Here is a 144179-nt window from a genome sequence, read left to right as displayed (position 1 = left end):
ATCAAGGGAGGCAGACTGATTCTCACTCTGCCATTTCCTTACCTCTCAGAACCTCAGTTTCCTGATCTGAAAAATGGGGATGATGCCTCCCTCATTGTGTTGTCAGTGAGGATTAGATGAGATACTGCATAGTACCTGCACAGAGTCAGTCAGCATTGGTTAAATTAACAAGAACAAATGAATGACAGGAAGGAAGTGGTTTGTTCTGTCTTAAATTTAGAATTTGTCCTCCCTCCTCCCAGCCTCTTGCTCTATCTCTCAAATGTGCAGCAACTATAGCCAGACCTTCCCTGAATGAAGAGTCTGTGGTTAGAGAGAGAAAGTGAGTCCAAATACACTATACTAATAAAGGCAGAAATGAATGACAAAAAAGCTCCCACAGGACCCACCATCTTTCATTGAATGTGATATATTGGCATTTTATTAGTTTTGAGGAAGTTTGGCTACAAGTAACAGAGCAGAAAACAAAACAAAACAAAACTGTAGCTTAAACCTCATAGAAATTTGTTTGTCACTCATTATAACACTGGTGGAAGGAAGGCAGTGTGAGCTGAAGTGATGCTTCACTTTTCCTTTTATGTGGCTCTGCTGTGCATGGCTTCTAGCCTCAAGGTCAACTCATGGCCCAAGATGGCTGCTGGAGCTCCGACCATCAATCCAAATTCTGGGCAGCAGGTAGGAGGAAGAGCTGAAGAAGGAGGCACCCTCTCCCTCTGTGATGGTTCATTTTATGTGTCACCTTGACTGGCCCCAGGTGCCCAGTTTAAACATTGTTTCTGGGTGTGTTTGTGAGGGGGTTTCCTGATAAAATTAGCATTTTAATGAGTGAACTTAGTAGATTATCCTCCCCAGTGTGGTTTGGGCATTGTCCAATCTGTTGAGGGTTTGAACAGAACAAAAGCTTGAGTAAGAAGAGATTTCCGTCTTTTTTTCCCCTGCTTGACCTGGGACATTTCATTTCATCTTCTCTTGCCTGTGGCCTGGGATTTACTTTATCAGCTTCCCTGGTTCTAAGGTCTTCAGACTCAGACTGAAGTATACCACCGACTTCCCTGGGGCTCCAGCTTGCTGTTGGGAGATTGAGGAACTCCTCAGCCTCCAAAATCACGTGAGCCAATTCTTAGGAATGAATCTCCATATAGATCTCCTGTTCTGTTTCTCTGGAGAACCCTCATTAATACGCCCTCTAAGGACATTTCCGAGAACTGCATACACCCCTCTGGCTTTATTCTGCTTAACCAGAATTTAGTGATAACTCCGAGGAAGGCTGGGAAATGTAATCTTTACTGGAGGAGGTTATGGGTACTGCTTATTCTTGATCTCAATGAGTGAAAGAAGAAGGGGAGAGTGGACATTGGTGGGCAAGGAATGGTCCTGGCCACATCCTTACTGTTTGTGTGCTGCTTGACTACTAGTGAAGCTCAGGGCTTTTCCTAGGCCAATTTTAAATGTTGAGTTGGGGTAGAGCATCGATGCTTTTTTCTTAAATGAAGATTTTATTTAGTGACCTAACATATGTAACTGACACCTGGGTGTTCATTCCCCTTGAAATGGGGCTGGGACTTAAGACTCCTGTCCTGAGCAAACTCTAGGGCTCCCTGCCCCAGAGTTAGAAAACCACACTCAGAATGGAAGCCCTTTGAGAAAAGGCTTCCGGTAGTGGAGGAGTCAATGGGCTTTTATCAAGTATTATCTTTGTAAGATACACATCGCTGTTGTGCCTTTTGTTCTACAAAGCTTAACGCCCACACCTTTCCATCCCCCACGGTGCCTCTCTTTCCGTGATGCAGGGGCCTGGTCTGGGCTTTCTCCAGTATTCTCTTCTCCCCTATCGTGCGATTGAAGGAAAGATCCCTGAGTTGAGGGTCCGGAACCTTTGGTACCCATCTTCCAGTGATCCTCTAACTACAGTCTACTGAATCCTGCGGCTTCTGCTGCCAGCATCAAGGACTACGTGAGCAGGGAGTTTCTGGAAAGGAGGGAGGGGGGAGATCTGAGTGGCAGTGTGAGAAAAGGGGGATGGTAAGGAAGCTCTGCAGGCCTCATGATGGGTGATGTCCTCCTCCGTGTCTCTCGTCCCTCGGGAGACCGGCTGCAGTCACCACACAGGGCAGTTTGGAGGCAGATATAGCGGAAGGGTGGACCTGGAAAGCCACGGCGTGTGAAGGCAGGCCTTAAGGGGCAAGAAGATCCAGGTTTATTTGGGTTTTACTGGGTTTTAGTGGGGGAATCCCTCTGACCGGCTCTCAGTGATGGGTGGGCTAGAGTTTGAGAACCATTGGGCCAGGCACCCTCTGGGGATTCTTTTAGCCTTCCAAATTATGGCCCAGATTTGGGGATGAGGCCATACACCCCAGAGCTGTGCAGCACCTGTGGAACTCCATGTTTTAAGGGCCCTGTAGCAATTTGGAGATGGTGGTGATAAGGATGTTGGGTCCTGTGATGGGCTGTGTCTGCAGGGGCAGGAGACAGGCTTCCTCAGGCGGTTTTGTGGCCATGGGTGTCAGAGCAGCAGCTGAAGACCATGTTGGGCTCTGAGTGGTGGATGAAAGCAGGGAACAGACACCTTTGGGGACTCCCCAAAATACCTCATTGGTACTTTAAAAGGCATCTACTTTTCTGCTTAGGTAAGGCGGTGAGGGGCAGGACATGGAGACTTCTAATTGGGACAGAAATGTAAATGAGACTTTATTTATTTATTTATTTTAGTTATTTGGTTGGGCCAGGTCTTAGTTGCGGCAGGCAGGCTCCTTAGTTGCGGCTCTCCGGCTCCTTAGTTGTGGCACATGGGCTCCTTAGTTGTGACATGTGAACTCTTAGTTGTGGCATGCATGTGGGATCTAGTTCCCTGACCAGGGATCGAACCTGGGCCCCCTGCATTGGGTGCATGGTGTCTTATCCACTGCACCACCAGGGAAGTCCCCGAGACTTTATATTGTTGATCTAGGGTGTTGAGGCCAGCAGACATTTGCTGCATATAATAATTAGACTTCTTGCCAGCAATTGGGTAGAGAGAGGCAACACAAGGAGAGGTTAATCTAATGGATATTCCAAAGGCCAGAGCTCTTCAACGTAGAGGAAAAAGCCAGACTCCTGAATAGGGCACCTAGGCCCTTGTGAACCAGCCCCTGAGCGCCCACACTGGACAGTGTCTTGTCAGGCTCCTCTCTCCCGCACCACACAGCTTCCTCCTCCCCAGCCCTCCTTCTGGAATAATCTACCTCAAACTAATGTCATACCATTACTCCTCTACTTTATAACCATTGATGGTTCCTCCATTGCCTTCAGATGGTCCAAATCCCTCAGCCTGGTTGTTGTATGAGTCCCTTCACAGCCTCACCCTTTCCAACCTCCCGCTCTAGATTCACTGTTCATTATTCATTTTTCCAAATTGTGTTCCACACACTTTGCAATCCAACCCTACAATATCACTGACTGAATCTGAATGTTGTCAAACCCAAGTTCAGTCCTGGAAGCACAGTGAGGCCAAACAAACTGAAACGTCAGAGTTTGGAGCAGAAATAAGGTTTATTGCAAGCGCCAAGTTAGAAGAATGGGTGGCTCATGCTCAAAAAGCCTGAACTCCCCGATGGGTTTGGGGAAGAGTTTTTATAAGCAGAATTTGAAGGGAGGGTTGCAGGGTATGTGACCTTACTCTGATTGGTTGATGTTGAGGTTACGGGGTCGTGTTCCAGGAATATCAATCATCAGCCTTCTGATTCCAACCAGAAGGGGTCCACGTGCTTGTGCCCAGCCTGAAGGTACCAACCTCCACCTGGGTGGGGGGCCTTAGTTCCTGTAGCAGAACTCAGAGATGTGTATCAGATTGTTCTATATATCCCTTGAGGAGGAACCAGGACGCTGCCCCATCACTGCACCATTGTTTCTTTCTCTTTTTTACAATTTATGTATTTTATTTATTTTTGGCTGTGTTGGGTCTCCGTTGCAGTGCATGGGCTTCTCATTGTGGTGGCTTCTCTTGTTGCGGAGCACGGGCTCTAGGCACGTGGGCTTCAGTAGTTGTGGCACACGGGCTCAGTAGTTGTGGCTCATGGGCTCTAGAGCACAGCCTCAGTAGTTGTGGTGCATGGGCTTAGTTGCTCCGCGACATGTGGGATCTTCCTGGACCAGGGCTCGAACCCACGTCCCCTGCATTGGCAGGCGGATTCTCAACCACTGCGCCACCAGGGAACTCCTGCACCATTGTTTCTTGACTGCTCCTCCTTTGTTTCTGCTTTCCCTCACTCCAGTAATTAGTAACTGTTTGAATCTGCCCTCTGGCGTTAAGGGAAGGCCTAGGAGGCTGAAGCCTTTTAACTACAAACAAGAAATGGGGGGACATGGAAAGGCTTTTTTCCCCAGGAGGGCCCCATAGGATCCTGCTCGGTTTCAGAAAGACACCTAGGAATGCTGACTGCTTTGCTCAGAAGGTCCTCCTCCTTTTCCACCTGCTGAACTTCTCACTCCAAAGAAGTAGCTTGAGCACCAGGGCCCGTGGGAAGCCTTCCCTGATCCAGCTGGGGCTGAGCTGAGCTTTGCTTCCTCTCTTTATGCCCACACTTACCTTGTCCTCGCTCTCTGTTGGTGCACCTAGAATTCCGAGTGTCCTTTCTTTATTTCCCCCACTAGATGGTGACAATCTTGAGGGCTGGGCTTGGTGTTCATCATCTCTGCAGGCTTAGAGCTTAGTATAGTCGCATGCAGAGCCACGCCCCAAAGAACTTGTTTAGTGAACAAAGGGAAATGCGTGGATAAGCTCTGGTCTTGGCCAGTGTTGCATGGAGTCACACAGGGCCAGCACAAAATGTAAGGGGCGCCTAAAAGCTCATTAATGAAGATACATAATTTCTTTAAGTTGAAGTATAGTTGATTTATAATGATTCACGTGTACAGCAAAGTGATTCAGTTTATACACACACACACACACACACACACACACACATACACACACACGTATATAAAAATTCTTTTTCGGGCTTCCCTGGTGGCGCAGTGGTTGAGAGTCCGCCTGCCGATGCAGGGGACACGGGTTCGTGCCCCGGTCCGGGAGGATCCCACATGCCGCAGAGCGGCTGGTCCCGTGAGCCGTGGCCACTGAGCCTGCGTGTCCGGAGCCTGTGCTCTGCAACGGGAGAGGCCACAACAGTGAGAGGCCCGCGTACCGCAAAAAAAAAAAAAAAAAAAAATTCTTTTTCAAATTCTTTTCCATTGTGGTTTGTCACAATATATTGAATATAGTTCCCTGTGCTATACAGTAGGTCCTTGTTGGTTATCTATTTTATATATAGTAGTATGTATCTGTTAATCCCAAATTTCCAATTTATTCCTCCCCCTACCCCTTTGGTAACCATACGTTTGTCTTCTATGTCTGAGAGTCTATTTCTGTTTTGTAAATAAGTTCATTTGTGTCATGTTTTTTTTAGATTCCACATATAAGTGATAGCACATGATATTTGTCTTTCTCTGTCTGACTTACCTCACTTAGTATGATAATCTCTAGGTTCACCCATGTTGCTGCAGATGGGATGTAAAGATACATAATATTTTAATGCAATTTAAAAAAAATCCATATTGATGCCCCAAACTCCATGATGAACAAATCTCAAGATGCTAAATAAAGACAGGATCCCATCCGGCCCTTGCCCAACTCCTGTCACTCATCTTCCTAAGTCCCGTCCCCAAGGAATTTGCTCAGGAAGGCGACTCCCAGCAGTACCTGCTGAGAGGCTGAGTTAGCCCTGCCACCGAGAGACTAGAGATGAGACCATAGATTAGAAAGTGAAGTGAAGGTGAGGGAGGGGGGTGAAGGTGGTATATATTTTAAATTAATTAATTAATTAATTTTTATTTTTGGCTGCGTTGGGTCTTCATTGCTGCACGCAGGCTTTCTCTAGTTGTGGCGAGCAGGGCCACTCTTTGTTGCAGTGCACGGGCTTCTCATTGCGGTGGTTTCTCTTGTTGTGGAGCACGGGCTCTAGGCGCGGGCTTCAGTAGTTTTGTGGCACACGGGCTTAGTTGCTCCACAGCATGTGGGATCTTCCCGGACCAGGGATCAAACCCGTGTCCCCTGCATTGGCAGGTGGATTCTTAACCACTGCGCCGCCAGGGAAGTCCCAAAGGTGGTGCATTGATTAATCAGGCATCAGCAGAAAGCAACTCTGGCTAATCTTAGGAAAGGAACATACCGGAAGGGTGTTGGATGGCTCCTGGCCTTGTCAGGAGGCCGGAGAACAAAATCAGATGCAAAGGCAGTGGACACAGCCTGGTTAGGACACGGTTTCTGGCACCTGGCATCACAGTCTTTGCAGCAGCACACACTCCAGAGTCAAAGTCATGGGCAGCAGTGGCCAACTGGTCGGGTCTGGGTAAGGCCATGCCTTGGGTGCATGACAGGTGAATGGGAGGATAACCCTCTGGCATTTGTGGTGGAAGATGCTGGACTGTAACCCACTACCACTCACCACAAAGGGGTGAGTTGTCCATTGTCCCAGATGGAAAAGGGCTGCATGTTGGACAGCTCAACTAATGACAAACACTTAATACAGGCAAGGTTGAATTTCCCTCTTGGGAGACTGCTTAGAGCTATGAATTAAGATGGAAAACTCTGGAGAAGGAACAAACCAGTAGTACGTTGGTCTCACTTTCAGACACGTGTTCTGTTTTCTCGGTGCCTGTGAAGGCCAGTAGGACACATTCAGATGGTTTTCCCATGGAGGCAACAAGCTGTGGAAATGATATGGTCCTCGTGTACCATCTAGTACAGTTGTACCAAAGAGCTGCCTTCTTGAAGCGGGGGGTGGAGACGGGGTGTGTCAGAGCCATTCTCTAACCTGTGGCTCCACTGTCTTTGTGATATCACTTTATCCAGTTCAGCCAGCCAGCTCCAGACCTGCTGGATGGAGAGGCAAGGCTGGAGTCTAAGGAAGGACCGTTGTCCTGCCCTAAATACAGTCAGGGCTGGTGTGGTCAGGAGGACAGAGCAAGCGCTTACTGGAACCCTCTGATGTGCAGGCGCCGTACATGCCTTACCTCATTCACGCTCTCAAAGCCCAGCAGTACTACCAGGGTTAATTCCATTTTACAGGTGAGGAAACTGAGGCGCGCGAGTAACACGTCCAAGGTGACCCATGGAGTTAGGTGTGCCAGAGTCAGATTCAAACCCAGGTTGGTCTTTTCCAGAATCTGTGTTGCTGTCTGGCCCATCACCAAGAGAGAGTAACTTTACACCCATTGCTGGCCCTTATCTATTAAATTTTTGAGGTGTTTGACATTTTCCTTCCTTAAGAACCAATGTGAGAAAAGTAGCCAAGAGGAGACAGGGGCAGAGTTCGCCCCTGACTTGCTTACTCTGGTCTTCCACCCCACACTCAACTCAGCCCTGGTCCTCAACCCCACAGCCATCACACCCTCACTGCAAGCCCACTGCACGTCCCATCTCCCAGTATTCCAGCCATTGACGTTCTTTTCTTTTTCTTTTTTACCTTCTTATAATGGAAAATTTCAAACCAGCACAAAATAGAACCCCTGATACCTATTACCCTGCTTCAATCATTTTACTGATTTAAATTTGATTTCAGTGTACTCTTAAGACGTGCATTCGTATTCCTTGCATCTCTAGGTCTGCTTACCAGGAGATTTTCCCTTAGGTTTAAGGGAAGTTTCCCTTAATTTTACTTTTCTTGCCCCCTCCCGCCCCTTACCCCTCTACCACTACAACTTAGGTACCTCTAAAATCCTCTTTTGGGTTTATGCATTATAGCACCTTCAGACAGCGTCAAATGGCTTCTGAAATGTTTTGCAGAAAGACATGCATGCGAATGTTTCCTTCTGCTCCTTGTCCTCGTGAATCTCTGGACTCCTCTAACTTCACTCAGCTTTTCCAGGCCGTGCTTGCCCAGGTTTATGGTTCTGCTTTGTTGCAAAGGATCCTGGACTGTTCTTGTTCCTGTTGTTCTTCTTACATTCTCTTAAGAAATTTTTTTTTTACCACCATCATTATTTGCCACTTAATAGGGTTTCATTGAGCAGTCACAGTACATGGGCAGCCAGGTCCGAGCAAAGAGTTTCTCACCGGCATGAGGTTCAAGTCATCTCTGTGTCCCTGAGTGCCGGGACAGGGTCCGCCTGGCGGAGGAAAACTCACTGAGAAAGCGTCTTTGCTTCCAGTCTGAAGGCTGCTGTGTGTTCTTGCGGTAAGAACTTCCAGTCAGGAGGAAGAAGGTGGGATTTTGAAACGCATCATCCCATCTGTTCGTATTTGTTAGGGTCTACTTTCCCACCTAGACTAAACGCTCCATGAGGGCAAGGACTGTCTGCGGCTGTGTCCCCCGCACCCCCAGCACCTCCTGGCATGTAACAAAATAGATTTTTGTTTAATTTGCTTGGATAATACCTTCTTCCTAGGATCATCTTAAACATTAAATGAAATATTGAGCGTAATGGTTACCTTGATAAATGGTAAGTGTTGTTTTTATTGTGGACTAAGATAGAGTGTAGTCAGAGTCTGTGAGCCTCAGTTTCCTTCTCTGACAAATGGGGATAACAATGCCCCCTTAGGAGGGTTTAATTAAATAAGCGAACGTAGGGAAAGCGCTTTGCTCAGCGCTTGACAGAGAGTAGATGGTCGCCAAACGTCAGCAGCCAGCAAACTGCCCCGGGGATATTCGTCATCTCTCTTCTCATACTCTTGCTGTTACTATTGTCAAGGAAATAATTAATAAGCAGTCAATCTAAGAAAGAAATGGAAAATTTTATTCAAGCCAAACTGAGGATTATAACCCGGGAGCCAGTCAGTCTGTCAGAGAGCTCTGAGAAGTACTCCAAAGAGGTGAAGGGGGAGGCCAGCCAGTATATATGTGATTTTGGTGAAGGGGGTACATGCAATCCAGCGCATGTCTCAGCAGGTTGCTGCTAGCCTCGAGGGAGAAAAATTTTAATGAGTGGTTTTAGTGCTTTTCTAAGTATGGGGAGATGCAGGAACGCAGATTCCTCAAAAATTTCTCCTGGAAATATCTAACTACCCGAAGGCCTGTTCCGCCAGTTCTCCCAGAGCACAGAGCATGTCATCCTGGTCTTTGCCCTGAATTCCTTCCAGGGTGTACTGTAGGTCAGCCACTGCGGTGGCTAATGACTTGATTCTTATGGACTGGATGGTGGGCAACATTCTTTATTTCACAATCCCTTCCTTTTCAGTCTTAATTTCGACCAAGGTTTGGGAGGCATTTCGTGATCAATTTGTCCCATGGTGCTAGGAATGCTCATTCCCAGGTCAGGCAAGGATTGCGTTGATAGGCCACTCAACGTGCTATTACTGGACTTGGCCCTGTTAACTGTAAGCAAAAGCCTCTGGACCGCCTGTCTCACTGGTCTGTTATGGTCCCGGAAGTGGTTCCCTCCTGTTGCCACATGGCGCGTGGTATCTGAGTTCCCAGACCAGGGATTGAACCTGCACTCCCTGCGTTGGAAGCATGAATCTTTTTCTTTATTCTTTTTTCTTTTTTTTTAGGATGAGAGAACATAATTTAGTTAACAATTTGTTGGCTGGATTCTTCACTTTCAAATATTAGACATGTGGTCTATGGACCTCCATGTACTCTTGCCCTGAGCCCCGTGTTAACGGGGAGCCTGGGCCCTGGGAACATTGCTTAACCTTTTGGTACTAGGTTCCCCATTTGTAAAGTAGAAATAATATCAGAACTACCCTCATAGAGTTATTACAAGGGCCGATGAGTTGGCACATGGAAACTAGCATTCTGCCCAATGCATGGTGAACATTCAGTAAAATGTTAGCTGTTGTTATTTTTCTCTCATCCAGGCCTGGGGTTCTACCCTCCATGCTCTGCAGACTTTCTGGTCCCCCACTGTCATGGGAAAGTGTGGAATCTTAACCACTGGACAGCCAGGGAAATCCCACAATCACTGATCTTCCAGAACTATACGTTTGCTCGATCATTTCAAGTCACCTAATCATCATTAATTTGATCTGAGGCTCACACACATTTGGTAATGCAAGAAACAATAATCTTGTAAAATGAACAGAGTACAAGTAGTATAGCTGGTAATATTAGTAAGGGCATAAGTAAGTATTTAAGCTCTGAACTTCCATTAGGTGCAGTCCAGTATCTCCCCAGGTCAACTGACCAGTCTGTTCAGCACTAATCTTTAAGGGAAATTCCATACTGGCATTGTACATAAAGTTCACCGAAGATCTCTGCATGTACAAGGTGAGGGTGGGTCATCATGACCTTTTACAGGATTGAGAAAGGAACGTTATCTTCTAAGGAGTTACATGGCTGGCGCCAGTAGGAGAAAAATTGATCTTTACCTCTGGGGAGGTCTGGTTGACATCCAATGCAGAAGCGCAATGCATACCAGTGGGGACGGAGGAGGCCAAAGGGCAGAGAAAAAGTTTTATGTTTAAATTTTTCTTATCTTGTCTTAAAGTGTGAATTTTTATATCATCACTACTTTCATTTGTCTTCTTATGAGCTCATAGCTCCCCCCATTCCCCTTGTATTCCTCTGAGATTTATTGAAGCCCTATTACATACGGGGCACTTTCTCGTTAGCCCATGGGAAATTTCATGAATTGTCCTATTCTTTTTTCTGAATGCTTCTGCGCTCACAGTTATAAGTAAAATGTCGAGTTTCTCCAAGTGGTAGGCTAATCTCAGAGCAAGCACCCAGCAGGGGAGGTTTGTGAAGGTCACAGCAGAGGAATGCAAGCAGGTAGCTGCATTCGCAAAACAACTCACTTTGCAATTCTTCCAGGGTAGGCTGTGACTGGGGCGATGGGAAGTCACTGAGGGCAGACTCCCCAGGGCCCGGTAGGTGATGTGAATGGATTAAGCGGCTTGGGTGCACAGTATGCTTCAGTTCATGACCATCACGCTTAGCACTTGCCAAAACTGATACCAGGGACTCCCTCTTTAATATAGGTGATAAATTCTGCCCAAACTCAGTCATTTCTCCTGTGACTTAAAAAAAATCAAACTCTAGATTTTGAAAATACTTGTTTGTCACAATTCGGGGGAAGGGGCCAGGGCGCTACTTCTGTCTGGTGGGTAGAAGTCAGGAATGCTTGAACATCCTACAATGCACAGGACAGACCCACAACAAAGGGTTATCCAGCCCCCAATGTCGAGAGCACTGAGGTTAAAAAACCCTGATCTAGAACAATATTCTCACTTCGTTTGTAATTTTTCTTCCCTCCATAGTGAAGCATGGGCTTCCGTAGTTGAGGCACGCAGACTCAGTTGTGGCACATGGGCTTAGTTGCTCTGCAGAATGTGGGATCTTCCTGGACCAGGGATCGAACCCATGTCCCTCGCACTGGCAGGCGGATTCTTAACCACTGCACCACCAGGGTAGTCCCCAGGTGTTCTACAATTTTAACTTGTACGTTTACAGAGTTGTGATATAACCTAGTCAATATAAATACAATCAAATACACACCTCTGTAATACTCAATAATTCCCAGAAGGTCCTTTAGATCATGCCCCTCACTCCACTGAAAAGATGCCCAGTCATCTCCTTTGCCCATTGCCAAGTTTTGGACAATTTCTTTTGCAGAGCAGAAGTCAGAATATATCCAGCTTCTTCGGCCTCTCTGGCTTGGAGCCTTACAAATCCTTAGGACATATTATGTAAATATTTATGGGATGAATATTTAGCTTGTGGACCCAATAGCCCTACACCCTAATTTATGAAATTGGAAATAAATATGGGGGGTAGGGGTGAAAGGGAGTTTGACAGAGAAATAGTAAGAGCAGAAATAATAGCTGCTATTCAACATACCTACAGGTATGTTACATATATCATCTCATTTAATCTTTGCAAAACATGTGGTTTGTATGTGAGGAAACTGAAGCTCAGAGACATCAAGTACTTACTGAAGGGTGTACAGTGAACATACTTATTGATTTGTTGGCTTGTGTGTCTCCTTTATGAGGGGGTTGGCTCTGGGAGGCCAAGGGTGCCCTTTGTTATTCTCTGCCCTATCTCTTTGCTCAGTCTGGCCCACAGAAGGTGGTCAATCACCATTTATCAAATGCATGTGTAAGTGAATGAATAAAGGAGAAAAATGAATGAATGAGTGAGTGAATGGAGTAACAGAGCTAGGGCTCATTCCCAGTTCTGTTCAAGCTCCATCTCCCAGGTTTTCCACACTATTCCACAAAACATAGTTCTACCTTTCACTCTCTGACTTGAGTAAGTGTTTGGGACTATAATTTTAACACCTTGATTGCTCTGGCAAAGTGAATAGTGTTTTAACTAGCAGAAATTTTAGTGGATTTAAAATAAATATTTTAAATATTTATTTAAAATAAATATCTGATGATAGCTTAGGTGGCACATCAAATATGAAGCAAAAGAGAATTTTGCAGAGAATGCTTTTTTAGAAAGTCTCACAATGAGGGTAAATAAGAGGAAAAGATAATGTTTGATAAAAGAATTTTTTGTCATAAGTTTCACTTGAAACAGTTGCCAGAAGACAGATTCAGCACACAAAATATAAAACTTCCCCACACCTGCCCCTGTTACAGTGTGACTGGCTTTTCATAAGTATGTTCTGGGTCAGGGTAACTAGAATCTCTAGCTCCTGACGAGTAGCAGTGTTACTGAACTCAGATTCAGCTGCTTGTTGCTCAAGAATCCAATACTGAGAGACAAGTGTTAGGTGAAAGAAAGATAGCTTTATTGAGGAAGCTGGCAATCCTGGGGAGAAGGTGGACTCATGTCCCAAAGAACCAACTCCCAGCTCCCCAGGTTTTGCTTGGAGATTATATAGGGAAAATAGGAAGGGGCTACATGCTAGGGAGGAGGTAATCTTCTATTTTCAGAGATGATTGTCTTGATTACATGGTTCCCAATAGCCATCGGGTCTCGCTTGTGGTTGGAACATTATCTGAGCCATAAATCTCTGGTTAGCTGGGAGGACTCCTCAGGGTCCTGCTCGGTTTCAGGTGCTGAGTAAATGTTACTGAATGAATGAATGTATGAATAATTACAGATGCTTAATAAGTGCTTTCAGATGATGCAGAAGATAAATGCAAATTAATAGTTCTTTAGAGGAAAGTAATAATAGTAAGTATTCCCAGAGGGGTAAAACACTGCATGCATAGATGTAAGTTTTGTGTTGTATAAATAAAAGTTCCTGGGTGAATCTCTTTTGGGATATAATAAAAACTGAAAACTATAGAATCAGAAATTGTAGAATTTTCCTGTCTACCTCCTTCTGCAATCTCGCAATAACATTTAGCTGGAAAGAACCTTGCTTTCCTCAAGAAAATAAGAGCAAGTATCCTAACACTTTATAATTCTCTGACGTTCTGCTGCTCTCATTTTTTCCATACTGTTACTGAAGACAGATTATGAAGCCCCAGCTGAGTTAGTGCATGTTAAAAATGATGTCAGGGGGAAAGCCACAGATGAAAGCCAGCCCTAGAGATGCGGCATTTATTTGAAACAGTTACCGAAAGACAGATACAACACATAAAATATAAAACTACCCAATACCTGTCTCATTAAATTGTGACTGAGTTTTCCAAGTTCTCCCCAGGTTTGGAATCCAGGCTCTGAGGTACTGTCCTTGGCCTGGCCCCTTCTCTCTCTTTCCTCCTCTTGGGCCAAACTAGATTGAAGTTTTTTTTCCTCTGAATTAGTAAGCAGTGGGGCTTGATGGATGAGTTACAAATCTTAGCTGAATGTACTCAAAGTACAAGAAGAATATATTCTTGGCTTTTGATTATTAAACACCAGCAATGCTATTTTTTGGCATCTAAGTCCAGAGGCAAGTGGAAAAAAGCAAGATTAACAGGAAATCATGAGGTAAAACATTTATAGGAGAACCTTGTCTTGCATGAAGTCATTCCCTTCAAAACTAGTGGAATTTCTATTTAGAACATTTCTCTTTCCCTCTCACTGGCTCTCTGTCTCTCTCTCCTTTTCCCTCTCTCCCTAGCTGTCTCTTACACAAATTTCAGTCTTAAGAAGACAAGGCAGTGGATATTGAGATTGCATAAACCCATTTTTCTAAAGCATCACATGCTGCAATGTCTGTTGGCATAGAAATTCAGTTGCACTAAATCAAAACCACAATGAGGTATCACCTCACACTGGTCAGAATGGCCATCCGCAAAATGTTTACAAATATTAAATGCTGGAGAGGGTGTGGAGAAAAGGGAACCCTCCTACACTGTTGGTGGGAATGTAAATTGGTGCAGCCACTATGGAGAACAGTACAGAAGTTCCTTAAAAAACTAAAAATAAAGCTGCCATATGATCCACTCCTGGGTACATATCTGGAAAAAAAATGAAAACTCTAATTCAAAAAGATATATGCACCCCAATGTTCATAGCAGCGCTATTTACAATATCCAAGACATGGAAACAACCCAAGTGCCCATCAACAGATGAGTGGCTTAAGAAGATGTTTTATACACACACACACACACACACACACACACACACACACACAATGGAATATTACTCAGCCATAAAAAACAATGGAATATTGCCATTTGCCGCAACACGGATGGACCTAGAGAGTATTATGCTTAGAGAAGTAACTCAGAGAAAGACAAATACTACATGATATCACTTACATGTGGAATCTAAAAAATAATACAAATGAATCATATACAAAACAGAAAGAGACTCACAGACATAGAAAACAAACTTATGGTTACTAAAGAGGAGAGGGTGGGGAGTGACTAATTAGGAGTATGGGATTAACAGTTACAAACTATGATACATGAAAGAGATAAGCAGCAAGGATAGCACAGGGAATTATACTGAATATCTTGTAACAACCTATAATGGAATATAATCTGCAAAAAAAAAATTGAATTACTGTGTTGTACACCTATAACTAACACAATATTGTAAATCAACTACACCTCAATTTAAAAAAAAAAAGAGAAAAGAAATTCAGTTGTGCTGAATAGTGGGACTGTAGGATTAGAACTCCAAGCCAAGCTGAACAGAATAAATCATTAGTTCCTGTTATAGTCTGCCTAAGGCTGCTCAGAACACATCTTAATATTGTGTTCTATGTTTACTATTTATTCATTCATTTATTAAACACCTACGATAGCCCAGGTAGAGTAGGTGTTGGGGGTATGAAATGGATAAAAACAGCTGAAGCATTCAGTGCCTGCAGGAAGACTGATGGCCAACCATTTCAATCCACACTACATTATCTGTCGGGAGAGTACAGGCCCCAGAGGGTTTTATGTTATCTTTGGGGCACTGGTATGTTAGGATAATCATGGGCTCTGGAGGCCACATCTGGGTTCAGATTCAGTGTGTCACTTACTAGCTCTGTGACCTTGGGCAAATTATTGAAAGTCTTTTAACCTTATCTTTGTTTTGTTTTTTTTTTTTTTGTTTTTGCGGTATGCGGGCCTCTCACTGTTGTGGCCTCTCCCGTTGCAGAGCACAGGCTCCGGATGCGCAGGCTCAGCGGCCATGGCTCATGGGCCGAGCCGCTCTGCGGCATGTGGGATCCTCCCGGACCGGGGCACGATCCCGCGTCCCCTGCATCGGTAGGCGGACTCTCAACCACTGCGCCACCAGGGAAGATGGAGATAATACTATGCTGTTGTTGTTGCTAAGATTACATGAAATAATGCACATAAAGCACTTGGCATACTGCCTCATTTGTAGTAAGCATTCATTAAGTTTTAGCTATCACCACTGTTACTGTTGTCATTATTATTATCATCATCATCATCATCATTATTAGGAGTAAAAATGAGCTTCCTGAGGCATAATTATTTTTACTTTGCAGACAAGGAAACAGGCTCAGTGAGATTAAGCAGACGAAGTCACAGTGATGAAAAGGGACAGAGCCAAAATTTGAGGCAGGGCAGAGCTGGCTGCCCTCAGGAGGGAAGAACTCCCCTCTGGGCCCCACCCAGAGAGGGCTGCCCTTGAGCAGAAGTGCTGGGGCCTCTGGAGGTGTTCAAGCAGAGGCCCTGACCACTTTCAGACGGAGAAACAGCAGGCCTGATTAGATGTCTCAGGGCACCATCTAACTTTGCATGCCTATAGTGCAGTTTTCAGAAGTTTTCTGAACTAGCATTTATCAAGGAAATATGCACATTCAAGATCAGTTTAACTTTAAATCAAACAAAAATAATGCTCTTTCGAGCACCTGTTTTATGCTAGATTCTGGGGTAAGTGAAAGAGCTGTTGAGTTAACCTTCCTGTCCATCATTCAATTGTCAGTCTGTCCATCCTTCCATGAATCCATCAATCCATCCATATCACAAACATTAAACACCTACTGTATGCTAAACACCGTCCGGAAGGTGCTTTTCTTCCATTAGTCTTATTTTTCCTACCAGAGAGTACTCTCCACTCAAGATAGGAAGTAGTGAGTGAGGAGTGAAATGAGCACAGTTAGAAGACGGAATGGTTGCTTCTGGCAGAAGGTCCCCACCCCTCAGCTTGAGGGGATGGCAGGCAACGCACAGCAAAGAGACCGATATGAAACGAGTAATGAAAGCTCTGTGTGCTTGGAGCCATAGCAGATGCCTGTGTACGTACATGGGAGCAAGGGCTGCTTTTTGCCGGTTTTAGAGCTCCAGCCACTAGCATTACGATTGGTACACGCTAAGGAACCAAATGATTGGGGTTTTGTTTTATTTGAGTAATTTTTTTTTTTTTAAGTCTTGGAAACTGGCAATAGAAGCGTCTAAAGCGGTAGAGGGAGTCAACCAAGGCAGGTCTGAGGTGGAACCAGAGAGATGCGAAGTTTTTAGAAGAGGAGCGGCGTTCCAACTAAACCGCTCAGCCTGCCTCAAGGAGGCGTGGGTCCTGTGGGAGGGACGTGCTCGGTTGAGCGGGGCTCTAGCCTCAGGAAATGGATGCAGCTAGGTCCCAGTGTGTGCCCCGGGGTATCGTGGCGAAGCTGCTCAGCTGGTCCAACCGGGAGCGCGCGGGCCGAACTCCAGGATTAGCTATCTCTAAAGTACCGAGCCAGTCCCCACCCGCCACCTGGCTGCGCGCTCAGCTCTCCCGCCGCGCGCGGGTGAGTACATTTCTGGAAGCAGTGCATTGCGGCAGCCTCATCTGCGAGTCCCGCCCGGGAGCTGCGGAGGCCGCAACAGGTCCCCAAGGGTACCCTGGGCCTCTCCGGCGCGCCTCGAAGGCAGGCGCCTTTCCGGACCCGCCCCGTCCCGGGGTCTGGCCGGCGCGCGGGGAAGCGGGACAGCGGAGCGGCCTCTCCGGAAGCCATCCCGGTGGTCCCCGAAGCCGAGTCATAAATCATTCATGAGCGGGGGCCGGGCGAGCAGGGCTGGGAGGAAAGAGGGGGCCGGCAGCGGCGGCGAGGGCTGACCGGTAGCTGGACCGGGCGCACGGTGAGTAGCCGCGTCCTCACGCCGGAGCTCGGAAGGTGTCTGCGGCCCCGACCCGGGGGCTGAGTGCACCCCTTTCCAGAAAGCTGGGGGCGGGGAATGGGGAATGGAGGGGCTTGCTCTGCTCCCTTCTCCTCCCAACCCTTGGCACCCCCTCCCCGGGCCGCGGCAGGTGGTGCGAGCCCGGGAGCGTCGGGGGAACCAGAGGGGCTGCAGGGCCGGCGAGGTGGACCCTGCGAGAGTTCCGGGCATGGCGCAGACGCACGCAAACTTTGCGGGCTGCGTGGTGGGTCTTCTTTCCGCCCACTGGAGGGGAGCTGGCGGCTGTGGCCAGGATCCGGGGCGCGAGCAGGCGGTGGTAACGCGAGTGGGACCCCAGACCCCGAAGCCACCGGCTCGTTCTCTGAGAGGGCGGCGGACGAAGCGAGGTTGGTCCGGGGCTTGGGAACTGTTCGGGGGTGAGGGGAGTCCTGGGGAGTGGAACGAGGGGTGCGGGACACTGACCCTCCCCAGCTGGGTATGGAAAGGGGTCACCTTCCTCTGGTTTGCTAAAAGAAGTACGCGGTGCAATCGACCATCACAGGAGGGGGGCTCTGAGGGTGCCATGGGAGGCCTTATCGCCTTGCCCATCTGGCAGCGCACGCACCCCTGGCTTGATGCATCCCCCCGGTCTGCTTTGGGTGCACAGCACGGGGACCTTTGGCGATTGCCTGATGGAGAACTGGGTGATGGAGGCGCACCCCGCTGGGTAAGGCGCCGGCCAGGACAACAAAGGGAAGCGTGGACTGAGGAGGAGCTTCGCGGTGCGGGAGAGTCTGGGGCCCGAGGTCAGTTTCCTCGAAAGCCCTCGCCGAGAGCGGCGGGGGATGCGACCAGGGGGCCCTGGGGCACACGGCTTAGGACGGCGACCCCAGTCCACGCCAACCCGCGCCTCGGCGGGGAACCGGCGCCGACTCTCTCGCGGCAGCCAAGTTACTCCGGCAACCCCCTCCCCCAGGGCGACGGCGGATTCCTCGAGTCTCCTGGTTTCCCGCGGCCGCCTTGCCGCCTATCCTTTGTCCCGCAGCCGGAGAGAGGTTCCTGCGCGGAGGGAGCGAGGGCAAGAGCGGCCCTGGCCTGGCGGTGGGTTGGAGGGGAAGGCTGGGGGAGCGGCGCCACCAGCTTTCTGTAGCAACAGGTTGCGCCTGTAGCCCGCGGCGGCTGCTGACCTTGCTCCTGCCCGGGCTGGAGGAAGGTTTTCCCGGGTTTCTGAGAGAGGCGGCTGATCTTTGTTAACACAAGCAGGTGTGATTGAGGTCCTTGAACGTCCCCTCCCCCCATCCCAACAGAGACCCACTGGAGACCCAAACAGCTGCTGTTCTTTGGTTGCTTGGACCGTATGAAATTGCCGTTTTCGAAAGACTTGAATAGTAGCAACTTCCTATTATTCAATGTGTGTGGAGTTACTACTTAGGCTTTTCTCACTCTTTTGTGAGTTTCCTCCTTCAATGTTCTGGAAGCTGTTCTGCCTGTCAGGGTGAGCCTGGCGGCCGAGTTGAGAATATTGCCGTTCGCAGGGGCAGTCCAGACCCTCAATCGACGGCCAGTTGTGTGTGTGCCAGGCGTTGTACCTATTCTATTTCCAACCCTCCCGCACTATTTAAAACACCATTTTACAGACTAGCAAAAAGGAAAGCGTGGAGATTGTAAGCAACTGCTGTCACAGAGCTCATCAGCGGGGCTAGAGACTCCCAGTCTCGAAAGCCAGGGCTCTGGTCGCTGCAGCAGTGCCCTTTAGTTTAGTTTTGTTTTCTTAATGTATCCCATAATTTTTTAATGAACTTCCTTATGAGTTCCACCCTGGACTATTTCTGTGTATCTAGTAAGGTGAAGCAAAGTGCATCAAAGGATAGGTCGAAAATAATAAAACTTTAAACCAAATATTTTTTCGTCGGGACTTTAAAATATGAAGGAAAGCAGTTTTGCAGGGGCAGGAGTTCGCTCTGAGATTTGATCAAGGTCAGGATGCATTGTTAAAAATGACAGAAGCCAATTCTGGTTAATTTTAGCAAAAAAGGGACTGGATACTGGGTGGCTTAGCGAAGTGACAAAAAGGCTGGCTAGCCAGGCTTGGGAGCCCGGCGGAGTGGGACTCAGGACATGCAACAGGACCCCTGATGGGTGTACGGCCATGGCTGCCACCATTAGACTCTGGCTGTGGCTGCTGGCATGTTTCCATCATTGCTAGGATGAAGTGGAAACTGCCTCTGCCTCAGTGTGTCTCATGCACAAGCCCAGGAGTAAGCGTCTGATTGGCTGAGCCTGGCCTCAGTTTGGGCACCTCAGCTGGCCTCACCATGGGAGGCAGGGCTGCCACCCCCTGAACTCACACAGGTGGGCTCAGAAGTTGGGCAGCTCCCATCCGCCCTCCCACCCACCAAAAACCCTAGATAACACCTACACAGATCCTTTTAAAAGAAATTCCTTAAAAAATTCCATCAAAAAGAAAAAGTAGAGAAGAAATGAAGCTGGATGGTCATCGTATTTGCTTTTAAACCAGTGTTCATGGAAGTGCCGATCTCTGGACCCCAGGCTCAGAATCATGTGAGGTATTTGCTTAAAATTCGTGTTCTTGGGTCCCTTTCCCAGTTTGAACTCAGTGTATTTGGATGGAATCCAGGAATCTTCATCCCATAAACCAGAAAATGGTGAATCTACCTTAGTGATTAGTCTAGTGCCTGTTTGAGGAGAGAGGCCGCAAAGGAGCGATTTCCAAAGCCTGCTAAGTCGAGGATTGCAGCTGAAAGTATGCCCCCCATCCCAGAGTGGTAGACCAGTTGTTCCACCATGGATGAATCCAGTGAGGAGACAGTCTGCTCCCTGTGTTGGAGGAAACAGCTACAAGCAATCCAACACCTCCCTCCCGTGGGCTGAAGACTGCTCATAAACAGGTGCTTGACCAATTCTGAAATAGGTCAACATGACCATTTTGCGTCAGTCTTCTCTCTACCTGCGACCATTTGATGTCAGCCATCCTTACTGAGTGCCTGCTGTGCGCCAGACTCCAAGGGTACGCAGAAGATGAGGAATTCGGGGACCCCACCAAGCTGTTGGGCTAGATCAGTTCAATGCGGTACAAGAAGGGTGTTTGGGGTGCTTTTGCCTCACATCTGTTGTTCTGCAGTTGTGCTTGGGAAGATGGAGGTGTCTTTGGAAAGCGGCATGGATTAGCCAGGAGGGAACTCAGGAACAGTGCTGGCTCTCAAACCTTAGTTGTCTAAGAATCTGTCACCAGGGGAGCATGTTAAAAATGCAGATTGATGGGCCACATCTCCAGAACTGAGGTCCTATAATTTCATTTGAAACACAGACTCCGTTTTACGCTGATGCGGCTGTTGGGTCGGGAGCCGTCTTGGGTTTTCTGCTGGTTCCCTGAGCTGCTCTCAGTGGCTCTTGCTACCTCGTGTGGTTTCCCAGGGAAGTACCCAGACCTTCTTTTTTGGAACATCGATTCAGACTGAGATGAAAACCTCTTCCTTTTTGCCTTGACTTTTATCCATTGTCTAATGTTTCATAAGTAGTGAGATGTTCCTAAAAGTGGTCTAAACTTTAAGAGGAACCTACCCTCTGGAGCAAGATGCACGTGCCGCTCAGGTGCTGCCCTAACTCAGTGGAACACCCCATCTTTGCACTTCCGTTGGGATTTCTTTTCCCCTGCTTCTTCACTGAGGATGTCTGGAAGTCTGTTTATTCATAGCTCTCCTGGGGGCCTTCTGCCATTTCCCTCCCCCTGTGTTTCTCTCTGTCCTCAGCTGAGGCTTGGTGGCATTACCAGGAAGTCAGCCTTTCTTAGCAGCTGAGCCTCTAATCCATCAGCTGCTGTGCTCCTGCCTGCCCTTTAACAGATAAGATAAGATGTGAATGTGGTGTGTGCCTGTGTGTGTCAGTGTGTGGAGTGTACGTTCCTGGTGTGTGTTTCGTCTCTGTGAGTTGTGTGTCATTGTGAGCGCATGCATGGTGTGTGTGACGTGTGTGTGCATGCCCACCTGCCTGCCTGAAGCAGCACGGTCCTATCCTACCTGAATAAACACACGTCCCCTCTCCTTTCGCATCTTCCTCCTGCCCTGTGCAGCCCTGCAGGCTTCAGAGAGAGATCTTGCAAAAGCTGACTTGCTTTGTTTCCTTCTTATCTGTTCTCTCTGGAAAAGATTTGAAGTCTGAGCAGGGTGCTGATTCGTGGTAGAACCAGTGAAAGGCTAGAGCACTTCAGAGCCTGAGGACAGGTTGTTGGCAGCAGCCATGCCTGGCAGGGATTGCCCTTTGGAAGCAGTCACCAGGGTCCTGGTGTGTCTGTGTCTGTGGGTGAGATGGACCTGGAAGCTAGGGGTTCCACGAGGTCAGCACTAGGTGTCACTGGGGATCTGAGTAGCCCATGATTTGATAATGGGAGAGTCAAAAGTCATTCCATTGGCAGACCTGTGCAGAAGTAATAGGAGTGGTTATGAGGCTTAGAAGATGAGGCAGTATCTAAGGGGACCTGATATGAATGAACGTCTTCATTCAAATAGCTCATTAAATCCTACCTCTTGTGTGGAGCTCTCTTCAACTTGGTGGAATACAGGTAGCGGGTCCTCTAGCCTTTTGTGCAGTGTGTCACTTTCTTGGTAGTCCCTCGCCTCCATCTTGCATTGTGTGTTTCTGGAGCACCCTGTCTTTATTTTGAAAGTTCCTGAGTGTGAATCTGATGAAGGAAAGAAAATCAGGGTGTTCCTGACCCCAGAAAAGAATGGGCAAGCAGAGTATCCCAGTTGTTTTTGATTCATCTAGCCTGTTGCAGTGGTACACGCAAAGCAGCTGTTTTGGCTTATTTGGTTTTATATTCAGCAGCTCTTACTGATAGCCAACTGTATGCCTGCCTTGTGTTCAGTTCTGGGGAGAGAAACTCGAGGAGGACAGGTCCACGCTGCCCTCACTAGACACTGGGCTGGTAGCCGATTTTAGGTTCCTGATCTTTCTCCCTTTCCCCAGGGGAGGGCGAGAGTCTCGCTCTGATCTTCTTCTCATCGCCTGGACCCCGAGTCATCCAGGTGGTGACTTGGGACAGAGATTTCCATCAGGGCTACCTGATGAGCCTGTTAGACAGAAACCAGTGTCACCCGGCCTTAAAGAGCTTGTTCCCTGCCCTTGAGGCCATGCTTGTCTAGTTTGGGCTGGGGGTGAGTGAAGATGGGATGAAATGAGATCAGTGAGCACATTAATAAAATAAAAGGTGGAGTAAGACATATCTCCAGAAATGGGGAGGATAACCCAAAATTGGAGGAAAGTTAAGCATCTCATCTATTGCTGGGGGCCTCTGCTTCTCTGACTGAAAGGGAGGGTTCTGTAGGGAGAGTGTCTTGGAGTTGGGAGAGTCCAAACTTGGGCTTTGAAAGCAAACTACTGGGTTTGGATTCTACCCCACCATGAATCAACCATGGCCTCGGGCAAGTTGCTGGAATTCGGAGTCAGTTTCCTCTTCTGTAAAATGGGATAATGCCTTAACCGAGGTTCTACCTGCAAAGCATGTAGAACGTGTCTGGAATGTGGTAAGTGCTTAATGAATGTCAGTTTCCAAGACCACACACTCGTTACACTAGCTGGTATTTCTGGGTCTGGCCCCTAGCATGGAACCTTCCAGCTTTCCTGCCCCTGTGCTCTGAAGCAGGCTCTGTGTTTGCTTCCTCCGCCGCGGATTAGGCTGAGGGCTTGCTCTAAAGCCTTGCAGCCTCTCCTCCAGGGGAGCTGCCGGTGCAGGCGGGCTGCAGGCATTAGTGACCCCGCCCCTTCTCTCCCTGCCAGGGATGGTGCTTTGATCGACTGACCGTCCCCCCCCCCCCCACAGCCGAGAAGGTTCTCTGCCACCCTTCACCGCATGCCAACCCAGCCAGAAAGCCAAGGATTCCGCAGACTCAGACCTCGCCACGCCTCTACTGCACAGAAACGCACTCCTGTCTTCCCCAAGGCTTCCAGAACCTCTGAAGAGGGAGGTCCCCAGTTCTGCCTCATGTTTGGGGCATCTTGCTAGCTATGGCCCTTCTCCTCCGCTTCCTGCTGCTGCTGGGGCTTTACGGGGACACCATGTCAGAGGGGCCGCCGCCATCATCCGCATACATTCCTGATGGTTTGGAATTTGAATTTCCTCCAACGAGCTATGAGACCAGAGATTCTTATGAAGCTGGACCTACTGGCATCCTCTTTCAAATTGTGCACATCTTCCTCCACATGGTGCAGCCGAATGCCTTCCCTGAAGGTAAGTGCCAATGGCGGGACAAGATACAGTATGTCTCCAAACATACTCACGGGCGCACACACAATATTGTTTGTTAATGACAACACGATCAGTGCAGAATATATTCCGTATATTAAAGTATGAGATTCAAAGTGATTGAATTGCACAGGAGCAGAAAGTATTTAGCCAGAAGTTAAGAAAAATAAATAGGTTGTTAGGAATGTGATGATAAGAAAATGAAATCAAACTGTGTTGCCATGTTGTTTTTCCAATTCTTTATCCTTCTTCCCCTCTTCTTTTGTTTTGTTTTGTTTTGTTTTTTGGTTAGAGTATTGAATTGTTCTCAAGTTCATACCAAAGGTGGAAGTTAGGGTAAAAATGCAAATTCTCTGTCATCAAACGAGAAGTTAATAATGACCTCTCATGGCCATTGAAAGTTACAAATTTAACTCTCCTCCACCCACCGCAAAATGCAGTTTTGACACTGCTTAGGGTAAGGCCAGGGCAGACCATACCTGTTACCTGGGTAACTTGTTTGCTTCAGGTCTAAGAGTTTGAGTGTGAAGCCAGGAGGGAACATTCATGGCATCGTGCTGTTGTTTTGTGTGCGTACTCTCTGGCCTCACCACTGCGGCTCATCTGTACTCGGAAGTCTTCGGGGTATGTGTTTTCAGGAGTGGGATTATGAAAATTCAAATGGTCTGTGGGAATTGTCTGCTATTAAGGTTTGGCAGTCTAAATTTTTATTGATGTAATGTTAGATCTAGCTTAAGCTTGTTCTTTAAACTACAAAGATTTGAATATTATCATTGACTACTAAACATTATAAAATTTGTAGTAATCTTTATCATCTTCCTTAGCTGGCCAGCCATCGTTCATAAGCAGATTATTTGTGTGTGTGTGTGTGAGAGAGAGAGAGAGAGAGAGAGGATGTATTTAGTGAACTTCAGCACCTGTTTATATTACGGGCAGTTTACAGATTTTCTTAATATATATTTACATAGAATTTTTTACATTTATTTGTCTCAGATTAAGCAATTGAAGCAGTCTGAAGTGTAGTTTTCAATTTTTTGTTAGTTTAAATTTCGATTCAATGAAGTAAATCTCCCTGAGCCCTACTGTCACAGAAGAGAGTCCTGAACAAGTACTGCTTACTGTTTATGTCGCTGCTTAAAAGACTAAATTTGGAAACCCAAAGGACAGAAGGAGAAAGCAAACTGAGTTTATTTATTCATGTTGAATACAAATTCACTATTCTCAATATCTTTTTGTTTACTTTTGGACTTGATGTAAATATAATTGAATAAATCAACACCTACTAGTGTTTTTAGTCTTGGTTTCTTTGTCTTTTTATGTAAAAAGCATAGAATTCAGTTGTTTAATACAAATTTACAGTGACTTCTTTAAAAAGATTGTGAAGTCTCCTGTGTCATTCTAAGGCAGATCATGTAATTAATCCTGTAATCTCTTTCCATATGTCGTTTTATTTTTCTCCCTCTAGATTTCATATGAAGGCTTCCTCACACTTGTTTCACAAGGGAAAACAGTATCTTTAAAGGTCTTCATTCAAATGATTAGGTTAAAAGACATCCTGCTTCCGATGCATTCTAGGGTTTTCACCTCCAACATCATGATTAGTCTAGAATTTAAATCCTAATGTAATCTGAGGGTGTTAGCCTTGCTTGTCCCTTGACCTTCGTCAATACTTACTACTTCGGAGAAAGAAATTTCCAGAAACAGACCAGCACTACCCCTTTCAGAAAAAATTGTCAGGTTGCTAAGAGAATATAATACTGAATTTAGCAGGTGACGTCTTGGTGTGTTGGTTTTCTTCCACCATCCCATTATTCATATTCTTTCACCCAGTTACTAGGTTTCGTAATAGCCTCAAAGTGCTCAAGAGGTGCTTTGCAACATAAAGGACACTATGAGGCAATCATGTTTTTCGTGTTTTTTTTTTTCCCCTTGGCACGTGACTTTTTTTAAAAAAATTGAAGTATAGTTGATTTACAATGTCCTGTTGGTTTCAGGTATACATCACAGTGATTCAGTTATACATATATATATATATTCTTTTCCCATATAGGTTATTACAAAATATGGAGTATAGTTCCCTACGCTATACAGTAGGTCCATGTTGGTTATCTATTTTATGCATAGTAATGTGCATCTGTTAATCCCATCCTCCTAATTTATCCCTCCCCTCCCCTTTCCCCTTAGGTAACCATAAGTTTGTTTTCTATGTCTGTGGGTCTATTTCTGTTTTGTAAATAAGTTCATTTGTATCTTTTTTCTTTTTTTGAGCCCACATGTAAGTGATATCATATGATATTTGTCATTCTCTGTCTGGCTTATGTCACTTAGTATAATCTCTAGGTCCATCCATGTTGCTGCAAGTGGCATTGTTTCATTCTTTTTAATGGCTGAGTAATACTCCATTGTATATATGTACCACATCTTCTTTATCCATTCATCTGTCGATGGACATTTAGGTTGCTTCCAGGTCTTGGCTTTTGTAAGTAGTGCTGCTGTGAACTTTGGGGCCACTGCATTTCATGAGCACCAAAACAGAGGCCGATGTCTTGATAATTGAAGATGCAAGAGAGAGAGAGAGAGAGAGAAAGAGATAGATTTATATGTATTAGCTTAACTAAATACATCAACCAAAGCAGGTGACTTCAGGATGAGTCCTCTGTGGAGTAACATCTTCACAGAAGATAATATCCCACAGGTCTGTTCTTTCATGTGAGAGAGAAGTTTTGAGTGCACAGTCCCGGTGCAGGAACAGAAGAAGAAGGGACGGCCCTGGGGCCTCGGCTCCTTCTTTTCATGCTATCATTGGGGAGTTTTCCACATTTACATCCTGTTTCCAACCAAAATGGAATACCCAGTTTTGCATTTGGAACTCTCTAAAGAGAAGCCCATCCTGGTAAATACAAGATGGAAAGGTTTTGTTTAGCTGTGGCTTGAGACAAAGGCCTATTCCTGGATAGAAGAAAAGATTAGCTTAGATTAGACCAGGCAGACAGGTAACTACAACTCGGCAGAGTGTGCTCTAGTACCTGGTGGGTATTTCATAAATCCTGCCCCGATCTGAAACTGCAAGGGAGATGTGGTGTCCTGGGCTTGGCTCACTAAGAAGACAGTGATGGCTTACATTAGGGGGGAATCGTCTGTCCATGCATTAACCTAGAAAGGGTGTTGAGGGCAGGATGTGTGTGTGTATGTGGCGGGGGTGGGGGGCCATGGGGGGAGCTGGGGAAAGAGCATTCCAGGCAGAGGAAACGGCATGTCCGTGGAGTGGAGGAGACCGTGGTTCATGGTGGACCTGTGAAGTGCGTATTCGTGGAGTAAGTCTGCCAGGGTTGGGGAGCCAGAGCTGGAGGACCCTGACTGGCAGGCCAGAGAGTTCTGTAGTGGGAAGAAAGCTAAGGCAGCATGAGCACAAGTTTCATTCCCTTGACAAGCATTATTGAAAGCACTGCCTTCTGTGGTGCACCTTGCTGGGTGCTATGAGCCAGTGTGGTAGTGGACTTGGGTTTTGGGAAAAGAATCTGACAGCAGCTGATAGGATAGGTCACAGGGAGGGTGAGGTTCCTGCAGTGGTCCAGAGGGTGGTAATAATGAACTCATGTGGGTTGAGGCAAAAGTAATGGGGGAAACAGAGGCAGAGTCCATTCTGTGTCCAAAAGACTTGGTTTAAGTCCTAGCTCTTGCCTATTACCTGCAAGGTGATCTAGGCCAACTTAATTTTCAGAGCCTCTGCTCTCATAGATGTAATGTGACTCTAATCATAACCCACTCTATAGCTTTTATCTGTGAGGCTTAAATAAAATGATGCATGTAAAGACGATGTTTAAAACCATGCCTGAAAGGCACAGAGAAAAATCCTCAGTAAACGTGGCTGCTCTTAGTATTATTACTCGAGAGGAAGAATTGACCAAATTTGACGCCGAAATTGGTGTCTCGAGGGATATAGGAAAGAAAAGGTGTCTCCAGGAGGGATCTTTACAATGTCCTTGCTGCTGCTTCCTCAGCAACACTACATGGAGTTGCCTTGTAAGAAGCGACTGTGTTGCTTTTGAAGGTAAGTGGGTTGTGTCTCCCCAGCAAGCCCCACAGCAGCAGAACTGGCTCTAGAAGCCAGGATTTGGATGTAGCGCTACTTTACCAAGTAGTCTCTACTCCCACAAATATATCTGCATCTCGTGGGTTCTTGTTTCTTCTCTGTTCTCTCCTCCCCTCCCCAGCATCTGCTGTAAGGCACACTGTGCAAAGTGTTAGCTCATTTGAATCTCCCAGCAACTTTGAGAGGTAGATGATGGAGGTAGATGGTGGTCTTATTTCTATTTATTACATCCCCCTTTACAGATTGGAAAACTAAGTCAGGACAAGATTACATGTTCAAAGCACACAACTAGCCCCTGGCAGATTGAGAACCCCCTGTCTCCAGGACTATTTTCCCCGTGTTCTACAGCTTACTTTGTGGGTAATTGATTTCCTTTTTATTTTATCATACTGCTTTTAAAATGATTGTGAGTTACCATGAAAAAATAGTAATTTTTGCACATTGAAAGTGTACATTGCATAAGATTATCTGGTGTGAATGGTGAGCAGTGCCTTTTCCAATTTGGGGTGTCTATGATGAATTTGGCATAAATCATGACCCAGGTCCGAGCCTTTTTAATGAAACAGGTGTAAAAAAGGTCTCCTCAGCTTTTATTTTTTTATAAATTTATTTATTTTATTTATTTTTGGCTGCGTTGGGTCTTTGTTGCTGTGTGCGGGCTTTCTCTAGTTGCGGCGAGTGGGGGCTACTCTTCGTTGTGGTGCGCGGGCTTCTCACTGCGGTGGCTTCTCTTGTTGCAGAGCACGGGCTCTAGGCACGCAGGCTTCAGTAGTTGTGGCACGTGGACTCTAGGCACGCAGGCTTCAGTGGCTGTGGCACGCAGGCTCAGTAGTTTTAGCTTGCGGGCTCTAGAGTGCAGGCTCAGTGGTTGTGGCGCACGGGATTAGTTGCTCCGCGACATGTGGGATATTCCTGGACCAGGGCTCGAACCCGTGTCCACTGCATTGGCAGGTGGATTCTTAACCACTGTGCCACCAGGGAAGCCCTGATTTTATTGCTATAGAAAATTTCTAAAATCATTTTCCACTCTGTTTTGGCATATTTTTAAATTAGATTTTAGGATGGTTGACCTATTTGTAACAACATTTTCTGCTAATTTGATTTGATCCCGGGAGTTGGTGGGTCTGGGGGCGGAGCTGGGGAAGTGGTAGAAGTGGGGAAGAGGGAAGAGTTCAGCTTGGTTTCCTCAGACTTTGAGATGCCACCAGGATGTGATATTAACTGAGAGTCCTTCTGTTGCAGGTAACAGAAACCTATCAGCAAAGGCAATCAGAAAAGGGGTTTATCAACAGCAAGGTCCTACGGTATAGCACAGGGAACTATATTCAATATCTTGTAATAAACCATAATAGAAAAGAATATGAAAAAGAATATATGTATATATTCTTTTATATATATATGTGTGTGTGTGTGTGTGTGTGTGTGTGTATGTATAACCGAATCACTTTGCTGTACACCAGAAACTAACACAACATTGTAAATCAACGATACTTCAATAAAAAAAAACTTTAAAAAAAAGGGGTTTATCATGAGGACTCTGGGTTACTTCATGACGCTCAAGGGGGTTGGGGAGGGGATCAAGCCAGCAGGGACTCGACCTGGCTCCCATCTTGGCCCCTCTCTGCCCCGTGGCCTCTTCATTCCTCCTCCTTCCCATCCCCCTTTCTGGGTTCTCCCATCCTGTAATCCTCCTGGTGGAGAGCTAGGCTGCCAACGTCATAGGTTTCAGGCCAGCTTCCTGGAGAGCGAGTGGCTGGGCATTCTCTCTCTTTTAGTCCCAAGTCTCAGTTCTAGTCCTGCCCAGGGCCAGTCGCCAACCACGGGCCCTTCAGGTAACCGTGGCTACAGTCCCACCTCGTGCCTGGGCCGGGTGCTGTGAGCCTGGCACTGTGAGGCACTGCTGGCCCTGTGGCATCACGGGCAGGGAGGTGGTTTCCAGAAAAGGGGTTGTTGGACGGACAGCCCAATAGGTGTGTCTGTGCCAATGTCCACCTAGAATTAGGATGTTTTATTATATCCAGCACCTGTGTGTTCTTCCTTAATCAGACAGAGCCAGCACTTGTCTTCTTTATATCACGTGACTCAGGTTGGCAATGGGCCTGGACATAAATAAGGTCATGGAGGGAAAGGACTAACATTAGTTGATCCTGTCTCCCCAGTGTCACTCACTGTGCTGGGCAGTCTACGGCTGTCATCTCTATGCATCTGAACAATTAGAACAGCAAACAGCTGGTGTGTGCTGGCTCTCAGGGATTGGAACAACTCAGCAACTCTGTGAGCTTGGGGCTATTAATCTTGTTTTACAGAAGAGGAAGCTGGGGTTCAGAGAGCTAACTGACTTGACCAGGGTCACAAAACTAGCCAGTGGCGAGCCAGGGTTTGAATTCAGGCAGGCTGGGTTGATTGTCCAGGCTCATAGTTGCCACTTGTATTTTGCTGATAAGGGAAGTGAGACTCAGGGAAGCTAAGGGAGTGTTCCAAGGTCACACACACTGATGGCTAAGGGACCAAGCCAAGGTTTGACCCAGAGCCCTGTGATGCCCATGCCTGGGCTTGTCTCCCCTTGTGCTCCCTGGAAGGGGGCGTGTCTGGAGACTGTAACAGGCACTCCTTTAATCCATCTGATGTGTCTTCTGCTTCATAGTACAGCTTCCAGTGCTAAACTGAACAATGAGTCCTGTTGACTGTATTTTCATAAACTTGTCCACAAAGTACTGGAACGTGCCCCTGCCTTCCCGTAAGTGAGCGGTAGAGGTAGGCTGTGCCCTTCTGGAAAATAAACGTGCGCCAGTGCCGTGAAAGACAAAAGAAGGAAAGCTTCCTGGTCTCCAGCGATGATGTCCTTTTTGAGGTCTTCAAATACATGCAGGAAATGAGAGATTAAGTATGAATGTAAATAAAGAGAGGCCACCCCAGCAGCTGCTGGATGAAGCCCATGTGGTATTAGACATTGCTGTCTACTGGGTGGAAGAGAAGTTCCAAAATGTACACTTGGAGAAGCAGCTGTCCAATGTGGTCTGGATGGGGCAATGCTGGGGCGGAAGCATACAGCAGGAGGGACATTACAGGAGGGGTGGCCTGAGGCAGGCTTGCCACGTGCCCTCTGCTTGGCTGGGGTCTAGATTCGGAAATGAGCCCAACACCTGAGTGGTAGTGATGAGCCTGCTCTCTGGAGCCTCTGCCTGGGTTTGATTCCTGGCTTCTATGTTGACGAGCTTTGTGACCTTGGGCAAGTGACTTAAACTCTCTGTTCCTGAGTTTTCCCTCTGTAAAATGAAGATAATAATAATAGTACTTTGGGGATCATCATAATATTGAAATAATATTTATAAAGCAACGAGGACCTTATCTGATAAACTAAGTGCTATATAAGTGTTTGTTAAGTAAAATATGAATGTATAAAACCCATATTCATTATAAGCTTTTAAATTCATCTTATGTCTTGATGATCACATGGACAGAAGAGCAAGTATTTATGTGACTCCCACCGCACTGGTTTCTTAGGGATGCTGTAACAAATCATCACAAACTGAGTGGCTGAAAACATCAGAAATTTATTCTGTCATAGTTCTGAGAACCAGAAAATCAAGATATTGGCACTCAGGGAGGCTGAAGGCTCTAGAGGAGAATCCTTCCTTGCTTCCTCCAGCTTCTGGTGTCTCCAGGTGTTCCTTGGCTTGTGGCTGCATCATTCCAATCTCTGCCCATCTTCACATCTGCCTTCTGTGTCTCTGGCTCACATCTCCCTTTGCTTTCTTTTATAAAGGCATCTGTCACTGGATTTAGAGCCCATCCTATATCCAGTATGATCTTATCTCGAGATCCTTAACTTAATTATATCTTCAAAGACCCTTTTTCCAAATAAGGTCACATTCATAGATTCCCGGGGTCAGAACTTGGACATATCTTTTTGGGGGCAACCATTCAGCCCATGACACCTATTACATACTTCTTTAGTTCTTCCAGAGAATAGCTCAGAGATATTAAGTGATGTGTCCAAGGTCATATTTCTGAAAAATGATGGAACCAGATTCAGAGCTGATTTGTCTGATTCCAAGTTCTTGAATTTCCATCCTGTAAGTATGTAGTGAGCTAGACCTGTTGCTGTTTGGCAGAGATGGCGTCGACTGGGTTCCCCTGCTCTCAAAAGACTGACCTTGAGCACAGAGACCTCCACCTCCACAGTCAGCTATGATGCAGGAGGGCTGGTCCATGCTGACTGTCCGGCATGAATAGTGTGCTCATGGCTGTCGAGAGGAGGGATTAGTCACGATGGGGCAATTGCAGAAGACTTCCTGGAGGAAGGAACATTTGAACTGAACTTTACGGGTGTCGAAGAGTTCAGGAAGCAGAGGAGAGCATTCCAGGTGCACAAGCAGAGGCCTGAGTGATGCAAGTTGAGACAGGAGCTTGTAGGATGTGGCCTGGTGAGCAGTGAGGCCAGAGACCTGCATGTCCAGGAGGTTGTCAGGCCATGAACTTGGGGAGTAGCTTGTGGGCAGATGGCAGACAGGCTCTGGAATGTCAGACCAACGTGTGCATGGGGTTCAGCAGACAGTGGAAAGTGGGCATCACTCAGTAAACCTGTAACCCCAACCAAAGCTACAGGAAGGAGGCTGTGGAGGGGTGGGGAGTGGGGTATGCATTGTCTGCTGTTTCTGGAAATTCTCATGTACACTTGGGCACTAGTGACCTAGCTCAGTGTTACTCCAGGTGTGGCCTTTGGACCAAAAGCATCAGGCATCACATGGGGGTTTGTTACAAATGCAGATTCTTGGGCCCTACCTACTAAATCAGAATTTCCTATTTTTTTAATTTAAAAATATTTTTAAAAATTGTATGCATACAGAAAAGTGCACCTAAACCTACAGCCTGATGGCTTTTCATAAACTGCACATATCTGTGCAACTAGGCCCCAGATCAAGAAAAAGAACAGGCCCCCAGAAGAGCCCTCTCTTGTTTCCTGGTTACTGTCCCCAACTCATCCCAAGGATAACCCTCTCCTGCTTGTTAATAGTGTAGATTTGTTACGCCTGGTAGAACACAGTAGTGTGTTCTCTTTGGTTTCTGGCTTCTTTTACTCACCATTTTATTTGTGAGATTCATCCATATTGTTGCATGTAGTTGTAAATATTCACTATTGTTGTTGTGTACTGCTCTATCACATGAATATACCATAATTTATGTATCCATCCTACTGGATTGGCGTTTGAGAGGTTTCCATTTGGGGCCTGTTTTAGTCAGCTTGGGCTGCTGTAACAAAATACCATAGACTGGGTGGCTTAAACAGCATACATTTATTTCTCACAGTTCTGGAGACTGGAAGTCCTAGATTAAGGTGCCAGCAGATTTGACGTCTGGTGACAGTCCTTTTCCTGGTTTGCAGATTGCTGCCTCCTTGCTGTGTCCTCACCTGGTGGAGGGAGAGAGGGTTCTTGTCTCTTCCTCTTCTTACAAGGGCACTAATCCCTCCACAAGCCCACCCTCATGACTTCATCTAAACTCATAACATCCCAAAGGCCCCACCTCCAAACACCATCATACAGGAGGTTAGGGATTCAATATATGAATTTGTGGGGACATAAACATTCAGTCCATAGCAGGGCCTTTATACATAGTGCTGCAATGAAGATTTTCGTACGTGTTTTTTGATGATTATATATACACATCGCTGTTGGGTATATACCTAGGAGTGAATTGGTGGGCTGTAGGGTAAACATTTTTTCACCTTCAGTAATACTACCAAACAGCGCTCCAAAGTGAGTATACCAACCAAATCCTTAAACATTTTTTTTTTTTATTATGGAGAATTTCAAGTATGTGCAGAAGTAGAAGAGTCTGATGAGCCCTCACTTACCCACCACCCTGGATTCAACAACTCAACTCATGACCAATCTTGTTTATTTCTACCTCTACCCACTCCTTTTACTCACCCCCTTCATTTTGAAGCAAATCGCAGTTTTTCTATCATTTCCTCTGTAAATATTTCAGTGTATTTCCTTAAAAGTAAAGACATCATGCTGTTACACTGTAGAAAGTTAGCAGTAGCTCTTCAATATAATAAAATATTCAGATTTCTCGGTTGTCTCATAAATGCAGTTTTGTTTTTTTTTGGTTTTTTTAGCTGTACGCGGGCCTCTCACTGTTGTGGCCTCTCCCGTTGCGGAGCACAGGCTCCGGACGCGCAGGCTCAGCAGCCATGGCTCACGGGCCCAGCCGCTCCGCGGCATGTGGGATCTTCCCGGACCGGGGCATGAACCCGCGTCCCCTGCATCGGCAGGCGGACTCTCAACCACTGCGCCACCAGGGAAGCCCAGAGCTCTGGATTTTTAGTTTGATTTTTTTCTCCCCAGACTTTTACAGCTTTCTCACATGTACTTCATCCAATGGACTGGCCTTTTCTAAGTTTTTATAGAACATTAGACTTAGTTTTCAATGCTCATTCTTTTTATGTTCATATTTCCTCAGTTTGTGTAATATTTAATTACACATTTGTATAATATTTAATTACTTATTATAGATAAGGAGACAGAAAGAAGCTTGGGAGCAAACCCAGTATTATGGGTTGAATTGTTTCCCCCTGAAATTCATATGTTGAAGTTCTAACACCCGGTACTGCAGAATGTGAACTTCTTTGGGGGTAGGCTTGTTGTAGATGCAATTAGTTAAGTTGAGGTTAGACTGGGGTAGAGTGGGCTCCTAATCCACTTGGACTAGTGTCCTTAAAAAAGGGGAAATTTGGAGACAGATCTGGACACAGGGAGGATGCCACGTGAAGATTGGAGTCATGCTGCCACAAGTGAAGAAAGTACCGGAGGCCAGGAGAGATCTAGGACACATCCTCTCCTAGAGTCTTCAGGGGAGCACCTTTCACACCCCGATTTTGAACTTCCGGCCCCCAGAACTGTGAGACAATAAATTTCTGTTGTTTAAGCCATTTGGGGTAACAGCTCTAGCACACTAATCCACCCCGGAAGTGAACAGGTGAACTGGTGTTTGCAGAGGGCCAAGGGTACCCAACAGAGGTGGTGATGGTGACTTCATGGTGAGGGCTGGTATACAGCCGTGTTCTCTGAGGAAAGGAGTTGATGGCTGGGTCATCTGATCAGCTGCAAAGTGGGGTTTACCTCCCACAGCCTCCACTGTACGTTTGAATAGTCACACTGTCCTAGCCTTTAATTCATGAAGATTCAACTCTATGTGCTGAAGAGTAAAAAAGAGAGAAATAACTTGAATAGTACAAATATTTCTTTCTACTGTTGTACAACTGCATTATGTAGTGTGAAGCCACCTCCTCTGTCAGAGCTTAAAAGTTGTCACTGCTTGCTTGAGACAAGAGATTTAAGGGACTTCCATGAATAATTCTTTTTTGCCTGCTTTCTGTTCACTGCATTTCCTGCTTGACCTGAGGACCTAACCCCCTGGAGATGAAACACCTCATTCTGTTGCTTTCTTCCTTCCACTTGCCTTTTGGCAAACTCCCTTTGTTTCTTTAAAAGTTTCTTCATGTGATACCTATTCTGGAGATCTGGTGGCTCTCAGCGCATCATTTTGTCTGTGCTATCTGTGTCATTTATACACTTTTACTGTTGCGTGTTTAACACTGCCTTTTAATAGTTTGCTGTCTTAGATTGTACACTTATTGATGCCAGTAGTGCCTGGCACATTGGAGATCCTTCATAATCTCTTGCTTTTGTTTTGATATTTTTGAACTTTTAAAACTATTGTACTTTCTCCCCTAACCACTACAAATTTCTTTCTCTATTTACTTAACAAAGGTTGAACATTTGCTATGTGTACTTTCTTGAAATACTAGTGTCACGATGATATCACCGAACTATCATACAGTAAAACCTGCCGGGCAGTGAGCCCTTCTGAAAGAGCATGTTGCTCTGCTTTTAATTTTTTTTTCTAGAATTTCCCTTACTGTCAGATTTTTGAATTTTTTTTCTTTATTGTCAGCTGTTAATTTATCTCCGCTTTCTTCAAATCCTAATACTTCACTTTGTACACTTCAGCTTATACAACTATCTCGGTGAGTTGCAGTGGGTGGCTTCACTTTTTCCTGTAGAATTCAAAGTGTATTAACTTTGCGACAGCTATTTATATTTCAGAAACTTAAACTTTATTACCAAGATTGCTGCTTTTTTTACTTGCATGGGAAAACTCAAGTTTATCATTCTTTAGCCATCAAGATTACCAAATTTAACAGTAATTAAATATCTATGAAAAGCTCAAGGGCGAGAAATAGCTGTGATGTGAGGAACATCTTGTGTGATTCAGACTAAAGGTGACAAGGGCTTCTGGGGATACCTGAACAGAGAAGGAATAAGTATTGGATTAAATCTGAATCATCAAGGGACTTCCCTGGTGGTCCAGTGGGTAAGACTGCATGCTCCCAATGCAGAGGCCCCAGTTCGATCCCTGGTCGGGGAACTAGATCCCACATGCTGGAACTGTGTCCGCATGCCACAACTAAGAAGTCCACATGCCTCAACTAAAGGATCCCATGTGCTGTAGCTAAGACCCAGCACAGCCTAAATAAATAAATAAGATAAATAAATATTTTTTAAAAAATCTGAATCAGCAAATGAGTCCAATTGTATACATTTGTTTCTTGCTCATTATTTATTAAAATAAAACTACATTTATTTTTAATATAAAAACAATATACATACATACAAAGCAAATAACATTTTTTCTCGCTTTTTTTTTTTTTTAATTTATTTATTTGGGCTGCGTTGGGTCTTCATTGCTGAGCGCAGGCTTTCTCTTGTTGCGGCCACCAGGGGCTACTCTTCGTTGCGCTGAGCAGGCTTCTCATTGTGGTGGCCTCTCTTGTTGCAGAGCACGGGCTCTAGGCGTGTGGGCTTCAGTAGTTGTGACTCATGGGCTCTAGAGCGCAGGCTCAGTAGTTGTGGTGCAGGGGCTTAGCTGCTCGCAGCATGTGGGATCTTCCCGGACCAGGACTTGAACCCGTGTCCCCAACACTGGCAGGCAGATTCTTAACCACTGTGCCACCAGGGAAGTCCCTCTCACTTTTTTTAAATTAAAAAGAATTTATTATTTTTAAAATTTATTTTATTTATTTACTTATTTATTTTTGACTGCGTTGGGTCTTCGTTGCTGCATGAGGGCTTTCTCTAGTTGTGGTGTGCAGGTTTTCTCTCTCTAGTTGAGGCGCGTGGGCTCAGTAGTTGTGGTGCGCGGGCTTAGTTGCCCTGCGGCATGTGGGATCTTAGTTCCCAGACCAGGGATATTACCCGCGTCCCCTGCATTAGAAGGCAGATTCTTTACCACTGGACCACCGGGCAAGCCCCTTATTCTTATTTTTTAATAAATACATTTATCCTGAAATGCGGGGTTCTCATTTTTAATTTCTGGTAGTTTATAATTTCAGTTTTGATTTCCCCCTTTACCTACATTGGCTAAAACCAATTGAGGAATTGAGAAAATTTTACTTTTTTGAAAAGGCATGAATGACAAAGAGTCAGTATGAGTTGTTAGAGTCTACTTATTTAAAACATTACCCATCTTCCCCTGTGTACTACTCTGCCATCCGCCTGGGCTTTGTCCCGAGCTATGTGGGCTGCACACCTGGAGTGATTCCTGGTGAGTCTTCCCATGCCTCTCCCCTCCTTGCTTTCTGTGATTGTGCAACAAAATATATCCCTTCAGCTACCATTAGGGTATTGTAGAGGTGGTTAATCACATCTCAGAGTTTCCTTTCGGTGAGAGCACGTGGAATAAAATATTCCTTCTAGTTGAAGTTTTTCCTGAGCGATTGGACTGAATGCTTCTGGGTGGCTCCTGGGAGATTTTAGAACGGTGGCTCCCCCTTCAGGCACAGGTGTAGGACACAGGTGTGCCTCTTGCTTCCTATGTTCCTTTCCACAAATGCCAAGTGCATGTGGAGTGCCTGCTTTGGGGGATGGAACCACGAGTCAGATGGCCTCCACCTGCATGGAGCTAAGGAGTTTCACCTTGTGTCCCTGGGCTTCCTTTTCTTTTTTCTTCCTTCTTATTTATGTTATACATATCCCAGTAAGCCTAGGTAGAATAGGAATAAAAATTTAAAATCCTAAAAAATAAAACGCTAATTGGAAAAGGCACACAGACCCCAATGTTCCTAGAAGCATTGTTTGCAGTGGCCAAGATGCGGCAGCAACCTGTGTCCATCAACAGATGAATGGGTAAAGAAGATGTGGTGTATAAATATGTGTGTGTATGCATATATGTATATATATACACAGTGGAATATTAGCCATAAAAAATGAAACTTTGCCATTTGCTAAAACATGGGTGGACTTGGAGGGCATTATGCTAAGTGAAATAAGACAAACAGAGAAAGACAAATACTGTGTGATCTCACTTACATGTAGAATCTAAAAAAAACAAAACAAAACAACAAACTAGTGAATATAACAGAACAGAAGCAAACTCACAGCTAAAGAGAACAAACTATATAGTGGTTACCAGTGGGGAGGGTGGGAGAGGGGTAATAGAGGGGTAGAGGAGTGGGAGGTCCAAATTGTTGGGTGTAAGGGGCTACAAGGATGTATTGTACAACACGGGAAATAGAGCCAATATTTTGTAATAACTGTAAGTGGAAAGTAACCTTTAAAACTGTATAAAACATAAATAAAAAATTTTAAAAATTAAACAATAAAATCCTAAAAGCCAAGTTCTTCTTGAGTGGGATTTAAAAAAAAAAAAAAAACCTAAATATTGAATCATTTAAAACTAGAAGAGAGAGGATGGAGACGACTCCCAGGGCAGTAGCTTAGGTGAAAGAAGTCTCTTCATCCTTTCAAGTAGAGTGATGACTCGTTTATAGGAAGCAGCTTGAGAGACGAGCTTCTGTTTCTTAATTCTGTGGGAGGAAACTTCAGAGTCCACAAGGGCAGCCAAAAGGTGGGGACATAATTGTTTTCTTGTGTTTGACATTTCTTTAGCATTTATTTCAGGAATCCATCAGTCCTGTATTATTGTTTTAAAATATTTAATATTTTAATAATTTAATTGATATATCCTGGGAAGGGGAGGTTGTCTATGTTCGAAAATCCTATTGGAGGTTGGCTGACCCAGAAGCTCGGCCTCATGAGATTTGGACAGCAGGCTTCTGGGAGGGCGATTGATTGTGACGTGCTCACTGAATGCCACAAGGCTACTGCGGTGTAAAGTGACTGAATACTTGGGAAGCTTGCAAGGAACTGCATTTCTTTAAAGAGCCATTCCAGATATAACTTGTGCAATAGAAATAAAGCAGAGTAGAAATGAACGTCTACTCTGAAATTAACAGCTGACTTCAGAAATGAGTGCTTCCCTGCAATAACAGGGACAGACAAGTCTCCCTAAAGAACCTATTTGCTTACAGGTAAATCCACGTGTTCTACTGTGAGCATGTGTATCAAATCTGTCCACTTCCCTCTGTCAGGACTGTCCTCCCCCTGGCGGAGGCTGTCTGTCACCTGGACCAATGCAGATGCCTCAACTTGGGGAAGAGAATGGGGAAGGGGGTACGCAGTAGCCTCAAGGACTGTAATAGTTACGGCAGCTGCCTCTCCGCTCTTTCTGGAACACACCACACGATGTCCTGCTGCACACCCTTGGCATCTGACTGTTCTCTTTGCTTGGACCGTTCTTCTGCATGGCTTATTCCTCATGTAACTTGGTCTTTGCTCAAATGTCATCTCCATCTCTGGCCACGCTCTCTAATTTAGGATCCCTCTCCCTAGTCCTTACGTTGTTTCATTTTTCTGTGTGACATGTTTATTGGTATTCTAGTAAACATTTGTTATCCTTTTTATCAGACTAAATATCTTAAGGGCTGGGATTCTATTCTGTTCACCTCTTCCATACCGTATCCCCAGAGCCTGGGACAGTGCCTAGAACGTACGTAGCAGGTGCTCATTAAATATTTGGTGTGTGCATAAATGGATAAACTCTTGCACACCTCCCTACCCTGCCCCTGCCGGCCTGTTAGTTCCTAGAAACTCTCTATATGCTCCTTCCTGGCAGTGGCGTCTTTGCACGTGCCTTGCCTTTCAGCCGGATGTTCTGCATCCTCTTAGTGGGTGGCTAGTTCCTTCATATCTTCCAAATCTCTGCCTGTGTTTCCTCCTCCGATGGGGCCTTCCTGACAAACTACAGCAAGCCGTCTCCTTGCTTTTCCTTCCCCAGCTCAGCACCCCCCAATCATGCTCTCAGAACCGTCTCATCTTCACTCTGTGAGCACCCACAGTGCTGTGTCATCAACCTCCCCTTTCTCTCCTCTCCCGTCTTGATTCTCTTCTGGCAAAATCCCAAATCTGTCTGCACCGTTTTCTGGTTACTCCGTCTTCTCATGACCATATCAGAGTAACTAACTGCTTCTAGAGAACGTTGCAACTGTGCCGACAGGACTTGCTTTAAATGTATATCCACAGATCTACAAACACACCACACTCCTGACAGAGTAAATGCCCTTCCTATTTGCATACTTTCTCTTCTGTTTCTCAAATTTCTACCCTGAACCCTCCTCCGTCAGCCAGTGACCTCATACTTCATGGAGAAAATGGGTGGAATCACATGGAAACTAACTCATCCCTCCGTATTTTTATTTCCAATTTTTCACTAGGCTTATTCAGACATTTAGAATTCTTTTCCCCAAATGGAGTCAATAGTCAAAAATATCATTCTAAGTTTTGGAAAGAATTATCAATTTACCAGAAGGTCCTGAAATGGTTTATGCCACCACCAGTAATGTGTCGGGAATTTTTTAAGGTTGAATTAATTGTGTCTCATTACTTTCATATATATTTCTGATCACTAGTGAAGTTGATTGTTTTCCCATCTGTTTCCTTTTTGAGGAGTTTGTCAAATGTCTGTCAAATGCCTTCTGCCTAATTAGGTAGCAGAGTCACTCTTTTTAATATTGATTTCGTGTCAGCAGCTCTCTATACGGAAACCCTTTGCCTAATCTCTTTACTGCGAATTGGCATTAGGCCATTGGTGTTAGGGAACTTGTCATTTAGGGACGATCGTCTGGTCAGAAATAATCATCCAATTTCATACTTCCATTTTATAGATGAAAAGCCTAAGACCCAGAGACAGGAAGCTTGCTCATTTCAGACCGTACAGCCAAATGGGAGCTGGCAGGACAGGGAAGCAAGAAGGAGGGCAAGGGGAATGGTTGGCTGGGAGGGAGGTAGTGTCTGCTTCGTTGTTGCCAATTGGGTTCCTGGTACTTGGAGAACAGCAGGAGCCTTGTTGACTGAACATGCTATGGCAGACAATGTAAGTGAGTAGTTTATCATTTTTGGTCCTGTCATGCATTGCAAGCACAACAGACATACTTTTATTTGTATCTGTTTTCAGGTAGAATATGTTCATATGAAATATACAGGAACAAAAATTTTACAAAGGGTCATAAACAGAAATTTTAAAAAGGGTCCATTCTCCACCCAAAGAACAAAGGCTGGTTTTCAGATTTTTTTCCCTGGGCAAAGATTTTTTTGTTATTGTTTTTATATAGCTAAAAGTCACCCTATATCTCCATATAGAATGTAAGCATAAAGTTATGACCTAGAAGAAAAACAAAAAGATATTTAGATCATCTGGTTTCAAACCCACTGGTCTCCTGGGTATGCAGATTATCTAGAACTGACTGTGCTTGAAGGTCTAGTCATTTTTTTATTATGATAAATGAGACTTAAAATAATAGGTTGTACATTTAAAGACCAGGCTCAATTAAGAACTTAGAGCTGGAGAGAAATCAGATTTTGTCTGATGTTTAGTGTACCATTGGAATGGCTGGGCTTTTAAGGTTCAACAATAATGATGATTTGGGATCTTGTTTTAGTTTATAAGAAGTCTTTGATTTCCCAACCCCACCCCCTTTAGAGCTTAATAAAGAAGGTGAGGTGAGGGCTTCACTGGTGGCGCAGTGGTTGAGAGTCCGCCTGCCGATGCAGGGGACACGGGTTTGTGCTCCCGTCCGGGAAGATCCCACATGCCGCGGAGTGGCTGGGCCCGTGAGCCACGGCCGCTGAGCCTGCGCGTCCGGAGCCTGTGCTCCGCAACGGGAGAGGCCACAACAGTGAGAGACCCACCTACCGCAAAAAAAAAAAAAAGAAGGTGAGGTGAAAGACATGCAGGATTTTCTTTTTTTTTAATGATTTACTTTTTTTTTAATTTAATTTTTATTTTATATTGTAGTATAGTTAAGTTACAATGTTGTCTTAGTTTCAGGTGTACAGCAAAGTGATTCAGTTATACATATACATATATCCATTCTTTTTCAGATTCTTTTCTCATATAGGTCTGTAACAATATTGAGAAGATTTCCCTGTGCTATACAGTAGTTCCTTGTTGATTATATATTTTATATATAGTAGTGTGTATATGTTAATCGCAAATTCCTAACTTATCCCTCCCCTCACCGTTCCCCTTCGGTAACCATGTTTGTTTTTGAAGTCTGTGAGTGTGTTTCTGTTTTGTGAAGAAGTTCATTTGTATCATTTTTTTTTAGATTCCACATATAAGTGATCTCATATGGCATTTGTCTTTCTCTTTCTGACTTACTTCACTTAGTATGATAATCTCTGGATCCATCCATGTTGCTGCAAATGGCATTATTTCATTCTTTTTTATGATTGCATAATATTCCATTGTATATATGTACCACATCTTCTTTATCCATTCCTCTGTCAATGGACATTTAGGTTGCTTCCATGTCTTGGCTATTGTAAATAGTGCTGCAGTGAACATTGGGGTGCATGTATCTTTTCAAATTATGGTTTTCTCTAGATACATCCCAATAGCTGGATCATATGGTAGTTCTATTTTTAGTTTTTTAAGGTACCTCCATAGTGGTTGTACCTGTTTACATTCCCACCAACAGTGTAGGAGGAGGATTTTCTTAAAACAAAATGTAACAAAACTTCTTAAGAATAGTGCCATGATTGTATTTCTAGATTTTTTTTCAAGGAAAATGTTCTTGCCTAGAAGAAGTTAGTTTATTAGATCTGATTTAGGTGACTTGTTTAGGGCATGAAAGTTTTACTGAACACCTGTCACAGATGCATAACACTGGGTTAGGGATTATGAGATTTACATGGGAGAGAGAACATTTCCTACTTTAACAATCTCCAGTAGAGGAGACAAAATGCATTTATAGAGAATAAATAGTCCAGGGGACATGTAAGCCAGTGGATCATTCAAGGTCACAAGTGGGTGATGAGTTGTAGGTATTTAGTGACAAGGATAGGAGGGTTTTTTGTTTGTTTGTTTTGTTTGTTTTGTTTTTGCGGTATGTGGGCCTCTCACTGTTGTGGCCTCTCCCATTGCGGAGCACAGGCTCCGGACGTGCAGGCTCAGCAGCCATGGCTCACGGGCCCAGCCGCTCCGCAGCATGTGGGATCTTCCCGGACCGGAGCACAAACCCGTGTCCCCTGCATCGGCAGGCAGACTCTCAACCACTGCGCCACCAGGGAAGCCCAGGAACTAGAATTTTTAACTTGATAGTATTACAGATTCTGTCTTTTTGCGGTTTTTTTGGAGAGTGTTGGGAAAGGGGTGGAAGAGTATGTCAATGAAAGAACTTTGTTTAAATTTTTTTTAATATTCTCTTAAAAATTCAAGTGAGATCAAAGTATATACAGGAAAAAAAATCCCCCTTCACTCTGCTCCTAGTTCCATTCTCTGCCCCTCGTTTGGGGGAGGCCATGGTCAATAGCTGAGCCTTCTGTTGTCACATGACAGAACAAAATGGGGTGGTGTTGATTCCCATTCTCATGGGAGTGTCTGTGCGATCACGTGCACCTTGGTGCAGACCAAAAAATGCGATTCAAACATCCTCAAGGCCAGTGTTCCTTAAATGAACAGCAGAGACAAATGACGCTTTCCAGGAACGTCTTAGGGGAGGAAACAAACCCCGGGACTCCACAGGTACCTCGGCCATGTTGCCTGCCTGGATTTAACAGTGGTGGCAACACAGCTGCTGGACCATCTTACTCTCAGGCCCAGCGGCCCCCTCCCAGCCCCGTCCCGTCGTCAGGGAGGCCACAGGGCCCTGAGCCCTTATCCGACTTGCATCTTGGTCAAGGATTCCGAGCTGCAGGAGCCCCCAGAGGTCTCCCTGCTCCTGTGCAACGTGAGAGCCTGCTTCCTCTAAAAGCACTTGACATGATTTAAGGGCCAGCCTGCCCAGTCACGGGCTTGGCTGCATGTGGCCTAACAGGGAAACAGAATCCCCCGGCACGGATCTGTGTGAACATGTGGCCGGCGGAAGGCTGCAAGGGCCAGACTGGTCCCAGATGCTTTTCCAAGCATTGCTTCCTGTGCAGCATTTTTCTGAGCTCTTTTCTGGAAGAGCGAGTGAGTGCCATCATGAATTCTCATGCAAGCCGATGTGTGTCAGTCCTGCAGGGAAGCTCCAATCAGTTAAAGGAGGACTGCACAGTCACGTGCTGACAGCTGAAATGAAGGGAAAAACCGCACCAAGGGTGATCGAATTGTATTTTAAATACAGGAAAGGGGGCTCGCCCTCTGGAATACTTGATTATATACTTGGAGGCAGGGAGCATACTTTTGATAAGTTCTAATAAACCCAGCTTGGCTTCCAAATGTCTGAAGCATCAATCCCTTTATTAAAAACCAAACCAAAGGGTTTAGTCATGTTGATGGAGGAGTTGAACATCAGAAGGTAGAGCTCGGTGAAACTGAAAGGTACAGGACTGTGGCTGCCTGAAGGGGTTGTTAAAATGCATTCTCTCGGGTTTCCCTGGTGGTGCAGTGTTTGAGAGTCCGCCTGCTGATGCAGGGGACACAGGTTCGTGCCCCGGTCTGGGAAGATCCCACATGTCGCGGAGCGGCTGGGCCCGTGGGCCATGGCCGCTGAGCCTGCGCGTCCGGAGCCTGTGCTCCTCAAAGGGAGAGGCCACAACCGTGAGAGGCCTGCGTACCGAAAAAAAAAAAAAGCATTCTTTCAAGTACTAAATTTGGACAGACTCATTGCAGCCGCTCCAGAAGGATATGGTGAACTCCAGGACCTGAGGCAGTTGCATCGTTTGGGTCCCCACATCCTCACCCACACCAGCCAAAGGAAGATGTGAGCCAAGGAGCGGGTGGGTACCATTCATTCCGATGTCAAAGGACAGCGAACATATTTAACCAAACCAGGCGGCTCGAAGATGGGCTTGCTAAAGTACATTCTTCAGAGAAGCAACACTTAACCTTGCGCGTGACAAACCAATTTAGTTCTGTCGTTTTTGATGGAAATCTTTGCAAAAGGCATATATTGATTTGCCTTTTAGTTTTGCACACACCGAACATAAGTTGATTTGGGAGGTTGTTCAGGGCCATCATTCAAGGTCGGTTGTCCTCAGAGACGACGTGTGATCTCCCGTCCTCGAATTAACTGGACCCCGATGACTTGGCTGGGGACTCAGGCTGTCAGGAGTTGCCATGCCACTAATGGTGGTGACAGGGCCGCTCAGATGCGCTCTGCTCCAGCACAACTACGGGGCATACCCATTCTATGGGGGAACATAGCTGGCGTGGCTGAGTCATGGTTAGTCTTCTGTGCCCACTTGGCCAGGCTGTGGTAGCCAGTGATTTGATGAAATGCTCATCTAGGTGTTGCTGTGAAGGTGCTTTGTAGATGTGGTTCACACCTACGTGTGAACCCTTTCAGTGTAGGGGATTACCCTCAATAATGTGGGTGGCCCTCATGCAATCAGCTGAAAGGTCTTCAGAGCAAAACCAGATTTCCACAGGAAGAAGAAATTCAGCTTCAGGACTGTGACGTCAACTCCTGCCTGAGTTTCCAACCTGCCCTGAGATTTCCAACTTGCTAGTGCCCACAGTTCCTTAAAGTCAGTCTCTCTCCTTCTCTCTTTCCCTCTCCATCTCTATCTCTAGCTGTAGCTCTAGCTCTGTCTCTGTCTCTATCTCTATCTCCATCTCTTCTATCTCTGTCTCTATCTCTGTCTCTATCTCTATCTCTGTCTCTATCTCACCACTTACTGGTTCTGTTTCTTCAGAGAACCTGACTGACAGAGGCAGTTATTCCCAAAGTTTGGGGATGAGGGTGGTGAGTAGTGTGTAGCTGGAGAAAATTCTAGCCCTCTCCCCATTCCAACCACTGAAGAATCAAATAAGCAAGGTCCTTCCATTTTTCCTGAGGCAGAGTTTATGATCATCAAGTTCTTTCTCTGAAGTAACCACGTTCTGTGTAGACAGTGTCCCTCTGTGAGCCCATGTGGCCATTTTCATCTACCCTAATCTTGTGGCTTGGTGATGGGATGGTTGACACAAGTCTGCCTCTAAATAAGTGAGGAGCTTTTTTGTGGGTTTTTTTTTTTTTTTTACCTTGTATGCTATCTTAACTCACCTCCATTCGAGCCAGTGGACTGATATCCAATAAAGGACCTCGGCTTTGCATCAAATGATGGTCAAACATATTTGTATTTATATACTTTAAGTTAAAATAAAATGTCTAAGGCATGAGTCTCTTCTTTTTATTTTTCCACTAACCTGTCAGCTATCAGAACAGATCACACCTACTGTGCTAATGCAATGTATATTTAAACACTTTCCATGCAATGAGTTGGCTCCTTAAACATTTTTCTTGATTAAAAGGTAAACTGAGTCAAATTATCCAAATAACCAGAAGTTTCCTAATTTGTTTGAATTAGTGAGATTTTCCTGTCAAGAGAAGAATCAAATTTCATTTTAGAAATCAGAATCAGGAAGCTCTAAAGCATAAAAACAATCCACAGAAAACCTAGATCAAAGAGAGAAGACAAGCTTCAACCAACTGCAGTGGAATACCTCTGTCTGTAATCCAACATAAGATCTCTTCCACATGGGGCTCTGGTGAAAGTTCTAGGGACCACATACAAATTATGTAAATGTACATTTTCACCAACTACCTTTGCATCTTGATTTATTTTTTAAATTTATTTTATTTATTTATTTTGGCCGTGCTGGGTCTTTGTTGCTGTGCGCGGGCTTTCTCTAGTTGCGGCGAGCGGGGGCCACTCTTTGTTGCGGTGCGTGCACTTCTCATTGCGGTGGCTCCTCTTGTTGCGGAGCACGGGCTCTAGGCGGGTGGTTTTCAGTACTTGTAGCATGTGGGCTCAGTAGTTGTGGCTCGCAGGCTCTAGAGCGCAGGCTCAGTAGTTGTGGCACACGGGCTTAGTTGCTCTGCGGCATGTGGGATCTTCCTGGACCAGGGCTCAAACCCGTGTCCCCTGCATTGGCAGGCGGATTCTTAACCACTGTGCCACCAGGAAGGCCCTGCATGTTGATTTAAATCTGCAGTCTCCTCCAGAAAGAACAGCCTGGACCTGTTAGCTGGTGCTCACAACCCATTTTACCAGCCACCCCGTGCACATAACTCTTGGAGAGGGTACCAAGATCTTACACCCACTTAGTCTTAACTCCTTATCTGATGCACGTTTCCCTGAGAGTAGTTTACGTAAATAGTTTAGCACTAGAGACATGCTTGAATTCGTGGTTTAAACTGATTATGAACATATGTTTTGTAGATGAGGAAAATTCAGTTGGTAGTGAAGCTTTTGAAAGGCTTATGAACCTATCAGCTAAGCCTATTAATGACTACCAAGGCTTTATAGACCCATGGATGAAGAGCAGGCAGCAAGGGTGTTTATCTGAGCTATATTGCATTGCATTTTGTAGTGATTTTTCTGGGTTCAAATGCCATTTCATGCATCCTTTTATGAATACAGAAATTCTTTTAAAAAAATAATTTTTTAAATTGAAGTATAATTGATTTACAATGTCATGTTATATATATATATATATATGTATATATATATATATCTGAACATATATATTGTTTTTCAGATTCTTTTCCCTTATAGATATTACAAAATATTGAGTACAGTTCCCTGTGCTATACAGTAGGTCCTTGTGATTATCTATTTTGTATAGAGTTGTGTATATATGTTAATCCCATCCTCCTAATTTATCCCTCCCCCCTCTTCCTTTTCAGTAACCATAAATTTGTTTTCTATATCTGTGGGTCTATTTCTGTTTTGTCAATAAGTTCATTTGTATCTTTTTTTTCAGATTCCACATATAAGCGATATCATATGATTTTTGTCTTGGACTTACCTCACTTAGTATGATCATCTCTAGGTCCACCTATGTTGCTATAAATGGCATTATTTCATTCTCTTTTGTGGCTGAGTGATATTCTGTTGTATATATCTACCACATCTTCTTTATCCGTTCATCTGTCGATGGACATTTAGGTTGTTTCCATGTGTTGGCTACTGTAAACAGTGCTGCAATGAACACTGGGGTGCATGTATCTTTTTAAATTATAGTTTTCTCCGGATATATGCCCAGGAGTGGGATTGCTGGATCATGAATACAGAAATTCTTATCTTTGAATGAAGATGTCTTTTAAAATCCTGGTTTATGTTAGTGCCATCCTGTTGGCTTCAGTAAGTCTTAGTCTGCTATGTTATTTATGTGTATACTTGCTCCTGAGAAAAGTGAGTTTGCCTTTGTTTGGTCAAAGCTAGCAGGTTAGGCTATTTGTAGAGGAGGCTTGCAATGGAAAATGTTGGGGGTCTTGTTGGCTAAGGCTTTTTTAGTTAGGGTAAGTGACACCATTTGCTATAACAAACAAGCCCAAATTTCGGTGAAAAACATTTCTCGCCAACAGCTCAGTCCAATGTAGAAGTGATGGAGTCGTGAGGGCTGGGCACTCTGTAATGGTTCCGTCATCCTGTTGGGCTTTGGATTTCACCACTGGCTCCTCCAGTGGGTGATAGGTAGATGGGTCAGGTGAGCGACCATCAAGGGTCTTACAGGAGGCTGTAGAGGCCAGGAGTGGAAGTGATGTGCACGCCTGTCTACCCACATTCCACTGGCCAGAACTCAAGTCACGGGGCCCCACCTAACTGCAGGGGGGCTGGAGAATCAAGCCGTGGGCCAAGGAGACTGAGGCCACACATGGTTCTGCTGAGCACTCATTTGGTGCCACAGGCTGAAGAACTGGAGAGGGCAGAGCAGTGAAGCGTGTGTGGTACAAGGGTGGAGGTGAAGGACAGACGCCAACATTTTCAGGTTAGTGTAACATACTGAGCACTGCCCTAAACGCCCTTCTCAGGGCAAAATGCCACTAGCTCTTCCACACCCGGTGTCATGCCAGCACATCCAAGAAGTTCACACTTTTCAAACTGTCTAAGTTTGTGTTTTATCAGGACTTGTCAGGCATTCCACTTGGTTTGCCTACCTGCCCCTCATCCTCTCAGGAATTTGGTGTAGACGGAAGTCTTTTGTGCCTGGAAAGAAACAATTAAAGTTATGTTTTAAGTAATGTTTAATTTACTAAAGTTATGTATTTAGAAGCCCAGTGTTGGTAGGACTTTAAATTGAACTTGAATATTGTTTTATTCTACTTATAAAACTAATAGCTTTAGTAAAAATGTGAATAATCTCTTTCACTTTGACCAGTGTTGATTTAATGCACAAATTAACAGATTAAGTCATTCTTAGTACAGAGACCCCCAGACCCTGTGAGTATAAAAGAGTGCCACTGGGGGTCAATGGGGGACACTGTGGGCATCTCCACAGGGGGACACTTAACACTATTTATGCTCTTAATTAATCACATTTCCAGGTAAACACTTTAAGTGCCCAAGAGGGCTAACTCTGTGTGTGGGTAATTTTTTATTAATAAGAGTTCAAAGTACAATAACAAATTTAACCTGATATTTAGGAAAAAATAATGATTCACCTTCTAACATTTGTTCATATAGAAAAACCTGTTCTGAACATTTTACTCTCTAATTTTAATGCTTACACCATAATACTTCTAAGTCTATAACTTAATTTTAGGTTTAATGTTAATAATCCCATAGTGTTGCATCTGGTCAAAGAAACTAGAAAACATCAGGTAGAAATTAAAATAACCTGAATATAAGACTTGACTAAAAGGCTTTTCTAAAGCCTTTTAAAACAAAGCAACCTAAAATTCGAATACTTTTGGCAGAAAAATTAACAACTATGAACAAAATTAACATTATATATAATATTTTAGCAAGAACTGCATTATAATAATATTGTTTTACATATAGTAGAGTGATTTACAACATACTAAATGCCTATTTTATATCAGAAATAAAAATATCTTTATCAAAAATACTTCTTAATATAGTTTCGCACTTTGGGGAGATTCTGTCCCCAGTAAATGGCAGGAACACAATTTAGAAGATGAAAGGTGTGATACATTTTTTTTTGGCTGTGTTGGGTCTTCTTCACTGCACGTGGACCCTCTCTAGTTGCAGTGAACAGGGGCTACTCTTAGTTGCAGTGCATGGGCTTCTCATTGCCGTGGCTTCTCTTGTTGCGGAGCACGGGCTCTAGGTGCGTGGGCTTCAGTAGTCATGGAGCACGGGCTCTAGAGCGCAGGCTCAGTAGTTGTGGCACACAGGCTTAGTTGCTCTGCATCAGGTGGATCTTCCCGGACTAGGGATCAAAGCCGTGTCCCCTGCACTGGCAGGCAGATTCTTAACCACTGCGCCACCAGAGAAGCCCGTGGTACATTTTTAAATTAAGAGACCTAACTTAATTGAGTTGTCAAATAGATATTATCAGCAAAATCTTTCCAGGAGCCCTTAAATTTGTCACAAATCTGATAAATGACCTGCCAACAACTGGGGTTTTTAAGTTCTCTATCCATTTTGTGAGAGAACATTCCAAAAGTGAACTTGCACTTTGCCTGGCTTGGTTCAGAACCTACATATGTATTAAAAGAAACCAGTTAGGAACAAATATCTTGTCAAAGATGAGGAAGATGAGTCTGTTATAGATGGATCCTGCACAAGACACTTTTCTTATTTTGTGTTGCTTGTGTAGCTTCAGACATCAAAAAACTCATAGAGAAGTTACACACACACACACACACACACACACACACACACACACACACACGAAGAGCCAAAAACAAAACCAAACTACTTTGTAACCTGGTGGTATAACCAAGGGGTCAGAATTCGCTCTTGCTGCAACATTTCTTAATTTCCATCATCACATGAAATTTAAAGTAAGTCCCAGATAAGAAGACACTGTAAGGTCTAGGGGCTGAGCACAGAGAGGCTGACAGACAGTCCCTGTCATTCCAGGAAGACCCACAGAGTCAGATGCTGAGAAACAGTCTTCTGCCATGAAAATAACTTTCTCATCTGCCTGCTTACATATTTCCCTCCCACTGCTGTACCTTAAGAGGCAACTATTATGTTATGGAAAAGAGCATGGAAAGATACAGTGAGAAATGGAGCAGGGCATGAAAAAGGTGGCCGGACCACCCTCCGAGCTCAGGGCAAGGAGAACTCACCGGCCTCCTGGAGCTGTCCAATCCGGTGCTCGGTGCCTTTCAGGCCCCATCTCAGCAGATCCTCCCTCAGTTCTGGAAGGACAAAGGGTCACTATTGTCCACACTGAAGTCTCACGGAGGGCAGGAGAAGACCGTGGTTTCTCAAGCAAGAGGTCTTACTCCTTTCTATCATGATCACAGCACCTGGCACCCTGTAGGCGCTTGACATGGTGGTTGAATATTGTTGAATGACCCGAAGACTAGGTCAGGTTTAAGTCACCAGGATTCGTGCAACAAACAGAACCCACTGCCATCATGACATCATTTTACAACCTGCTTTGAGCTGTGCACGGCTTCTCAGGGCTGAGAAGAAGCAGGTAGACACAATGGAGAATGTTAGGGTTGAATCTGTTCGTTTGGAAGCTCTCAGAGCTGGTGTTGGTCACGGTACGGTCATCTTTGGTGAGCACCAAGGCGAAGCCGAGGTTTCCAGTTTGCATGTTCTCTGTTTGGGGCTCTGTGCCACCTGCGTGCTGATGGCTAATACCCACCAGGCAATACAAGGAACTAGGCACAGTATTCAGGGGTCCTGTCTGATCTATGGAGCGGAAGCAGCATTTTTTCTTTTTTCTTTTTTTTTTTTTGGTAAAGAAGTATTGTGTTTGTGCAGCATCCACACCACAGACAGCTCTGGAGCCCTGGAACTTGCTGAGGGATTGCTTCACAGCCTTGGGAGGGACCCAAGTGATATCTGAAACTGGGGGGCAAGGAGGGACTGAGTAAGAGGCGGAGCCCTCCAGATGGGACGGTGGCAGGTTTAAGAAGGAAGGGAACTTCCTTACGAGGCTTGTCTTGAGCAGCTGTAAGATGAGTAGATCTCCGCACCCACCTGCCTGAATCTTAAAAGTTCATGTAGTGGTCTCAACTGGATTCAGTTATGTAGCCCATTCAGATGGTCTCAACTACACATTACTCTCTCAAGATTGCATCCTTGAACCCAGTCATAGTGTGGGATGGGTGGGCAGAACGGACGTTCCACGGGCAGGGGAGGGGTGAGCAGCTTCTGAGTGCCTGGGTCCAGCTCGCAAGCCAACCAGTGGTCACATCCTGTCCACGGCCCCCTCCACCATGAGGATGCAGGCGACCCAGAGGCTGAGACGGTTTCCACCAGAAGCCTTCTATGAGCTGGCCAGGAAAGACAAAGGCAAAGGACTGGGATGCAGTAGAACGAGTGTGACACTTGGGAACCATGAAAAGTGTGGGGCAGAAGTGAGACCCCGGTTCTTCCACGTGCTTTCTGAGATGGACTGTAATGGATTCAAAGTTCTCACCAGGAGTGAACCTATTAGATCTGAGATAGAATTTCCTAGTGTGGGGTCCCATGGGCTCCCGGATGAGGTGTGAGCAGCAGAAGGTTAATGTCGGGGCTTGTCAAGTAAAGATGCTTAGGTTGTGCTGTACAGGCATTTGTGATGTTCACTCACCCTGATTAAGAGCCGCTTAATTAGAGATACACAGGGAAGCCAAGGGAAAAATGGATATTGTGGTCCTGAGCGTGAAGGACGCCCATTCTGTGTTTTTGTGACAGGGGATGCTGGGAAGGAGGGGGCATTAAGGAAACAGATAGAGGCCTTGAGGCTTTGGGGGAAATGGAATTGCTCCGGGGTGAGAGTGGGCAGGGTTATCTGCCGCCTCTGGGCCTGTGCTGTCCAGTGCGGGAGCCACTAACCACGTGTGTCCATGGAGCACCTGAACTGTAGCTTGTCTGAACTAAAGGGCATTGACACCGGCTTCTGAACTCTTAGTATGAAAATAAGACTGTAAATAGCTCATTAATATTTACACTGATGATATCTTGAAATGATACTACTTTGCATATATTCGGAGTAAGTAAAACATATTAAAATTAATTTTAAACTAATCATGTTTTTAAATGGAACTACTAGAAAATTTGAAATTACTTATGTGGCTTGAGATAGATTTCTGTAAGACAGTGCTACTGTAAACCACGGGAAGGGAGATCATCTCTGCTCCAAAGTCTTGGGATGGGTTTTTAGCCAGTACAGCAAGGATCAGCTTCGCCAGAGGGTCAGGGCCAGCTGGCAGCCAAAGGACAGGGATCACCTGCCAGTGAGTGTTGTCGTTGGATGTAGTTTGGACCATGCCTGGGACACCCAGGACCACCAGCATCTCAGAAGGACTCAGGAGGGGCTGAGTCTTCAAGCAAACTGATGGGGGCATCTGTTTGACAGAGAGGAATGTCACTGTTTCCCAGAGGTTGCCATGGGTACACAAGCCATGTTCTCTGGCATTGGCTCACCTCCACAGAGCTCTACTAGAGCAGCGCCTGTTACGTGTGTGCAGCAGACTAAAGCAAAGAGACTGGTTCAAGGCCGGAGAACACCTGTGATCCTGGGTTGCCCCCAAGGTACCTTGGAGAAACTCTAGGGTTCCCAGGGTTCCCTACCAGTTTGAAAATCTCTGTTCCTGCAGCACATCCTTTACAGGTCTGATCCACGTATCTATCTGCTCCGTGCAGGTGGGAAGTTGTTTTCCAGAAGACCCTGTGGGGAAGTGGCTTGCTTTGTTTCCTGGCCTGTACATGTGAATGTCTTTGCTTTAAAAAAGGGTTCACCGTGGGGTTTCATTTGCGACCCCCAGTAGTATACTTTGGAAGTGCTTATACGGGATACAGTCCTAGCATTCCAGAAGCTCATTCCTGGGGCAGAAGACAATGTGCAGTGTGGGAAGGACCTCGCACCAGGGGAAGGAAGACCTGGGCCTGGGTCTGGCCTCACAAATCACTGATTTTAGACGTCACCCTCCCTATCCGGCCATCAGCTCTGCTATATCATTACTAGATGGGGGAATCAGGATACGAGGTGGCTCCTGAGCTATGTGAGAATTTTAAAATGCCCCAAATGAGCATGCCCAGAAAAAGTCAGTTTTGCTTAGCATTTTGGGTTTTTCTTGCACTGCTTGGAGAATGGAGAGGGACGTCTCATGTTCAGAGCTCTCGGATTAGGTTAACTGTAAGATTCCTTTCATTTGTAAAATATTATGTAGTAGAAGTATTAAAGAATAAATTGCATTTGTGGTTCCAAATAATTAAGAAAGCAATTTCATGGGCTATGGGGCAAAAAACAGTAGGGATAAATGGAGTCAATTCCCTAAGGAAATCTGATGTTCCTAATCTGCGTGCAAATGTTAATGCATTTTCCAACTTAAAAGAAACATCACATTTAGAGTTTAGAGATTCATTATCTCCTGTGGCTAGTGGTGCTGTCAGTCCAACTTGGCTTACGTATATTAACCAGCAAAAATCATGCGCCCTGGTCACATTAAAACTTTAAACCTTGTGATTCAGTGTCCTGTCAACATGTTCATATAGACCAGGAGGGCAGCCTTTTTCTGTGAAGGGCCAGATAATAAAGATTTGAGGCTTTGGAGACCATATGGTTTCTGTCGCTCTGCTCTTGTAGTTTGTATGGCTGAGCAGGCAGAATCAACATATGGGTGGGGCGGTGTTGGCAATTTAATAAATAATAATTAATTAAACTTGATTTATTGACAAAAAAGAATTAGCAATATCAATGTAACATTTTATTAGTGACTGTTGATGAGGTGTATGTAGTTTGCTGGTAAATATTAAGGCGTTCTGTGAGAAACTGAAAACTCTTAAAGATGGCAACCCTCTAATTTTGCCACTGGCAAAATCGTAGGTCGAAAATATTTGTTCTCCATTCTTTGCTTCTGGTTAGAGCCTCATTAGGTCAATTATTTACTTGCACTAAGAAAGAGGAATAAAAGTATAAGAATACTCTCTTGAGGTTCAATCATTTGTGAGCACATAGAGACCTTTATTTTCTAAATATGCATTTTATATTTTTGCTGAAAAGGTAATCGTGCCATTGTTTTGTGGCTTTTTTCCCCCAGATATTTTAAGAAAAGTTGTACAGAAGGAGTTTGACCTGTCAACGGATTATGAGAAGGTAATTTTGATGGATGAATTTGTTAGCAGAAAATAAATATGAGCAAAACTTTGGCTGATTTGAAAGTAAATCTTTAAACAACTAGTTGTTTTACCTGTGAATTTAGTAACCTTTCTTGACTAATGGAGTATTGAAATGCCTTATAAATCCCATTTGAACTACACCAGAAATTTCAAAAGTAGCATTTGAAGAAACATTCGCCTTTCAAGCTGTATGTTATTGAAAAACTAAAATTTCCTTAAAGGAAGTCTTATGCTACGTTTTTTAGACAAGGGATGAGAACCCCTTAACTAAATGGAATGGTTTGAACGTCCCTAGAAGCAGGCATGCGTACTTTTCACATACACATGCATACTTGTAGAAGAAAAAGAATTAATTCTTACCAGAGCTCTTCCACAAGGAAGTGATGTGGGAGCTTGTTGTTAAAAAGATAAGCAGGGCTGAACAGGTGGGGAGGCGGCTTTGCTGGCGTTCCAAGCTGTGGGGACCACGTGAGCAGAGGATGAGGTGTGAGGGGAAGAAGCACGGGGATGGAGACGGTGGGTGAGAGGAAGGGGAAGGACAGGTGAGCTGAGGCCAGATCAGGGGAGGGCCTTGGAGGCCTCACTCAGATGAGTGGACAACAGTATTGTCAGAAAGTATCCAGGCACCTTTCATGTCTCTACTTAATACCAAGGTTAGGGTTAGGGTGAGGGCTAAGGTGCTGTTAATTCACTCTGTTTGCATCCACGAGATTAACTTACCTAAACAGAAGAGTGTGTTATTTCGATTTTGGCCTATGATGAATGTCGGCTGCCAATGAAATAAACAGACGAATGTTTTTGCATTGAATGTTAGGATAATAAAAATTAGTTGAATCTGTTTGTCAAGCTATTAGTCCTGCAGGGTCAGACGATTCGTTCCATCCTTTCCTGGTACAAAGGTGGTTGTCAAGACAACAATAAAGGTACCAGTGGACTTTTATTTATTTAATGGCCAGCACAACAAAGGTGAATGACAGTGTCTCCAGCGGGTGTGACAGCCGTGAACTCTTGCCCAGTGGTGGGAACAGTGGCTGCATATTCTCAATTTGCAATAAAATGATACTTAAGGGAAAAATGAATGCAGAAGCCAAAGAGGAAGTCCTCATCTCAAGGCCATTTATGTGTATAAAAGAGGATGAGCCAGATACACACTAGTGCCTACACCTTCCCTCCTACCACAGAAAGCATTTTCATTCTTCAATGCCACTGGCTTCATTTATATCTTCCAAACATGATTGCCCACGTGTGCCTGCTTCCCTGGGCAGAATAAAACGACCTTTGCTTTTATATTTATATTGAAAATTTGCATGCCGTTAGCACCTGAATGCCAGTTAGCTCTGGCAAGGAACGAGTTGGGCGTGAGAGGCTGGGCCCAAGCCTTAGAGGACCAGGTCCTCAGACTCTGAGGTCACTCTCAGCAGCCTGACAAGTATGAGCCGGAGTTGGCTGCCACCGTCCATGGCAGGACTCTCGGTTGGACGAGTCCTTTATGGTTGGCTCGATATTAGACTTGGAGTTCCTGTAAGCTGGGGGACCCCCTACTTCCTGATCTCCTCTCCACCTCAGGTGTCTTTACAAATGGATAAAAACCGTTTGGGTGGAGCTGGTGTAGAGAAAGGAGCCAGAACTGGGCCCACATAAATGAACGGAATCCTACCCTAGGTGTGGAATTGGATCATGTTTTCCAGTTATCCAAGGTAGAGGGATTTGGTTAAGCAAAGACACCAAAGAAGCCAAGGCTCCTTGGGAAGAGAGCTTTCTGATTGGCTTTAGGGAGATAAATGCTGGGTGTGTTTGGTCAGAGTCCCCGAAGCAGACCCGACCCTGAGTCAGGGACTCCAGGGCAAGTCACTTATTTGGGAGGTGCAGGGAACCCTGGCTGTGAAGGGGGAGGTGACACAGTGGAGGGAGGGCCGCCTGTAGAGGGTGTATCATTCCGCCACCCGCCACTGGGGGCAACAGAGCTCCATCCTGTTAGAGGAGCTGTGCTAGACACCGAAGACACTGGTGTGGGAATAAGCCCGTGGGAAGGTGAAAGAGTTGAGGTATTTATACACCAAGACTGAAGAGGCACTTAATCATAATCACGACACGGGACTTGTTTTAAAGACAGATTCCTGGTCTTACCCAAATCCCCTGACACTTCTCCAGGGGAGGGGCCTGAAGTGAGTGTTTTTAACACACACTGTGAGGGGTTTATGATTGGTGAGGTTGGGAGGTAACAAGCCCGTGGGGCCCAGACCCAGGAAGGGAGGCTGGGGTCACTCAAGATGCCCTGTGGGTCCCCAGGGGCATGTTACATGAACTGCCCATCCCAACATTTCAGATGATGCTGCCTTTAAAGGTTATTACCGTCACAAACATTGTTCTTCCGCACCTGTGAAAATCTACCAGCTAAGGCAATGGCTTCCAAACTTGGATTTCCTGGACCAGACAATTTGAAAAACGTCATCCGGGGAACACCATGGAGCCACATAATTTTATTTAACCACATGAGGACATTTTAAGTCAACTATAACAACAATAATGACTCTGTCCCTCTTCATACGTGTGTCACCTCCCTCTTCCAAAAAGAAGGATAGTCTTATAAATTGAGCAAATGAGGTGAGCACTGTGAAAGGACAAGTGTAGGACTCCATGGCATCAGGAAGGAGGGATGTACAGCAAACCCAGACGTCGTTATCAAGACAGACTTCCTGGAGAAAGCAACATCCAAACTCAGACTTGAGTTTCATCGGCGGAAGAGTGGTGGGAATAAGGTTCAAGCAAGAGGGAGCCCAAAGTGAGGAAAGGGAGAGAGACCATGATGCTTTCTGGGGACTCGAGTGCTCAAGAAGAATGGGGACGTGAAGCCAGCATTAAATAACATAGGACCACGTGGAGGAGTTTGAATTAAACATGGTGGGACTCCATGGAATGCTGTTAAACAAGGGAATGATACCATAAGATTGTCATTTTAAAAAGGACACTTGGAAGTTGGTGCCTTGGGCTCTGGGGTTCTAGGCAGCCCCTGATTCTCTGTTTCATGGAGACCATGTGGTTGTGGTTGTGTGTTAAGCATTTATAACTTTCCCTCTGGTTCCCCTTGTCCATAACTAATTAGCATACTGATTAAGAACCTTTCAAGAAATCCAGTGTAAATCCAAATGTGAGCCCTAGAGCTTGACTGTACCCAAAACCCTGTTTGTCTAATAAATGCTCCCTTTATGTTCCGGTCTTGTGTCATCCTCCCCTCCCTTGATCTCCTCTGTGTGGGATATTAATGGTCTCAGTTGCGGTTAATGACTCCAGTAATGTTTTCTGTTTTCTTGATGCACGCTGCCTCTGCTTGCACAAACTCTGCGACGGCTTTGACTTCCTCAGCCAGAAAATGTAGTCTTGATTCTGAAGGTAAAGTCCTCACTTGTTGTTTCACGTTGCTCCGTCTAAAGCCCGCGAGTGGTGTGACGCTTTTGCCAGAACTTTCTGTTCACTGTCATCTCCACTGTGATGACTTTTAAATTGTTTCCTTTTTGTTTCTGCCATCATCTTCCATCTTCTCTTTCAGCTTTTGTAGCCCACGAAAGAAGAGCAACCCATCTGCAAATTTAAACCTTGAGCTTCTCTTCAACACAGTCCATCCACAAAGCACTCTGGAGATCTTGGTATATCAGGAAATAATTTAGGTTCTTGCCAGATCTTGGCCAGACTTTGGGGTTCAGTGTTACAACTTTTTTTCTGGCTGCGCCATGCAGCTTGCAGGATCTTAGTTTCCCGACCAGGGATCAAACCCATGCCCCCTGCAGTGGAAGCGTGGAGTCCTAACCACTGGACCACCAGGAAATTCCCAGAAACAATTTCTAAAAATAGTAACAATTTAGACTATTTGCTGAGAAAGATAGCAAAGTAAGTAAGAATTTGGAGTGTCTGGAGCTGGCTTCTCAGTTGGCCAATGATGTGAGTCTTCAAGGGTGGGTTACACACCAGCAAATAACGACTTTTCATGGCCGTGGTGTCCAACTTACCTTAAGAAGGCTGCATCAAAATTGCAATCACTTTTTTTCTTTTTAGCATTTTAACCTTAATATGGAAGTAGATAATATTCAAGTGCCATGTGCACCTTGCTTAATACACATAAGCGTTTGCCCACGAGTTAGCTAATACTGACTGAACATTTGCTGTGTGCTGGGCACTTTGCTAGTTGTTTACACATTAACTCATTTAATTATCTGTCCCTCACAATATGCTGATGACATTAATGCTAATGTCACATTTCCTAGTTTAGAGAATTAAAAGCCGCCCCTGCTGGGATTTAAAGCAGGTCCTCTGACTCCAAGTTCACTGCTCTCTCCTAAGACATCACATTTGCTTCAAGGAACAAGGCTTGGGTTTCGTTTTCCTTTGCTCAGCTTGGCTTCAGAATGTATTGTTATCTAGCTGGTCCATTACAAACCATTACAGGTTGCAAACCGCCAACCTGTAATTTTCTGCCATTCTTTTAAAGTGTCTTGCTTTATGGAAATGTGAGTAACTGCACACATGAATTGGAATGAGAACGAGTTTTATCATCCTGTTGCATTAATTTTTATTTAGCCTGGAATAAAGCCATCAGTGATTATGAAAATAGGTTTAGGTCACTTGATTGTGTCTAGCTATTGTGCTAGTACCTAGGAACCTAGGAGCTATCTGAGACTTAGCTAGTGAGGCTGGGCTCAGCAGCCTGAAAGGGGCACTTAGCAAGTGTCTGCTCCACGCCAGGTACTTTCCATAGCACCTCATCACTAATCATACATTATCTGCAATGTTCACAAGGTACGTATAAGGTACCTATTTTATTATATGTACCTTATACGTACCTTATAAGGTACGTATTTTATTCCCAGTACATGGGTGGGGAAACTGAGTGGCCTGTGAGTAACATGTCTGATTTGGAAAGTCTGAGCCTTTTTTTCTAAATTTAGATATATTCCAGATTCTTTCATAACAAAATATGAACTTGTCATTAATCGATCCAATCCAAACTACTTTGAATCCTTAATAACTATTACTAGTTCTATCTTTCTGGTGAAAAACATCCTTGGTATAGATTATTCATTATGCAAGGACTTCTGCCAAAATTTGTCATGCCGTTTAAAAACAAACAAAATACCTTTGGGGTTGAAATGACACCATTTGCAACTTGACCCTGAATTTGGCTATTTTCCCAAAGTTGAAAGAAGGTAGTAAGTGCTTGATCCCATATTCTGGTAACTCAGATCTCTGCTTCCTTTGTTTCAAGAAGGATCTTCAAAATGGACACACACACACACACACACACACACACACACACACACACCCCTCAAGATTTAACTTATGATGGCAAATAGCTTAAAAAGCATGGAATGTGTACACTGTGGAATGTTCTACGTGTAATTTTATGTTACAGTATGTGCTGTTTCTTTTGTTTGACTTGCAGATTATCTACTATGAGATCGGGATTATTATCTGTGCTGTCCTGGGATTGCTGTTCATTATTCTGATGCCTCTGGTGGGGTTTGTCTTTAGTTTGTGTCGTTGCTGTAACAAGTGTGGTGGAGAAATGCACCAGCGACAGAAGAAAAATGGGGCCGCCCTCAAGAGCTACTTCACACTCTCCCTCTTGGTGATTTGTATATTTATAAGGCAAGTAGCATCTTGGACAACAGCTGATTGTGTTTTAGGTTGATGAGAAATCTCTTGTGTTTTAACTGTTGAGCATGAGTTGGAAACAACAACAAAATACAAAAAACAGAAAACAGAAAAGAGAGAGCAAAAATGCTTGCCCAGCACATCACTATAAGCAGAAATTAGTGCTGTAACCAGGCTGCTCTAGTTTATGTGATAAGCCAACCCCGTGGTTTTTTTCATTTTGAAGCCATCCTGATAAATCTGGGACCTCCTTCCTCTTAAATAGCTCTCTCGAAACAGGCAGCATGCAGGAAGGCAGAGCAAGTATTTCTAGTTGATTTGTACGTCCGAAGGGATCTTTTGCAAGGAAATTTTTTTTTAATTGAAGTATCGTTGATTTACAATATTATGTTAGTTTCAGGTGTACAGCACAGTGATTCAGTTATTTTTATATATATATATAAATATATGTATTTGCTTTCAGATTCTTTTCCCTTATGGGTTATTACAAAATACTGAGTATAGTTCCCTGTGCCATACAGATGGGTAGAGTCCCTGAATTGGGGAATTGGAGAATATTGTTGGATGGAGTTAACTTTCTAATTATATGCCCAGTTTTTTTTGTTTTTTATTTTTCTCATTTTTATTAGGAACTTAAAAAACAATCTTTATTTTTAAACAGCAGGTTCTTATTAGTTATCTATTTTACACATATTAGTGTATACATGTCGATCCCAATCTCCCAATTCTAGAGTTGCTGATACGAAACAGTCCCCAGGTGAGATGCAGTGAGAAAAGCAGTTTGTAGACCACGTGTAGAACACAACACCAGTGATTAAAAACAAAAAAGGAGGGGGATGTGAACACTTGGTTATGTTTGCATAGAGACCATGTGAAAGGATTGCCGAGACCCTGGCCAGGCGAGTTGCCTCTGAGAAGGAAATTGGTGGCTGTGAAGGGGAGGGAAGCGAACTCGCTTCTTACTGCAACCAGACTTCTTGTTTCTTTTGAATTATCTACCACACTCAAGTATTACTTACTGAATTAAGTACACCAAAAATTAAATTTAGAAAACCAAAAATTCCCCACAAAAAGCAAAAGCCAGTGCACTGCTACTGATTCCAAAGCAGTCAGTTTTATTGAACAGATATCCTTCTGCTGAAAATAGTGAAATAATAGACCTTAACACAGACGTAGAGAATGGACTTCAGGACATGGGGAGGGGGAAGGGTAAGCTGGGACGGAGTGAGAGAGTGGCATGGACATATATACACTACCAAATGTAAAGTAGATAGCTAGTGGGAAGCAGCCGCATAGCACAGGGAGATCAGCTCGGTGCTTTGTGACCACCTAGAGGGGTGGGATATGGAGGGTGGGAGGGAGGGAGACGCAAGAGGGAGGGGATATGGGGATATATGTATATGTATAGCTGATTCACTTTGTTATATAGCAGAAACGAACACACCATTGTAAAGCAATTATACTCCAATAAAGATGTTGAAAAGAAAAAAAAATAGACCTTAACAGTATACTTATAAACAGGATCCAAGTGAATGTGTTAGCTAATTTCATGCACCCTTGTTTAACCACTAGGTAGTTTTTGTGGGTGTGTTTCATCTGCAAGACGGGGGTGTGGGTTTCTCTGTCTCTCTCTCTCCTGTTTCCCTCTGTGTCCCTGTTCTCTCTGTCCATAATTTGAATTTAACTTCTTCTTCACATTGAATTCTGAAAGGCAGCTTAGGATGGGGGCAGTGGTAATTACAGATTTCCCCTGTCTCTCTGCTTTGTGTTTGAAGGATTTTCAGGAATGTACAGACCCTACAGCTGTGGGAGTAGTGACCTCCCCCCAGCTACCAGAAGAATGTCCGTTATAGCCCAAAGACCATTCAGACCTTTGTGCATGTCCTTTAAGCCTGAAACTTACATCCTTCATTCATCCAAAGACTTGGACAGCCGTGTGTCTTCCTTTTTGTATACCCTAGACATCAAAGATGAGGCTCAGGTGACAAAGTGCCTTTTGAAAATACTTGCCCTGAGGGCTTCCTGTTAGCATGATTATTTATTTAACAAGTTAAGAATTTTCACTTGATATAAATACATATGATGTAACTTCAGGAAAATTCTTTATTGCATGTACTCATTTACCCAAATAAATGTTCACGTATGTAATAATGGGCTTTCAGTTTTTTTAATGGAACATATGTCCTGTATTGGGTTTCTGTTTTTAAATTGCACTCTTATTTGCATTACATATAATTATGCAATATATACTTTATAGTTCACCCTGAACTGATTGAATTATTTATATGAGGTTTTAAATACAAAGATATATAAACATTAAAGTTACAATGTCAGAAGTAAACTTGGCTTTCATTTTATATAAAATGAATGCTAAATATATCTTTTATTGTTGAGAACTCAGACCCATCAGACACATTTAGGTAAGTTTTTTTTCTCCTGAGTATATTTTAGTTTAGAAAATTCTTTAAAAAGAAATCTGTGATTCTATCCTACACAGTCAGCTAAGATATTTTCCCCACCCGAGTAAAACTTATTAATTAATATAACAATTTTAAATTTCAGTACAATTAAACCAAAGTTGATCAACTATTTGAGGCTAAGTGACAAATTTAAACTAATTTATTTCACATAATACATTGAATTTATATAAGGATTATAAATAGGTCTAAATAAGAGTAGTATTTGAGATTGTTTTGTTTACTTTGAATTCAGACTAGAAGTTTAAACTTCTTTGCTTTGAATTTTTTTTTAATTTAAATAGCTATTTTGATGTCATCATTTTAGAACACCTACTGGTTTGCAAGTATCTTCAACAGCATGAGTTGAGTAATTGTTTTCACGTAATCAGAACTAGCCAAGAAGATTAAAGACCAGGAGAAAACAGAAATTTCCATATTATGATTAGATAAAAAGGAGAAGAAACTTATGTCCACAAAATCAGAAGATTAGAATGAAATAAGAGGGGAAAGAATGTCCACAAAATTAGAAGGCGGAAAGAGAAAGAAAACGAGGTATTAGCCTCTGCTTCCACCGACCTCAGCAGAGCTTGGATACTAGTGATAAATAATCTTTGTATATGATTTTTAAAAAATTCTTTCAGAAGCCCAGAGCGGTCTACTCGCCTTTTATCAGGCTCAGTTCCTTTTTGTGGCTGAATACTGTTACAATTTAAAAAGAAGTTGGTTTTTAAATTAGTCTTGATTTTTCATCCATCCCATTTTATTAAAAATTTTGAAATCTTTTCTTTTTAATTGAGAAAGGCATAGGTGTTAATGAGAAAGATCCCCTAATATGTGTGGAATATATGTGGTCATATTCTTTTTCCATTTGAGCTTTCCCAAAGGCAGCTGCAGAGTGTTTGAATTCCATAGACGTTGACATATGTTTACGTAAGTCTGTTTGACCATCAGCAGAAGATTACATTTCCACGTCTCACTGTGGACTGTTTAAGCAGATGTGTCTTACTCCAGAAAAAGCCAATTTTTCTCTCCGTTCCTTTGCATTTGTCATCACTGCATTTTTCAGAATTTCAAAAAGGTTATAAGCAACAACAAAAAGGAACAGCTGTGCCTTTATTTCTCCAGAATAGAGGTTATTTCTAAGTTTCCCAAAAGTCAGCATTTGCCAATTACTGTGGTGAAACTGAATCCCAGTCCTTTTCAGGAAGGTGGCTATTTTCAAAGTCCTTTTTTTTTTTTTTTTTTTTTGTTGTTGTTGTTGTTGCAATGTGATGTCAATTCCTGGTGTGGAGACCACAAGCTTCCAGAAAAGAAATTGAGCTAGCATGCCTTGGAAATCATGAGACTTGTTTAATGAGAGAATTAGTTATATAAAGTTGAAATCGAAATTGAAAAATTATCTTTAAAAAGTAAGAGATCAGTTACAGACAGAGCATTTATTTGGCTCTTACTGGCTAATTTCATTGTCAGTAGAAATTGGTAGAAAAAAACTGCTACAAATCCTAAATGTTTAGCCATACTCTAAAAACTTTAAGTATTTACTTTTAAGTAGAGAAAATCGGTCTGTCCATATAAAATACAGAAGTTATAGTGCTAATATGTCATAAAAATAAATTCCTATCTTCTGCTAAAAATTTCAAGAGATTTTGTTGTACTACATAAAATTTTCGGTAGCTTAAAGGCTTTTGTGTCAATGCCAGAGAATTGATAGTCATTTGACTATCATTTGATTGAAATTTTATTCCCTTTTTGTGTGAGGTGAATTTCCCTCATTGTCATATCCTAATAGTTGACTGGTGTTAAAAACAACAAAACAAAACATTAATTTCATGTGATTTTTTTGTGTGCATGCTTAAAGGAACATTGAATAATAAGGAATGTCTAAATCAACAACAACAAAAAGAATAACTTTTAAATTCTCTATTTGTGTTTAACTAAGGGTTTTAAATTTGGGATTACAAATGGAGACCATCAATTGGTTTGTGTAGTATTTAAAATTGTTTTCTTTGATTTGTTGCTAATATTTAAAAATGGGGAAAAAAATTTGAAATGGGAGATTTTACATATGAATCCAGATTCCCAGATTTTTGTGAATAATGGGAAGATCTGGTCTTCTTCCATCATGGTAGCCCTTACTGGAGCCACAGAGCATCTGCCCGACCCCCATCTTTATCTCCAGCTCCCACAGGTCCATACCAGGCACTTTGCCCTTCATGCTTTCTGCCTGCCTGTGTAGGCATTTGAATTTGCTGTCTTTAATTTAAATATAAAATTTACAATGAGTTATGAGTGTGAAAATCAGCTTTGAAAGTTGCTAAATTCTATCCCAGAATTCTGTTTAGTACAGTTTTTTAAAAATGATTAATGCTTTCATTTTAATTAGATCTATAACTGAGTAACAGAAATGTGTCCTTTTAAATACGGTGTATTGAAATTCAGCATTGTATTGCAATGCTGTGTTTACTGATTGATGATTTTTGGAGTAACAGCATTTATTCAATAAAGGAACAAAGATAGTTTCTGACTTGGACATTCTGAACATATGGCTAATCTTCTAAATGGATCAGATGAAACAAGCCCAGTCCTTAAATCTGCCTTCACTGATCACCCACTGAGGATACGAGACCCTGCATTACCCAAGGTTTACAAAGAAGCAGTTTCCACCTCTTTTTAGGGAAGTTAAACATAGGTGGAAATGAAGGCAAAATAGAGTATGAAGTAAGAAAAACCCATCAGAACTTCAGGGCGAGACCTCCGGGAGTTCAAGGCAAGACGTCCTTCTCCTATCTAGGGGGTTCAGGGAAAGCCACATGGACTTGGACTTGCTGTTTGTTTCCCAAGTTCACTTTGACTTATATGAGAAAAATGGGTCTGGAACATGACGAATGACAAATAATTTGGACATGATGGGGAGAGAGCAAGGGCCCCCAGTGTGAAATCCTCTGGTGAGCAGGTATATTCAGGTGGTGATCCTGACTTGTCATGGTGCAGAATGGTTGAAAATTGGCATGGTACATAAAGTCCCAGGTACATTACTATGACTCAGCTTTTTTTCCCCTTCTGTTGACACTACTCCAAAGTCATTATTTTGGGTCGTTTGGCCTTATTTTGCATGAGTGAATCATTTAATAACTATTATTGCTGTGGTGTAATGCCAGCCTCATAAATACCAATGCAGACTTGAGACCGACAAAAATGGATTCTAAGGTGGTCCCTTCAAATGTCAGAGGATATTGTTAATTAGATCTTTTAAAGATTATCATCAACATGAACCCAAACTTAAAAAAAATTGAAGACACCTTGTGGACATCCAGTACCCCTCTCCTTTGCAGTCTGCGAAGCACTGATCTAATCTAATTTCTAGTTTTTGCTGCCAACTGAAGCTCACAGAGGGAAGGGACATTCTCAAGCTCACACAGTATGAGTTAGTGGCAGTTGTGAGACCAGAACCCAAGTCTCATGTTCCTCCTTTATTGCATATTCCACTGCACCTTGGTTGTTTTTTTTTTTTAATTTATTTATTATTCATTTTTGGCTGTGTTGGGTCCTCATTGCTGTGCGCGGGCTTTCTCTAGTTGTGGCGAGCGGTGTCTACTCTTCCTTGTGGTCTGCGGGCTTCTCACTGTAGTGGCTTCTCTTGTTGTGGAGCACGGGCTCTAGGTGCGCGGGCTTCAGTAGTTGTCTCACGTGGGCTCAGTAGTTGTGGCTCGAGGGCTCTAGAGCACAGTATCAGTAGTTGTGGAGCACAGGCTTAGTTGCTCCGTGGCATGTGGGATCTTCCTGGACCAGGGCTTGAACCTGTGTCCCCTGCATTGGCAGGCGGATTCTTAATCTCTGCACCACCAGGGGAGTCCCCACTGCACCTTGTTAACCATAAGAAATGTTGTTCAACATTGTGTTACAGACTTCGGGGGATTAGTTTGGAAAGGCAATGCACCTATGTAATATTGCTATGGGAAAATAGGTTTATTTCTCTATCTTTTAAATTTTTTTAATTTTTTTATTGAAGTATAGTTGATTTACATTATCATGTTAGTTTCAGGTGTATGGCATGGTGAGATATATATATATTATTTTTCAGATTCTTTTCCCTTATAGGTTATTACAAAATATTGAGTATAGTTCCCTCTGCTATACAGTAGCCCCTTGTTGGTTATCTATTTTATATATAGTAGTGTGTATATGTAAATCTCAGCCTTCTAATTTATCCCCCTCCCCCTTCCCCTTTGGTAACCACACGAGCAATGCTCCTTGGAATGACTCATGACAGAAATGGGGCAAATGACTCCCCAATTACCCAAGACTGAGAGGTTTCCTGGGAATGTGGGACTTTTCGTGCAAAAGTGGGCAGTTGGCCATCATACCTGTAAATATATGAATGCATCATGCTTAAGATGTTGCTTTTGGTGAAGAAGCAGAAGTATTCATATTCTCCATCAGAATTTTTCCCCAAAAGTTTGCGTATTATTTGCAAAATTTTCTTCTAGAAACATAGTTACACCTTCCATTGGATGGTTACAAACTAACAATTTATTACAAACTAAAAATTTTGTTAACTTCTGGAGGTAACTTCTGTAGGGTGTGTTATGAGTTTATATAATTTCTTGCTGCCATCTAGTGGCTAAATCCAACAGGGCCTTGGTGATTAGCAATCTTAAATGTAACATTTTAATGTTTAAAGGCCTTGACACAAAAACAAACCAGTTGGTCAAATTAATTTGTCAGGGGATTGTTAGTAATTAGTAGACATTAAGAGCTCTTAAAATGATTAAACGTAGACATTTCAGATGGCTCGAAAAATATGGTTGTTGTTTTCATGTAGTGTAGCTTTTCATGTAAGATGCCTCTCATGTGGTGTTTTTATTTATTTATTTATTTTTGGCTGCTTTGGGTCTTCGTTGCTGCACACAGGCTTTCTCTAGTTGTGGCGAGCAGGGGCTACTCTTCGTTGCAGGTGTGCAGGCTTCTCATTTCGGTGGCTTCTCTTGTTGTGGAGCACGGGCTCTAGAAGCATGGACTTAAGTAGTTGTGGCTCACGGGCCCTAGAGCGCAGGCTCAGTAGCTGTGGCCCACGGGCTTCGTTGCTCCACAGCATGTGGGATCTTCCCGGACCAGGGCTCGAACCTGTGTCCCCTGCATTGGCAGGCGGATTCTTAACCACTGTGCCACCAGGGAAGCCCTCATGTAGTGTTTTTGAAACTCTATTGAAGTGCATTTTATATGGAGAAAAGTGTTCCTATCATAAGCACATATGTGCGAATTTCTATGAAGTGAACACACTAACTACACCATTACCCACCCCTCCCCCGAATATAACCACTGACTTTTGGCACCATCATTTTGTTTGATTTTGTACTTCACATAAAGTGGAAGGAGACGGTGTATACTCTATGGCTTGCAGCTTATATAGTATTTTAATGCTAAAGTAATTCACATTTCCTTTCAACCTGGACAATGCAGTAGCTAACAAAGACAATTAGATTAACCAAAAACATTAGAAAGCCCAAACCATTCTTATCATTTTAGTATTTTTCCTGACAGTCTTCTTGAGGGGAGCAGAGGTATGCACGTAGTGTGTGTGTGTGTGTGTGTGTGTGTGTGTGTGTGTGTGTGCGCGCGCGCACGCCCTGCATGGAGAGTGTATACCTACATTCGCATCTGTACAGAAGTGGGACTGTATTCCACACCCTGTCTTATAACCTTTGTAACTTCTATTTCCTGAACATTGTTCCATTTATAAGACTCATATTTAACTGAGCAACGTGTCTTGAATGGATATTCAAGGAGAGGACTTCTCTGAGAGGACTGAGTCTTGTTCTGTGGCCCACATTTGGTGGTGCGTGGATTTTGCGATGGAGGCAGGAAGCCTGTAGCAGTGGAGGGGCTGGGCTTGAGGAGCAGGGGTTCTCTGCACAGGAAGACCTTCCGCCTTCTCCCGGCTGTGGGCTGCTCTGCACCTGGCCACGGCCATGGCTCCCACAGTAAATGCTCTCCTTTCCTTTTCCTGCAGCTTTGGTATCATCTATGGTTTTGTGGCGAACCAACACATAAGGACTCACATTGAAAAGACTCGGAAATTGTCAGAAAGTAATTTCAACGACTTGAGAACCCTCCTGAATGCAACTCCAGGGGTAAGGACCACAATCTATATCCCATGATGCTTTGTGTTTGAGGCCTGTGGGAGTTCCTGTATATATTTGGAATCTTATTTGGACCTTCTGGAAACCCTATAATCATTGTAGACAGGTGTTGTCTTTTAATTTTAAAGGTAGAGGAATAAAGGCCTAGCAAGTGATTTTCAAAAGAGTACAAAGCATAATTTCAGAATTGGTGTTTTTATTTTATTTCATTTTACTTTATTTCTTTTATTAAGGTATACCATATAATTATATTACTTATTATAAAAGTGCTTAACCATTTTAAAGGTCTCATGACTTTTTCAATTTTATTTATTTATTTTTGGCTGTGTTGGTCTTTGTTGCTGCACGCGGGCTTTCTCTAGTTGGACCAGGGCTCGAACCTGTGCCCCCTGAATCGGCAGGCGGATTCTTAACCACTGCGCCACCAGGGAAGCCCTCTGCTGAGAGGTTTTTAAAAAAGATGTTCTGAATAGGCAAAGCATCAATGTGCTTCTGGGATACAGAAAAAAGATACCCTCAGGTCACCCTGTCCCCAGAGACAACTTCTGTGCATGTGTGTGTGTGTCTCTCCTTCCCAAGGAATTTTACACATCTATACAGATATTAGCAAATAAGTGTTTATAAAACAGAAAGGTTTCATTACCGGAGTAACTTCAAGCAAACGATGGGGAGTTAATGATATTGTGAAAAAGAAAGGACAGTGGCACCAAAGATTTTTCTTTTTAAAAAAAGTCATGGGGCTTCCCTGGTGGCACAGTGGTTAAGAATCTTCCTGCCAATGCAGAGGACACGGGTTTGAGCCCTGGTCTGGGAAGATCCCACATGCCGCAGAGCAACTAAGCCCATGCGCCACAACTTATGAGCCTGCCCTCTAGAGCCCATGAGTCACAGCACTGCAGCCCGCAGGCCTAGAGCCCATGCTCTGCAACAAGAGAAGCCTCCGCAATGAGAAGCCCGTGCACCACAACAAAGAGTAGCCCTCGCTCGCTGCAGCTAGAGAAAGCCCGCACGCAGCAACGAAGACCCAACGCAGCCAAAAATTAAATAAATAAATAAATAAAAACCTCTCAGCAGAAACCGTCAAATATATGATGCTGAGCCAACATGCAGAGAGAAGGATGCTATCCTATTAGATTCACTAATAAGAGCCTGCCAGAATCCATGGGCTTCCTTACACAGGGATGTGTTCTTACAGGTTTAATATGCTCTAAAAAATTGCAACACATTAAATATGGTACTGGTTTTTTAATATGTGGTTGGAACTAAAAATTCAAGGAGTGCAGGAATTTTTAATATTGAGATTATAGAAGCTAACTTTATTCAGCTTTATAGCCTGTGCAGAGAGGGAAATGCTTCATTTCCCCAGTTTGTGAGTAAAATTCATAATATTTTTTACCTATCGTTCTAAAGATGCCAAAGTAAAATCTGTTTCCTAAAAAGTTGGCAAAGTTAAACACATAGCAATCATGGCTGGTGACGTTGGGATTGCTTTCATAATCTTGGAAAGAGACTAAAGTGTTATGGCTTTGGGGGAAACTTATGTAGTTCAAAATATATGAAAGAGCTCTAGCAAATCGATAAAAAATTGGGCAGAGAATGTCAATAATTGATTTACGAGGAAATATAACTGGTCCCAAACATCATAAAATTATTTTTAATACATCTTTATTGGAGTATAATTGCTTCACAATGCTGTGTTAGTTTCTGTTGTACAACAAGGTGAATCAGCCATATGCATACATATATCCCCATATCCCCTCCCTCTTGAGCCTCCCTCCCACCCTCCCTATTCCACCCCTCTACGTCCTCGCAAAGCACAGAGCTGATCTCCCTGTGCTATGCAGCTGCTTCCCACTAGGTAACTATTTTACATTCAGTAGTGTATATATGTCGATACTACTCTCACTTCGCCCCAGCTTCCCCCTCCCCACCATGTCCTCAAGTCCATTCGCTATGTCTGTGTCTTTATTCCGGCTCTGCCACTAGGTTCGTCAGTACCTTTTTTTTTTTTTTGTAGATTCCATATATATGTGTTAGCATACGGTATTTATTTTTCTTTTTCTGACTTACTTCATTCTGTATGACAGTCTCTAGGTCCATCCACCTCACTACAAACAACTCAATTTCGTTTCTTTTTATGGCTGAGTAATATTCCATTGTATATATGTGCCACATCTTCTTTACCCATTCATCTGTCAGTAGACACTTAGGTTGCTTCCATGTCCTGGCGATTGTAAATAGAGCGACAATGAACATTGTGGTACATGACTCTTTTTGAATTATGGTTTTCTCAGGGTACATGCCCAGTAGTGGGATTGCTGGGTCATATGGTAGTTCTATTTTTAGTTTTTTAAGGAACCTCCGTGCTGCTCTCCATAGTGACTGTATCAATTTACATTCCCACCAACAGCACAGGAGGGTTCCCTTTTCGCACACCCTCTCCAGCATTTATTGTTTGTAGACTTTTTGATGATGACCATTGTGAGCGGTGTGAGGTGATACCTCATTGTGGTTCTGATTTGCATTTCTCTAATGATTAGTGGTGTTGAGCATCTTTTCATGTGTCTCTTGGCCATCTGTATGTCTTCTTTGGTGAAATGTCTACTTAGGTCTTCTGCCCATTTTTTAATAGGGTTGTTTGTTTTTTTGATATTGAGCTCCATGAGCTCTTTGTATATTTTGGAGATTAATCCTTTGTCTGTTGTTTCATTTGCAAGTTAACCTTATTCTAGTAATTGGAGAAATGAACAATTAAATAATAATGCACATTTTCACTAGGAAGATGGGCAATAGTTATTTTATTTAAAAGTGGTAACATCCAGGGTTGCAGAGGGTGTGGGGAAGCAGACCCACAAAGACACAGTAGGCAGAAGGGTGTGTGGCCCCAGCAGAGGTCAGTAATAGCTGCTAAGTAAAATGATTCTAGGGTGGTAGATTTCACACGACCTCAAATTCTCTGCAGTTCCTCCTTTCAAGAGGTGGATCTGTTTTCCATCCCCTCAAATCTTGGATGTGTCTGTGACCCGCTTTGACCAAACGAATGAAGTAGACGTGACCTTGTGCTAGTTTTGACCTTAGGCTTCCAAAGGCCTTGCAGTGTCTACTCTTGTCCTCTTGCTAGCGGGACCACTACGTGAAAACACCCAGCCTGGCCGCTTGGGAGGAGAGACCACATAGAGAGAGGGATCCGTTTGTCCCCAGCCAAGCCAGTGCCAACCAGGAGATTGGCATAGCCAATCCACAGAATCATGAGAAATAAGAAATCATATTTCTTAAGCCAATAAGAAGTCTGAGCATCCTAAAAATAGAAATATCTCTAAGAACCTGCTTTCTTTTTAAAAAAACTCTGATTCAGGATAATTTTCATATGTTAAATCTCTTTTTATTGTGGCTTGGGAAACCTCCAGAAGAAGAGGTTTCAAGTAATCTTTTTTTTTTTTTAAGCAAATTGACTATGTACTGGACCAGTATACCACCACGAAGGCAAGAGCATTCTCAGATCTGGACAGTGAGTAAAATTTAACGTGGCCTCAAATGTGTTTGTTTTGGCTAGAAGATGCTATGGCCATCTCCCATAAAACATGGACTAAGAAATGTAGTATGCTGTTTCTGCAATTTCTGCGTGAACAAAGGGGAAAAACAGAACAGTAATTCCCTAGCATTATTGAAACGTGTAGTTTGTTACTCAGCCATTAAAGCCTAGCATTTTTTATAAAAATGCTTCTGCTTTCCCGCAGTCACAGGCACCTGTTCTTCACTCTCCACGCGAGAGAAGAATTGGGTCTCTGTCCAATCTGCTGTTAAAGACAGATATGGGCCCCCCGGAGAAGCCAGTGGCTTCAGGAATTAGAGGGGTGGGCGGAGCTGGTCCCCACGTGCTCAGTGGTTAGCAACCATGGGCTGTTTTGCCCTCAAGACGACATCTGGCAACATCTGGAGGCATTTTCAGTGTCCCGGTTGGGTCCCATCCATTGGCAGAGGCCAGGGATGTGGCTAAAAACCCTGCAACGCACAGGGCAGGTCCCACAGGAAAGACCGATCCAGCCCCCGACGTCGATAGAGCCCGGGTTCAGAAACCCTGGTCCAGCTGGAGAGGTTAGGGACACCTGCAGCCGTGAATCAAGGTGATAAGGTGAATCTATTCCTAGTACAAAGAAACACCGAGTCTGCGGTGGTTAAGTTTTCACGGGGGGGCGCAGCTGGTGTGAGGGCTTGGAAGTGTGCCAAGAAATCTCCGCACGAGAGTCCACAGCTTAACGGGGTCTGGAGTGAAAAGTGGGATTTCGCGTCGGGAGAGACTAAACCAGGCAACGAAATCGGCATCGGGAAGAGACTGAGAGGTAAGAGGAGAATAAAGAAAGAGACCCCACCCTCACTGTCCCTTATGCTTCTTGGAATTTAGATATTAAGTTGTTGCTGGGAGACGGAATTTCCAAACAGCTCAAACCTAGAGTGGTCCCTGTGCTGGATGACATCAAGGCCATGGCAGAAGGTAAGCACTGTGGCAGCAGGACCAAGACAGCCTCCACCCGGAAGGCTCAGCCTCCCAGGCTCCCTCGCCCTTTTCTCGTTTTCCCTGAGGGTCAGCTAGGGCAGAGCCACAGTCCGTCCTTCCTTCCTCCCTCCCTCCCTTTCTCCCTTCCCTCCTTCCTTTTTCCCTTCTCTCCTCCCTCCCTCCCTCCCTCCCTTTCTTTCCTTCCTTCCTTCCACACCTGGCCGCTGCCTATCTTTCCAGCCTCTTCCACCAGCACCCCACTTTCCATTCTAGCCGTGAATCTCAGTGTTCATTCTGATGTAAGTCCCCAAAGGTGTCATTCTTCCCCAGACCCTGTACTGCACAGGCTTCCTCTGCCTGAAATGCCACAGAACCTTCTTCATCTAACATACATATTAGAAAATTGTGTTCCTAGAATGTGTATTTAGCTTTGACAAAGACTGAAGTTTAAAACAGCAAGGCTTGTCTTTAGAATGAGTCTTACCCCTATGGTTGAATCATAGTCAATCACATCAGAGGTTCAGTGGTACCTGAATAAAGGAAAATAGATGGAAGAAAAAAGAAAACAAACAAAAACATAAGTTTTCTTGCTTTTGTCCTTACTGGGATATTGTTAGTGTACAACAGTTGTCCGAAGTTCACAACAAACACACTTAAACTCAATTGAAATAAATCTTCAGCCAGTGGTTAATTTTGTTTCTATCCATTAGCTGTATTTCGGACGGAAGGAGATGGGTTGGGGAGGGGTCCTTCCTTCCTTCCTTCCCCTCATGGTGAGGAAATGAGGCCTCCTGCCGCCTGTGTTACTGACCGAGGAAGCTGATGGTCCAGCCCCGGTCCGTCCTCAGACGAACGCAGCCCCTGCTGCCAGCTTCACTGCAACCTCAGGAGAGATCCTGAGCTCAGCCACTCAGCTAAGCCAATCCCAGATTTCTGATCCTCGCATACTGTGTGAGATAATACACCTTTGTAGTTTTAAGCTGCTGACTTTTGGAATAGTATCTCCTGCAGCAATAGATAACTAATACGGTGCTCAATCCACAGTGACAGCTATTTTCCTAAACCATCAATTTTCTATCCAGCCTTCAACACATGGAAAAGGAGAACTAAAAGCTTCTGATTTCCTAGTCAATATACTATGCTATTTGTGACTCATCAGAATATAATACTCCTTGATTTTAAGGCAGCATATATTGTATAGACCTTTGGATTAATTAATGTCTTTTTTGGGGAAAAGAGGAAAAGTACCACATTAAATGCAAAATTGATTGCATGCTCATTTCACTAACGTTAAAATGTAAAAAAGAAAGCAGAAGGAGGCAGTGAATCAGGGAAATACGGTAATCTTTAAAAACTGAAAGATGGCCCACTATGGAAACAAAAAATAATGAGTGAGAGAAAAAATGCACAAAAATGGTAACACAATGGACTAATAAGGGGCATTGTTTTAGATAAAGAGCTCAGTGTCCAAGGAGTGTAACCTCTTATTCCTGTTAATTAGTACATTTTCTTACAACTGAGTGTTACATGTCTTTCCTCCAATAACCCCATTTACGACACGAAATGAACTCTTTGTCATCGTGGCCGACAGATGGCCCCCAAACTGTGTGTTATTGTCCTTTATTGAAAATTAAATGGCATTAGTCATAAAATGACACCCTACATAAGTAGGGTGTCAGGTTGAAATATCAAAATACTAAAAAAGTGAATTTGCAATGGAGCACCATGTGCTTGTTTATTAAGCCCGTTAACTAGTAGTATATAGTGGAGGTTCTGATAACTACCGTAATTTCAAAGTAGTGATGAGCAGACACGATACTGCCGATATCAGCAAACACTGAATATTAAATGAAAATATTTCTGATTTCTTCAGTGACAGAGGCACTGACAGAGATTCACTGTCTACTTTCATAAGAGAATCAAAGGCTAAAGTGTAACTGGAGGGGCTAGTGGAAATGAAGATGTGGGTTTGGTTTGGTTTGGGTTTTTTTCTTCCAAGTTCACAAATCCCTTTGAGTCTGTGCACAGACCCCAGTTTAAGAACCGCTGATTTCACCTCAAATAGTTCAGGTTTGTCCAGGTAACTGATTATATCAGAAACAAGGAGCTCCAGGCTGTCCTAGAGTTGAATGAACAGTCTTCAGTGATTACTTTGTCACTTGCTGTTTGAGCATTTCTGCCACAGGAATGAAGATGAAGCCCAGACTTTTTCCCCAGCGAAGTTTCCTTCCATAGCTGCCCACCTTCTCTCCCCCTCACCCCCCCACTTCGCCCAGCCCTGTGTCTTAGCAGGAAATATCACTTAATTGGCCAGAACAAAACTATGAGGAGAGGTGGACACCTTGGTGGCTCCTCATTGCTTCACCTTGAGACTTAATCACTCATGTCTAATAGCCACGCAAAACCTTCCCTCTCCACTGCCCTCGGCATCCCTCTTGCTAATGATCTTCTGGGTCCCCTCATTATAACTTCAAGTGTTTACACGTCACTGATGGATTCATCATCATTTGGGCTGACCCTCTGACCTTTTACAATCAAATCTCTCCTGTCATCTCTCTTACTCTCTTATAAACATCTTTCGAGTAATCATGTGTCATTTACCTGATTCATACAGACAAATCTCTGTGTCGTTTGCAACTAAGTGGACTATTGTCTCATGCAACTGAAACTAGCTTCAGGTGAGGCTTGATCTAGTGGTGAGATTCTTTCCATCTAGCTGTTCTCTACAGTGTCTGCATCGTTCTAATGCAAACTCCCCTTGCAGTGCTACATAGGGAAATGGGTTGCCTGGGGGCAGTCAAGGCCCACTCCTTAAGCTGAGGGTGGGACCCGTGTTACCCAGACTCTGCTGCACCATAGGGGAGGGGTGACATGGCTTCTGAGATGCCAGCCAACCAAGTCCAACAAAGCAAGTGATTGTAGAATTGATCAGCCATGAAGTAAAAGTTAGAAAGCTATTGAGTGTTGAGGCCCTGCCCTGTGGCAACGCTATATAGCAGGTACTTTTCCTGCGCCATGTCAGTCGGTGCTCACAACAGCTCTGTGGGGTGAGTATGGTTACCTCCACTTTACCAACTCAAGAGAGTGAGGCTTAGAGTTCATGTAACTTGTCCCAGATGAGGTAGCGGGGAAGTGGCGGAGTTGGGATCCAGACCCTGGTCTGATTATAAGGCCCGTGCTGCCTGGAGCATTCCAGATGGTATTTGGGTACATTTGGGAGTGTTAAGGTGTAGGGTGCTTCCGGGCCATCCACAGCAAACACAGCGCAGTGTAACTTTGAAAGAACAGTTGGGAATCTGGAGTGCAAGAGCTGGTGTGACCACAGGATGACGCCAGGCATCTCTGCACCCCAGATCCCTGTCAAGTCAGTGCATTGGAGTGGTGGTTGGCCAAGATCCCTTCCAGCTCCCAAATTATGTGAAGACAAATGATGTGCAAAATGGTGCAGCGTGGTTGGCATGTACCTTTACTTTTTGCCCCATAGTTTGCCCAGTTTTTAATGTTTGCATTACAATTCTAGCTGGATTAAAGTCGATTAAAACAGATTTTCTTTTCTTTTCAGTGCTTCCTGTATTATTAAAGTGTTTTTTATATATATATATATATATGTTTGTTTTTTTTTAAGCCAGCCTGAATAAGTTAAACTTTAGCCTCTGATGTTGCCAGAGCTTCTTAAAATGTACTCAATAAACTGCTTTGGCAAGTTTTTTGCTAAAAATCCTTTGCAACTTTATGTGTCTGGTGGCCTTTGGAGAAAGCAGAAATATGCAAATGGATTTGTGCAAATCATATTTGAGCTGCAGGCTAGGACCTATAAAGGAAATGTTCTATGAACTAGTAAAATGTTAATTAGCTAACATTGAGAATCTAAAATATCTTTCCACTGACTCCAGATACATAATATATGTGATCTTAGTAGGCTTGGAATGACCCCCAGAGTTATAACCCAGTAGACATTTTTAAAAAATGCTTTGAAGCCTTGGGAAAATAAAAAAATGTATTACTTCTGAGTCCTTCTTGGGACATGATAGCATAGCACCCATAACCTAGAATGTCTGTACACGGTGCCTAAATGGACACATGTTTTCTGGGCCATCAACTTGTTTTATCATCCATCATTCTTTGTTGTTGCTGTTGTTTGTTTGTTTGTTTCTTGCCTTAAAATAACTCATCTTGAAGTCAAAGTGGAAAAGGCAATGAGCGGTAAACCACAGAACATTAAACTGTGAGGTGTGTGATGTGAGTTATATTTTGCGATGCTCTTTTGCGTTCTGTTGTGTGTTTCTAGTTGCAGCTGTGTTCTTTGATTCTTGTTTCCCTGTGGCAGATATTTATTGAGCCTCTAATATGAGCTGGGTACTAGCTCCATGCTTTGCTGATAATCCTGGGAGGTAGGTGGAAAAGATGAGAAACTGAGCTCCAGAGTGACTCTTTGATAAAATCTTTGTTATTATTATTATTATTATCTCAAATACTGTTTAGATAGTAGTTCTTCTGCTGCCTTGCTATAGCACCTTTGGCAAACTCTTTCACCTCTCAGGACCTCAGTTTACTCATCTGTAAATTAGGAGGCTGGTTGGGTCATCTCCTGGTTACTAGGGGAACCTGTGATTCTAGGCTGTGCCTTAGCACGTTTGCTCTTAGGAGATGGCATTGCCCATGTCATCCAAGATGACACCCCAACCTAGTTTTGATGATTTACTCTGAGACCTGGGGAGGCTTACAGGATTGGACTGTATGACCCTTCATCCCCAATTCTATCACCTTATCTGAACAGAAAATCTTGGAGTCTGCTTCAAATAATCTTTTCTCTGAATTTTCGTCCGATCCTGGAAGGTAGTAGAACTGGGGTGAGCCCTCATAATACTTTCAGCAAGAGACCACGACAGGAAAGCATTAAAGTGTGTGTGTGTGTGTGTGTGTGTGTGTGTGTGTGTGTGATTTTAGAACCAAGTTTTATGTGGTTGCCAGGGAAAATTGGGAAAACCAGTTTTTAAGGGCATTTACACTTTCCTAGCAACATGCAATTGTGGCCTGATGCCCTGACATGTGTTCTGTGAGCCCGGAAGACTTATTTGCTTAGAAGAAAATCAGTGCCGTCTAGTCTAAGTTTCACGTCTTTTACTGCTGTGATCTTAAGTCGCTGTAGAAAAGAGTTGTATTTTGCTACCTCCCAAGTCATGACTATGGATTTCTATACCCCAGAGAAATCAAGATAGCAAACAATTTTTAGGGATCAACTAGTATAAGGATGCGGGACTAGGCTGCGGGACTTCCACAATAAAACAGGTGGACTCACTGCTATTGAGGAATTTCAATTTGACCATTCTAATCCCCACATTTTGTGATGAACATGGTGGTGGTTTCACCATTTTTCAGATGAAGACATTGCCAAAGAATGTTCAGGAATCGACTTCCGGTTACACAGCAAGTAGCAAAGTTGGGATCTGTACTAGACTCGCCTGAATCCAAACCTGTGATCTTAACCATCGCTGTGTCTACTTCCAGCTCTTTGAATATCCATCACCAAAATCCTCCTGGGTGTGATCAGTTTTTATGTGAATTAAAACTGCTTGGGATTGAAGAGGCTGGCCTGTCTGGGCTGACCTCTTCAAAGCTAGGCAAGGCTAGGGCGGTGACACCTTTTCCTGTGGCTTCTGCTCCAGTGCTAGCCAGTTAATGCTGTGCCCACGAGTCCCAGTCACATTCCTAGCTTGGTACTCACCCTTGCGTATTTGAAAGAGCTCCCAGGTAGGAAAGCTGAGTTGGTTGGAGTAGGCCATCAATGTCCCTGTATTCCCCTTTCAGACTGCCCCTCACAGCAGGCTCCTCTGGTTGCCTTCCAGTGTCATTTACAAGGTTATCGCAAGTTCCTTTAGGGTACTTTTGTAGATGAGAAGGGATTTTTCCATTTGCCAGCCCAGTGGGTGCCTCTGTTCTGAAGCGGGCTGTGTTCCTACAGAAATCCAAGAGACCAGAGAAACCCTGGTCGAAGTGAACAGTATCTTAACGGACATGAGACAGTTATCTGCAAATCTTAGCAACAGCCTGAGTAACGTTAAAGGGAACCTGGAGCAAGCACTCACTGACCCCATGTGCTCTGTGCATCCGGTAATGACCACTTGCAGCAACATTATGAACTCTCTAAGCCTTCTGGATGGCAGCATCGATTTTGATCAGGTGAGAAGGTAACCTGGCTTCAGGGCAGTATCATTGGGACAGCTGGGGAGGGCTAAGCATGGGCTCACCCATCAGGTTATTTAGCCATCATGTTGGAACGGCTGCAGGAGGAGAGAAGGAATAATGGGAAATACTCCTTGAGAGTTCTCTGCCATCGATTTGATAAAATATATCAGAAAGAATTGAGTTTTTTTTTTGTTCAGATTCTTCTTTTCATAATTTTTATTTTATTTTGACAGTTTGTGCATTTTATAAGATATTGGCTATATTCCCTGTGTTGTACAATGTATCCTTGTAGCTCATTTTATCCATAATAGTTGTACCTCTTAATCCCCAGCCCTGATATTGCCCCTCCCCGCTCCCCATTGGGAACCACTAGTTTGTTCTCTGTATCTGTGATGAATTCAGCTTTAAAAAGGAAAAAGGAAGCAAAAGCCATTTTTGTAGACCTTTAAAAATTAAAATATATATATATTTTTTTGTTTTTTTGCCATACGCGGGCCTCTCACTCCTGTGGCCTCTCCCGTTGCGGAGCACAGGCTCGGGACGCGCAGGCTCAGCGGCCATGGCTCACGGGCCCAGCCGCTCCGCGACATGTGGGATCCTCCCCGACCGGGACACGAACCCGTGTCCCCTGCATCGGCAGGTGGACTCTCAACCACTGCGCCACCAAGGAAGCCCTAAAATATATTTTTAAATGATAGGCCTAGTATATTAACCACAGGTGCCTAAATATAAGGTAATTTTTCACATTCCCAAAGAGAAGATTAGAAAAAAAAAAAGAATTTGGAGCAACTTGAATATATAAAGTTCTGGGATATAGATAAAATAATCATGTCTACTCATGATTTTTAATGTATCAATATAGTGATATGTACACATAGCACTTTATATAAAACACTATTTTAATACAGCTAGATTTTTCTGACTTTCACATTTCATGAATCAATTTTATTCAAACACTTCACATTCAACATCTGTGTTGAATCTACTACAATCACTTTTGTTGTCATTGAACAGTTTTTCAGAGTGTAGGACCTATACTTGCATTTAAATTGTTTGAAATCGAGTTCTTTTGGGGGTAACTTTTTTTTTAACAACTTTATTGGAGTATAATTGCTTTACAATGGTATGTTACTTTCTGCTGTATAACAAAGTGAATCAGCTATACATAAACATATATCCCCATATCTCCTCCCTCTTGTGTCTGAGGTAACTTTTAATTTTGATGGGATTTTGAAACATGCAGAAAATCTGCAAGATTAGTGTACAAGGAAGCCCTGTTTACATCTTTTACCCAGATTCACCAGTTGTCAACACTTTGCTCCATTTGCTTAATGGTATTATTTTATACATCTATCTATGTATCTATCATCTATTTGTATTATCGTATGTATGGGTACAATGCTATGCATTTTGTCCTTTTCTCAATCATCTGGAGTGAGTTGCAGACATTATGCCCTTTTACCCTTAAATATTTCAGTGCATTTCCTAACTTTACATAACCATTATGATTACCAAAATTAGGACATATGACATTGACCCAATACCACCGTCTAATCCACAGTTTACATTCAAATTTTGCCGATTTTTCTAAAAATGCTCTTTAAATTTTTTTCTTTCCTTTTCTCCAGTTTAAGGTCCAGTCTAGAGTACACATTGTCTTTAGTTGTCATGTGTCTTTAGTTCCTTTAATCTGGAACAGTTTCTCAATCTTTCTTCTTTGGCGACATTGACATTTTTTAAGACTGTAGGCCATTTATTATATAGAATGACCTTCGATTTAGGTTTGTCTGATGTTCCCTCATGATTCGATGTGAGTTATGCCTATTTATCAGGGATTTCACAAAAGTGATGTTGTGTCCTTCTTGATACGTTGTGTCAGGAGGCCCATGATATTTGTCCCAGAATTGATAAGAGGTAGAACACGTTAAATCCATGTATAACACTATAAATGAAAAATTTATTCCAGACCACTTACCAATATAACCACTATTACTTTTAAACATGTTTTTTAAAAGGTTGTTTACAACTGTATTCAACAATATTCAGTACCTGAAATTGTGAGGTCACACGTATTCAATCTGTGTTAAATTTCTTGCCCTTATTTTTAGCTGACTGCAATAAGAGACCTTCAAACATCTAAAATTACTGCTTGTAGAGTCCATTCTGAGCTAATGTGTCTTCCTCCGACAATACACTATTGTTCAAAGGAAACTTAGATCACACCCTATAATATAGAGACTTCAGGACTTGGATTTAAGATGATTCCCTTTTTTATGACAAATAATTTGGGGGGGGGTAATCACCTTGCTTTATGTCTTGTTTTATAAAATTTCAGCTCCCATCTTTGGATGAACAAATTGGTAACCTTAATGATATTCTTCAAACAAATTTGTCCAGCCTAGTCCAAAAGGTATGTTTTTTGGAAAAAAAATACACTAGATTATTTTAAAGAATAGAATAGTACATAAGGAAATAGGTAACAGCAAAAAAGCAGTGAAATTCTGGACAGGAGTTGCCAAGAAGGGTGATAGATGTTATCCTCCAGGTAATTTTGTTCATTCCCATTCAAGAATTTTTTATTATGCATCTATTGTACGCAAAGCACCTTGCTAGGACCATAAGAGATAAAAAGAAAAGCATGATCTCATCTTCCTGGGGCTCAGAATTGGATGGGTATAGTGTTGGACCCCATGCTGATTCTGACACGAGATGCTCTCCCACTCTGCCGATGAGTCAGCCATGTTGATTTTGTTTCTTCCCACTTCTGCTCATGTGTACAGGCTGTATGCTCTGCCTGGCACTCTCTTCTTTCTCCCTCTCCTTTGCCCAGCTTCTTGGGCTACTAGGAACTAGTTACTTTAAGCTTTATATATCACTTTCTTAACGAGGCCTTCCCTGGGCATCTTGACCAGATCAAAACCTCTTTTAATACATTCTTACAGCATTGCAAATATTCTTTGTTAAGTTCCTCACAACTTTGATTATTGCTTTCATGTCTTGATTGTGCCACAAGACTGTAAATCCTAAAACAGGAAGGGGTCACATTGATCTAGAATACTGTGATTTCCCCAGTAGCCTAAAAGGAAGAGAATAGCTTTATTCTTGACTCTGTCTTTTAGCATGGGTATAAAAAAGTCATCAGATATCTATTAAACACTCATCTACATATACTAACAAAGGAAGTGTCCCCTTAAACAAGTCATTGAAAACTCCTGGTCTTTGCAGTCTGATGTCACCTCATTTGTCAAATGAGGGAATTGAACCAGGAGATCTGTAAGTCCTCTCCCAGCCATTAAACCTCTTATGATGGGTGACCTCCCCAAGTCCAAACACAGATAAATGTAGAGGGGTCAGTTGTACCAAACCAACACAAGCACCAGTGTGCTGGGTGGTTTAGTCGCCTTTGAGGAAACAGAAGTCATGAATGTTCTTTTTATGGCATTGCTGTTGCTAGGCTAAAGTGGAAACTTGTTGGCACCATAAATCTTATAAACTTTGTAACTTAGATTGGACTGCCATAAAACAATATCATAGAGTAAGTGGTGTATAAACAACAGAAATTTATCTCTCATACTTCTGGAGGCTCAAAGTCCAAGATCAGTTTGCCAGCAGGGTTGGGTTTTGATGAGGACACTTTCCAGGTTGCAGACAGCCATTTTCTCATTGTATCCTCGCAGGGTGAAGAGAGCTCTCTGGGGTCCCTTTTAAGAGGGCACTAATCCCGTTCATGGGGGCTCCACACTCATGACTTAACAACCTTCCAAAGGCCCCATCTCCTAATAACGTCACACTGGGGATTAGGATTTCAACATATGCATTTTGGGGAGATAGACATTTGGTTCATAAGAAGTTGTAATCACTTCAGTGTTCCCTAGCAGATGTCTAAGTATGTCAGCAGACAGTGAGAAACACAAATGAAGCCCCTTCCAGAGGAAAGGCTGTGCTGATTAGTTGAGTTGCTTGGAAATAATGACATTTTCCTGTCATGGATTTAGCTCCAAAGTGATATAGCTTGGCATGGCTGTTTGGGTTTTCGTTTTAGCCTCACTACAATTTGTATTCTTTCTAAGTTGTGTTTTAGGGCATTACTATTTTCTACGAGACTAGATCTCCAATTTTATTGTGTGATTGGGCTGGAAAGTAAGATTCTATTTTTAGAAATTCACTTTATAGCCGCACATGGTACCTTGTACAGATCAGGGTTTCTTAACCTCAGCACTATTTGGGCTGGATAATTCCTTGTGGTGGGGCCTGTGCCCTGCTGGATATTTAGTAGCACCCCGGCTCGTGCCCACACAGTGCCAAGAGCACCCACACAACTGTGATAACCAAAACGTCTCCAGACATCTCCTTGGGGACAAAATTGCCCCCAGTTGAGAAACACTGGTATAAATACATGGAAGCTTTTAACATGAGTTAAAAGTTAAAAACTCTTAATATGATCTTCAACAGATACAATTTAAGGCAAGTCCTCACTAAAAGGGAGTTTTTTTCTAGACTTTTAATGACTGTATCATGCTCCTTTTGGCCTTAAGATGAAGGTTACATTTTAGTGTTGCTTCTCTGCTCCATTCTAAGCTTACCATGAATACTAGTGAACTGCTCTTCTACTTACACTGTATATCCATTGATTCTGAATTATTTTTTAGGGCTATAGATCTCTCAATGCTATCCCTGGGATAGTGCAAAATGAAACCGTGAACGTCGTATCAGGTGAGATTCCCAAATGGAAGTAATTGTGTATCTCTTCTTGTTAAGAATTGGCTGGTTAGTACAAAGAAATGTATTGTTAAGAATTGTTCTTTTTCCCTCTTAAAAAAATATTCTCTCACTAAAACCTTAAAAACTAAATGAATATTTCACTTATGCTACCTTCACCAACTGATATCGATTTAAAAAAATAATAATCCTATCAAACGCTGACTACCATCCTCCCGTGGCTGGAAGCTTCAGGGCCGAGGGCCACACTGTGATGGCAGCCTTCATCAGGAGCTATCAGAGCTGACAACAGCCATAGTTTATGACTTGGAAGGTCACATTTTGATTGTTTTCACTGTGAATTTGTTTTCTAAACGAACTTAAAATTGATTTTTAAAAAGAATACTCTGTCTAGGGACTTACTTTGTCTCTTTAGGAAAATGTTCATATGCCTCAGAGGCTGATGTAATGCTAATTTAGGGTCTTAAACTTGCTTACAATTTTGGAGAGACAGAACTGAGGTCTGTCAGTTGAGAGAGTTCCACTGGTCTCAAATGACGGAATCACGTTGAATTCAGGTTATGGTATCTGGGGTGAATGTACAGAGAAAGAATGCAGTATAAACAGTTCTTTATGCAGGAATGGGAAGAAACCTGGGTTGTTTGCTAAGGGAAGACATCTCTGAAGCTATGTAAGACTATCTTCTCTCTGTCTCTTTTTTTTAAATCATCTCAGGGATTCTTTCTATCTGTTGACTAAGTAGTTTTAAAATGTTGTGTTAGAGGTATTTGATTATTTTTTCCCCTAATATTGTTCTTTCAACCCATTAAGACTTGGGTAAAAAGGATTTTATCCTACTACATAGTGCTTTGGAAGTTTTGTGGGTTCCCTTCTGATTTAAAATATTAAGATATTCAAAACAGAGTTCACGCTTTCCTATGCTAGCATCTGAGGGCTAACCCACGCTGTACATCTGATAACCACCTGCTTACTAATCTCTGTGTTTACTTTTTTGTTTCCCCTTTCTGGACCTCTTCTGCCAATACGTGCAGCCCTCCCTTGTAAGTCTGGCCAAGTGAGGCTTGCAGTTCGCGTGAGCGAGGCCGGGTGTACACACTGTCATCACATAAACACGAGCCAGAGTTTTCCTGAATCTCAGCAAGTGCCACTCCATCAGACTGAAGACCAAGTGCTGGTTTTTATGTCTTTCCAAAACCCATAACCCTTAGCTCCCATGTTTTGGGCATTACGTCCTACCCTGCACACATATTTTGAGTGCCTACTGTGTGCCAGGCACTGCTGGGCTCTGGGGATGGTAGATAAAGAAGGCATGACCCCTGCCTACCCTTCAGCTGGGCATGGATACAGATGCCCTTTATCACCCTCTGGGAAACTGGTGAGGTGTGTGCAAGGGATCCGAGGTGGGGAGAGGGTAGCAGAAGGCTTCCTGGAGGAAGCGACATCCAAACGGAGGCCTGAAGAAGGCACCAGCCCCTTACAGACCCACCAAGGCTGTGGAGTGTAGGAGGGCAGCACAGCCTGAGAACCAGAAGGGGCTCGATTCTGAGTTGAGGAAACTGTGCGTAGGAGAGGGGACGTCTACATACCACATCTCTCAAACCCCCAGAATTCCCAAGGTTAAAAAAGAGACCTGCAGAGTTACCTTGTGGAGGGTCCTGGGGTCTTGTGGCACACGAGCCATTTGGAGGAGACATCGAGCCACTGTGAGCTCTCCTCCTATGAGCTCTCCCTGTGAACCACAGGCTTTGAAAAAAAATTCCCACCATTGTTATGCAATTTCCTTTGGATGAGGCTACCACCTCCCCTAAGTTCGCAGGGAGCCCTGGGATCGAATTGTGAGCCCTGCCAATCTTGTTTCTGCTGCTGCAGAGACATTTATCCGCTTTTCAGGATGAGTGGACCTTGAACCGATTAGTATGTTTTTGGTATGTCCCTGTCAAGAATCACAGTGGATAAGGCCACCTTCAGATCAGGTGTGAGTGTTGGACCACGTGACAGCTCCCACCCCTGGTGGCTTTGATCCCAGGACCTGCCATGATAGTCAGACACTGCCCAGAAAACTGGAACTTACCTCCTCTCTGACAGATTAATAGAAACTATTTGACCGCTGGGAATACTATTGCTTTTTGCATGTAAGAGACACAGGTGTGCTTTAACAAGTCTCAATTTGTATGAGTCAAATAAAATTTTAACAAAAGTGTCGCCTGGGGTCACTTGTTCAAAAAATTGGTCGTGGAGAATTACTGTGTTCCTGAGTACCATTTCGTAGATGGAGGAATTGTTATATTATTAAATTATTTTTGCAAAAGCATTTAACAGAAGCTTTACAGTTAGATAAACCCGAGTTTTCATCCCATTTCTAGTGCTTTCTGAAAAAGAGACATATGGGCAAGTGATCTAACCCCTATGAGCCTCAGTATCACTGTTAGTGAAACGGGAATAAGAAATGGGTTAACATTTATAAAAGTGCCTGGTCCATTGTAGTGGCACACAGTGCATTTTAATCACCCGATCTATTTTTTTCTTTTTTTAGTGAAATAAGTAGAAGAAAACTCTGGCTTGATTTCAGCACCATGTCATTTAAGTTAGCTCTCATAGCTTGCTCTTTTGTTAAGTAATTGCTTTTTGATGGGCTTAGCTACATTCATGCTTGTTGTAGAACCTTTTCATATTTTAAACACATACATAAATCACATGGGAAAAACTAAAAGCAGTTCAAGCTTTTCACTTGAGTTCCGAGACAAAGTTTCTCGTCTCCTCTAGGTTTGAAAATGCATAACTGAGGCATCTTTGTTTTCAGATGTCAAAATGACGTTGGATTCCATTGGTTCTGATATCAAAAATATAAGCAAAAATATTCCTATTCAGGATAAGCTGTCAAATTTCATTCGTTACCTTAATGACACTGAAAATTACATCCACCGCCATTTACCCACTCTGGAAGAATACGATTCATACAGGTGAGTGCCTCCTTTGAGCTGGTACACTAAAGAGGGAAACTTGCTATGGGACGGGAGAAAAATTTGACAATATAACCAGGATAAGCTTATGAGAGCAAATTGTACAAAGAGGCCATAATGTGATATGTATTCACTCTAGTTTATGTTCATTAAAAAAATTGAAGTGTTCACTTCGGCAGCATGTATACTAAAATTGTAACTATACCAAGAAGACTGGCATGGCTGCTGAGAAAGGATGGCATGCAAATTCATGAAGCATTCCATATTTTTTTTTTAATTGAGGACTGAAAGTTCTTGAGCCAAATAGTCAATTATTTGCAGTTTTGATGTCATCCGTGGCTTCCGAAATCTTGGTTATAATTATCTAAGGCATGTAACAGGATTTTAAAACTTAAAAGGAATTAAAAAGGGCATTGGGATCATATTTTTCTTTTTGTTGGTTTATAAAAGAAATATGTAGAGGTTGGTTCTTACAGAAAGAGCATCCCTGAAACCAGCGAATTGTGTGAAGCTGCTGTCGTTCCCAGCTCTTTGTCCTTTAGAAACATGCTAGTGGGAGGCTTTGGCCTTGGGAGGTGATGGTGGACATAGATCTCAGACAAGAGCGCTGGGCAAGGCAGGACTTAGAGCCTCGAGGCATTTCCAGGCTCATGTGAGATGTGAGACGTACTCTCCCCTCTGAAAGGCTCAGCCCCACGACCGCCCACTGGAACTATTCCTACTGCTCAAAGCCACGGAGATTCTGGACACTCCCGTTCCTGTTCAGGTTATTTATTATGCAAGAACACAAGATAAATAATAACAATAATTGCTAGCCTTTAGGGAAGAGTCACAATGTGCCTGCCACGTGCTGTCCACATGGCATCTCATTTAATACTCAGAAAAATCTCCTGGGTTGTGTTCTGTTTATAATCCTGTTTCTTAGAGGCTCAGGGAGGTGAAGTGATTTTTCAACTCCCACCTGACTATGCCCATAATTATCAATATGCCATTTCCTACTGTGTGGCTTGGCCACCCCAGCAGGTGTCGGAACAAAGATAGGACAGACCCTTTCCCAATGAACTTACAATCTCAGAGGTCAGACTTTCACAGATGAAAAGAATGGTACAATGATCTGTCTACATACCAGCTCCCCCTTCCTTCCACCTTCCCCTGCCCTGAGACTATAAGTTTATTTTAAAAAGAAATTTAATGAAGCAGATGAGGCTTGCATTAACGGTAAAGGATTTCTGAGGCCAGGTTCCATGGCTTATTTAATTCTGTGTCCTCAGTATCTGGAACGAAAAGTCACAGAATGGGTGCAGGTGCTTATTCTAATTATCGAGGTTTTTTTTTTTTATAGATCTTTATTGGAGTATAATTGCTTCACAATACTGTGTTAATTTCTGTTGTACAACAAAGTGAATCAACCTTATGCATACGTATATCCCCATATCCCTTCCTTCTTGAGCCTCGATCCCGCCCTCCCTATCTCACCCCTCTAGGTCGTTACAAAGCACTTAGCTGATCTCCCTGTGCTATGCTGCTGCGTCCCACTAGCTAACTATTTTACACGAGTTTGTTCTTAGTTGAATGAAAAACTGTAGTGACAGTTTGTTTTATAGTGTTTTAAAGGTTGGGAAGCATTTCTACCCTTGAATGCTCCTGGGTTGCTGGAAAAGTTTGATGTACATTCCGGGAATGCCAGTAAGACCTAATTGAGGATCCATTCTCCTGAAACGTCTCACAGGACCATTACAAAATCGAGACTTGCATTCTGCAGGCATTTGATTTAGGATGCTCCTAGAATTCTAAAATATTCAATGCACTCATCACATAGAGAGTGCCTGGCTCAGTAAGGAACACAATTCAATCCCCACCGCCCCCAAATATTTCTGCAACCACAAAACATTTTAGATAAAAGACCAGAGGAAAGAGACCCCAATTTCCTTATCTGTTGTCTAATCATGATCTGTCTACATCTCATCATCATTATAATAAGCACTTACAGCCTCAGGAACCTTGAAAGAACTTACAAACCTTAAGGGCCATGGTTATTGGTACCCTTGGAGAGGTTGAGTCAACCCTGCTTCTGGGCCCTGTGGAGGTAAGGCAAAGGAAAGAAACGACAATCCCATGACCACTGAGAGCTCTTTGAAACCAAGATAAACACTGTCTTGGTTGGATTGGAGGACTAGGGGTGAAAAGGGATCTTTTCACAGCACTCTCACCCTCTGAGGAATTAACAGAGGAATCTGATATTTGATTGCCAAGAGTTTTTCAACCACTCCAGTCCAGGTCTAGCAGCTTTTGTGTTGTGATGATGTCACCTCTTACGTTTGCTAACACTGTGTTTGCTCCACCAGGTGGCTGGGTTCCTTGGTTGTCTGCTGTTTACTGACCCTCATAGTGATTTTTTATTTCCTGGGCTTGTTGTGTGGCACGTACGGCTACAACCAGAATGCCACCCCAACCAGACGAGGCTGCGTCTCAAACACTGGAGGCATCTTCCTCATGGTGTGAGTGTTGGCTCTTCCTTGCCATGTGTGGGGGATGCAGGGAGGTAACTGGTGTGACAGGGACCCGGTGACCTCTGGTAAGCAGTCTGGGTTCCAGTGACGTAGGTGGGCTGGTGTGACTGTACTTTCATCGGTCTGGGAAATTCCGTTAAGCATGAAAAGTAAAGGAAACTCTAGATTGGTTGCACTTTGATTGACAAGCTTAAAAGCTGATAGCTCTTTAAAGCAGCTATCAGGGAAATTATTTCCAGTTTGCTTTCTTAATTCTCATTGTTTTTCCCCATATCTACGTATCTACATATCTATCCATCCATCCATCCATCCATCCATTCATTCACCATACTTGCTGAATATTGACCTGACAGACAGACACTGTTCACTCTGAAACTTGATTTAGAACAGAGGTTGCCTACCTGGCACCCTTGGAGTTACACAAGTAGCCTAGTGATGCGATCAGGTGTGAAGTACCAGCAAGTGGTGAGCCTGCAGTGGACTGGAGCAGTTATCCCCATTTCAATTACATTCACATCCAAGTTCATATTTTTGGAAAAAAACAACAACCACCTTTATAGGGTATGACAAAGCAGAGGGGGCATGAGCTGGGTGGAACTGGAGATGGAGCCAGTAATGTAAACCAGTAACCAGGGGTAAAAGCTTCAAATGCTCCCTAGAGGGGAATCTGTGTGAGTTCCAACTCGATATTCTCTTTTCTGATAAGCTTCATGGAGAACCAGCGGCGAGGGGTGTGATGGGGCTCGAGGGGAGTGTAAAGATTTGGAAGAAGCCCTTTGGGCAATAGGGAATCAAAACCACAGCCATTTCTTTGCTTATGTCACTAGTGACGTGCATTACCTTGCTTTTTTAAACTTTGGGTCACTATAATAATCATGCTGCTTATGAGCTGTGATCCTAAGGCCTTTTCCTTAAACCTTCAGGCTCCACTATAGTACACTTTACTAACATTAATACAGGCACATGAGTTTCTTTTTTTTATTGAAGTATAGTTAATTTACAATTTGTGTTCATTTCTGCTGTACAGCAAAGTGACTCAGTTATACACATTCTTTTTTTATATTCTCTTCCATTATGCTTTATCACAGGATACTGAATATAGTTCCCTGTGTATACAGTAGGACCTTGTTGTTTATCCATTCTAAATGTAGTAATTTGCATCTACTAACCCCAAACCTCCCAGTCCCTCCCTCTCCCTCCCCAACTCCGCCTTGGCAACCACAAGCCTGTTCTCTATGTCTGTGAGTCTTTCTGTTTCGTAGATAGGTTCATTTGTGTGTGTGTGTTTTTAAGTGAGTTTTAAAAATAACCTTAAAGCTAATGACATGGGAGTCTGCCAGAATTGGACAAAATTGGACAGAGCTCCACACATGGAAAAGCCTATTTGCTTACATACTTAAACTTAAGAAATGAAGCCAGCAAGGAAGAGGATATGTGCCCAGCCTTTTTGTTTAAATGTACACAGCTACAGACAGAAAATTAATTTAATGTTCAGAATTTAATAATCCTGACACTTGGCTGTTTCGTCAGTGTCTTGATGGTGAATTTATATATTACATCTATTCATTACATACATTTATGTATTACATCTATTTAATTATTTGAAAGGAGGGCGTAACTTGCTCTGAAAAGGTACAAGTTTCATAAAGTTCTATTCCACTTTTAGGGATGAAACCAAAAAATGTGATATCTAGCTTCAAAGAATAAAAAATAGGAGAGTCATGAGTAACTTGGTGGAGGCTAAGAGCAACTTCAGTTTGGCTGTAATACTCACTTCTGCAGATTAAGGAATCTCTCTAAAGGGTTAAAGTCACATGGAAACCTATGGCTTAGGAGCCGAAGGATTTATCTCAGCAGTGGGGAAAAGGCTGGTAACCATAAGCTGCTGTCAGATGCATTTTGGGAGGTCTGCAGACTGAGATTTCTGTACTGTCGAAGCCTACCACTCATCATGGCTTGCTTCGCTTCGCTTAGCAGAATTCTCCGTCTCTCTCTTGAGACATCTGGTAAACAACTGGATAGACTAATCAGACTAACTAGAGGAATGCCGTTTCTTCTTTATAATTGTTTACTTGCTTGTAGAAATGAGAAAGAGTATATTTAGTTCAGCTTCAACCAAAACACCACCTGCTCTTTAAAAACGGTGACGTTATCCAATCAAGAGCATGGTCTCTTTAACAACCAAGCAAGAATCCTTGCCTCCCACGAGGATCCTAGTGAAAGACCTGGAAGGAGGGAAGCAGAGAGTCCTGGCTCCTATACTGTGTCTTCTGAGGGTCCAGGGAGCATTTTAGGGGCTGAATGGGATGCAGTGGTGAACGTACATCTGTGGGGGGAATATGGATGGTTTCCCCAGAGATAAGGAGACCTAATTAAGGCAACCAGAAAACAATCTCTTGTACCAAAGACCGTTATAAAACTTCCAATTTTAGCTCTTGAAAACAATGCCCGATTATCGACACCTCTGAAGAGAAACTAAGATCACGTGTTGCCATGGGCATATTACATACGGCTGGTGGCAGTTTCAGTGGTTATAGATATTTCAGACAGCAGTTTGTCAGGCTATAGCAGGTCATTCCCATTTTAGGGAATTTATTTTGAGGCAGTAGACCAAACTATGGGAAAAGCATTTTGAGCAGAGACGTGTTTTTGTGGTGTTAGTTGTAACAGTGAGGCATTCGAAGTGGCACACAAGGCAGCCACTTCGGAGGCTGGAGTAGATTATGTGGCCGCTGAAAGGATAGAGAGGTTGGCTGTCCTAGGTGGCTGACGAAAGTTTCTAAGATGTTCGACAAGGGCCCACAAAATTATGCACATGTTTTATTCTGTTTTTTTTTTTTTTTTTTTTTTGGCGGTACCCGGGCCTCTCACTGCTGTGGCCTCTTCCGTTGTGGAGCACAGGCTCCGGATGCGCAGGCTCAGCGGCCATGGCTCACGGGCCCAGCCGCTCCGTGGCACGTGGGATCTTCCTGGACCAGGGCACGAACCCGTGTCCCCTGTATCGGCAGGCGGACTCTCAACCACTGCGCCACCAGCGAAGCCCAATACATGCATATTTAGAAAACAAAGGCTGGAAATGTTAACGGCATGCTCTTTAGAGTAGTGGGGTTGTTTTGAAGTGAAGTGTTCTCTCAGAGGTTTGTAACTAACACACACACACACACACACACACACACACACACACACACACCCTCTGATGCCCACAGTTAGAAGCCTGGTGCCTGGCAGAGCCTTCACACACCTTCCCCTTCTTCACACATCTTCCCCTTCTTCACTCTTTCCCTAACGCAGTAGCCCTGTTGGTCTGAGAAGGTCCAAAGGGACTTAGGGCCCCACCAGCAAACATTCCTTGCTATTTATTTCAGAGGAGCCGTGCAGATGTTTCTAATTATGCCTTGAGCATTTGCACTGGGGGGAGCCATGCCCTTTGGGAACACTGTTGTGATTGAGAGCATCAGCCTGCACACTTCCTAGGGTCCTTCCTGGTGTGCACCAGCGATGGTACAGGGTTTGGCTATTCCATCTAGACTGATTTAAGAGTTTGCTCCCTCTGTGTCTCCAGCGGGGCCACTGGGCACTGCTAGAGAAAAGTCATACAGCAGAGCACATTAGGATCCCTACAGAATTGTGATTCCCCACCTCACATGGACCCTCCACAGCCCTTCAAGTTCCTTCTTTCCTCCCTCCCTCCCGTCCTTTATTCTGCGATTGTCTTTCCACTCTGACGCATCCATCCTCCTTATTTTCCTTTTCTCTTCGCTGATGGGCTTACCTTTCTCTTCACGGAGAAAATAGAAGCCATCATAAACTTGCCACCCCCAAACCTCTGAAGGCACCTGTGCTCACAGGCATGGGAAGCCAGAGGCAGAAGGGTCTCTCCCATCTAGGCTCCCTCACTCCCCAGCATCCCCGCTGTGCTCTCAGCCCATCCCCACCCACCATCCCGAGGATGGAACAAAGCCTCCCTTCTTTCTCCTGCGTCTTCATTCTCTTCTCCTCTCCTAGACTTTCTTCTCAACACTTAAACATGTTCTGTTCTCTCCCCTCCTTAAAAACCGAAACAGAAAACCCCTACCAACACCCGTTCTTCCATCTAACTCCACTCTCTGCACAGACGTCTCAAAATAAAGATCTGTGCCTGCTGCCCGTCTGCTGCTTTCCCACCTCCTGCCCAGCCTACACCACTGTGGCTTCGTTGCCGGCCACTTTCAGGTCAGCAGTGACTTCTGTGTCTCCAGTACAGTGGACTTCTTCGAGTCCTTCTTGACCGTGTCCTCACAGCAGTGACTGGAACAGCTGCCAGTCCTTCTGCAAACACTCCTTCATACCCCATCAGTGACCTCACACCCTCATGGTCTCCTTCCCACCTCCCTGACCCTTCATCTTGGTCTCGTTTGCTGTCTCTCTCTCCACCATCTGTTCTCCAAATGGTGAGGTCCCCCAGGCCCAGTCCTAGGCTGCTTCTCCGTCCAACCCCAGCCCCAGGGATCAGTCATCATTTCTAAGCCACTGACTCACTAAAGTAGGTCTGTAACCCAGGCATCTGCGCTCCAAACACCTGGCGGACTCCTCCACAGCATGTCCTCCGAGATGTCTCCCAGGCAACGTGACCAGAAGCCAATCTTCTCTGCCCTCCCTGTCCCTGCTGCTGACAAGCCCTGGTGCCCCTTTCCCTCCCTTTCCTTCACCTCCAGCGCACGTCTTCAGGGCGTCCTGCTGCATCTGCCTCCCAGGTCACACCTCTTTCACCCGCTGGCTCCCCTCCACCACCGCCAGCTGCATCAGGCCACCATCCAGGGCGAGAAGCAGCCTCCTTGGTGGCATCCTCCTCCACATGGGCACCTGTCCCTCCACCCTTCACACTCTGCCAAGAGGGCTTTTCTTCAGAGAGAAATGGGGGTGTGTTCCTCCGGTGCTTAAAGGTCTTCAATAGCTTTCCCTCCCTGCATCCCCCATGCCCCACCCAGCTCGCCCCTACCTGCCTCTCGAGCTGCCGTTCACTGCTCGTTCTCTGCCATCTCTCTGGATGCAGAGCCACGTCAGCCCCTTTCAGACTCCCAAGAGTACATTTCCTACTGTCAGCTGAAAAAAATGCACAACATGAAAGCTGAGAATTGTGTTTTATTCGGCAGACAAAACTGAGGACTTAAGCCCAGGATGCAGCCTCTCAGATCTCTCTGAGGGACTGCTCCATAGAGGGAAGGGAGGAGCCCGGATACAGAAGAGTTTCTGCAACAAGGACCAGGTGGTAGGAACATCAGAAGGTGACTGTTCATTAAAGAAAACCAGACATCCCAAGTCAAGGAATTTAGCACTTTTCTATGTATGGAAGATGCAAGAGTCTGGGCTCACTGAAATCATTCCTTTGCCCTGCACCTCAGCTATCTGGGGTCAGCATCCTGCACTTCATCTTGAGTCTCTCAAGGTGCCCCTGTTGGAAGGGGGCTGCAGCAGCTGATGACTTGATGGTGGGCATCCTGTTTTTATCCTGAGTTCCCTCAGTGCTCACTGATGGGGCAGATAGAATGTGATGGATTGATGGCTGCAACATCCTTTGTTTACTGATGTCAGGCAACATTTTTTCATTGACACTGCCTTACAACCTCCTCCCTCACTGGAAAGCCTTGGTTCACTCAAATGACTCCAGAGCCCATGTCTGAACCACCGTGCTGGGCTTGCAAGCAGGCGAGGGACTCAGTCCTACGTGTTCCCTAAACAAGCGCCTGGTACTTCCTGTCTGCACCCCTCGGTAGGCCGACCCGTTTAACCTGCAGAAAGCTGAAGACTCCAAGTCATTTTATACGTTGAATAGGTAGAATGAGTAAGTACTAGTAGGTAATATTGAATAATTCCTTGTAGAATTATTCACTTTATTTCTATTTTTTTTCCAGCGGGGTTGGATTCAGTTTCTTCTTTTGTTGGCTATTGATGACCATCGTGGTTCTGACTTTTGTTGTTGGTGGAAATGTGGAAAAACTGGTCTGTGAACCTTACCAAAACAAAATGTTATTCCAGGTAAACATGGTTTTTGTGCCCATTATGAAGAGCTTGAGCCAAAACTTTTATTTTCCCCTTTCTCGTGGGTTTCTTCGAGAGCAAAACGATGAGCAGGTGGTTTATATTCAGTAGGTTGAGATTCCATCTATTTGTCAGAGCAAAAAAATATGGCAGTACAGTTGACCCTTGAACCACAGGGAGTTAGGAGCGCTGACCCTCCACGCACTCAAAATCTGCATACAGTTTATATTCAGCCTTCCGTATGCATGGTTCCTCCATATCTCCTTTCTTGGATTCAACCAACCTTGGACCGTGCAGTACTGTAGTATTTACTACTGAAAAAAATCCTCTTATAAGTGGACCCTCGCAGTTTAAACCCATGTTGTTGAAGGGTCAACTGTATTTTTTTTTTTTTTTAACGTAAGTGAAATCAGTACCAGGAATTAAGCCTTGCTCGTCAATGTTGATTGTAATATTTGGGGAGAATTCAATTCTCCTCAGCAGTAGTTCCCAAATGCAGAACATCAGAGGATAAGTTCCCGGGTTCCTTCTATACCTCAAGAGGTTTCTGACCTTTCACATAACTTCCCAGATGACAGTTGCCCACACAGATGGTTTGAGGGTCGTAAATTTGAAGTGAAAGAGACTGATAAATGACACACCTCATAGCTGAGGGTTGTCCCTGGTGGAAATCTGACGAGGTAGTTGGGAATTGAATGCAATTCACTTTCTCCATCTAAGACCAACTACTTCACACTCTAGGGCACCAGGTGCAAGTTTAGCTTCATTAGTTAATGAGGAAGTTTTGATCTACATGTCTGTCTTCTAACTTTGGCTTTCCAGTGTTCTTCTCTAGATTCTGATTTTAAAAATATATTTGTTTTCCTATTTTATTGTATATATTTTTTCACCTCAAATCTGTTATAAAATCAGGTGAATGCTTGCTAAAATAAACCAGTTGTGGTGGTGGTATTTTAATTACTCAGTTGGTTGAAGAAAATTAAATCGGGATAATTTGTCAAATTATCTCCATTTGGCCTCTTGATAAAAAATAATAATAACACATCAAACCAGATGTGTCATCATCTTTTGTACTGTGTTAAATTGTGAAAAAGGAATTCTTAAAAAATAGAGGATATTTTGAAACCATTTACACTCCGTAAGTGTATATACAGTCATGTACCAATTAGCCCACCTTAAATATACATAATATGAAGTCAAAGATTGTGCCCCATTTAATTCCTTTTGTCTAGAGGGAAGTAGTGAAGATCTGGGTCTACTGCTTCATGGCTTTCTATTAGATATTCTGAATCAAATTATCTATTTTTCTCCCATTTCTAATGTGTTTATTTTACTAGAATGAAGTGTTCCCCCCCAAAAGTAGTCCCAATAATTCCTACTAATGCTATCCAGTGGTCGATATCTTTATTCCAATCACGCTATTATTTTCTAGTTTTAAGTTGAAAGTCAATGAGGAAAATCATGGTATAAAAATCCCCCAGATGCCGTATATTGAACAGAATATTCATTTTATTATATGCATGTAAGTTAGTATAAAACTGTCTTTAAAAAAAAGTTTTTTAATTTGTTCTAGGTTTTGGACACGCCATATTTACTAAATGCCGATTGGAAATACTATCTCTCTGGCATGGTATTTAACAAACCAGATATTCATCTCACTTTTGAACAAGTTTACAGGTATAAGTAATTGCATCATGCATTTTTTGCTACTTAGAATGTTGTGTTTTTACAATGAGAATTTTGCTTTCAACATGTCTTTAATTTTAACGGTCAGCTTTCCAGTTTTAGAAGTAAGCTGTTCTCTGGTCTTAGCAGTAAGACCAAAAAGATAATCCTTTCCCTGAAAGCCTTCTAGGCCTTAGGATGGTACTGTCCCAAGCCGCCCTGTCTTAATTACTAGAATTCACTGGTAACAGTGACCTAAAATGCATTCTTGTTTAAGAATCACCCTGCCCCAAGTAAATGCCATATAACAAGAATTCATTGGATGGGTCTGTTGATGGAAATAGTCAGTAAACATGGGAATTCCCTGGAGGTTCAGTGGTTACAACTCGGCGCTTTCACTGCCAGGGCCCAGGTTTAATCCCTGGTCAGGGAACTAATATCCCGAAAGCCATGGTGTGGCAAAAAAAAAAGAAAAAGAAAAAAATCAATAAACAGTCTGTAATAGGAATAGAAAAGAGTTTTATCTGAGCCAAACTGGTGACTATAGCCCCAGAGACAGCCTCACAGATAGCTCTGAGGAATTGTTCCAGAGAACCATGGCTTTCAGAATAGTTTTATATCTTGTCAGAACAAAGAACATTAAACAAGTCAGGGATACATTCATTAAAGGTTTCAAAAAAAAAAAAAACAGATCAGGATATACACAATGAATCACTGTGGCCTTGGCACCTGGGAAGGGAGTCTTATCATCAAAGGAGTACCAACATAGATGTCCCAGGGAGGGAGATATTTAATCTTTATTTTTAACATGGACATTCTTTACTTCTGGTCAATGCACCCTTTTCTTTCATAATTAAAGCCGATGTACAGTGTGTGTTTGACAGGCCACAAACAGCTTGTTTTAGTTAGCATAAAATTTGAGTTAAATCATGTAGAAGCCAGAATGACTTCCCGAGACCTCAATATGTGAACATTTCTTTCGTCAGGTCCAAATCTCAGACATGCTAATTGCAATGCAACTGGAGATCCAGGCTGTACAGTCAGGCTGCCTGGGCTCCAGTCCTGGCTCTACCACCGGGGCCTTTGTGATCTTGGGCAGTTCCACTTCCTGTCGCTTCAATAGGGATGATGACAATAGTAATCTGAGTATCACCAGCTCCCCATCACTTCTAGCGAATGAGACAGCAAACAAGCGGCACAGGTGTCAATCACTCACACCTCGCCTCCATGGCAGGCAATGGTCATCAACTGTGGTCTTCTGCTTTGCCCAGAGGGTCACAGGAGCCTTCTCAACAGCATGTTCTCGGTAGACATTTTCAATTCATTGGAGTTTCTGTGCACAGTTAATCCATCCCTAGGCTCAGAGGAGGCCGAGCTCCTTGGCCTGGTCTGCCGGCTCTTTGTGATTCTGGCTCCCGTGGAACTCTCTGGTCTTACCTCTGTTGGTTAGTGTATCAGACTCTCTGTTCCAATGCCAACCCACTTGGGGCTCCCTGGAGAGGAGTATCCCACCTCTTGGGGATGTGGGAAAGTTGCTTCTCCCAGGCATCCCTTGGGACTGGAGGGCCTTGGCTACTGCACAAGGAAGAGGCGCCCCAGGAGGTGGCCATCTGGGTAGCAAGGATATGCATCAGATAAGGCCACCCTGCTTAGCTCCTCCGAGGAAGCGTTTGTCACATTTTAAAGAAGCACGGAGAAGTGAGGCCAAGTTAGGTTTATAGCCGAAGTGGACCGACCGTTTGGATGTTTGTTGCTCCCTCCCTATCTCCATCCTACCCTTAGTCCAACCTTAGGTTTAGTAGGTGAAGCTCAACCCTGGAAATATGGAGGGAGATGGTCTGGCAGGGGCTTGATAGAGTTTTAATCTTTTATGAAATCTTTTAATGATAGTGCTTTGTAACTTACCTCTTTCTGACATCTGTTGTTTTTTTAGATTAGAGTTTATTTCTTCCCAATTTGTAAACTTGTTATTACAGCACTGGAAAGAACACAAAGGACACAGATAGAAGGATGTAGTATTCACCAGTCCTAGTGTATCTGTTGCAAACATGGGACATTTAGGAAAACAGGGAACGAAGTGAGGAACGGCGGGCACCCGGGGGTTCGTGCAGCCACTGGTGGTGGCCTTCTGTGTCCACACCCAGATGCCACGTCTGTGGTCACAGATTAAACAAAGACGAACAGTTCGCCTTTCTCTCCAACCTTAGCAGTGGACAGAGGTAGCCACAACTGCCTTTCTGGATCCTGATTTCTCTGTTTATTCCCTCAGTGATTGCAAAGAAAATAAAGGCATTTATGCCACACTTAAGCTAGAGAACACCTACAATATCAGTGAACATCTCAGCATTAAAGAGGTGAGTAATTAGAACCAATCAGAAAATTAACATTTCTTTACTAAATTCAGTTGTCTTTCTTTTTATGAAAGTCACATAAGATAAAAATTAACCATTTTAAAGTGACTTTAGTACATTTGCAAGGCTATGCAACTCTCACCTCTACCTAATTCCAAAACATTTGCATCACCCCCGACCAGTTGACTTTCTTGAGGCATGAGTTTCTTTAGCAGATGATGGAAGATCCTCTCCAGGGGCGTCCCTGCAGACACTTCACAGGGAAAGAGTTTATCCTTTGAGTGTCCCTGTTCCTGGAGGCACAAACCCCACTTGTTTCCCAGGGATACTGACTCTCCCAGACCAGCCATCCTTTTCTGTCACATCCCTGAGTGGGGACAAGAACCGTGGCCCACAGAGTCCTCACTCCTTATGAATGATGGCTGTGGCCCCAGGGCTCCCAGATAGGCCTTTAGCAAGAGACAGAGTGGCAACAAGGATGGAAGGGACAGAGGGAATGAATGACCTCTCCTCCTCCTTTGCCCAGACCAGCACCCAAGCCTTGAGTGTTCAGACTCCAAGGAGAGATCCCTGTAGAGCACACTGGCTGGAGGAAGGGGCAAGGGGGCTTCAGCAGCCCAGGCCTAGGGCACCCTTAGCCTAGGCTGTGTCCACTCCCTCATACCTAGAGGCCTTCTGGCCTTCTCAGCTGTGCAGGAGAGAATCTAAGGAACCTTGCTTCTTCTGGGCTTCCGATATAGAAGCAATTACTGAGGAAAATCAAGGGGAGAAGTTGTCCCCCAAACCCCATGGCTTACCCACTGAGGCATCACAGAAGGCTTCCAGGGTTGCCATGAGGCCACAACAGCCTGATGATTTTCAGATGTGAAGAGGTTTATTTGAAAGCTGTATACAAATTTCGGATTCTCTTCCGTAAATATAGCTTGCGTGTATTTATAAATAAAATATAACGTTGCAAGCAAGCCCTAATCGATGTCCTCTACTCATTTGCTCATTATGCCATGTGCCATTTTCTTGGTGCACCACGATGAGTAGGGTGGGAGAGGCCCCAAGTCATGAACCACGTTCCCGTTGATCTCAAGTCTCTCTATTACCCAAGTCCAGTGCATGCTGCCTCCTTCCCCTGGAAAGCAGCCTGCCCAGCCCCTTTCAGCATCTCTGTTTGTCAAGACTTGCTCAGAAGTCACCTCCTCTCTGTTGCCCTTCCCAGCCTCCTGCCTTGAAAGGCTCTGCCCCTGGTGTCCCAATGCATTTCATGTGCCTTTATCACGACACTGCCTCTTCCCTTTGAGATCTTTGAGGGTAGAGATGCAATATGATTTTGTTTGGCATTCCACCTCCTCACATAGTGCTTGGCATAGGGCAGGGAGGCGGGGAAGGAATGGGAGGGGAGAGAAGAGAACCGGGAAGAAACGCCAGTCAGGTACATGTGTATTTGTTTTGGCCAGTGTAATTTTATTGCTCTTTTAAAGCATTAAGTAGGTGATGTTTTTGGAGAAGAGTGGATTTATTTATATCTTTCCTTTTTATTATGCAGCATACCGGAAACATAAATAATAATTTTGAAAATATGCATATAAGAATTGACAATATAGTTCTGCTGGATGAGGCAGGAAGAAGAAACCTTATGGATTTCAGTTCTTCAGGAATAGACAAAATAGACTATGGTGCCTTCATGGCTGCGGTATGACCCATATGTTCGCACTTGATCTTTTGGGGAAAAGTTGGGGCATCGTGTGTGTATATATATAGATATATGATATTTTTTGTTTGTTAGTTTTTTGTTTTTATTTTTGTTTTTTTATTGAGATGAGAGTCACTCAACATGAAATTAACTCTTTTACCAAGTGAGCACTTCACTAGAATTTAGTATAATCACAATGTTACATAACTATCATCTCTATCTAGTTCCAAAGCACCTTCATCACCCCAAAAGAAAGCCCCGATCCCATTAAGCAATTGCTCCCCATTTCCCACTCCCAGCCCCTGGCAACCATCACTCTGTTCAGTTTCTGTGAATTTACCTATGTTGGATATTTCATATGAATGGAATCATACAGTATGTGACCTTTTGTGTCTGATAACCTTAACTGGTCCGTTTCATGTAGCCCAAGTTTTTTGAGATTCATGTACATTACAGCATGTATCAGTATTTTATTTCTCTTTATGGTTGAATACAAATAATACTGTGTGTATAAACAAGAATGCAGATGTGTCTAGCCTTAGCGTGTCTAGCCTTAGTTTATGGTTGTGGACTCATGTTCACTCTGTTGCTTACTAAAATGCTGTTAAGGTTCAAAAATCCCATATCCATAACACAGCTTTTTATACCTCTTTTGTAGACTGGGAAAAATCCCACAAAAGTGAATCTTTTATCATTTGCAAATGATCTAGAAGTAAAAGCCAACCATTTGGTGAGTTCAAACGGTCCGGCTCAAGGCTGTCATTGTCGTAGATGTGAAATGTCAGTACCGTCCTTAGAGAAGCTATGGGAAGAGGTTCCTTGTACCACAAGTAACCCTTGTTTAAACACGCCGCTCTGTGCATGTTAAAAGTTCTCATCAGCAGCCATTGCCACATGGCGCCACAGTCCGTGAGCCTGTGAAGGTTCCCAGGGCAGCTTCAGGGTGCAGGCTCTTCCCAGCCTCTGCTCGTGGTGCTGCTGCCCTCACTGCTTGAGCACCGGACCTGCTTTCACTCCATCCACCCCTCCACTGCCAAACACCTGTGCGCACATTTTCTTGCAATGTAGGGAATGGTAACTGAGGACATGGGAGGGACATCCCGTTTGGTGCTTTGCATCGCCAATAATGAGCGGATAAGGGAGGGCAAAGACACCATCCAAGCCCCATAAGCTTCCCCATTACCAGCTTCTCTGCTGGTTGGTGACTAATGGCTGTAACTGGTCCCTTTCACAAAGCGGCAGACCTGGACTCTGGGGGAAGACCAGGATTTAAATCCTGAGTCAGCCTCTTCCTAACTGTGGGAACTTAGAAACAATATTTCACCCCTATGTGCCTCAGTTTCCTCATCTGTTAAATGGAGGCAGTAGTAACGCTTGTTAGACGTTACTATACTAAAAACGATTTAAGTGTGGGTTAAATAAAATTTCTCAGTTGATTGAGCCTTGGTTTTCTCATCTGTAAAATGGAGCTATAGCTACTGTAAAGCGGCTTTACAGTGGCTTTATTATGGTGAAGTGAGAGAGAGAGAGAGAGAAGGCAGCCTCAGGCACTCAGAAAGAACCGATGCGGGCGGGTTATTGCTGAGAGTTCATGGTTTGAAGGAGGGTGTCTTGGCACCGTCCCTCCAAGTTCGTCATCATATAAGAAGGGCTGCATACTTCTGTCCTGATTAGAGAGAGCGCTCCAGAGTCTGGAAACAGGTACTAATATTTATTTACTTTATTCTCTTTGTAGCCCCCAGGAAATTTGAAACAGACCCTGAAAAATAATGCAGGAATCTTAAGAAATATTCATCGTGACGAAATCATTCCTTTGCAAAAACTAATGGTAACAATCAACAACCTTTGATATTTCGCTGTGACCTGGGCAAACTCTGTTTCACCTAGCCTGATGATATATTGATATGTCGCGCGTAGGTCAAAGTTGGTTGACCTCAGGCTAAGAAACTGAGCTATTTTTTAAATAAATGATAGTAGCTGGGCTTTGAAGAGGACACATTTTCAATTTTCACCACAGATTTTCTGCCTCTTTGTTGCCTTTTTCCATTTGAGTGTGGAAAAAGGCGTTATTTTAAAAATGTGGTTGCCTCCTCTGTTTTTCTCTCGTTTCCATGGCCTTAAACAGGCTCCCCTAAGCCATGCAGCAGCTGAAGTGCTGGACTCACTCTAACTTAGTTTATTATTATCAAACTCTCTGTCTTCACACCCTGCCATGAAATATGTGAGGCCAGGCGATGCCCTTTCTTTCCACGTTCATTTAGCTCTACTCCCTGTTCCGATGTCCTTTGCCCCTCTCTTCTGTCCAGCTTTCTCACTCTTCCTGTCTTTTCTTTCCTCTCGGCCTTCTGGCTTCTTTCCTCAATGCCAGAAAGGCAGTTTGTAACAGAGAAAGAACATGGGCTCTGGAGTCAGGTCGACCTGATTTCAAATCTTGCTTCTGCCTCTCCGAAGTCTTGTGGCTTTTGGTTTTCTCATCTAAAAATGGTGGGAAGCGTCCTTGCCTCACTGTTAGCTGGCTCTTGGACATGAAGGATCTGACCTCCCAGAGGGACTCTGCAAAAAGGAGCCATTATTACTATGCTTGCATGTGGGAGGGTCATGTTTGCAGTCGTCAAGGGGAAGACTGCGTGGGAACCAGGTTACAGAGTCAGCCTGCTGAGGTTTGAAGAAGCTTATTCGTCCATTTGACTCCACCTTCAGAATCTTCTAGAACTAGTGTTTACCATCTCTCTCTTCATTTTTCCTCCTGCCTTTCTAATTCAGTGGAGTATTCACAAAATCCTCCTCTACAATTTTCTTACATGGTGTGCTGCACTCCCCACAGTTCTCTCTCTGCTATACTTTATGCCTAGCACAAATATGTTAACATTTTAAGCTGGTGTGGACATGTTCCTTAAATGCTTTCCTTCAAGTAGACACAGGACTCCTCGGCCTTTTCAGAGTTGGGGCAACCTACAATTAGGCAACTTGTTCTGTGGATGTGACCTACAATCTAAACCAGAGGTTAGCAAACTGTGGCCCTGAAAACTGCAGCCCGTGGGCCCCCTCCGGCCTGCTGCCTGTATTTATTTATTTACTTACTTTTTTTTTTTTTTTTTTTTTGGCCACGCCGTGCGGCATGCGGGATCTTAGTTCCCTGATCAGGGATCGAACCTGGGTCCCCAGTAGTGGAAGCTCAGAGTCCTAACCACTGGACCACCAGGGAATTCCTCTGCTGCCTGTTTTTACAAATAAAGTTTGACTGGAACACAGCCAGGCCCACCTAGTTGACAGATGATCTGTGGCTGCTTTTGGCTACAAGGGCAAAGTTGAGAGATTAGGACAAAGTCTACAGTATTTACTATCTGGTCCTTAACCGATAAAGTTTGCCAATTCCTCATCTAAACCATGCAAATTAAGCCACTCTTGTTGAACAGGTTTTACTGTAAACAATGCCTGCCACTTTGAGCAAACCTGATTCAGAAGAGCTTTGTGGCTACCTTACACGTGGTGTGCTGCCCATTGAAGCTCTAGAATATGTATCCCAATTTTCTTCTTCAGCTTTTCTTATACTCAAATACGTGAGGTGCTTATTGTTCCTCGTGTCTGTTGTTTTTTCTCGAATGAAACTATTACAGAGTAAAGTCGGATTTGATGAGTGACTTATGGGTTGGGGGGATACAAAGCATGTGATCTTGCAGCTTCACGTTACAGGTCCGGAAATATGATCTGTGTTTATTCACCAGAGTGCTGTGCACCAAAAATTGAAGGAGCTTCAACAGAAAAGCAGTGGATTGGGGGTAAGGATTTGTTTTCTTTCTCTGTCTTGGGGTCTTGTTACAAAAGCACACACAGACTTTCAGAGATGTTGGGTTTTGCAGGTACTTTAAGTAAAATCAAGTCTCAGTTATCCACCCATTTTAAACACCAAATTGGGTTTTCCCACCCTCTCCTTTCTACAAGGACTTCTGTAAATGGAGACCGCATCCTGGCATGTTACGTACACAGGAGAAAGCTGTTTTTGGATGTGTAGGATGCAAGTGTAGGTGGTACATCGGTCACTTTTACAGAGATAATTCTGCTTGACAAACAGCTTCCAAATCTCAGTGCCTTCCACACACAAACTTTCACTCTCACTAGAAAACCAGTACAGTGCCACCCACCATCTGTGCGCCATTGGCCAAAGCAAGTCACAGAGCCAAGCTCATCGTCATGGGGTGGGGACGGTGTTGGCCATCTGTATGTCTTCTTTGGAGAAATGTCTCCCGGGAAGCCAAGCCAGGGAAGGTGTCACCAATCATGAACAGCTAGTAGAGTCTTAACTAGCAAGTCATGGGGGTGTGGGGCTGAGTTAACAGTACTCGCATCAATATGCAAACTGTCTGATGAAATTCTTTTATCACTTGATACCGTGTCGACCGTTGCTGTGTTTTCCAGGTGAAAGTGGCCAATATCATTCGCTTTTTGGATTCTGCTCAGGACTTCCTCACAAACCGAATCTCCACAATTATTGCTGAAGTAAGTGGTTATGCCAATAAGTGGGTGTGTGACCATAACTGCATGATCACAGAGGATGGTAGAGTCATTTTAATGGCTTTATTACTCTTTGATGTCTTTCCAGGAAAGTAAGAAGTATGGGAATACGATAATCAGCTACTTTGAACATTATCTGCAGTGGGTCAAAATCTCTGTAAGTGGTTTATCGTTGATGAACATAAGGGGGCTGTGTCTTGGGAGAGTCATTTTCTAGAATAAAATCAGGAGGAAATCAAATTAAATTCACAGAAATTAGACAGAAGGTAAGTAAAAGGACCTTGAATGTAGGAGCCACAAGTGGAGGCACCATAAGACTCAGCACAAGTGTGTCCATGCTGGGCAGCTTCCTGGGCCTGCCCACCGCGGACAGCATGCCCCTTGCATTCTCCCCCATCTCCCTTTGCTCATTGCTGTAGGGATTCTGGTCTCCTCGACTGTGTCTCCCCTGGCAAACCGTGAGCTCCTTACGTTACAGTCCATTTGCAGCCGTGGTTTGTACACGCCCTGGGCAGCACTGAACCTGCTATGTCATTGGTGTATTGGTCGACTAGGGGGCTTAAACAACAGGAGCTTATTTTCTCACAGTTCTGGAGGCTGGAAGTCCAAGGTCAAAGTGTCGGCAGGTTGGTTTCTTCTGAGGTCTTCTTTCCTTGACTTGTCGGTGGCCGTCTTCCCCTTGTGTCCCCACGTCGTCTTCCTTCTGTGTCTGTGTCCAGATTTCTTTTATAAAGACACCAGTCCTATTGGATTAGAGTCATCTTAGTGACCTAATTTTACCTGAATTCCCTCTTTGAAGACCCTATCTCCATATACAGTCACATTCTGAGGTACAGGAGGTTAGAACTTTAACATTGGAACCTTTGGGGGACAAAATTCAGTCCATAAAGTTAAGTCTCCATGAATAAATCAGTAGAGAGAAGTGAAGGAGCAGAGTGAAGTTTCCAGTGGCGCACGCAACCGATGGAGAATTATAGTACCTTTTCTCCACACCTTCCCCAGCATTTATTATATGTAGACTTTTTTTTTTTTTTTTTTTTTTTTTTTTTGGTGATACGCCGGCCTCTCACTGTTGTGGCCTCTCCCGTTGCAGAGCACAGGCTCCGGACGCGCAGGCTCAGCGGCCATGGCTCACGGGCCCAGCCGCTCTGCGGCATGTGGGATATTCCTGGACCGGGGCATGAACCCGTGTCCCCTGAATTGGCAGGTGGACTCTCAACGACTGCGCCACCAGGGAAGCCCTATATGTAGACTTTTTGATGGTGATCATTCTGACTCGTGTGAAGTAATACCACACTGTAGTTTTGATTTGCATTTCTCTAATAATGAGCGATGTTGAGCATCTTTTCATGTGCCTGTTGGCCATCTGTATGTCTTCTTTGGAGAAATGTCTATTTAGGTCTTCTGTCTTTTTGGATTGGGTTGTTTGATTTTTTTTGTTATTGAGCTGTATAAGCTGTTTGTATATTTTGGAAATTAAGCTCTTGTTGGTCACATCATTTGCAAATATTTTCTCCCATTCCGTAGGTTGTCTTTTTGTTTTATTTATGGTTTCCTTTGCTGTGCAAAAACTTTTAAGTTTAATTAAGTCTCATTGGTTTATTATTGCTTTTGTTTCCATTACTCTAAGGAGAGGGATCCAAAAACTATTGCTGCAATTTATGTCAAAGAGTGTTCTGCCTATGGTTTCCTCTAGGAGTTTTATAGTATCTAGTCTTACATTTAGGTCTTTAATCCCTTTCGAGTTTATTTTTGTATATGGTCTTAGAGAATGTTCTAATTTTATTCTTTTACATGTAGCTGTCCAGTTTTCCCAGCACCACTAATTGAAGAGACTGTCTTTTCTCCATTGTATATTCTTGTCTCCTTTGTCATAGATGAATTGACCATTAGTGCGTGGGTTTATTTCTGGGCTTTCTATCCTGTTGCATTGACCCATGTGTACCCTTACCCCACTTTTTATAAAACCAACAGTGAAAAGCCTATAAAGGGTGTATACGGTTGTTTGAGCTTGGAGAAACATAATGTTATTAATATGGGCTGCTTTGTAAGGTAGAGATGGAAGAAAAGGGGGAGGTGAGCCAACCAATAAAGGAAAAGAAATCAGACACACTCCCCACCCCAGGAACTCGCATCTAGCTTCTTGTACTTACTCCAGAGTTTTTTGAACGAATGAACGTAGTTTTCTTAAGCTAATGGGATTGGAGCATCTGTCTGTGATTCATTAAACTTGTTTAGTCTTACCTCAGCAATGAGTACTTTGCTTTCTGTCTTCTAAAACGGAGGTCAGCAGGTCCTGCCATTTTTGTAAATAAAGTTTTATTGGCACACAGCCACACCCATTTGTTCATATATTGTCTGTGGCTGTTTTCGCCCCACCATGGCAGAGTGGAGCAGTTGCGACAGATACATCTCAGCCGAGCCTGCAAAGTCTAAAATATTTACTCTCTGGCCCTTTATAGAATAAGTCTGCCAACCCCTGTTCTAAAATGTAGACTTATTCATTACCTAACTTTCCACTTTCTTCCCACATCCTTTGTCAGACTACAAAGGCGGCGGGTAAGAAACTCAGACTGAGGCACTGTGCTGACCACATATACTCTTTAAGTCTCTGCAGAGTCCAGCAAGATGGGTCTTACTTTTCCAAATAACAAACCAGGGAGCTAAAAACCAAGGCTCAGAGAGAATCGGCATCTTCCTTTCAAGTGCATACCTTTTTTGTCGTAGAACTCATCCACAGAAATCAGCCATCAGCTCCATATCCAGAGGGCCTAAGGATTCTTTCTGTGAACAGGCCAGAATTGAATAGGGTGTTTAGTTTTATTCTTGTGGAATTTTGTGGGTGTGGCTCCATTTAAGTTTGCCTGTTTTTCTTACCCCCGTAGATCACTGAGCAAATGGCAGCCTGCAAACCAGTGGCCACCGCTCTAGATTCGGCTATTGATGTCTTTCTGTGCAGCTACATTATTGACCCCCTGGTAAGAATTTCATCTTTCAAAAGAAGAAAACACAGTAAACTCATTATCTTTGATTTTTTTTTTCAGATGGTAGTTCACACTATAATATAAAATAGGTTTCTGCTTGGGTCTGTTACAGTTGTAGAATCCAAGACCTAAGATCTAAAATGTAGATGAATGTGTTCTAACACTAATAAGCTAGAAAAGTCAAAGTCCTCGCTGCATATCTTCACTCCTTACTTGAATTTTATTTACAGAAGTCAAGAGACCCTCATGAAGAAAACTGTTTGTCTGAAATAATTAGAAAGGAACATCACTGGTGTGCAGAGTGCCAATATTCCAAAGGACTCTTAGTGCAGCTATATATGTAACCCTAAAGCTATAGCAGACTTAGTTTAATTTTTGAGTTAACAGCCCTTTAAGATGTTACCATTGGACTGGTAAGTTCCAGTTAACCAAGGTTATTCCTCAGCTCTGTTCACTCCTCGATATACACTGACTCTCTCTATGAGTCAATCCTCTCATTCCCTACACTTAAAGCACCTCAGTGGCTCACTGTTAATATCACGGGAAGGATCAGGATCCTTAATGTCATGCTCTAGTCCCTGCATGATTGGGTACCTGCCCATTGGCACATTTTGTACTATTTGATCACTTTTCTCTCTGTGCTTCAGTGTTTTCTTTCATCTCTTTATATATTCCAATAAAGATGTTTAAAAAAAATCTAGATTTCCCCACCCCAGGGCCTTTGCATATGCCAGTTCCGCTGCCTAGAAATTAGACACAAGCTCCTTCTCCCTCTGTTTCTCTCTCATTCTTCCCCTCTACACCCATATCCCACCTAGCTGACTCCTCTAAGTCTTATAATATAATGGTTGAGAACACAGACTCTGAATTCAAATTCCACTTCTACATTTTCTGAACTCTGTGACATGGAACAATTATTTATCTTTTCTGAGCTTCTTCACCTTAATAGGGTTGTTTTGATGGTTCAAAGAGAGACTACATGGAAAGCCCTTAACACCTTTCCTGGTACATTAACACACTCCATAAATGTTCGCTGTTATTAGCTGTTATTCTGTTTTCGGGTCCTAGCTCAAACATATCTTTTTTTCCGGGAAGGTTTTTCTGATCTTCCCAACTACATTTGGCTCCCTTTTGTACACTCCCATGGAACTTTCTGCTTTTCCTGTAGAGATGTTTTTGCTGTTTGTATTGTACATTGGTGTGGCTCTTTGGTAAGACCTGTCCCCCGCAACACACACTGGACTCTGAACTCCGTGAGCATGAGCTGTGTGTTCACTGCTGTGACCCTGTCATCTGGAGTGTTCTCTGGCACAGGCCGTAAGGATGATCAGATAGCTGCCTGTCACAGTACATTCAGAGTGCTCTATTGGTCCATCTCTCCATTCCATTATCACTTGTCTCTCTGGGAGGGACTTTTGTACCTGGATGGAAATGATCCTCACACTTTCCCAGCCATGCAGATCCCCCGCCTTGGTCTCCTGGCTGCTTCCCTCCCCTCCTGACTTTGTACCCTTTTGTCTGCTTCTTGGAGCCCCTGCTGAGGGCTTTGAGTAAAGCCCTCATTAGGGGAGCCCTAGGTTAGTTAGGCTGGTTCATTCTGAACTGCTCTCCTTGTGCCCAGTCTCCACTGCCTGCCGCAGCCAGTCAGATCACCCAACTAGTAGGTGCCTCTCCAAAACCATCGGGGACCACTGGAGGGGAGGCCTAAAGGATGCTCAGGAAGACTGTAGGCTAGAGCTTTGTAGCAGGTGGTTTAAAGAGTAAGGAAGAGTTCTGGCCTTTGGCTCAGCCAGGAAAATAGACTCCTGGCTGGCAAACATGTTTCTTTTATACCTTGATTGTACCCAGAAGGAAAGGAATGGTTGTCATAAAGCTCTAAGCCTCTCAAAACAAGGTTGAAAGTGTAGAAATCTACCAATAAAAGAATATGTGGGAAAGGAGAACAAATTTACTGAAAATTCTGGGCCAAGTGATGCCTCTCTGTCCAACGCTAAACTCAACCAGGAACAGAGCAGAAGCGCAGTGGCTGAGACATGAGGGTCTGGGCGGTTGTTTTTATGTCCGAGCTGCCTTTCACCTCCCAGTGGGCTGGGGAGGGCTGCTCTAGTGTTACAGGGTTATCCTAAGGCAGGGGCCACAGACTTGAGCCTCTACAAGGATCTGGAAGCTTGTAGATTTACAAAACAGGCCAAGACCAGATGCTGGCTAGTGTCTGGTACCCACAGAGCCATACTGGTTGTGCACAGCCATCTCTGTTCTGATTGGTGGGTCAGGTTAAATAATGTTGGGTATCACCCCTGTAAGAGCCAGTGGTATGGCCTGCAACAGACTGAGGACAGATACCCCTCCTGAAGGAAGAACCATCACTCAGCTGCAGCTGATGTTGCCTTGTGGGAACGAGGGCTCAGCATTGAGTTCCGACTTGAGACTTTTAGAGAAAAGACGTAAAGCCAGGTTTCTGTGTGACATCTGACTTAGGAGTATAGGCAGCTGTCTTTTAAAAAATACTTTAACATTGTTTTTTAGGCAGAACAGGACTGAATTCAGCCCATGACCATCCTTAAAGATTGGTTAAATTCATCATGGAACGTTTGTTGGGGGCATCGTTACGTACCAAACGTTGCATCTGTTTTCTTCACACAATAGTGTTATGGGATGAGGATGCTGCCAATCCCACTGTTCAGAGGCAGAGCAAAGCCAGGAAGTTGAATGAACAACCCTCACATCAAAACAACTCAGAGAAGGATCTGAGCTCAGGCCTGCAGGCTGTCCATGCTCTTATGGCTGGCCTCAAAGCCGGGGGCCATCGAGTGGGATGGTTAGCTGTTGTTTGGGGGTGTCTTAGATGCTAAACCTTGCTTCAGCACTTGCTGCCTCTGTTCCTCATTTATAAAATAAATATGACAATAGGATCTATTCAAGGTTTTCAGAAAGATGGAATGAATTATAATAATAGGTAGCACTTCACACAGTGGCCAGCTCATCTTAAGTTCACAAAATTAGAATCCATTAAAAAAACTGCAAAATAAAGTTATTTTCCCCAAGCCAGTGTTGTTTTCCATTTCCCATCTTCAAGCATCTAATCCTCATGATTTTCCTTTTTCCCCGCAGAATTTGTTTTGGTTTGGTATAGGAAAAGCTACCGCATTTTTACTTCCGGCTATCATTTTTGCCGTAAAGCTGGCTAAGTACTACCGTCGAATGGATTCTGAAGATGTATATGACGATGAGTAAGTAGACAAGAGGCTGGGGAATCATTTTCTAAGTGGCGCTACCTTCTGAGCACTTGCTAAAGAGCGGCTCTGATGCGATTAAACTTGATTTTTTTTTTTTTATGATTACAACTATATGACATTCTTTTTTTTAATTTATATTTTTATACAGCAGGCTCTTATTAGTTATCCATTTTAAACATATTAGTATATATATGTCAATCCCAATTTATTTTATGATTACAACTATATGACATTCTTTTTTTTTAATTTGTTTTTTTATACAGCAGGTTCTTATTAGTTATCCATTTTATACATATTAGTGTAATAGGTCATCTCTATTCAGATGAAATTTTTATACTGGTTTTCTTATGCTTATTTTAACTTTTTTTCCCCTTGCTTAATCGTCTCAGCTTCCTTAATCAGCCTTCTTATTTCTTGTTTGCAGTTCCTCTGTCTCAGGGACTTGGCACTTTACTTTATAACAGTTTTTACTAGTTTTCATTTTGGCTCCGTGGTCCACCCTTCACTCTGTGCCTGGTGAACTTGTATTCAAAATGTGTTCATTCTGACTTCATTTACCTCCTTCTTAATATGTGTTTCTCCTGAATTTGCTTTTTCAGCATCTGTATTAGAGTAAAAAGGTGGGGGATGCAGCTGTTGAGCTGTAATTGTAATTGAAAAATCATTTTATCTCCTTTTTTGTGTTTTATAGTGTTGAAACTATACCCATGAAAAAAGTAAGCCTTTTCTTTTTTAAGCCATATTTATAAGGTGGGACTGGGGAGGGCTTTATTATTAGATGACAAACTTTTAAAACTAAAATAATAACATTAAATTACATAACAACAACAAATACGCCCGGATAAAAATAAATGCTGATGCCTCTTAACATGAGAGCTGGCACATGGAGAATACCAAAGACATCCTTGTTGAACGAATGAAAATCGTCTATGTTAAATTTATTACTATATAAAATGTTTGTTTGGATCTTTGGTTTTTTAAAGGGAAGAAAATGTAAATATACTTTTTTACCTTCTTTATAGATTTAACAAATTGTTATATACTTTTTTTTTTTACGACCATTACATTGTCTTTGTAATCCATGATGTAAATGCTTCATCTTAGAAATAACATGGTGTTTTTGGTGCATTTATTTTTGTTACAGTATGGAAAATGCTAATATTGGTTCTCGTAGACATTGAGGCACCCAGACAAATTGAACAAAGTTTTTAAACAGCTCCAACTGCATGAGTTCATGACCTGCAGCATCTCCAAATATTGGGAAAGAAACGTTCTGTTCAGGAGCTTACAGAGTTCAGCGGGGTCACACGGAGTATGCACTGACCGGCCTAAGAGTGGAAAGCGCACATGCCTATTTTTTTAGAAGTTTTGCTTTAATCATCTGAGCCGTCTATGAAAATTTAAATATGTAAAACATTCATGAATTCCCAGTTTAGCCTTTGGAGCAAGACAGGAATTTGGGCACATTTCGTCCAATGGGAACTTCGACTCCTAGTTAGACAAAGTCCAGAAAATAGCAAATCTGTGTGTGAACAATAAAAGAATGATTTCAGAATTATGACTCTAATCCTCTTATTGAAAAATAGATCTAAACTACAGATGTCAATGAAGTCTCTGTAGTATTTTCTTAGAGCGGCTGTAACACATCACACAAACTGAGTGGCTTAAAGCAATGTGTTCTCGAACTTTTATGGAGGCCGGAAGTCTGAAATCAACATGTCAGCAGAGTTGGTTCCTCTCAGAGAGCCTGAGGGAGAGTCTGTTCCGGGCCTTTCACTGAGATTCCGATGATTGCTGCCAATCCTTGGCCTTCCTTGGCTTGTAGATTTATCACTCCAGTCTCTGCCTCTGTCTTCACATGGAGCTTCCCTTTGTGTATGTGTGTCCCAATTCCCCTTATCTCCTAAGGAGACCAGTCACTGGGTCAGGGCCCATCCTAAGCAAGAATGAGCTCACCTTCATTTCATCATATCTGCAAACAACCTATTTTCAAACATTCACAGGTTCTAGGTGAACATAAATTTGGTGGCGGGGTGGGCGGCCGGTGGGAGATTATTCCCCCCCACACACACACAGTCACCCAACAGCAATAGCAAATAGCCAAAGAGATAGAGAAGTGGACACGAAAGAAAGTGACACTGTACACACAGAAATTAAGGTAAATTACCAAAATCAGAAATGGCAGAAAATAAAAAAATGTTAGTAGACATACACAAAATAGTGACTCATTCCCCTCTTAATTTTAACCTTTAAGATTTGTCTGTATCTAAGAGCACATTAATAACCCACTGCATGTGTCAATCAATTGTCTCTGCATCTAACCCAGTGATGCCAGCCCCTGCTACACAATGGATTCACCTGAGGGGGTATCTTTTTAAAATTACTGATGTTTGGGTCCCATCCCAAGAGATTCTTATGTAGTTGGTTAGGGATGTGGCTTGAGCATGTGGATTTAAAATGTTTCCCAGGTGATTGTGATGTACAGCCAGGGTTGAGAAACACTGCCTCTGGTTAATTAAATCAGAATTTCTGAGATGTATCCCAGGTAATTCTCATGTGTAACCTGGGTTGAGAATTACTGATACAGCTTCTACATGCATTTCATCTGATTTTTATATATATATTCATTGATCATCTACTATGTCCCAAGCACTGTGCAAGACACTGGATGGGGGAGAGGTGAGCTAACAGACTAGATCCAGCCTCCTAGGAGCTCAGTGTCAGTGGTGGAAACCAAGACGACCCATTTGATGAGTGTATGAGAGACACAGAAGGCTGTGGGGTGGTGGAAGTCAGGGGAGGGTTCCTGCAGTTGAATTTCTGAAAAATATGTGCGTGAGAAACCTATGACACATTTAACAAATCTGTTTCTTATGAAGGTTCTGTGCCTTTCACTTGTCCCCTCCTGTAATCCTCACTGCATCCCATGAGGTCAGCAGTTTTAGTTCTAATTATAAACGAAGTGGCCTGAAGCTTACGGAAGTGAGTTGTCCAATATCACCCAGCTCCTAAGTGTTTGAGTCAGAAGATGATCCAGGTCCCCCAGATTCCATAGCTCCTGGCTCTCTTGTTGAATCTGTTCCGTTAGCGCTAACCTTAGTGCTCTGTTGCCTCTGCTTAGTCATGCTGGCTTTGCATCTTTTGTAAAAGAATGTTGCCTACAGCCTGAAATATACAGGATAGCCCATTCTCAAGGCTCTGACCTTTAGAGTTATAACACTTTGCCATTCATATAGAGATAAACAGAGAATGATATCTGTCCTATTTTGAGGTTTATAGGAATATTGTGACCAAACCTGTAAGAACAAAGGATTCCAGCACCAAAAAGTTTGCAACAGTCAGTGCACCCCTTCCCCTTTTAGTATAAAACAAGCCTGAATTCTAACTCGGGTAAAATGGTTCTTTGAGACACTGGTCCACCATCTTCTGGGTCTGCTGCTTTCTGAATAAAGTTGCTTTTCCTTGCCTCAACACCTCATGTCTCGATTTATTGGCCTGTCCTACAGTGAGCAGTACGAGCTTGGACTCTGTAACATCGTCACAAGCTAGGGTGGGTTTGGGCACAGACCGCTTACTGACAGCGTTTCAAACTAAAACCACCAGATAGCTGTCTGGTGTTCTCTAAGGATGAAATGCAGTATCAATCAGTGCTACTCAAAGTGTGGCCTGAGGACCAGAAGAATCACCTGGGGAGCTCAAAAAAGGCTAATTCTGACTCCACCCCAGGTACCCTGAATCAGAGTCTCTGAGGGTGAGGCCCAGGGATGTGTATTTTAACAAGCTTTCCAGATGAGTCCAAAGTACATAAAGTTGGCCAAGCATACCTCAAGTCACCCTGACGGAAAAGATTTAGAAACTAGCTTTCGTCCAAGAAATGTGGCTAAGCCCCAGTGCAAACTACAGACTTTTGGTGCCTATGTAAGGGCTGCAGGGGAAAAGGGAGAAGGTGGAGCCAGTCCTGAGAGCATGTTCATGGCTAACCACCAGGCCCAAACCCACCATCCATCCATCTGAAATGCCTGTTTCCACTCCCATCTTCCTGAAGAAGGGGCTCCTGCACGCCTTCATCCGCTCCCTGAAACGCCACTGCCATCAAGTCAGATCAGTGACACCCACCACTTCTCCACCCTCTTCTAAACGAGCATTTACTCTTGCTGTCTCTCCCCAGCAAGATCTCAAACCCTTGCGTACACAGCCCAGGTCTTAAGTTCCTTTGAGTCCCCATAGCCCTTTAGAGTGTTAACCACAGTTTCAGAGATGGACACCTGATTAGAGAGGTGTTTATTTGGGGCTTGTTAGGAGTGCATCCCAGGAGACACACATTAAAGATGTAACCAAGCAGGACCTATGGGACCTTGCCAGGACAGTCACCCCTACCCCACCATGTCCTCTGCCTGCCTCTTGTTTGTAGAAAAACTTTAGTCTCCTTGGCCTTCCCCAAGTTGCAAATAATAACTGCAATCAGATAAGTGAGAAAATGCAGAAACAAAGGAAAATAGTCAAGCAAGACAAAATAATTGTTTAGCAATTAAACAAAGTGTATGACCTTTAGTTCCTCCCCAGGGTTCTGAGCCATGTCCTTTGAGCTGTTTTGCAGAGACTGAAACCCCCACCAGGTGGAAGAAGTTAATTGTGTGCTGCCCACAAGCCCATAGACCCCAGACCAGTTGGAACCAGAAGGTTGATGATGTTGACTCCTGATGACCTCACCACCAAATAATCAGAAGAATGTCCATGAGCTGATGACACAGCCTGCAGCCCTCTCCCTCACCCTGTCTTTGAAAACATTTCCTGCCATTTGGGAGTTCAGGTCTTTTAAGCACTAGCTGCCTGGACTCCTTGCTTGGCACCCTGCAATAAATGCTGCACTTTCCTTCACCACAGCTGGTGTTAGTAGATTGGCTTTACTGCACACGGGTGAGCAGACCCAAGTTTGTTTGATAAGAAAGAAGCACTTGAATTGTGTTCCACCAGACTAGAAAATGGGGGAAGCTTATAAAGGCGAAAAAAACGCACAGTGACATAAAGTTGTTGGTCAGGAATTAGAATTGGAGCTGGCAAGAAGTAAAGGTGCTTGTTAAGGAAGGATTGGTTGGAGTTTGAATGAATACAGTGTTGTGAGGGGCAGAGGGGATTTTGAAACTACAAGGTTGCAACTAGCAGCTGCTAGCAGATAATGTTTTCAAATGTAATGCTGGTGGTATCCTTGAGTTTGATACCATTCAGAGAAAATTCAAGTTCTCAGGGACACAGGAACATGTCTGAAACCACAACCACAAAGTCCACCCAGCTCCATTTTGGATGTCTGAACCACAGTTACTCCATTTCGATATTTAAGTGATCTTAAATATGTCATCAAGAGGCAGTATGGACTGATACTTGATTGGACTCGAGACCTCAGTTCAAATGTGCTCTCCCTTGAGAAGCAACTCAAGCTCCTTTAGCCTCATTCCCCCCTCTGTTAAATGGGGAGGGGATTATGCCCACCTCATTGGGTGGATGTGATGGTCCTCATGATGGCTAGCACTGAGTAGACTCAATAAAGGAGAGCTAATGTCACCTGCCAGTGACATGGTAGGCTTTCAATATATAGCAGATCATGTTTCTTTTTGAGGCAGTGAACTCCTTGTCACTGGGGGTTCAAGGAAGGCTGGTCAAGCTATCCTACCTGTGAGATGCCATGAAGAGGTGTCTCCATTCAGTTCAAAGAGGAAAGGAAAGGGAAGGTGGAACAGTAGGGAGTACCAGGCTCTATCTCCCCACTTGAAAATGAATTGCACAGGCAGAATCTGTCTGCTATAACTATCATGGAACCCTGGAGTCTACTGAAGGCTGCCGAATTCCAGAGGAAGTCTTGGATGGTAAATTATGGTTAATTTCAGTCAATTTCAACTCTGAGCTCTGTAGCCACTACTATTCCCCCACACCACTCCGATGGCAGCCAGTCAGTGGTGCATGAGTTCCTGGAGTAGCTTGCACACAGACATTGAGGGCAAGAATGGGCATTAAGGACCCTGTCCTTCAGATATTGGAGGTCTGTGTTCTGACCCCTGGTTGTTGCTTCTAATCACAGAGGTGCAGATGCAGAAGTGAGCGGCCCTGGTTTCACTCCCTCTGAGGGCCAGCTGCATTAACGCTCGCCTTGTCTGGCTATATGGTAGTCCACAGTGCTGATAGCACAGTCTGTCCAGCAACCTTTCCAGCCACGTCCCTTCTACCTCTGGATGATGCCACCAGCTGAGCATGAGAAGGAATTGGAAACGTCTGTGGAATGTCGTGTTCATTAGCCTACTGTCAGGGGCCCTTTGCTGCCAGTAGCATGGCATCTATGACCGTAAATGAGCCAGATATCCAAAAATATGGTAGAGCTTTGTCTCAAATGCTACTATGGTGTGGCCCAAATCTGCCACTTACACAGAATGGCAATTCCAGTTAGGGGGTTAAGTGTCAAAGGCCATTAGAAGCCATAAGTAGGGACTTCCCTGGTGGCATAGTGGTTAAGAATCTGCCTGCCAATGCAGGGGACACGGGTTTGAGCCCTGGTCCAGGAAGATCCCACATGCTGAGATGCAACTAAGCCCACGAGCCACAACTACTGAGCCTGTGTGCCACAACTACTGAAGCCTGCGTGCCTAGAGCCCGTGCTCCGTAACAAGAGAAGCCACCACAACGAGAAGCCCGCTTACCACAATGAAGAGTAGCCCCTGCTCACCACAACTAGAGAAAGCCTGTGCACAGCAACAAAGACAAAAATAAATAAACAAATAAATTTATTTTAAAAAAAGAAGAAGAAGAGGCCGTAAGTAGCCATGAGATGGCAGCAGAGGACACATGTTTATTTGCCAGAAAAGGGCAAGGCTCACCCTTAGAGCTGTAAGGGTCCCCGTTTACCTTCAGAAAGACAGATGAACTACTGACAGTACCACATCCTGATAGCCATTCCAGTCCCCTTGGCACACAGATGTAAACCTTCCACCCAGTGGACTCCATCAGTTTTTAGTTGGGATGAGCCTTCCATAAGCCAGACCCAAGCATCGTCAGGGCTTCCTGGGAGACATCTCCAGGTAGCCAAAATTGGCCCTGAGAGTAACCAAGGGAGATACGATGGATCCTGAAGGATATGGCCTCAACCTTCTTGTGTGAAGAGCACTCATCTGTGGCACCAGGCTTGATGCTCTGGAATGTTCCATTTTCATTTTTTATGAGAAATCTCTTTGCCTTTCCAACTCTGCCTTTAACATCTGAGGAGACCAATGCCGGATGGGGATCCCTGGACACAATGATATCTGGCTGTCGTTTCTAAGGCCCTTGGTCTCCACAGGTGCCCAGGAGCAGGGAAGGAGCCATTTTTTTTAAGTGGGCTATTGCTGGGAACTGTGTCTCCAAGAAGCCAGTACCCCAAGGGCAGACTGGGCAGAGACTACCTTCCGCAGCAAAGCTCGCAGTATCAGAGAGCCGGTTTTCACCAAATCCTTGGGGTTTGCAGGGCTCCAGCATAGGTAGCTTGTGGGAACTCGAGCACACCTGCTACCTAGGTCCCCAGGTATAGTTGGCCGACTTTCTGGTCACTTTGTACACAAGGCTCAACAAAATACCTGGATGAAGCCCACATTGTCTCCTGTTCCCAAACTGCCCCACTGAGTCAGGGCTTCCTACTTGGGTTGTGAGGTCTTTAGGGTAACTTTTTCTTCACTGCCTCAGGAATCAATCTTTGAGCCTCAGTCCCCGGGACTGAGGTGACTGATGCCCGATATCCTCAGGACTGCTAAGTGCTCTCTCCACCCTGCTTCGACATTAGCCAGTCTATTCCGAAGCTGCCACCACCTGCCCTTTATGGGAGCCTCTCAGCAGGAAGGCATCCATGTAGTCATATCCTGAAGGGAGAAAGCCTTGTCCAGTTACTTGGCTCACCCACTGACGACAAATACTAGGACAGTACATATGTTTTGGACATCCAAGTGATCTTCCAAGCACACTGACCTTTGACACTTGGTACCAAAGAGACTGAGAAAAAGGCATTAGCCATGTCCAAGGCAGAATACTGACAGAATGTATAATATTTAGCTACAAGCAGACAAAGGTGACAGGCTGGGGCTGTAGAGGCAACACCTGAATTTTGTTGGCTATAATTGACTGTGGAAACGTTCATTTTGGACTTCATGTGAGGAAGAAATGACCTTCCGGTGTGTTAAGCCCCCGAGATTTGGGGCTTTATTTGTAACAGCGACTGCATTACCCATTTATACACTCTGCTACGTCACAGTCTCTAGGACTTTTAAGAGACACATGAGCTGTCTGAGCTTTATTTAGGAACATCAGTAAATATTTGTCAAATTAATTGAATGAATGGATTTAAACTGATGGCATTGAACTGTATCATCTCTCACATATACTCCTCCTCTTCCATTCAGAGACTCAAAGTTTATTTGAACGTTGGGCCAGTTTGGACACTGGGCCAATTATTGACCTTTTTAACAACAATATCACTGTCTGCAGGAAGGATTTAAGAAATGCCTGAGAAGTGCATTGGGGTAAGGGGTCTAAGTGCTTTGAGTTTAACGGCTAAGAAATATGTGAGCACAAAAAATCCCTTGCTGTGTGTCTAGTTGCAAATATATGCAGGTTTCTGAGCTCCACAGCAATGGCAATTTATAATCAGCATAAAGAAACCCTTTGAAGGACTTTTTTCTGCCTGGAGAGCTCAAGTCTGAGGCCATCCTGGAGGCAGCTGGGGTGTCTTGTGTCTGTTCTTTAACAATATATATTTTATATTCCCCTGAAGTCATGTATCCATCAATGTTTTAGAAATCAGATTTGGAGAAGACTTCAGACCTGCTAAAGATAGTGACCATTTTATGCAAAGGTACATATCCCCATCCTTTCTCCAGCCTTTGAATCATTCACCCTGCACCCACACCTCCCAGGAGCATCTGTTCTCTTTCTGCCTCTCCTTCCTTTCTCAGCCCCCAGGCTGTGAACTGAAGTCTTACCAGGATTTTCTATGTGCAGTTCTATCTCCTGAATTTTTTTTCAAGAATCCTGCACTCATTTGCTGTCAGGCTTAATCTGGGGTTGTGGTGCCACAAAAAGATGAAAAAAAAAATCTTTTTCTATCAGAGGAGAAAGAACACTGTAACTGGAGTAGGAGATCTGGGTGTAGCTGAAAGGATGGCGTTCTGAGACTTTAGGGAAGTCCCATAAGTCACTTTTCTCATCTTTATTTTAAGCATAAAAGCCACTCCTTACAGCGTTGTTATAAAAATCTAATGTAATAATATACAGTAAGCATAACAATGACATGGTGCTATGTGGATGTGTAGTCTGGTTATCACTCAAGTAGAAAAGAGATGCAAATATTCAAAAAGGAAGAAAAAAACCTCCTCATATCCCAGTGTGGTCTTCCAGGACAAGATCACCACAAGGCGGTGATATGGAGTCACCAATGCTTCTGAAAACTGGTAACAGGAGGCTTCCGATCATACTGAGGACAAAGGTCTAAACTAGCCTAAACAGAGCCCGTAGCCATGAGCATCTGTTGTAAAAGTTGGTTGTTATAAGTTGGAGTCTAAGACAAATTCAACCATTGAATTCATTCAAGTGATTGTTTTTTTTGTTTCTTTTGTTTTTTTTGCGGTACATGGGCCTCTCACTGTTGTGGAGCACAGGCTCCGGACGCGCAGGCTCAGCAGCCATGGCTCACGGGCCCAGCCACTCCGCGGCATGTGGGATCTTCGCGGACCAGGGCACGAACCCGTGTCCCCTGCATTGGCAGCTGGATTCTCAACCAGTGCACCACCAGGGAAGTCCTGTGAGGTGATATCTCACTGTGGTTTTGATTTCATTTCCCTGATCATTAGTGATGTTGAACATCTTTTCATGTGCCTGTTGGCCATCTGTATGTCCTCTTTGGAAAAATGTCTATTCAGTTCTTCTGTCCATTTTTTAATCGAGTTGTTTTGATGTTGAGTTGTATGAGCTGTTTTATATACGTTGGATGTTAACCCCTTATTGGTCATATCATTTGCGAATATCTTCTCTCATTCAGTAGGTTGTCTTTTCATTTTGTTTGGTTTCCTTCGCTGTGCAAAAGTTTTTAAGATTAATTACATCCCATTTATTTATTTTTGCTTTTGTTTCCTTTGCTTTAGGAGACGGATCCAAAAAAAATATTGTTGCGATTTATGTCAAAGAGTGTTCTGCCTATGTTTTCCTCTAGGAGTTTTATAGTATCCGGTCTTACATTTAGGTCTTTAATTCATTTTGAGTTTACTTTTGTATATGGTGTTAGAGAATGTTCTAATTTCATTTTTTTAAAAGTAGCTGTCCAGTTTTCCCAGCACCACTTATTGAAGTGTAATCTTAAAAGTAAGGAAACATAAAATAGAAGAAAAATAGATATGCCTCCCTATAACTGTAGCCTTGTCGAAATTCCCCAGGATCATAGCACCCACTGCCTTAAAGCAGCCCATATTGGGCATAGATGCAACATAATGAATAACAAATTAAAATTAAAATTAAAATAGCTTTTGGCACTTATAACTTTGCTTGATAGAATTGGATCCAATGAGCCCCCATTAAAATAGTTAATATGGGGCTCAATGTAAGTTAAAACAGGACCTTCAGAGATGAAAACTTATTATATAAAACCTAATTAATGAAAGGATGATTATCCCTACTTCTCCATTGGACAGCCCAATTTTGCCTGCTCTTAAATCTGGAAAAAATAAAGGACACCTCCTTGTGGATTACTACAACTTTAATGCTGTGTTGCCATCCACCAAGGCCCTCATACCCAATATTCAGTATTATTAAAATTACTCTACTCCATGCCTAAAGGGAAGTCTAGTAGAGGTTGCTACTGTCTGAGCCACTGTAGAGATCAGTGGAGATTATGGCGTTCCCCAGGAGACTCTTGCCTCACATCAGTCAATCGCCTCGGGCCCCTGGGTAGAGGACCATCCTCTCCTCAGTGCCTCTTCCTGCTGCCACCTCCTGCTTACCCACACAATCTCCTGCCTTGTGTTTCCTATGCAACCCCCATAACCAGTCCTTCCCCTTAATTACACATGATACCACTAATCTTTACATATACTGTACTCACTTATTCGTTTATATCCTCTAACAGCATAACTGCCAGGCCTACCACCTTGAACCAAGGTACGTACACAAAGACATTATTGTCAAACTCTTAATGATTTCCAACTCCACCAAGGTACTGTTAGAAACCTCCCCAAATTCCAGATCTATTTTCTTGGATTACATCATATAAATTGAAAACCTGTTTATGGACTGGCCTACAAGAAATCCATACACCTCTACTTGTGTTCCTCTATTTTACTTTCATAACAAAATGTTTTCTTTGCTGTTTGGGGCAACTTATGCCCTACTCCCTAAAAATCTCCATGATCATCACACCAAGATTTCCTTATATGATGTTAAAACATCAGAGGATAGATTGAATTAATTTTTTTTAATATTCCGCATTTTATGATGCTTCCATATTTTGCAGGGCCTTGTAAACTTGAGGAGAGACTGCCCCTCCCAGGGTAGTTAATTCCTAATGATAGCAAACAACTTAATTGGGAGCATACCTCTCATTTGCAAGTTAAGCACCTCCTTTATTCAGCACTCATACATCAGGCCGATATTCTCCCTGCCCTAAATCCATCCAGGGCCTTGTACAAGATAGCTAGGGAGACCCCTCTACCCCAGATCCCACTGGAGCTATTCAAATGGCCAATCCAAAGCTCATTACCAGATGCTTCTCCATGTGGCCTGGCATGGCATGGCATGCCCCCTTCTCGTGGAAAATGTGAGTTATAAATTCTTTTTTCAATAGCTTTATACTCTCCATATAGTCACTTAGTAAATTCCTTAAATTAAAATACCAAAGGTACATTTTGAGACAGTGGTCCTATACAACCCTTGCCTTCCATGAGTTATAAGAAACTTCCAATAGATTCTCAATTTTGTTTCTGTTGTTTTCAGTTTTTTATTATTACAATCAGAATAATCTTGATAAATACAGAATCCAATTCAATCCAATAAACATTTGCTAAGTGCTTTCTAAGCTTCATTCTTGAGCTCTGGGCTAGGGATATCACTAGCCAGGGTGATGATGGTGGCAAGGCCATGAATGAACCAAAACAAGGTGACACCTCAACTGTAATAATGGTGAAGTCTGTAAAAATTTATGAGAACCCAGATGAAGGAACAGTGAATTCTGTTGAAGGCACAGGGAGTCAGGCAGAGAGAGAATTTGCCAGGTAGATGTGGGTGGAATGGAATTTCAGGCAAAGATAACAGTTTGGCAGAGGCAATGTGTCCTGAAACAGGACATGTGGGGAGAAGAGTGGACAGTAAGATATAGCGGGAGCCTGGGGACACATGTAGGATGTGGTGGGTATTGACCTTGAAGTTGGCTAGGATTAAGATGGGAAAGACCTCATATGTCAGACTCAGAAATTTGGACCTTTTCTGTAAGCAGCTGAAAAGCATCAGAGGCCTGAGGCTGGGATGTGATGAGATGTCGCCACTACAGCAATCCTCAGAGAGTGAGCTGTCAACTGAGCTGACAGTCTTGAAGCTGGGAGCCAAATCACATTCACCTTGCATTCCACACAGTGACTAATACTGTGCTTTACATAGAGTGGTTACTGAGTAATCATTGAATAAATACTGTTCTTTTCTCTCTAGCCGTTGAGTGCTCTTAACCAGTTGAAGGCTCTTGAGAAATTCTCCCTGCCTTTGGCTAGGTCAGATGTCTCTACCCTGGGCATTCCAGTCTTCCCTCCAACATTTCAATCACCCCTACATTGTTGTGACTGGTATCCTTATCTTGCCCCCCTAATTCCATCTTCTTGAGGATCATGTCATTCTTGACTGCATTTCATTCAATGACAGAGTGAGCCTGGGACATGCAGTGCTTCATGAGTGCTCTCTGGATGAATGGAAGAATGAACGAATGACAGAAGAATGATAGATTGAGTGACAGAACGAATGTAGTCTGGGTAGAGGCCAGCGCTGCTCTTCCTGGAGACAACAGTCTCTTATCTTTCTGCCATCCTGTCTTCCCCTTATAGCCCATAGCAGGCAAGAGTGCTTTGCTCTTTGGGCGTGGGTACCGTTTGCCCCTGTGCCATCACAGGCCTTTTCAGAGCTGTTTTCTGATGTCTTTCATCTAAACCTCTTCATCTTTTCATGTGACAGAAGCAGCAAAACATGCCCACGTGCACAGTGACTCACAGCATTAATGCAAAGGGCAACTTGTCTTCTCTCTTTTCCAGATTCCCAGGATGGCAACTGACGCTCTTTCTAAAAAAAGAGACTGAGGGTTAGAGACACAGGTTAGAGACTGATAATTCCAAAGGAAGACTCTCTGAGGCCTTCTGCCCCAAGATGCAGAGGTGGCAGGCATGCCTACGTTTGTGTACCCATATGTGATGTATCTGCACGAGAGTGTGTGGGTGTATGTGTATGTGTGTGTGCATATGTGTAGAGGTGCACAGCAATATGTGTGCTTTGGAAATTTTATCCAAAAGAAGCAGACTTCTTTAAAGAATGAATTAGATGTTTTAGAGTGATTTCCTTTAAAGAATAAAAAAAGATATGAAAAACTTAGAAATAATCAGTGAACTTAACTTGTATGGAGAGTTTATTATAAAACACTAAAAAAAATTTTTTACACACTACTATATTTAAAACGGATAACCAACAAAGACCTACTGTATAGCACAGGGAATTCGGCTCAATATTCTGTAACAACCTAAATGGGAAAAGAATTTGAAAAAGAATAGATACATCTATATGTATAACTTTTTAAAACTTTTTGTTTTATGTTGGAGTACAGTTGTTTAACAATGTTGTCTTAGTTTCAGACATACAACAGTGATTCAACTATACATATATCTATTCTTTTTCAAATTCTTTTCCCAATTAAGTTGTTACAGAATGTTGAGCAGAGTTCCCTGGGCTATATAGTAGGTCCTTGTTGGTTATCCATTTTAAATATAGCAATGTACATGCATGAATCACTTTGCTGTACATCTGAAACTAACACAACAATCAACTATACTCCAATATAAAACAAAAGTTTTTAAAAAGTATATATAAGGCTTTGAAACAGCTGTACTACTTGAGAAAAAATCCTTCTAAAACCTTTAATTATTGTGAGTTCGATCTATTCAAGATTGTTGATATTCTACCATTTTAACCTACCACAAACAGCAATTTCATTTGGTTTAACTTAACTCAAAAACCATGAGTTACCTTTTAGATGGATTCAGAATCAAAACCAAGCATCGCACATGGCTTTGAAAAAAATAGTTTCCATGTTATGAGGTGTGACACAGGGCACTCCTTTAAGATAAATAAAAATGAATACATTTTCCTTTTGCAGCCATACAGAATGCTGCACTATCAACTCTTCACTGACTCTTATTGTTCTAACGTAAAGCTTTAGTGGTATATGTCATTTGATTTGCTGCACAGGAATACTTAAATCTCATGCATAATGAGCAGTTTAAATTTGTAGTGTAAATACTCTTCTGTAGGTCTATGATGAATGCTTCCTGTCAGGCTGGTTATATTTTAGCTGAGGTTTACTTGGCCAATTTCCTCATTTTCTGACAATGAATAAGTTTTTAATGCACAAAATTTAACCAAAAAATTAATATTGCTTTGACACAGTGATGAAGCATTTTGTCTGTATATGAGGTTATTTTTGAAGGAGGGACTAATTTGTGAGCAAATTTGACCTCATAAAATGTACAGTTAAGACTCACCACAGTACAAAATCGCACCCACTGGTATATCTCTGATGACTGCATCCACAGGGGCCAGCCCTCTGGGTCAAGGAACCATGTAGTAGTAACATGCATGAGAGTAAAATCAGCTTTTTTTTTTTTTTTTTTTTTTGCGGTACGCGGGCCTCTCACTGTTGTGGTCTCTCCTGCTGCGGAGCACAGGCTCTGGACGCGCAGGCTCAGCAGCCATGGCTCACGGCCCCAGCCGCTCCGGGGCATGTGAGATCTTCCCGGACCGGGTCACGAACCCGTGTCCCCTGCATCGGCAGGCGGACTCTCAACCACTGCGCCACCAGGGAAGCCCTAAAATCAGCTTTTGAACTTCAAAATTATCGGAGACCAGACTGCCTAAGACATGTGTTCAACCACTTGTGTTCAGACTTTCTATGGAACCCCCAAAGAAAACCTGCTATCCATCATTTAAATCTTTGATGAAAAGAAGAATGATATAACCCCAGTCTAATCACAAGAAGCACACCATACAAATTCTGAACGGGGCACATTCTCAAAGCCCCCGAGCAGTACTCCTGAAAACTGATGAGGTCATCAAAAACAAGGAACATCTGAGAAACCGTCACAACCAAGAGAGGCCTAAAGAGTCACGTCTATTAAATGTCACGTGGAATCTTGGATGGGTTCCTGGACCAAAAAAAGACAGTTAGGAGTTGAAAACATGTTCACACCAAAATCTGCACACAGATGTTTATAGCAGCATTTTTCATAGTTGCCAAAATGTTGGAGCCACTGAGATGTCAAAATGTTGGAGCCACTGAATGGATAAATAAACTGTGTCACAAACAGACAATGGAATATTATTCACTGCTAAAAAGAAATGAGCTATCAAGCCGGAAAAAGACACACAGGAACCTTAAGATCATATTAGTGACTGAAAGAAGCCAATCTGAAAAGAATAAATTCTGCACGATTCCAACTCTATGACCTTTTTGAAAGGCAGAACTATGGAGACAGTAAAAAGATGGGATATATCCAGCAGTTGTTGGGAGGGAGGGATAAATAGGTGGATCACAGAGGATTTTTAGGGCAGTGAAAATACTATGTATGATACTATAATTGTGAAAACATGTCATTATATCTTCATCAAAATCCATGGACTGGGGTTTCCCTGGTGGCGCAGTGGTTGAGAGTCCACCTGCCAAAGCAGAGGATACGGGTTCGTGCCCCGGTCCGGGAAGATCCCACATGCCGCGGAGCGGCTGGGCCCATAAGCCATGGCTGCTGAGCCAGCACGTCCGGAGCCTGTGCTCCGCAACGAGAGAGGCCACGACAGTAAGAGGCCCACATAACGCAAAAAAAAAAAAAAAAAATCCATGGACTGTACAACACCAAGAGTGAGCTACTATGAAAACTATGGACTTGCAGTAGTTATGATGTATCGAAGAAGGTTCATCACCTGTAATGACTGTACCGCTCTAGTGGAAAATATTGACAGCCTGGGCAGCTGTGCTTGTGAAAGACAGGGTTGATATGGGAATTTTCTGTATTTTCCACTCAATTTTTCTGGGAACCAAAACTACTCTTAAAAATAAAGCCTATTGATCATTTTTAAAAAGAACATTAGATAAAAAGTAAGGAGGGCTGAACAAAATATGGACTTTAGTAAAAACATAGCAATATTGGTTCAATAGTTTTATAAATGTAACATTATAATGCAAAAAGTCGATGATCGGGGAACCTGGGTGAGATGTAGGGCAAAGGAACTGTCTTTGCAAACATTTTTTAAAGGTAATACTATTCTAATATTTTTAAAAATATATATTAAAGAGAGAGAAGTTTACAATTTATCAAAGTGTGGGTACATTACTTTGTTTTTAATAAAAATATTAGAAGTGGCCTCCATTTCGTCTTCCTCTAATTCTATGTCATCTGTACCACAAGGATCCAGAGTCAATTCTCCAGGAGTCAGGGAACCCCTCAGTCCTGGTAGTATGGGGAGGTGGGGAGAACCTGTAGTGGGCAGCCTTGCTGGGGCTCCAAACCTGCTTCGGTTCCCCAGTGCACTGTAGTGCAAGTGTATCATTTTCTCAGTATATCGAGCTGTGAGTTAATGTGTGGATACATCCTTAGCACAATGCTGGCACGCTGTAAGCACTCACTGGAGGAATGGCAGTCTATTTCTCTCCATGAACATCCATAAAAAGAGGGACATGGGGAAGGATCAGGGGACAAATGACACCAACAGATAGATGATATTTGATCTGGATCTTGAAGGATGAGCCAATGTGTTCCTGGCAAAGTAGGACTGGAAGGGCGTTCCAAGTAAAGGGAACAGCAGGAGAAAAAGCAGGAAGGGGAAAAGCTCACCAAGTATCTAGGACACGGTGGGTGAGGGGTTTAGTGTGGCCAGATTGGACTCTGTGTGTGTGTGTGTGTGTGTGTGTGTGTGTGTGTGTGTGTCTAGAAATGTGTTTGAAATAACAGGCTGAGCTAACTGGGAGAGGGCTCCACAGCCTGTTCTGATATTGTGTCCCCTGTTTGGAAAAGAAAGGTCAAGGCGGAAGTTGGGAAGGGATCACAGGAAGGCCAAAGGTCCATGGGAAGCCAGTGGGAGAAGTTCCATGTTCCCTGCCAAAGCTTAGAGTCACTTCTCAGAAAAGATCCTGGAGTCCACATGTTTCCTTCTAAATTTGCTTTGTGTCCTGACCTATTGTCTTTATCCGGAAAGAATCTGGCTGCCACTTGAGGATCAAGATGATTTTCTTGTTTTACAGGAGACCACCTTGGTCTATATCTCCTTGTGGAACAAAGCAGCTTTGTCTTGCTTGGGTCCAAATAATCCCTCAAAATACCACAGTGTGAGTGCCTGTTTGTGCAGGTCATGGTTCAATAACGTGTTTGTCAGAACAGTGGGAATGGATCTCCAGGTGAGCCAATTTTACATGAGGCATGGAGTTTGGGGAAATAGCCTACTTTGATGGAATTCATGAAGAAACCCATTGAACCACTGAATGAACCAGTCAACATCCACAACTCTGTGACCTTGGATTCTTGAACAGGTAGAACTTGGATGGAATCCAACCACCGTTACAACTTTTTGTATCTTTTGTTTTAGAAAATTTCAATTAGAAGCCAATTCCATGTACATACAGCTGCATGTTGGGAATCTCTTAAAAATTCATGAAATGTCCATTAAAAAAAAAAAATGTGTATGGGATTCCCTGGTGGCGCAGTGGTTGAGAGTCCGCCCGCCGATGAAGGGGACGCGGGTTCATGCCCCGGTCTGGGAAGATCCCACATGCCACGGAGTGGCTGGGTCCGTGAGCCATGGCCACTGAGCCTGTGTGTCCGGAGCCTGTGATCCACAGCGGGAGAGGCCACAGCAGTGAGAGGCCCGCGTACCAACAAAACAACACAAAACAAAATGTGTATGTGAAAAAATTTCATTAGTTCTGAAGATACTGACCTCCATGCCAAGATGTTTTCAGTCACCTGGCACTGAGTGTTGACATTTAGGTATCAGGAACTACACAGTTTGCCTCAGTCCCCACCACTCCTTATTGTTCCTGTCCCAAAGGCAAAGGTCACTTGCCATTTATTATTTATTATTATTATAGCTCTTGTGCTACTGTTTTCCTTACAGCTGAGTCAAGAAGAAAATGAAGAGTTTCTTATGCCCAAACATCATGAAAAGTAAAGTAACAAAATATAGTGAGGTCCACATCTTTGTGGAAGTGAGTTCTTTTCATATGCTCAACGTGGAAACAAAATATATCTGTTTTTAAAGAATACAACTGAAGGCCATCTTATGAACCAAATCTGTTCTGCTTCACTTGATGTTAATAGCTCAGCCTCCTACATAACTTAGTATGAAACCCTAAATGAGGTACTGTTACTGTCAGCTATCAATAGATGAACACATGGAGGGTCAGAGAAGTCAGGATCACAGCTAAATAAATGCTGTATCCAGGGTTCCACGAGGTTATCCTGCTACTAGACTCTGCCTAGAGAAGGCTCACCAGAGTGAGGTCCCCACCCGTGACCAAAAGGTGAATACTTTGAACAAAAACCCAGATCAGGAGTTTCCTCTTTACCAGCCTCTCAAGGCCTGAGGATTCCTCTGCCCACACAGTAACTTCAGGTGCTTCAGAGAAAACAGGATTTCAGACACTGAGACGGCTTCCCCAGCTCAGTCCCTCATTCACCGAATGTTTACAGAGTGCTGGGTAAGAAGAGATCAGACAGTGGGGCCCAGGAGTCCAGGCTTTAAACTCTAGACTCCACATCCCCCTGGTCCTGTGAACTTGGACCAGCCCTGAATACCTCCAAGCTCCAATATTCCATCTGTAAAATGGGATGAATTACATGTTACCATATCACGGAGGGGCTGTGATAAGAATTAAGGGAAAGCTTTGAGTAAAATGGACCTGTTGTTTATAACCTCCCCCACAGATTTTTCTGTTGGGATTCTCATCCCTTCATGGAGGGTCTTTGCAAGGCTGAGCTGTCCTCAACTGGCTGCCAGGGGAAAGGGAAAGGGCTTGGAAGAACCAGGTCTAATGCCATGCACGTAACCCGCCTCCCACAGGATTACACCAACCACTTTCCCTGCAGGAACTGGCTCTCTCTGAAGGGGTGTGGCTGGGAGGAGTGTGAATAAAGCTACACAAGTATATGAGCTGTAAAAACCCTGCTGCCTGGGCTCTTATATAAAGGACTTTCACTGCCTCACTGCGGATGAGACAGCAGTAAGCCTTCAAGCTCCCTCTCACATCTGGATCGTACTGGACCTGCAAACTCAGAACAAGGTAAGAGCCTGGCTTTCTTAAGAGTTTCATTACCTGTCCCCCTTCCAGCTCCCATGAGGACCTCAGGTTCCTGGGATCTGGATCCCCTCACGGACACATGGGGACTGAGTCCCAATGCCGTGAGGAATGAGTGGGTCTTTATCGAATATCCCTAGCTCCCATCCCAACTTCATTTCGGAAGCTCACAGTTTGTGACTGTCTCCCCTTTATCAGTCCTAAAGAGAGGCCATATGCCCAGGGTAGAATGAGATCAGACCTAGAACTGCCTCTTTTTAAACAAAATTCTGTATTCTTTTCAAATGGAGCACTTATAACATGCGTTATCATCATAAACTAAGCCAAACCAAATGAGTTGTTCATAATTGCTTTTTTATTTCTTGCCAATATTTTCTGAAAGGCAGAGTAAGGTGAAGGCAAGAGGTATGCAATGAGGGAGGGGTGGCATAAAGGACCAGAGAGAGAAGTTCTGGCTGCCTGTCCCAGCTTTGTCACTTGCCCACTGTGGGACCTTGGGCAATTTATTTACCAGTCTGGACCTTAACTGTCACATCTGTTGCCTGGTGGTGATGGATTTTTACCTACCAGGAAGGGCTCTTGTGCTAATTAACAAGGTGAAGATGAAATACAGGTCAAGGGCTCTGGCACATAGCCGGTGTCATATAGAAATGCTAATTCTCTTCTTTGAAATGTGGTTTTTGTTACCCACCTGATAAAATCTATGCAGTTTAGTGTAGCAGTTAAGGTCATCCTATTTATAAAATGATTTATTTTTAAAAGCATTGATTGAGGACTTTCTCTATGCCAAGCACAGTGCCTCAACAGTCTAAATGCTCTGATAGAAATTCACCTCTATTCCCCTGGTTCACTTTGCCCAGTCAATTCGGATGACCTACTCCTCCTTCATGCCTTTCCTTAGGCTCTTACTGAATCCCAGATACCCCTCCTCACAAACCCTCCCATCTCAGAAGGTCCAAGCCTCATGCATGTTTAACCTTGTGTCAAGCATCACCTTTCATGTCACTTACCACGTCCTTTCTCATTGTGTGGTCATCTGAGTCCTTGTAGGACAGTGAGATAGAAATTCAGTCCACTGCAGCTGGAAGAGAGTTGACAATTATCTCATCCAGCATCTTGATTTCCAGATAAAGGATTTGAGACCCATAGCGGGAGAGTGACTTGGCCAAGATCAAGTTGGGGACACAGTTGGGACAGACTCCTGATCAATGCTCTTTAGGTTCCCCAAAGAGTTGCCTCTAAGTTTTTAAGATGTGAAACTTTCTTATTCACCTTGATAAATTCAACATCTAGTCTAGTGCACGGCCAGTAGTAGGTACCCCATGAATGCTTACTGACTGGTGAATGAAGGAGTGAGGAGTAACTGAGTGGATGAGGGAGTGAGAGTTAATGAGGTTCAGAGGGTGGGGAAGAATGAATGAAGAGTAGGAAGTTTCTGACATTCAAGACTCAAGTCAAGCAGACGTGTGAATACACAGGCTGCTTGTCTACTAAGTCCAGGAAGTAGAAGTTTCCTTGATCCCACTCCAAAGCAGGCAGCCATGTGTCAGGCTGGAGGGAGGGTCATCTCGCAGCCTAGTACTGCTGGACTGCTGCCCAGCACTGACTCACCTGCTTTTTGTCAGACAGGTTCCCACCAAGTTGAAGCCATGAGGATCCACAGCCTCGCCCTGCTCTCCTTCCTCCTTCTGGCTGCTCCGATGCTCTTGGTGGAGGCCAAAAAGGAAGGGAGGAATAGACAGGGCAGCAAAGTCGGCCCAGATAAACTGCATACTCTAGGCGCGCCCCAGACTGAACCAAGCAGCCAGCCACCCAAGCGCCTGACCAAAGGCAAGTTCATCACCCAAGACCATGCCGACTGCAAATGGGTGGTGACCAAGCAGGAGGAGGGCATTGCCCTGAAGGTCGCATGTACCCGACAGGACAACGAGTTTTCCTGTTTCTTCACCGGCAATCCAACCTCATGCCTAGAATCAGACAAAAAGAATGCCTACTGGAAACAAATTGGCCGGAATCTGCGTTCGCAGAAGGTCATCTGTGGTGATGCCAAGAGCATCCTGAAGACCAGGGTGTGCAGAAAGAAGTTTCCAGAATCCAACCTCAAGCTGGTTAACTCCACTCTGATTAAGATCAAGAAACCCAGCCAGGAGTTAACGGAGCCCTCTCCCAAGGAGCAGAGCAAGGTCAAAGTGACCACCCCCATCAGCCCAGCAAAGACCCAGACCATGAACACCAAAGATCCTGAGTGTGTGGAAGACCCAGACTTGGTAAACCAGAGCAAGACAGCCCTGGAGTACTGTGGGGAGTCCTGGAGCTCTTTCTGCAAATTCTTCATGTCCATGGTACAGGGCAGTTCATGCTAATGAGGTCAAAAGAGAACAGAATCCATTAGGAGGTGTCACGTCGAAGCCCTTCCATATGCTGTAAAGATCTCCCAGTTCCCTGTAAGATGAACATTTGTGCTGTAGGAGTGCAATGGATTATTTAAACAGATTTTATAATTTTTGTTTCTGTATTTTGGCATTTGTTTTATATTCATTTCCTTACATGTGATTTTAAGAGGCTGTGGACCTCTCTATGCTTCCATGGCCCACAAAGCTATGTTTCTATGAGCAGTAAGGACCAGTCTTTAAGCTGAATGAGTCAGAGTGATGATTTCAGTGCAATGCTCTTTCTGCCCAATTACCAAATGTAATAAAGCTCTGTGCGTTTTTCAGGAATGTGTTCAACCATTGTTTGGTTTCTCTATGTTGGTTCCAATGAACTCATAAACTGGTCCTCATATACCAGTAGAGAAAAAAATCCTGTTCATCACTCATCCCAAATCATCCCATAAGGTGGCCCATTCCTGAATCCCTATCTTCATACTTTCATGCTTTGGTCTGTGGTATTTGATACTTACTGAACTGATTTCAAGTGGGACACCTGGAGCATAATGTGATGAAGACACCTGTCAGGGGCTCACAGATGGTAAGAGGGGAGGCAAGATTTGAACCCAGGCTAGAGGAACGCCCTCCTCTGATTCAAGTCCGGGCTGCCCATGACCACTTGCCATATGTGGGACTCCTGACCTCGGGGAGCTCATTTCAGGCCTGGGGGAGATGGGTCTAGGTAAGTACAGTGCCCTGAGATGAAGACTCCAACACAAGGGGGAAAGGCAGGGTGGAAAACCAGAGAGAAGAGGCAGAAATTTCTGGAAGATCTCAGGTTGAGCTTCACAGAAGAGGTGATACTGGGGTTGGAATTTGGAGAGAGTATCTTTAGGTAGGAAATGGGCAGAATGGAGGCACATTAGGCAGATGACACAGGTATGAAAGCAAAGAGATGAGAAAAATCCTAAAAGATGGGAAAGGCCACATGGGTAGAAGGTGGTGGGATGCAGGGGTGACATTGCTGTTAGTCATTTACATGTTAGTCTGAAAGATCTCAAGGGGTTTAAATTCAAGACCTGGGGAGAGAAAAGGATGTAGCCCCAGTGTCGTGTCACAATTCCACAAAGAACAAAAAGTGAGGAAGAGAAGTTGGTAAAAGTACTGTTCTCTGGAGTCTTTATAGAGTTGATGTCAGGGAGGAATGGCAGATGGAGTGGAAGAGGGGCCTCCTACACTCACCAGCCTACCAGGACCTACATGGAGGGTTGTCAATGACCACCCAGAGTGTGACAGCCTCAGAGTACATTTGGATATCGTCCTCAACATCATCAACACTAATAGTTCTCTCTCACTCGCTGTGCACCAGGCACTGTGCTAAGCACTTTCCATGGAGTATGAGTGCATTCATTCACTCACTCATTCACCCAGCACATAATTTATTGTACATCAACTCTGCCAGCCCCTGTCCTAGGGGCTGGAGAGACAGTAGTGCACCAGGGATGAACGCTCTGCCTCCATGGAGCTACCAGTGGGGAAAGAGACCAAAAACTCATAAATATACAAGTGACAGAGAGGAAAAGTCAAGGAGGAGAAAGGGGTGAAAGCAATGGATGGTCACCAGCCTTAGATGAGATGGTCAAGGGAGGCCTCTCGGTGGAGGTGACTTTTGAGGTCAGACCCAAATGCAGTGAGGAATCAAGCCAGGTGACTATGTGGAGTAAGAATGTCCTAAACAGTCAGTGCAAATGTTCTGAAATTAATGAATGAGCTATGAGCTCCTACTATGTACCAGGTTCTAGGGGATGAAAATAACAGCAAACAAAAAAATTTCTATCTTAGTGGTGCTTATATTCCAATGACTGGATTCTGCTTGGCGTGTTCAGAAACATTAAAGATGGCAGTGTCATTGCAGGGCAGGACCCAGGACCTGACCTGTGAACCTGACTCCCACTCTCAAGAGAACTGAACCACCACCCCAGATCCTCCCTAAGCTCCCTCTAGCCACACCACGGGAAGGACATTTCCCTTGAAGGTCTACACAGATTGTCAACCCTGTGGCCACTGCTCCCTCACTCACACATCTCAATTCTACTCACACATCTCCTGAGATAGGAAAAGATGGTTAAACAGTTCCAGGGGTCATTAAATAATAACTCTGGTCTGGTCTGGGTGACATAAATATTGGAGAACCGATTAGACCAGACCGAAAGCCATCTTATATTCCATTCCAGGCCCTGAAGTTGTTGGTTCTTCTGGTTCACTACTGGCCTTTGGCCACTGGCAGAGCTGGGAGGAGGTCTGTCCAACGTGGTGGAGTCAGCTGGACCTGGGCTAGAGGTTTGCCTCTGACATCTCCCAACTAAGGTTTCTGAGCCAATTATTTAACCCTCTGGGATCCAATAAGTTCATCTCAACAATGAGAATCATTTGGATGACGATAACACTGCTGGAAAAAGGAAGAAGAAAGAAAGAAAAAAGGAGGGAAGGAAGGGAGAAAGGAAGGGCAACAACGGGGAGAAGAATAATAATAATAAAAGTCTATTGATAGTATTATTGGATTGCTTAAACCAAAACAATCCAGAAGCTGCTCTATCTTCAGACTTTGCAATTACCCAGGTTAATGAATCACCTTACCGTTAAACTTTTCTTAACGGGGATAATGAAATCAGCTTTAGAGCTGTTGTAAGACATTCATTGGTCAATAAATCTAAAGCGCCCAGTGCCCCATGGCTTACACAATGGGTATTCTACACATCTGACCGTCTAAAGTCCATGGCACAAGAATGGCTTGTGGATGTAGCTCAGAACTTCCTTATGTAAATTCTTCAAAGTGTAAGTTTTCTTTTTTCTAACACAATAAGCAAAGGGTAGCAACCATTATTTATCAGTTGTATGTGACTGTGGCTTTGCCCCGTTCTCTCTCTCTCTTTTTTTTAAAAGATATCTTGATTTATTAATGATAATTGAAAAATACAATAAAAACACATTGTAACAAGGAAATACCCCAGAAAAAATTTTAAATCAAAGATATAAGAAGAAAAGAGAGAGTATATAAGGAAATAAGAAGATCAGTCTAGAACCTTGCTACTCAAGGTGTGGTCCCAGACCAGAAGTATTGACATCTCTTGGTACCTTGTCAGATATAAAGATTCTCAGGCCTCATTCCAGATCTATTACGTTGAAATCTGCATTTTAATAAGATCCCCAGGTGATTTGGGTGCACACTAAATTTGGAGAAATTTATAAGATCCAATACATTAGTTAGGATGCTTTTGGTTTCAAGTACGAGAAAACCATTTCAAAGCAACTTTAAATATAAGGATAGTTTGTGGTTTCTTTAACATCTTTATTGGAGTATAATTGCTTTACAATGGTGTGTTATTTCCTGCTTCATAACAAAGTGAATCAGTTATACATATACATATATCATCAATTCTCCTCCCTCTTGCATCTCCCTCCTTCCCTCCCTATCCCACCGCTCTAGGTGGTCACAAAGCACCAAGCTGATCTCCCTGTGCTATATGTCTGCTTCCCACTAACCGTCTATTTTACATTTGGTAGTGTATATATGTCCATGCCACTCTCTCACTTTGTCCCAGCTCACTCTTCCCGCTTCCCGTGTCCTCAAGTCCATTCTCTACACTGCATCTTTATTCCTGTCCTGCCCCTAGGTTCTTCAGAACCCCTTTTTTTTTTTTTTTTTAGATTCCATAATATGTGTTAGCATACGGTATTTATTTTTCTTTTTCTGACTTACTTCACTCTGTATGACAGTCTCTAGGTCCATCCACCTCACTACAAACAACTCAATTTCATTTCTTTTTATGACTGAGTAATATTCCATTGTATATATGTGCCACATCTTCTTTACCCATTCATCTGTCAATGGACACTTAGGTTGCTTCCATGTCCTGGCTATTGTAAATACTCCTGCAATGAACATTGTGGTACATGACTCTTTTTGAATTATAGTTTTCTCAGGGTATATGCCCAGTAGTGGGATTGCTGGGTCATATGGTAGTTCTATGTTAAATTTTTTAAGGAACCTCCATACTGTTCTCCATAGTGGCTGTATCAATTTACATTCCCACCAGCAGTGCAACAGGGCTCCCCTTTCTCCACACACCCTCTCCAACATTTATTGTTTGTAGATTTTTTGATGATGGCCATTCTGACAGGTGTGAGCTGATATCTCTTTGTAGTTTTGATTTGCATTTCTCTAATGATTAGTGATGATGAGCAACCTTTCATATGTTTGTCGGAAATCTGTATATCTTCTTCGGAGAAATGTCTATTTAGGTATTCTGCCCATTTTTGGATTGGGTTGTTTGCTTTTTTCATATTGAGTTGCATGTGTTGCGTATAAATTTTGGAGATTAATCCTTTGTCAGTTGCTTCATTTGCAAATATTTTCTCCCATTCTGAGGGTTGTCTTTTCATCTTGTTTATGGTTTCCTTGGATGTTCAAAAGCTTTTAAGTTTCATTAGGTCCCATTTGTTTATTTTTGTTTTTATTTCCATTTCTCTAGGAGGTGGGTCAAAAAGGATCTTGCTGCGATTTATGTCCTAGAGTGTTCTACCTATGTTTTCCTCTAAGAGTTTTATAGTGTCTGGCCTTACATTTAGGTCTTTAATCCATTTTGAGTTTATTTTTGTGTATGGTGTTAGGGAGTGGTCTAATTTCATTCTTTTACATGTAGCTGTCCAGCTTTCCCAGCACCACGTATTAAAGAGACTGTCTTTTCTCCATTGTATATCCTTGCCTCCTTTATCAAAAATAAGGTGACCACATGTGCGTGGGTTTGTCTCTGCATTTTCTATCCTGTTCCATTGATATATATTTCTGTTTTTGTACCAGTACCATACTGTCTTGATTACTGTAGATTTGTAGTATAGTCTGAAGTCAGGGAGCCTGATTCCTCCAGCTCCATTTCTCTTTCACAAGATTGCTTTGGCTATTTGGGGTCTTTTGTGTTTCCATACAAATTGTGAAATTTTTTGTTCTAGTTCTGTGAAACATGCCGTTGGTAGTTTGATAGGGATTGCATTGAATCTGTAGATTGCTTTGGGTAGTAGAGTCATTTTCACAATGTTGATTCTTCCAATCGAAGAACATGGTATATCTCTCCATCTGTTTGTATCATCTTTAATGTTTTTCATCAGTGTCTTATAGTTTTCTGCATATAGGTCTTTTGTCTCTTTAGGTAGGTTTATTCCTAGGTATTTTATTATTTTTGTTGCAATGGTGAATGGGAGTGTTTCCTTAATTTCTCTTTCAGATTTTTCATCATTAGTGTATAGGCATGCAAGAGATTTCTGTGCATTAATTTTGTATCCTGCTACTTTACCAAATTCCTTGATTGGCTCTAGTAGTTTTCTGGTAGCATCTTTAGGATTCTCTATGTACAATATCGTGTCATCTGTATACAGTGACAGCTTTACTTTTCTTTTCCAATTTGGATTCCTTTTATTTCTTTTTGTTCTCTGATTGCTGTGGCTAAAATTTCCAAAACTTTGTTGAATGATAGTGGTGAGAGTGGACAACCTTGTCTTGTTCCTGATCTTAGAGGAAATGGTTTTCAGTTTTTCACCATTGAGAATGGTGTTGGCTGTGGGTTTGACATATATGGCCTTTATTATGTGGAGGTAAGTTCCCTCTATGCCTACATTCTGCAGGGTTTTTATCATAAATGGGTGTTGAATTTTGTCAAAAGATTTCTCTGCATCTATTGAGATGATCATATGGTTTTTCTCCTTCAATTTGTTAATATGGTGTATCACATTGATTGATATGCGTATATTGAAGAATCCTTGCATTCCAGGAATAAACCAATTTGATCATGGTGTATGATCTTTTTAATGTGCTGTTGCATCCTGTTTGCTAGTATTTTGTTGAGGATTTTTGCATCTCTGTTCATCAGTGATATTGGCCTATAGTTTTCTTTCTTTGTGACATCTTTGTCTGGTTTTGGTATCAGGGTGATGGTGGCCTCATAGAATGAGTTTGGGAGTGTTCCTCCCTCTGCTATATTTTGGAAGAGTTTGAGAAGGATAGGAGTTAGCTCTTCTTTAAATGTTTGATAGAATTCGCCTGTGGAGCCATCTGGTCCTGGGCTTTTGTTTGTTGGAAGATTTTTAATCACAGTCTCAATTTCAGTGCTTGTGATTGATCTTGTTATATTTTCTATTTCTTCCTGGTTCAGTGTTGGAAGGTTGTGCTTTTCTAAGAATTTGTCCATTTCTTCTAGGTTGTCCATTTTATTGGCATATAGTTGCTTGTAGTAATCTCATGATTCTCTGTATTTCTGCAGTGTCAGTTGTTACTTCTCCTTTTTCATTTCTAATTCTGTTGATTTGAGTCTTCTCCCTTTTTTTCTTGATGAGTCTGGCTAATGGTTTATCAAGTTTGTTTATCTTCTTAAAGAACCAGCTTTTAGTTTTATTGATCTTTGCTGTCATTTCCTTCATTTCTTTTTCATTTATTTCTGCTCTGATCTTTCTGATTTATTTCCTTGAGCTAACTGGGGGTTTTTGTTCTTCTTTCTCTAACTGCTTTTGGTGTAAGGTTAGGTTTTTTATTTGAGATGTTTCCTGTTTCTTGCAGTATGATTGTATTGCTATAAACTTCCCTCTTAGAACTGCTCTTGCTGCATCCCATAGGTTTTGGTTTGTTATGTTTTCATTGTCATTTGTTTCTAGGTATTTTTTTTACTTCCTCTTTGATTTCTTCAGTGATCTCTTGGTTATTCAGTATTGTATTGTTTAGCCTCCACGTGTTTGTATTTTTTACAGATTTTTTCCTGTAATTCATATCTAGTGTCGTAGCATTGTGGTCGGACAAGATACTTGATATGATTTCAATTTTCTTAAATTTACCGAGGCTTTATTGATGACCCAAGATACGATCTATCTGGAGAATATTCCATGAGCACTTGAGAAGAAAGTGTATTCCGTTTTTTTTGTTGAAATGTCCTACAAATTTCAATTAAGTCCATCTTGTTTAATGTATCATTTAAAGCTTGTGTTTCCTTATTTATTTTCATTTTGGATGATCTGTCCATTGGTGAAAGCAGAGTGTTAAAGTCCACTACTATGACTGTGTTTCTGTCAATTTCCCCTTTTATGGTTGTTAGCATTTGCCTTATGTATTGAGGTACTCCTAAGTTGGGTGCATAAATATTTACAATTCTTATATCTTCTTCTTGGATTGATCCCTTGATCATTATGTTGTGTCCTTCTTTGTCTCTTGTAATTGTCTTTATTTTCAAGTCTGTTTTGTCTGATTTGAGATTGATACTCCAGCTTTCTTTTGATTTCCATTTGTATGGAATATCTTTTTCCATCCCCTCACTTTCAGTCTGTATGTGTCCCTAGGTCTGAAGTGGGTCTCTTGTAGACAGCATATACAAGGGTCTTGTTTTTCTATCCATTCAGCCAGTCTATGTGTTTTGGTGGGAGCATTTAATCCCTTTACAGTTAAGGTTATTATTGTTATGTATGTTCTTATTACCATTTTCTTAATTGTTTGGGGTTTGTTATTGTAGGTCTTTTCCTTTACTTGTGTTTCCTGCCTAGAGAAGTTCCTTTAGCCTTTGTTGTAAAGCTGGTTTGGTGGTGCTGAATTCTCTTAGCTTTTGCTTGTCTGTAAAGGTTTTAATTTCTCCTTTGAATCTGAATGAGATCCTTGCTGGGTAAAGTAATCTTGATTGTAGGTTTTTTCCTTTCATCACTTTGAATATGCCTTACCACTCCCTTCTGGCTTGCAGAGTTTCTGCTGAAGTTTCAGCTGTTAACCTTATGGGGATTCCCTTGCACGTTATTTGTTGTTTTTCCCTTGCTGCTTTTAATATTTTTTCTTTGTATTTAATTTTTGGTAGTTTTATTAATATGTGTCTTGGCATGTTTTCCTTGGATTTGTCCTGTATGGGACTCTCCGCACATCCTGGACTTGATTGACTATTTCCTTTCCCATATTAGGGAAGTTTTCAACTATAATATCTTCAAATACTTTCTCAGTCCCTTTCTTTTTGTCTTCTTTTTCTTGGACCCCTATAATTCAAATGTTGGTGCGTTTAAGGTTGTCGCAGAGGTCTCTGAGACTGTCCTCAATTCTTTTCATTCTTTTTTCTTTATTCTGCTCTGCAGTAGTTACTTCCACTATTTTATCTTCCAGGTCACTTATCCGTTCTTCTGCCTCAGTTATTCTGCTATTGATTCCTTCTAGAGAATTTTAAATTTCATTTATTTTAGTGTTCATCATTGTTTGTTTGCTTTTTCCTTCTCTAAGGTCCTTTTTAGATGTGTCTTGTATTTTTGCTATTCTATTTCCAAGATTTTGGATCGTCTTTACTATCATTACTCTGAATTCTTTTTCAGGTAGACTGCCTATTTCCTCTTCATTTGTTTGATCTGGTGGGTTTTACCTTGCTCCTTCATCTGCTGTGGTTTTCTCTGTCTTCTCATTTTGCTTAACTTACTGTGTTTGGGATCTCCTTTTCACAAGCTGCACGTTCATAGTTCCCATTGTTTTTGGTGTCTGCCCCCAGTGGCTAAGGTTGGTTCAGTGGGTTGTGTAGGGTTCCTGGTGGAGGGGACTGGTGCCTGTGTTCTGGTGGATGAGGCTGGATCTTGTCTTTCTGGTGGGTGGGACCACGTCCGGTAGTGTGTTTTGTGGTGTCTGTGACCTTATTATGATTTTAGGTAGTCTCTCTGCTAATGGGTGGGCTTGTGTTTCTCTCTTGCTAGTTGTTTGGCATAGGGTGTCCAGCACTGTAGCTTGCTAGTTGTTGAGTGGAGCTGGGTTTTTGTGTTGAGATGGAGATCTCTGGGAAAGCTTTCACCGTTTGATTTTACATTGAGCTGGGAGGTCTCTGGTGGACCAATGTCCTGAACTCGGCTCTCCCACCTCAGAGGCACAGGCCTGACATCTGACTGGAGCACTAAGACCCTGTCAGCCACACAGCTTTTGGGAAGTCTGAGGTCTTCTGCCAGGATTCAGTAGGTGTTCTGTAGGAGTTGTTCCACGTGTAGATGTATTTCTGATGTATTTGTGGAGAGGAAGATGATCTCCACATCTTACTCCTCTGCCATCTTGAAGGTCTCCCTGCTCCGTTCTCTTTTTTACTCCGTAGGTGTTTCATCTAACCCGTAGGTGTTTCATCCTCATTTTCTGGATGAGGAAACTGAGGCTCAGAGAAGCTGAACCACTTGCCAGGGTCACAAAGCCTGGGAGAGGCTGAGCCTAGGGAGAAGGCAGATCTGGAGGCCCCCAAGCTCTTTCTGCCTCTGCAGCTCAGGATTTCTTCACTGGGTGAGAGAAGAGGGACATTTGTGGTCTTTAGATGTGGGCCAAGCCATAAAGCAGGATGAGCAGGATGCATCTGCCCCTTCCATGTGTACAGCCCTTCTATGTACTTACAAAGAGAAAGTTCCAGAAGCTCAAGCTTCCATTCGTGCACAGTCTTTCATCATAGTCACATCCTGGGGGGATGTTTTTAAAACACAATAAAAAATTTAAAAAGACAACACAGACTTTACACAAGCTTTTATCCAACTTGGCACTCTGT

At 43.4% G+C, this 144179-nt stretch overlaps 2 protein-coding genes and 1 non-coding gene across 4 annotated transcripts; all 3 read left to right on the top strand.

The window, feature by feature from the left end:
• Nucleotides 1–23274: 23274 nt before the first annotated feature.
• PROM1 (prominin 1) lies at nucleotides 23275–114171 on the top strand. The gene is made up of 25 exons (XM_030864272.2): nucleotides 23275–23633; nucleotides 55016–55071; nucleotides 58458–58484; nucleotides 60529–60734; nucleotides 69210–69330; nucleotides 72784–72847; nucleotides 73742–73831; nucleotides 79797–80014; nucleotides 82356–82430; nucleotides 84670–84733; nucleotides 87540–87699; nucleotides 90045–90197; nucleotides 96101–96224; nucleotides 97801–97904; nucleotides 100162–100246; nucleotides 101781–101927; nucleotides 102586–102657; nucleotides 103663–103755; nucleotides 105653–105706; nucleotides 106344–106424; nucleotides 106528–106596; nucleotides 109325–109417; nucleotides 112535–112653; nucleotides 113351–113375; nucleotides 113804–114171. Exons 1-25 carry the CDS (start codon nucleotides 23411–23413, stop codon nucleotides 113816–113818), a joined length of 2538 nt encoding a protein of 845 aa, XP_030720132.1. The 5' UTR covers nucleotides 23275–23410; the 3' UTR covers nucleotides 113819–114171.
• Nucleotides 87863–87969, top strand: LOC115857373 (U6 spliceosomal RNA). The gene has a single exon (XR_004041241.1). It is a non-coding gene; the product is annotated as a U6 spliceosomal RNA (small nuclear RNA).
• Nucleotides 114172–132096: 17925 nt separating the features above from the next.
• On the top strand, nucleotides 132097–134869 carry FGFBP1 (fibroblast growth factor binding protein 1). Of its 2 annotated transcripts, none has more exons than XM_030864270.2 (2): nucleotides 132097–132226; nucleotides 133867–134869. In XM_030864270.2, the coding sequence occupies exon 2, from the start codon at nucleotides 133891–133893 to the stop codon at nucleotides 134602–134604; it is 714 nt and encodes a 237-aa protein (XP_030720130.1). In that variant the 5' UTR covers nucleotides 132097–132226; nucleotides 133867–133890; the 3' UTR covers nucleotides 134605–134869. The 2 variants fall into 2 exon arrangements, with proteins under 2 accessions (XP_030720130.1, XP_030720131.1); XM_030864271.2 differs by having other exon boundaries at nucleotides 132168–132226; nucleotides 133871–134869.
• Nucleotides 134870–144179: the final 9310 nt, after the last annotated feature.

The sequence above is a fragment of the Globicephala melas genome, chromosome 5, assembly GCF_963455315.2.
Source record: "Globicephala melas chromosome 5, mGloMel1.2, whole genome shotgun sequence".
Lineage (NCBI taxonomy): Eukaryota > Metazoa > Chordata > Mammalia > Artiodactyla > Delphinidae > Globicephala > Globicephala melas.
The sequence above is the reverse complement of the archived record's forward strand: the minus strand, read 5'-3'. Positions and strand labels throughout refer to the sequence as shown.

What these genes read in the sequence shown, in the direction of transcription:
- FGFBP1 (XM_030864270.2), top strand. Translation starts at nt 133,891, where the DNA reads ATGAGGATCCACAGCCTCGCCCTGCTCTCCTTCCTCCTTCTGGCTGCT.
- PROM1 (XM_030864272.2), top strand. Translation starts at nt 23,411, where the DNA reads ATGGCCCTTCTCCTCCGCTTCCTGCTGCTGCTGGGGCTTTACGGGGAC. An exon ending in ATGTAGTCTTGATTCTGAAG is followed by an intron (nt 58,485 to 60,528) that starts GTAAAGTCCTCA and finishes TTTGACTTGCAG; the next exon opens with ATTATCTACTATGAGATCGG. An exon ending in GCTACATTATTGACCCCCTG is followed by an intron (nt 109,418 to 112,534) that starts GTAAGAATTTCA and finishes TTTTCCCCGCAG; the next exon opens with AATTTGTTTTGGTTTGGTAT.